Raw genomic sequence first — 144,179 nt, 5'->3', positions numbered from 1 at the left:
TATAACAGCTTACCCGTAAAATCCTTTTCTTTGAAGTATATCATAGGACACAGAGCGATAGTAATTACTATGTGGGTTATAGGACACCTTCAGGTGATGGACACTGCCACACCCTAAGACAGGAAGTTCACTCCCTATATAACCCCTCCCACCACTGGGAGTACCTCAGTTTTTGTAGCAAAGCAATACATGTGTATACCAGAAAGAGGGAAGGGACCTCTGTGTCCCGTGATGTACCTCAAAGAAAAGGATTTTACAGATAAACTGTTATAAAAATCCTATTTTCTTAATTGTACCTCACGGGACACAGAGCCATAGTAATTACTATGTGGGATGTCCCAGAGCAATGCCAACTGAGGGGAGGGAGACATAACAGAATTAGGGAAACATGAAACTAGATGAGTTATACTGCTGCCTGCAGCACACTACGCTGAAAGGCGATATCCTCATACCTTTTTACATTCACTTGATAAAATCTGGTAAATGTATGGACTGAAGACCATGGAAGCTTGGTGATACACTAGCACAAAGCACTAACAGTCCTAGTGAAGTGCGCTTTTGATTTGAGAGTGGAATCCTCCTCTTTATACCATAAGCCTGAACAGTTACTTGCTGAATCCATTTAGAAATAGTAGATTTCGATGCTGCCTGTCCCTTTTCTAGGACCTTCAGGCAACACAACAAAACATCAATTTTTTTAATCTGAGCAGTCGCTTTCAAGAAGACCTTGAGTGCTCTCACCACATCAAGAGAATGTAGTAATTTTCCTTCTGTAGAACAGGTTCTGGAGAAAATTAACGTAGAACAATATCCTAGTTCAGATAAAAACTAGACACTACCTTTGGTAGAAAGTTAGGGTGAGGACACAATATTACCTTATCCTTGTGAATAATCAAATATGGCTCTTTACAAGAAAGAGCAGCCAACTCTGATACCCTTCTTGCAGAAGATATGGCTACCAGAAAATGAGTTTCCTTGCCAAAAGGACCAAGGGAATATGCTGTATCAGTGCAACCTAATTTCACGGGAACACCAAGGCATCTGTTCCGCATGCTAGCGGATCCCTTGTTCTTGACACAAAGTTGTCAATTTTCTTGTTGAATCTGGACGCAAACAGATCTACGTCTGGGATCCCCCATCTTCATCATCATCAGGAAGATATCAGGGTGAACTGAACATTCTCCTGGAAACAACTGCTGGCGACTCAGGTAGTCCACCTGGCAATTTTCTATTCCCATAATGAAAACTGCCGATAGGCAAGGTACATTGTTTTCTGCCCAAAATAAGATATAATTTACCTCTCTCTAGGCTGCATGACTTGTCGTGCCCCCTTGGTGATTGATATAGGCCACTGCTGTGGTGTTGCCACATTGGATCCTGACAGGACAATTCCGTAACCTGAACATCCAGGCCCTCAGGGCCAAGCACGCTGCCTGGATCTCTAGAATGTTGATGGGCAAGGTCATATTTGATTTGGACTATTTCCTTTGGACAGTCACTTCTTCCCGGACAGTTCCACAACTCAAAAGGCTGGCATCTGCTGTTACCATCTTCCAGGTAGCTGGTAGAAAACATTTTCCCTTCTGCAGATTCTTGGTTATCAACCACCAACTGAGGCTCCGATGCACTATGGAGCCAGACACATTGGGAAATCTAGAGCTTAGACCTACTTGTTCCAAGCTGATAAAATACTGTTTTGCAGCAGCCTCAAATGAGACTGAGTATAAGGAACGGCCTCAAATGAAGCCACCATCTTTCCCAACAACCTCATGCAAAGTCTAATAGAAGGATTCTTCTTTGCTTTGACCATCTGAATCAGTTCCTTTATGGAACTGATCTTCGCCTGGGGTAAGAATACCCTTTTCTGGATTGTATTAATAATCAGACCTAAGTATTCCAATCTCCTTGATAGTTTTTTAAGGAGGATTTCTCTAGGTTGAGAATCTAACCTTGGAATTCTAGGTAGTTGACGGTAAGTAATATTTTGGTCTAAGCGGGCTACGGACTGGTCTATCAAGAGCAGATCGTCTAGGTAAGCTATAATTGTTATACCTTGGGGCCTTAATCTGGCTACAGGAGGGGTCAGACCTTTGTAAATACTCGAGGTGCAGTGGCTAGACCAAAAGCAGAGCTACAAACTGAAAAAGAAGATTTTATGGTGAGCGGGAAATATAGGTACATGGAGGTATGCATCCCTGATGTCTATTGATGCCAGAAGTTCTCCACCTTGTAGGATGGAGACCACTGATTGGATTGACTCCTTGCAGAAACTCAGAAAGAAAAATTCAGAAACCGGTTTAGATCTTTGAATGGGTCTGACTTACTCAATTGGTTTTGGTACCATGAAAAGTTTTAACTAAAACCCCAATCTCTGCTCTTGCATGGGAACCCCTAAGATCAATCTTTTGAGACAAAAGATGGTCCAATGCTTGAAAGAGACTTCTTTTCCTCTGGAGTCTGAGAAAACGAGGAGACGGGGACTTTAGGAAAACTCAAGTTTGTACCCTAGAGTTATTGAGGAAGTCACCCAACTGCAGCCTATGGCACCTGGCATTCCTAGGCGGTCTCCTATCCAGGTACTTACCAGGCCCTACCCTGCTTAGCCTCTGAGATTAGACGAGATCGAACACTTTTAGAGTAATGTGGCCATAGGCTCTGACACTCTTCCTGCCAGACCCTTGAGAACTGCGGAAGTCTTCCCCCTACATGAGCGAGCGTGGGTGCCCCCTCATAAGGAGGCTTCAGTTTCCTTCTTGAACTTGATGGCGGAGACCGTCATGACTGCCTGGAAGCACATGCTCCAGGCACTGGAGAAGGAGCTTGTTTAAATCAAATATGTTTACTCCTCTTCCAAACTAGCAAAAGGATATTTTTTCCACAAAAATTTTTTTTGAATGTATTTATCCAAATCATCCCATCACTGTGAAAGGGAAAACTAGCCAGGAGCTTTCCATGACGCTTTGGTTGGTCAATTTTTCAACCATAACATTCTATGCCTGTGCACCAGCCAAGCGTAAGGCGTGAGGCTTGAAGAATAGAAACTCTCATGGTGTCTATTGCCAAACCTAATGCCACTGGTAACTCGGCTAAATTCTGGGCCTGCTGATCAGTAATAACCTTGAGCACCTGTTAAGACTGGTCTCTCAAGGACTGACATACACCAGTTTCTGCTAGCACAGGTTGATATCAGAAAAAAAGGGATTTATTTTTTTAATAGGAATTTCCAACGTATTATCCGTTGGATCCCTAAGCATTTGAGCATTGTCTATTGGACAGGTCAAACTTTCATTCACAGAGTATACAGCAGCAACAATTGTTGGTATCTCCCACTTCTTAGTGAATTTTTCCTCCATAGGAAAAAGTGTTAAAACTTTATAGGAGTGAGAAAATGTCTATCAGGGTGATCCCACTCAGAATATATACTGTAAGCCTTTCCAGCAATGAATGGACAGGAAAGGCATGTGCAGCTTGAGGAGGCTTTAGCGAACCCAAACAAGAAAGTGGGCATATCAACCGACTCAGTTAAGGGTAGCAAAAAATGTGGAGGGGACAAATTCAGTAAGAATTGCACCATCAATCTTTCAGATTGTAAAGCTGATCCCCCCCACATCTGACCCGTCAGAAGAGGAGTCAACAGCCTTCTCACTGTCCCCTGAGGGAAATCACAAATCTTCTCAGAAGGGTGCATTGGAGTGCGCAAGCGCGTGGGATTGCGCTCACACGAACGTGAGCGTGCATCTTGGCACCAGACAGACTATTTAACCACTTCAGCCCCGGAAGGATTTACCCCCTTCCTGACCAGAGCACTTTTTGCAATTTGGCACTGCGTCGCTTTAACTGACAATTTTGAGGTTGTGCAATGTGGCTCCCAAACAAAATTGACGTCCTTTTTTTCCCACATTCTATTGGTGGTATTTGAGCACTCCTGCGGTTTTTAATTTTGTGCTCTAAACAAAAAAAAAGAGCGACAATTTTGAAAACAACGCATTCTTTTTTACATTTTGCTATAATAAATATCCCCCAAAATTATATAAAAAAATTTTTTTTCTCAGTTTAGGACGATACGTATTCTTCTACATATTTTTGTTAAAAAAAAAATCGCAATAAGCGTTTATTGATTGGTTTGCGCAAAAGTTATAGCGTCTACAAAATAGGGGATAGTTTTATGGCATTTTAATTAATAATTTTTTTTTACTAGTAATGCTGGCGATCAACAATTTTTATTGTGACTGCTTGAATGGGCCCTAAATGTAGGCCAATATACATGAAGCCAAGGCTTGCTGTGATTCTGCTCGCAATTCCAGAATCTCGGCAAAATTAGCATACTTGCCATCAGTCCTGATTTTCCGAGGACAATCCCGGAAATTAGACCCTCGTCCCAGTCTTAACGATACATGGTTTGTAATAGGATGTGTCTTTTATATGCATGTACTGTTTGTCATGTACGGTACCTACTATTTTATGGCAAACAATCAAACAATAAATAAAATATAATATTAATAATAATAAGGGACAAGTGAGCGCTGCATCTGGTGACAAGTGACAAAAGCTGCATCTGGTGACATGTGACACACACTGCATCTGGTGATAAGTGAGCGTTGCATCTGCTGACATGTGACACACACTGCATCTGGTGACAAGTGAGCGCTGCATCTGTTGGCAAGTGACAAGCTGCATCTGGTGAAAAGTGACACAAACTGCATCTGATGACAAGTGTCATAAGCTGCAACTGGTGACAAGCTGCATCTGGTGGCAAGTGATGTGGCAGGAGACATGCTGCATATGTTGGCAGGCGACGTGGCAAGTGACACACTGCATCTGGTGGCAGGCGACCATGGTAAGTGACACACTGCATATGTTGGCAGGCAACGTGGCAAGTAACATGCTGCATCTGGTGGCAAGCGATCATGGCAAGTGACACTCTACATCTGTTGACAGGCTCACTGGTTCTGCATTATGGTGAGTTGAATGATTTCATTTTATATTACTATGTAATAACAGAAATAATGCGCTGTATTCATCCTGACACCATAACAACCATAGTGCTGGGCTTATTTAAGCACCAACACCAGGTGTTTAGAGTATCTTTATCTGCTGATTGTTAAACTTTCTGGAATACACATATTACTACAGACATCTCAAGTCTCCCACTAGCCATGGGAGTCTCCCTCATTTGTCTGCAGGCTCCCGGACACCCACAAGCACAGGGCGTGCACAGGGCGATCTACCCGGCTGGGTCTGTCACTCAGCCACAGACAGACAGAGCAGCCCAAGCGGCCGAATGAAGGATGTCCTCTCTGTCTGTGGCTGAGTGACAGGCGGATTCAAGCTGGAGGGGGGAGCAGCCCATACTGCTGTCCCCAGCCTGCTTTGGCTGCTGCATGGGGACTTTTTTTGGGGGTCAGTTCGGCCGATTCAGCAGGGAAGGAGGGGCTCAGCCCACCCCCCTCCTTCTGGGGAATTCTCTGACTGGGATGGTTCACCAGCCCCATTGCAGCCGGACCCCAGGTCCAATAGCCCAGCCCAAGCAACTGTGTTATCAGGCTGCATTTCATTGGGCACTGGTATATCTGCATTTCATTGGGGGGGGGGGGGGCGGGGGGGTTGGCATCGGTGCAAAGCATCAACTCAATGAAATTCGTTTGAAACCTCCCTAAAATTTGTGTTTGCAGGTTGACATGTCTGTTACTATTATGGTATAGGATCTGGGCCTACTGTCCCTCCATCCCTTTTTCTTTCCTTCCTTCTCTCTCCATCTCTCTTTCATCTCAGACTCTAACCACACCCGCTTTAAGCCATGCCCAATTTTTGTCACTCTATATTTTACCACCCACACTACGCCTATAAATGAATGTCCTGCCCCCTAATTATGACAAAAAAAGTATTCCTATACATTTTTTGATAATGTTGCCAACTTATAATGAGGGATGCGTTTGCAGTGCCATTTTTTCTAAATGGCACCCTAAACGCGGTGCAATTTTGCCCCATAACAAATCACGCTGCAAACAAAATCGCACTATGCCTCACACAAAAGAAGTTCTGCCATTGAAAACGTGCCCTGCCTTTTGTCGCCATTCTGGGGTTGTGTGGAGAATCGCGGCCTTTCCGTCCACGATTCAAATCGCCTGTGTGAACGAGTCGCCAAAGCTAATCCCTTCACATGCACGACCTTGCTTCTTGCCAGAGCCAGCCCCCCTCCATACTTTTGTTTTCAGGTTATGAAGAGAGAGCAGTCTAAATAACATGTGAATAACAGGTTGTCATGGGTGTTGTCTTAATGAGCTCTCATTTCCCCGATCCCTTAGTAAAAATGGCCGACTCGGCTTCGGCACGTGCCCGCCCCTCCTCTGAATACTCTTCGCTCTCGTCTCTCCCGTTATCTGCAGGACACATTTGCTGTATATATAACCTCACGAACAGCAGCACAGCTCAGTATTATATAGTCGCCAGAGCCGGCCCCGCCCCCTCTCACCAGAGAGCTTGTCCTGTGTACTCCCTCCTGACAGCTTTGGTAGCCCCGCCCCGGCTCCTCCCATCCCCTCTCCGCCTGGTAGGAAGAAGTGATCATGGCAGCTGACGGGGTGATTCTCCCTATCCCATCGTTGTCTTCATTGATGAGCTGCAGGTGAGGGGGAGGGGTGCGGGACACAGAGAAGGAGGAGCGTTCAGGTACAGGCTATACTGCTCACCTGACTATATACCGCACTCTATATATAGCTTTCCTCCCTCTGGGCCTTTTTATAGTTTAGGAAGAAATCAGAAGTTTCATTTCCTGTCGCAGAGACACAACAGGAGGTGAAAGGCACCCCCTCCAATCAGACAGTTGTCGCCAGAACAGGTGTGCCCATTGGAAGATTTCTCCTCACTTCCTGTTAAGGTGACAACTCAAACATTTTGGTTTCCTCACCCCTTACTATCTAGAATGCAGCCGCCTTACCAATACTGCTTCGTAGCTCCCAACTGTCCCTGATTTCAACGTACTGTCCCTGATTTGGAGCAATGTCGATCTTTCCTCCTCAGTCCCCACATTTTGGTCTGATCTATATAGTTGTGTATAAAATGCACGTTTTATCTTTCAGAAAGTGTTTCCCAGTGCTAAACCTTTCATCTGATTTCTTAATTGCTGCATTTGTATATTTTAGAAGCCATTATAAGGAATAGGAATAGTAGTGGTAAAAAAAAAAGGTGTGGATTTAATTAACCTTTTTATTGGTTAATTCTCCTTTAAGGGTGTGTGGCTAGGGGTGTGTCCTATGGCTACATACATTAGCTAGTAGATGTCCCTCATTCCTGTTGGGGGTATGCTGCTTGTCTGGTAAAACAGTTGTCATTAGAACAGGAAGTGAGTGAGAAATCTCCCCACATAGCAGTACACAGCAGTAGGGGAGGACTGTGTCTGTATCCTGACTCCTGAATGGATGGAAGCAAGCAAATGTTCATTGATGGGCACTGGGTGAGGCTGCGTTTTGATGGGCGCTGGTGAGGCTGCGTTTTGATGGGCGCTGGTGAGGCTGCATGTGATGGGCACTGATGAGGCTGAATTTTGTTGTGCGCTGGTGAGGCTGCGTTTTGATGGACGTTGGTCAGGCTGCATGTGATGTGCGCTGGTGAGGCTGTGTTCTGATGGACGCTGGTGAGGCTGCATGTGATGTGCGCTGGTGAGGCTGCATTTTGATGGACGCTGGTGAGGCTGCATGTGATGTGCGCTGGTGAGGCTGCATTTTGATGTGCGCTGGTGAGGCTGCATGTGATGTGCGCTGGTGAGGCTGCGTTTTGATGGACGCTGGTGAGGCTGCATGTGATGTGCGCTGGTGAGGCTGCATTTTGATGGACGCTGGTGAGGCTGCATGTGATGTGCGCTGGTGAGGCTGCATTTTGATGGACGCTGGTGAGGCTGCATGTGATGTGCGCTGGTGAGGCTGCATTTTGATGGACGCTGGTGAGGCTGCATGTGATGTGCGCTGGTGAGGCTGCGTTTTGATGGACGCTGGTGAGGCTGCATGTGATGTGCGCTGGTGAGGCTGCATTTTGATGGACGCTGGTGAGGCTGCATGTGATGTGCGCTGGTGAGGCTGCATTGTGATGTGCGCTGGTGAGGCTGCGTTGTGACGTGCGCTGGTGAGGCTGCGTTGTGACGTGCGCTGGTGAGGCTGCGTTGTGACGTGCGCTGGTGAGGTTGCGTTGTGACGTGCGCTGGTGAGGCTGCGTTGTGACGTGCGCTGGTGAGGCTGCGTTGTGACGTGCGCTGGTGAGGCTGCGTTGTGACGTGCGCTGGTGAGGCTGCGTTGTGACGTGCGCTGGTGAGGCTGCGTTTTGACGGACGCTGGTGAGGCTGCATGTGATGTACGCTGGTGAGGCTGAATTTTGATGGACGCTGGTGAGGCTGCATGTGATGTGCGCTGGTGAGGCTGCATGTGATGTGCACTGGTGAGGCTGCGTTTTGATGGACGCTGGTGAGGCTGCCTTTTGATGGATGCTGGTGAGGCTGCCTTTTGATGGGCGCTTTATTAAAAAAGGCGGGGTATACAAGGGCAGGGCAAATGGGGGGGAGCCAAGGGGGGGCGGAAAAATTTGGTTTTGCCTCGGCCCGGGTGTCAAAAATCCTTGCACCAGCCCTGAATAAGAAAAAGAATATATGGCTAGACATACATTACTGCCAAACAATGTAAAGCGGGAGTAAAGTCTTTTTTTATTCTTATAGAAGAAGCGCTGACAGGTTTTTACTACAGTCATTCTATCATACTTTAAACCAGCAGGGGTCTCAAACTGGCAGCCCTTAAAGTGGTTGTATAGTAAATTTTTTACTTTGACCTACAGGAAAGCCTATAATAAAGAGTTACCTGTAGGTAAAAAGAATATCTCCTAAACCTGTACGGTTTAGGAGATATTCCCCTCGCAATGAGCCATTGACTTCAGCGGCGCATGCACATCGGGGATTCTCGGCTGAAGGTCCGGCAGACGCCGGACCCTGCCGGGAAGAAAACTCCCGTGCGCATGCGTGGGAGCGATGACATTGCGCCTCCAGCCACTCACAGTGCCGGAGCCGCGATACCCGTAAGGCACGCAGAGGGAACATGTCGGCTCCCTCGGCACGGACAGTGTGAGATGCCAGCGCCTCGTTCTAAGGTAAGTGTTTCATAATGAGCTAGTATGCGGTGCAAATAGTGTAGCTGCTGACTTTTAATGTTAGGGCACTTACCTGTCCAGGGAGCCCGGAATGTCGGTACCCTCGCCGATCTTTAGATCGACTCCCGGGTGCTGCAGCCGCCATTCCTGTTAAGGGAACCAGGCAGTGAATCTTTGTTCCCTACTGCGCATGCATGCACAAAGATCGCTGTGCTTTCTAATTAGCCAGGAGGCGGGGGGCTGAACTTCCGGGATATCGGGCCCATCTCCCGGCAGTGGGGAAGGGTACCTGTCAAAAACGGGGGGCCGTTCCCCCCCACCCCTTCCCCTGAAAGGTGCCAAGGGAGGGAAGAAGCATATAAACTGAAGTTTCACTTTTGGGTGGAACTCCACTTTAAGGTGAAAAACCCTGAAGGTTTGCAACCCCCCCTTTAAGTTTTCAGTAAACCGGAATTAGTGTCATGACATCACTTCCAGATTACTGGATCCAAGACTCTAGTAAGCAGGTGGACATGCAGGCTGGTCACTTGGGCCCCCCCAGTGGGACGGAAGGCGGCGGGAGATGCTTGTAATAACAGCTGAGCGGCTGCATTTAACATATTTTATGTATGTTATTTACCTGTAAAAGCCTCCCTCTTGTAGACATCCAAAAGCCCTGAGACTGCTACTGAGTGATGCCATCTTAGACTATGGGCGCGGTACAGGAGATGATCAGAGACTATGGTCACGGTACAGGAGATGATCAGAGACTATGGTCACGGTACAGGAGATGATCAGAGACTATGGGCGCGGTACAGGAGATGATCAGAGACTATGGTCACGGTACAGGAGATGATCAGAGACTATGGGCACGGTACAGGAGATGATCAGAGACTATGGGCACGGTACAGGAGATGATCAGAGACTATGGGCACGGTACAGGAGTTGATCAGAGACTATGGGCACGGTACAGGAGATGATCAGAGACTATGGGTACGGTACAGGAGATGATCAGAGACTATGGGCACGGTACAGGAGATGATCAGAGACTATGGGCACGGTACAGGAGATGATCAGAGACTATGGGCACGGTACAGGAGATGATCAGAGACTATGGGCACGGTACAGGAGATGATCAGAGACTATGGGCACGGTACAGGAGTTGATCAGAGACTATGGGCACGGTACAGGAGTTGATCAGAGACTATGGGCACGGTACAGGAGATGATCAGAGACTATGGGCACGGTACAGGAGTTGATCAGAGACTATGGGCACGGTACAGGAGATGATCAGAGACTATGGTCACGGTACAGGAGATGATCAGAGACTATGGGCACGGTACAGGAGATGATCAGAGACTATGGTCACGGTACAGGAGATGATCAGAGACTATGGGCACGGTACAGGAGATGATCAGAGACTATGGGCACGGTACAGGAGATGATCAGAGACTATGGGCACGGTACAGGAGTTGATCAGAGACTATGGGCACAGTACAGGAGTTGATCAGAGACTATGGGCACGGTACAGGAGATGATCAGAGACTATGGGCACGGTACAGGAGTTGATCAGAGACTATGGGCACGGTACAGGAGATGATCAGAGACTATGGTCACGGTACAGGAGATGATCAGAGACTATGGGCACGGTACAGGAGATGATCAGAGACTATGGGCACGGTACAGGAGTTGATCAGAGACTATGGGCACGGTACAGGAGATGATCAGAGACTATGGGCACGGTACAGGAGATGATCAGAGACTATGGGCACGGTACAGGAGATGATCAGAGACTATGGGCACGGTACAGGAGTTGATCAGAGACTATGGGCACGGTACAGGAGATGATCAGAGACTATGGGCACGGTACAGGAGATGATCAGAGACTATGGGCACGGTACAGGAGATGATCAGAGACTATGGTCACGGTACAGGAGATGATCAGAGACTATGGGTACGGTACAGGAGATGATCAGAGACTATGGGCATGGTACAGGAGATGATCAGAGACTATGGGCACGGTACAGAGACTATGGGCATAAGCCAAGAAACAGTTGGAGACTGCAGATGTGATTCAAGAGACAGTCCGAGACCTATTACATGAGACTACTAGAAATCACTATTCTAATGAGGCAATAGGGAAATACATGAGTAAAGAGAAAAAGTTGCGCTACTAGTGTGCAACAGCCGCCAGCATTAGCAATAAGACTAATTGCAAAGAATAAAAAAAGGAACACGTAAAATGCAGTGCTGAGATAATAATGAGTGAATATCCAGGGATGTGAAGTAGATAATGCAAGAAGTGTATAAAGCTGAATACCTATGGATACATAGAATGATCCCAGGAATGCATATCAATAATAGTCAAAGTGCTAAGTGCAACGTGAATCTAGACATGGGATAAAATGTACACAATGATACCCCTGTGCCAACAAAATAACACTGCCTAGAAATGACTAAAAAAAAATCACATCCAAATTATATCACATGAAATGATCCCTGTAAAAGAAGCCATATATGTGCAGTGGATGTAAGACATAACATAAAAGTCATTTGAAATGTGATTGAATTCAAACATATCAAGTGCGATCATTCATATGTGGTCACTGAATACTAGAATTCATAGGATGTAATAGTGGAACCAATTCATACGAACTGATGATTACACGTGACACCCAGGGACGTGCTTCCAACACCAGGGAATGGGGATGAAACGGTTACACACACGCCAGTTGCGGTGAGTCAAACAGGCATAAACAGCAGTCAGGAACACGATCACCGACACCAATTCACACAAATAATCTGGTAAATGAAGACATCAGCATCAGCCAGGTTGAAGGTGACACGACATCCAGGATTTTCAATGGAAATGTCTTCGATAGAGATGGTGCTCATCTCATCCAAAAGGCAGCATGGATCATATTGAAAAAAGGCCTCCACATAGTGCAGATGAATCCAATGTTTAAAATGTATTTAAAAAAAGGAAAATAAAAAGTACAAACATTGCACAAGATGCGTACCAAAAGTAATCAGAAAAGCCGGTAGTAATAAGCGTGGTGCATAAAGCTGAGCAGGCTATGTACCCAACACGTTTCGTACCAATCAACTGGGGCATGAACCTGCTGACAAACACCAGGCACTATATCTACTATACAAATTCTAGTTCAAAACGGATCAGCTGTTAGCAGTAAATCCCATGGCTTATTCTCACCAATCAGATAGAACTAGCGTCACAATCGCGTCATCACGTTGCTGCCGTAATTGCATCATTACGCGCCGTGTCTGTAACGCTATTACAGAACACAGCTTGCGTTCCAAGCCTCTCTCTGGTTCACTGACACATTAACCTAGCAAACTATTAGATGAGCAACAAATAGGGACATACAATGTAATACTGACATATCACTCACATAGGATGGACTTGTGTCTTTTATCAACCTCGCCTACTATTTAACCAGACCTGAGAGAATGTAATAGGCCGGCTGACGACAGGGCGGCGCCTCCATTTGCGAGGATTCAATGTGTCACCTCCACTCGGGAGGGTTACATAATGTCATGTGACAGGAGAGTATAGTCGAGAATCAACTGTAGTGCAGCTAGGCAACCAGGAACAACGCCGCAGGGAGCTAATAAGCGGTCATTCTGAAGTCATGTCCTAGAGCAGTGATGGTGAACCTTGGCACCCCAAATGTTTTGGAACTACATTTCCCATGATGCTCATGCACTCTGCAGTGTAGTTGAGCATCATGGGAAATGTAGTTCCAAAACATCTGGGGTGCCAAGGTTCACCATCACTGTCATAGGGAAATACAGATCAGTGTCTGCAGAAGCTCAGAGGGTCACAGAAAAAGTGCCAAAGGGCAGGTTGGGCACCAGGGCACTAAAGTATTCTCCTTTACTTCTCTTCCGGCTGCTACATAAAAGGTTACTTGGGGAGGGGTGGAAGAGCTGGGCCAGCACAGGCAGTAATTAGACCCTCCCAGATGAAGAGAAGGCTATATTGTGCAAAAAGGGAGGGGGCAGTGCTAGGGGAATGACTTCTGCATTATTCAAACTTTCTAGTATGTTCAGAGGCACATTGCAAGTCGATAACAATGATTCATGGAAAGGAAAAACACTGCAAGTGAGCATTTCCAGTTCTTTTTGATTCTTTTGTGTTTTTTACATGCAAGCTTTGGTGACCGGGTCTCTTTAAATTTTGAAGCTTTTTCTACTGTTGTCTACACAGGAACACCTATTCCCTGGCTTCTAAATGGCTACTCTTGAAAGCTCTGTGCCCTGCTATTGCTCACACTTGGGTTCAGTAAACCTATTGAGCATTTATCTCTTTTAAAAGGATCTTGAAGAAGCAGAGTGCTCCCTGTAGTCATATTTGAGATTCTGAAAGTATTTTTCTGATTTGTCTGCAGCTCCATCTGAACAGTATGAAGAAGCTTTCCACAGTTGCTTTGCGTGTGGAAAGGCCCCTGCAGTGACCCTCTACCATTCCTGCCAGGTAAGTGTGACTTGTGAGACAATAGACTTTCTGCATGTAATCAAAAAATGGCATTCTCCATTTACACGTCTTATTCATTCCTTTTAATCGTTTGTAAAGCCCATGGCACTACATGGGGTTCCCAGTCATGTGGTCACATTGATTGGCGGTCACAGTGATTACATGATCGGAAGCCTACCCTGTCTGCTTGGTGACATCGCCGTCACTGTACTGGGGGGTACCCAACACAAATAAGCGAGTCCTGCAGTATGAATATATACCAGACAGTTTGGAGTTTAAGCCCACTATTGTGCTGCTGCGTATATGTGTACAGCCTGCGTTAAGGGGTTGCCCCCCTCCCCCCCCCATATACTTACTTTACCTGTGCTGATTAGAGATGAGCTTGGGCATCCTCCGAACTCTCGCTATTTTTTGTTTATTTTTCTCCAATGATCTGTGGGCTGGGTCACAGCAAAGAGGTAGGCTGCAGATCAGGAAAGACTTGGCCCGCAGCTCATTAGAGTAATAAAGTGCAAGTTCGTCGTTCAGCTAGAGATGACTTCAGAGGATGCTGTGGTTATTTCTATTGATTACTTGGACATAGTGACTTTACTCCCTAAACCCAGGCCCTGTCGCAGAGGAGTAGGCCATTTTCTCTTCCATGCCAGTAAGAGCTTAGTATTCTTACCAGCTGCAAGGGAGCACAGATAAAGTGAGTATATGGTGGTCAGGGGATGCCCTTGAAGAACACTATCATTTTTCCTGCATGGACAAACTGACAGTGTCCTTTCCAATAAGGCCCCTTTCACACGGATGTTCTGATTGAATTTGCCTGTCGGTTTTTCACGTCGACCCGATTGGTACCTCCATTCTTCTCTATGCAACGGTGGCTGTCCGCTGACACCTGCCGGCATCCAACCCGGTCCGTTAAAAACAGATGGGTGGGGATTCGTTCCCTATCTGTCCAGCGGATGGGATTGGATGACAGTTGGATTGAAACAGACAGGGGGTCTGTTTCCATCTGACCGCCCCATAGAGAACAATGTGCTGCATCTGCAGAGCAGACACTGACTTGTCATCTGCCTGCTCAGCGAGGATCAGCAGAGAGATCTGCTAAGCGGGTGGATATGCTGCTGGCATCCGCCATGTGTAAAAGGGGCTTAACATGTACGAGTTTAGGAGCATAATGTGAAAGCTAGCATAACTGTTGGCAGAAATAATTTACTTTTTTTTTGTTACAAGGTTGTTTCAAATTACTGAAGGGGGTTCCAGGAATAGCCTCCAAACAGAGACCTGCTCAATCCTCACAGCACGGCAGTCCTAGTAGTAGTTCTTGATGGAGTGTGTGCAGCTGCTGTCTTCAGCATATGTCACTGCTGACTAGTTTCAAGGGTGGACCCTCTTAGTCAGTGGGTGATTGATGACACAACACAAATTGTACAAAGTACCCAAAGTAGAAATATGAGTTTCTGTCCCACACCTGTCTAAACTATAATTATTATTTAAGGTACTTGTATAGCGCTGTCAATTTACGCAGCGCATTACAAATACATTGTACATTCACATCGGTATATTTAGCAGTTAGACCTCATTTTGACTTGCCATCCACCCCCACCCTTGAGCTGCAATAGGCAGAAGAGGGGGGATGTTTACATGCCGATGCGATGCTTCGTGACCTGACATGTAACGATGGGGAAGCACCACAAATGCCCCACAAGCACATGCAATGCATATGGGTTGCAGCACGATTGTCAGCAAAATGGGGTTAAAACAGGTAAACCTGTCATTGGCCTCTGGAGCATGATCTGGAAGTGCATTGGGCTTCAGAGGTAAGGGAGATTTAGACGCACGTCTAAATCTACCCTTACTGACTGATCATAATGGCTTTCCCATATAAAAACCTAAAGTCTTTTGGTACCCTAAAAAAAAAAAAAAATCCTGTTCCCTTAGTGCATATTATACAGCACAGTGCTTGTGCTGTGTAATTCGACACCCTGCATCATCTAAAATACTGGCTGATCCTGCCTGGCTATACCCTCCCCCCTGTAAACTGACCACGGTTTATCATGGCTGCTGAGCTCTGATACCATGGTAAGTTTACGTGCCTCCGTCATCCGCAGCCCTGCCCTGTCCTGCCTGTCTAACGTTAACATAAGGTTATGTGCCCCTGTGCCTATATTCTACAAAAAAACAAAAAAAAACTGCCAATTTGTACCTATATGAGAGCGTCTCACTCTCCTGGTGCTCACGTGACTCCTCAAGCTCTCTCTCCTCCCTGGCTGACATGAGCATCAGTGCTCGGCCCCATCCACTGGAGCTGTCAGCTGGTCAGTGGAGAGAGCCGAGGAGTCACGTGAACGCCGGGAAATGCTCTGTTGTAGGTACAAATTGGCAGCTTTTTTTTTATATAATACAGGCACTGGGACACATCATTATGTTACAAAGTGGATGGGAAGATTTTGTTATATTGGCTAAACAACCACTTTAAAGCAGAGTTCCAGGTGGATATAAAAGATACAAATGTATGCAACTTTATATTCAATATTGAATTATTAAACTTATTTTTTTGAATGTGAGCAGTGCAAGTGTGTTTTCTATGGTCTTTTATTTCCCTTAGGACAGTTGCACACAGGCATAATAATTTTCTAATGTTTATACTCTGGATCCTGTTGACAAAAAGATCCAGAGTAAAATGTTCTCTAAAGACCTTGTGTAAGCACGCATATAGGCGCTTAAAGGTGCATAAGTGCATAGACAAGAAAAATTAAGTGTTTTAATATACTCATTTATACGCGAATAAACATGTTCATAAATGTGTAGACATGTGTATGCGAGTAATTTACTGCACTCAAATATAACATTTTCTATATCTGTTTTAATGGCTTTGTACTTATTATTGATAATTACTGATCTTTATTTAGCTGTGTGCATTGTTCCATAGACAACAATGCATCTAATGTCAAATCAGTGAAAAGCATGGAATTTTTTACTCCCGTGTGCAAGAGGCCTTAGTCTGCAGTGTGCAGTATAATGTAGCCCACTTGACGCTCTATTTATTGCTTGAAGCTGAAGGGAAAACCCCTATTTCCAGGTATGGAGGAGCATGTGGCTCATCCATGTGACAGCCCTGGACCATTCAGCTCTGTCCCGGGGGTCCATAGTCCTGAGTGTGCTGCGACTCAAAGCTTGGCCCTTGTTAAGGTCATCAGTGCTTCCCATCGTAGCGCCAATGCAAGGACAAGGCAAAATGCCTTATGTCCTATGGCTTCAAAGAGAAGTATGGACTTGCTTAGGTGGATGCAGCATCGGTCCCCCGTCGGCTCTAACACCGCCGATTGCTTGGTTCCCACAGCTCCCTAAGCAGAGAGCTGTTGACTGTCAGTCAGCAGCTCTCTGCTCTGCCCCCCCTCGTGCTCACTGGAGCTCTGGACTGTGGAGGTGATGCAAGCGGCTGGCTCAGGCTCTCTGTTGGTCCAGGCACGTGGACGGATCCCAACTTTATTGTCACAATCTTGCCCGAGCCTGGACTGGCTCTGTGATGTCGGCCAGCAGCGGGCTTCATACATAAATATTATAACAATTTTGTTAAATTTGCCTATCACTCCAAGCAGCAGAATGGACCAATGCGAGTATACACTCAACGGCCACTTTATTAGCTACAACTTGTTGGACCTCCTCTTGCCTTCAGTACTGCCCTAATTCTTTGCGGCATAGATTCATAGAAGGTGTTGGAAACATGCCTCAAAGATTTTGGTCCATATTGATATGGTGGCATCACACTCTACGATCTGTCACTGGCTATGCCCATGCCTGATCTTTGTTGCGGCCTGCTGCTGGTACCATGTGATTGCTGCGACCAATCACAGCAGATCACAAAACAATTGTAAATAATAGATGGTGTCCTTTCATGCCATCCATTGTGTACAATTGTGTTTCTAGCTGTGATTGGTCACAGTGATCACATGGAACAGACAGGGCCAATCACAGCCCAACTGTATCATGTAATTAGCTGTGACCAATCACAGCTAATCACAACAAAACAAACTGAATGAATCAGATTCATTCAGTAAAAATGGTTGTTTATACCAGTAAAATTCACTGGTATAAACAATCATAATATACATTAAAAAAAAAATCCTTATTTCCTCAGAGTGTTGTTCTTGTCACAGTGTGTTTAAAAAAATCATATCAGTTAGTGTCCCTGTTTCCCACTACAGCTGTTGATAACACTCTACTAAAAAATAATTGCTTCATTTTCTTTTCATTTTGACAAAAAATTACAACTTAAAAAAACTTGCCATACCTCTTGCTAAATACCTTGGCTGGTCTACTTTCCAAAAAGGGGTGATTTAGGCCTCAAGAAATGAGAGAGTAAAGCTGGTGGCTCCCAATGCTTCCTGGTTCTTAGATTTGGCTCAGGGTCGGCTGGACACGTCACTTCCGGATGGTGGGAGAGTGGGGAGGAACACATACACAACACTGATGAAGGAGCACGTATAGGCCCACTCTCTCACCATCCGGAAGTGACGTGTCCAGCCGCCCCTGAGCTGAATCTGACAACCAGAAAGCGTTGGGAGCCACCAGTGCAGCCGGGAACATCAGCTGCCTCTCCACCTGCGAGCCTGACCGCTTTCCCCTAGGAGTGGATGAACTTCCTATACCATTTCACATGCGCTGTAATCTCTACAATCTTGTGAGTTTAAAATTGTCTGTCCTATATTAATTTTTTTTATCAAGCTACACTTAGATGGCGCTGCTCTTTTCTTTGTTCTTTACTGTCTACAGAGCCCCTTCTAGCTTGTTATGAGCCGGCAGCCATTCAGAGTCAGCCCATCTGTGACCATCTACACACCTCTGCATTTGAACTCTCATGCATGGACCCCCCACTATAGAGAGTAGATTAATCATCCATTTCTCTTCCGTTCATTGACAGACACAGCTCCTTTAATTCTTGACCTCAGGGTTATCACGCCACTTCAGGAGAGGACTAGGCAGAACATGTAATACACGTAAAAACGGCAAGACTGCACAGCACCGCCCAGGGGGTGGTCCCTCTGTCTATAACCCCTCACCCTGCTGCTCAGTTATTTTTCTGCCTAGTGTAGGAGAAGGACCTGACTCCCTGAGGGGACCATTGATCCTGGGATTTTTTAAAAGATTTTTCTACAAATTTTGATCCTATGATCTACTATCAACGACCGGCTGGATAATATAGATCCTGGTAGTCTCCCCAGCCTGGCCATCGAGCGTGAGCAGACCCTAGCTATGTGCTGGGTCGGCCGCGACATGCCCCTTCTGCTCCAGGGGCGGCCAGTGAGCTATATGTTCCGGTGCCCACATATGACCGGCTACTGCTGTCCGTGTCACAGTGTTCCGTGGCCAGTAGCCACCCCGTACTGCTCGGGTGATGGGTCTGTGGTGGAATGTGTCCAGCAATCCCGACAGGAAGGGTAAGTACGGCTGTCCCTGCCTCGGCAGGATAAAGCAGCTGGGTATTCCCTGGGAGGTCAACTAATGGGTTTCTCACTCTCCCTCTCCCTCATTCCCTCCTCTCCCTGCTGGGGCCTATGTGTGACTTGGCATGAGGTGGGGTGTATGTACCTAGGCTGGGGATCCTCTGGGGGGGGGGCTCTGAGCTTTGGCAGGGCTGCGCTGGCTGTTAGGGTCCGTTTTTGTTTTTCTGCCCCTTTTTACTGCGCTGTGAGGTGCCTGAGTAAATTTACCTCAGGATAGGCTGCCGCCATTTTGTACTAAGGATGGCCGGTGGCCATTTTCTTTTAGCCTCAGCGCTTTTACCTCTAGTGCTGAGTCTGTGTACCTCAGAACAGCGCGGTTTTCACTCTGAGCACTTTGTGACTGAAACAGGGCAGAACGGTCAGCGGCAGCACAGCGCAGCACTTGGTCAGGGTGGTGAGTCCTGCGGTGGGGCTCCCCAGTCTGTGAGCAGCTAGAAGGGTGGGATTTGTGTACCTTGCCCTAAGTCCCTAAGTTGTGGCAGGCGAGCGAGGGTCAGCATGGCGTCAGAAGCTGGCACTTCTTCCCCAGACATCTGATATTGCAACCGGCTCACCTGCAAAAAATGCGGTGCCTATGGACGCTTTGTCGGCGGTCTTGGAGACCTTTGTTGTGTAAGCGCTGTGCGGGCGCAAGGGGGGGTAAAAAAAACTCCCCCCTGCCCCCCCCCCCCCCGTTTTTTGGGGAGAGCTCTGATTCAGACTCGGGTCCTGCGGTGACTGGCGGCCCCTGTTCTGATGTGTCAGAGGATGTGGACCAGGACCGCTTGGACAGTGAGAATGACTCTGTGTCCGGGTTAGCGCAGGAAAAAGTAGGAGCACTTATCACTGCGGTGCGGGATAGCCTGAAAATACAGGATGCAGCAGGAACCTCTGCTGAGGTGGCAGTCCCTTTTGGGTCCCGCAAACCAGCCCGCATGCCTAAGGTGTTTCCGTATTTTGATAAGTTCATCTACAAGGAATGGGGAAGTCCGCAGCGGGCCTTTTCAGTCCCAAGAAGAATGGTGGTGGGTTACCCCTTTGAGGAGAGCCTCCTGAAAAAATGGACATCTCCTCCGGTCGTTGAACCCCCAGTATCCAGGTTAAATAGAGTAACCACGATTCCGGTAGAAGGGACTCCTGCCTACAAGGATCCTGCCGACTATGGTAGTGGGGTCAGCGTTACGACCTGTGCTGGTCATGGCCTTGGTGTCGCAGACACTTACTGAATGGGCAAAGCTGTTGCACCGTGAATTGGAGAAGCAACAGTCTCCCCCGGTCTGCGTAGAGCTGGCAGACCAGATGGTGCATGGCCTTAAGTATGTCTGTGATGCGGCACTGGATACGGTCCCCCTGCTATCTAGAGCATCAGTATCAGCAGTGGTGCTATGGCACCTGATTTGGCTGAAATCCTGGTCTGTGGACCAGGCATCTAAAAAAAGCTCTGGCAGATTTACCCTTCCAAGGTGAAAGGCTCTTTGGAGCTTTGCTGGATGACATTATTAAAAATGTTACTGGTGGGAAGAGCACATTGCTCACACAGTCCAGGAAGGGTAAGCAGCCACGCCGTAGGCAAGGGCCCTCTTTTTCCGCTCATAAACGGCTTTTTCGCCCACCCGGGTCGGCAGGTAAGCATTCCCAATCCGACAAGGCACCTGCTATAGGACAAAAGCATCCCTGGTTTCGCAAACCAAACAAGTCTGCAAACAAAAAATGTTAAAATGAAGGTTTGCCCCCGCTCAACTCTCGGTTGGGGGGTCGCCTTCCGGAATTTGCAGCCCGGTGGACCTTTCTACTGTCCGACCAGTGGGTTTGCGAACATGGATTTATTGGGATACAAGATAAAGTTTCTTTCTTGTCCACCAAACAGATTTTTTCCCCTCCAACCTACCTCTACTTCCAGCTCGTCGGGAAGCCCTGTCTGTGGCAGTACGGGACCTGCTACTGCGTGGGGTGATAGTACCTGTACCTACGCTGGAAAGGTTTCAGGGATTCTACTCCAATCTGTTTGTAGTTCCCAAAAAGGAAGGAGTGCATCCAATCCCGGACTTTAAGGCCCTCAACAGCTGTGTGAAAGTGCAAAGGTTCAGGATGGAATCAGTTCACTCCGTGGTCGCTGCACTCCATCAGGGGGACTTCCTGGCATCTCTGGATATCCAGGACGCGTATTTACATGTACTCTTATGGCTCAGGCATCAGAGGTTTCTGCGATTTGCAGTCGGGGAAGAGCACTATCAGTTTCTGGCTCTCCCTTTTGGCCTGGCGTCAGCACCCCGAGTCTTTACCAAAGTGTTAGCTCCAATTCTGGCACTGTTAAGGCAATGTGGGATCGCAATTGTGGGTTACCTAGACGACCTCCTTCTGAGAGCAGCTTCTGCCTCAGAATTGAGGGAGGATGTAGCGATCACCATGCAGACTCTCCGGGAATTTGGCTGGGTGCTGAACCTAAAGAAGTCGGTGTTAGTGCCGACAAAGCCTGGAGTACCTGGGCTTGCTGTTGGACTGTTTTTCTCCCTTCAGGCAAGCTGCAGACTCTTCAAGCTGCGGTGAAGTTGTTGAGGATCCGCAGGTGGTTGTCGCTGCGCTTTTTCATGCGTGTTCTGGGCCTTATGGTAGCCACTTTCGAGGCGGTACCGTATGCTCAATTTCACACTCGAGTCTTGCAGAATGAGATTTTGGCAAAATGGAACAAATCTCCATTATCCCTGGATTGTCAAATTCGGGTGAGCCAGTTAGTCAGGGATTGCCTTCTCTGGGGGCTGAGATCTCCGGCCTTCGGTCTGGGAGATCGTTCCTTCCTCTCAATTGGACGGTGATCACAATGGACGCAAGCCTAACCGGTTGGGGGGGGGGGGGGGGGGAGTGCTGGGAGTACAGTCGGCCCAGGACCTTTGGTTGCGGGAAGAATCCCAACTGCCGATCAATGTGCTCGAGCTTCGGACGATCAGACTTTGCCTCTCCACATGGTGAATGAGGCTACAAGGGCGACCGATCAGGATCCAGTCAGACAATGCCACGGCGGTGGCGTACATCAACCATCAAGAAGGAACAAGGAGCTCAGCTGCAGCACGGGAGGTTGCTCACATCCTCCAGTGGGCAGAGGGACATGTGCCGGCCCTGTTAGCCATATATCCCGGGCGTAGAAAACTGGCAGGCGGACTACCTAAGTCATCAGATGCTGGACCCAGGGGAATGGTCATTGCATCCGGAGGTATTCAGGCTCCTTTGCCTAAGATGGGGCACACCAGATGTGGACCTCTTGGCTCTATCGGAAGGTGCAGAGGTTTGTGTCCAGGACAAGAGACACCTGGGCGAACGCGTCAGATGCATTGGTGGCTCCATGGGGGCATTATCGGCTGATTTATGCCCCCCCCCACTCAAGCTTCTACCACGCGTCTGCTGTGCAGAGTGGAGGCCGAAGGGATTCCAGTAATTCTGATTGCCACAGATTGGCTTTGGCGTCCTTGGTACGCTGACCTAGTACGACTGGTGGCGGATGTTCCTTGGTGGCTACCACTGCGAGAGGACCTCCTAGCGCAAGGTCTGATACTTCATCCTACTTTATCATAGCTGGTTTTAACGGCATGGCTGTTGAAAACCAGGTGCTAATGGACCAAGGTCTGTCAGACTCGGTAATTTCCACTATGCTGAGGGCATGGAAGTCTTCTTCTTGGAAGATTTACCATCGTACATGGAAGGCTTACATCTCCATGCGTGAGGAGATTGGGTGGCGTCCATGCACTTATTCAGTTTCCAGGATACTGCTCGTTTTTGAAGCGAGGAGTGGATCAGAAACTTGCCTTAAGCACCATCAAGGGACAGATATCAGCCTTGGCTGTCTTTTTCCAACGCCCCTTGGCGAGTTACTCATTGTAGAGTACCTTTGTGCAAGGGGTTCGACACGTAGTCCCTCCGGTACGACCACCGCTACCTCCATGGGATATGAATCTGGTACTATTGGCGCTTCAGAAACCCCCATTTGAGAACATTGGGGAGATTCCCTTGTTAACACTCTCTCAGAAAGTAGCTTTTCTAGTGGCTATTACATCTGCCAGGAGGGTTTCTGAGTTGGCGGCCTTGTTATGCAAGTCTCCCTCCCTGGTCATCCACAAGGATACGGCGGTGCTACGTCCGCAGCCCTCTTTCCTTCCGAAGGTGGTTTCGGCATTCCATCTAAATGAGGACATTGTGTTACCTTCCTTATGTCCTAAGCCGACACACCCAAAAGAGGTTGCCTTACATTCTCTGGACGTGGCCCGGGCTTTACGGGTGTATCTGTCTGCTACAGCTCCTTTCCGGAAGTCAGACTCTCTGTTTGTCTCGGTGGCTGGTCCGAAAAAAGGTCTGGTGGTCTCGTCCACCATTTGGTCATCCGTTCACACTTTCACTAAATTCTACAAAGATGACGTAAGCGCATCTTCGTATGCTTGCTTTGCCGCAAGGTTTTGCACAGTATTTTTCTTTTCAAAAGTTTTGTTTATACAGGAAAAAATAAAATACCCAGTGGTAATTACCACTTCCATACCGCAGGCACTGACATATGACATCCTTGGCTTTCAGTGGTGATATCTGAATGCTGCAGGCATCATCCAGATATCGTTTTTTTCAGCCAGTGATTCTCTACACCATAAGAACAATCGTAGCGGCAGTTCATCTATTGGTGATGGGAGGGGACATCCGCCCCCCCCCCCACCTCCCTCCGGTTCTTCTCATGACTCTCCAGTGTGATTGGGGACCTGGAGAAGGAATCCGCTGGCGCTGGAAGGAAGTTATAGAGAAAACTGGGGGACACATGCCCCAACATCTTTCCATAAAGAAGACCGATCACATACTATTCGCACTACAAAGGATGTTTACATTCCTTGTAATAAAAGTGATAAAAAAAAAAAAAAAAAAGGAAAGACTTCTACCCAGGAGAGGCTGAACCTGGCTAGGGCGACAAGCAGTAAGGGATACCTCAGAACTCCAGTCCTAAACAGGTAAGGACAAAAAGGAGAATGCTGCAAGCCAAGTCTGTTTTTTATTTATCATTAGCCAGTCATATCAGGTTGTGAGGGTGGAGCCACAACCTATTGTATGCTGCCATGATGGAAAAAATGGTTGCTTATAAGGCACCTTGCACATTGGGCTTAAAAATAACGTCTGGGGGCGTGACTTAGCACATGAAGGAGAAGGACACCTGAGAGCTCAGCTCCCGCTCCAACGCAAAGACCGGCACACAGCACCGCCGTCTCTCAACCCGCCGATCCTCCATATGAGCAGGAGGGGAGGCAACAACACCCCCGCACAGTGGGGACGCAGAAATTGTGGGAAATCAGGAGTTACTTCCCTCCAAAGGGCCCGATCAGCAAGGCCACGCCGGCATCCAAGATGGTGGCGACCCGCGCGGCGGCAGCTCAGGCAGCACACGCTGCCTCCAAGGTACAGGCCTCACAGCCCACACTCTCCCCCCTCCTCACCCCGGTCCCCAGAATTGGACAGTCTATGCCCAAGATGCCCCTCACAATCCAGAAGCCCCTCGTCGGCTCCACACAGTCAGGGTGGGAACTGGGACATAGAAAGCTATATTAAGGCTCTCCCCACAAAGAGGAACATTGAGGCCTACGTTGGCAGGCTTGAAAGGTCATATAAGAGAGAAATCACTGACCTACGCTAGGACATAGGCCAGCGCATAGAAGATATTGAGGTCACTGCTACTAGAATCATAGAACATGACAATATCTTGCAAGAACATACTAATCAGATCCAGCACTTGTTCTACGGTCTTGACGACCAGGAGAACAGAAGCTGCGCAATAACATCTGTATCCACCAAGTCCCTGAGTCAGAGTAAAACAAAGATTTGCCAATGGTGGCCACCGCCATGTTTAACCAATTGCTGAACAAGCCCAAAGAAACCCCACTTGAAATAGATAGGATCCACAGATCCCTGGGACCTCGCAATCCTAATCCAGCATATCCCAGAGACATTATCTGCCGCATACATTTCTTCAACGTTAAATCCGAGATAATGCAAGCAGCTCGGGCCCAGGAATCCATTCTGTTTAATGGCACCCCTATAATGCTCCTGACGGACCTCTCAAAATGGACTCTACTCATGCGGAAGGCACTGAAGCCGGTTGCTGACGCATTACAATCCAAGCAGATTACATACAGATGGGGATTTCCATTCAATCTTTTTGCATCCCAAAATGCTAAATCGCCCACCTTCCGCACGCTTGGAGACCTGCCCAACTTTCTTGCCATCTTTGAATTACCTCAAATCAGGATCCCTGATTGGCCATTGAGTGCTGCTACACCAGGCCTCCCAACATTTTCAGGCTGGGAAAAACATTGTTGTTACTGGGTTTTTTTTTCCTTAAAATAATAAAAATGTATTCAACCCTAAAAATAACGTCAGTTCCCTTGGCATGAAAAAAAAACACCAAACACTCATATATAGAGTATTTTTGTGCAGTTTAGCTGGCTTTTTTTTCCGTCAGAAAGCTCCAATCATTAAACGCAAACCAGGTTTTTTTTCCTGCCTCTAATCGATGGGCTCAAAATATGGCTCTAATCGTCCTATTGTGCATTGAACTGCTTCTACAGGTAAAACACAAAACTCCTGTAGAAGCAGAATTGTTTTTTCTTAAGCCAGCCTACATGGATGTAAAATGGAGTAACTGTATAAGCAACCATAGTGTAAAAAAATAAATACAAATCCTGATCACATCCCAGAGTAGTAGTGTTACTTTGGTAGCTACAGTTAGGTCCATATATATTTGGACATGGTCACAATTTTTATACTTTTGGCTCTGTATGCCAACAGAATAAAATTAAAAAGAAACAATCCAATTTAATTTGAAGTGCAGACTTTCAGCTTATATTCACGGAGTTGAACATAAATATCAAGTACAAATTTTGTTGAGAATCCTTTACTGGCAATGACTGCCTGAAGTCTGAAACCCATGGACATTACCAAAGACTTGGTTTCCTCCTCTCTGATGCTTTGCCAGGCTCAACTGCAGCTGTCTTCAGTTGTTCTTTCTGCTTTTAGTTTTGCCTTCCAGAAGTGAAATGCATGCTCAATTTGGTTGAGATCAGGTGATTGACTCAGCCATTGCAGAACATTTCACTTTGTTTCCCTCAAAAGCTCATGGGTTGCTTTTGCAGTTTGTTTTGGATCATTGTCCATCTGTACTGTGAAGATCCGTCTAATCAACTTTGCTGCATTTGGCTGAATCTGGGCTGACGGTATATCTCTAAACACTGCAGAATTCATCCGCCTGCTTCTGTCACATCATCAATAAACACCAATGACCCAGTGTCACTGGAAGTCATGCATGCCCATGCCATCACAGTGCCTCCACCATGTTTTACAGATGACATTGTGTGCTTTGGATCAGGAGCTGTTCCAAGCCTTCTCCACCATTTTTTTTCTTCCTGTCATTCTGGTACAGATTAATCAGTTTCATCCGTGCAAAGAATTCTTTTTCAGAACTGGTCTGGATTTTTTTTTAGATGTTTATTGGCAACGTCTAATCTGGCTTTTCTATTCTTCAGGTTTATGAATCGTTTGCACCTTGTGGTGAACCCTCTGTATTTTCTCTTGTGAAGTCTTCTATTTATTGTCGTCTTACATAATGATATGGCCCACATCCTGAAGAGCGTCCTTCACTTGTATGGATGTTGTGAATGGGTTTTTCTTTACCATAGAGAGGATCCTGCAATCATCCACCACTGTTATCTTCCGTGGATGTCCAGGCCTTTTTATGTTGCTGAGCTCAGCAGTGCGTTCCTTTTTTTCCCCAGAATGTACAAACTGTTCATTTGGCCACTCCTAAGTCTATGCTATCTCTCTGATGGATTTGTTTAGTTTTTGAAGCCTTACAATGGCCTGTTTCACTTGCATGGACCACTCCTTTTAACGCATGATGTATGTTCACAGCAATAGATTCCAAATGCAAATACCACACTTATAATCAACTCCAAACCCTTTACTTGCTTAATTGAGGAAGAAATAAGGAAGGAGAAGTCAACACCTGGCCGTGAAACAGCTTTTGATTCAACTGTCAAATTACTTTTGGTACCCTGAGAAAGGGGGGGGGGGGGTGGCTATTCTTAAGAGTTGTAATTCCTAAACTCTTCCTCTGATTTGGATGTACATACCCTCAAATTAAACCTGAGTGTGCACTTTCAGCCTATATCCATTAATATAACCAAAGCTTGAATATGTTTTGGTAAATACCTGAAAACAACTAAAATTGTGCCTGTGTCCAAAAATATACGTACCTAACTTTGTTTAAAAAAAAAAAAAAAAAAAAAAAAGATACTGGTACATTCATTTTTTATACCGCCAAACCAGTTACAGTGGAGAAAATAATTATTTGATCCCTTGCAGATTTTGTAAGTTTGCCCACTTACAAAGAAATGAAAGGTCTGTCATTTTTACCATAGTTGTATTTTAAATAACAGACAGAATATCAACCAAAAACCCAGACAAAACACAATACAAATGTTATATTATAAATTAAGTGGCAGTTCAGTGAGTAAAATAAGTACTTGATCCCCAAGCAAAACATGACTTAGTACTTGGTAGCGAAACCCTTGTTAGGTAAGAGGTTTCTTGTACAGTGGATATGCAAAGTCTACATACCTCTGTTAACCACTGGCCTACCAGCCGCCGTCATTATACTGTGGAAGGTTGGCACGAACTGTCGTAGCGGTACGTCAGCTCTTTTAAGCAGGATAGCAGGCGTGTGTGCCCACTGCACTGCGGGGGTGCTGATGCTCGTGACCGGAGGTTGCGATCTTGAGCACGAGAGGCAGAACAGGGACGTGTGTATGTAAACACACAAATCCCTGTTCTGTGAGGAAAGGAGATGCAGATTGTGAGTTCCTAATAGCTAGGAACCACGATCTGTCATCTCCTATAGTCAGTCCCCTCCCCTTACAGTTAGAACACACACTAGGAAACACAGTTAACCCCTTCCCTGCCAGTGATATTTACATAGTAATCGGCATTTTTATAGCACTGATCGCTGTATAATTGTCAATCGTCCCAAAAATGTGTCAAAAGTGTCCAATGTGTCCGCCATAATGTCACAATCTTGATAAGAATCGCAGATCGCCTCCATTACTGGTAAAAAAAAAAAAATAATAATAATAAAAATTCCATAAATCTATCCCCTATTTTGTAGACGCTTTGGTTTGCGCAAATCATATATGCTTATTGTGATTTTTATTACCAAAAACATGTAGAAGAATACATACCGGCTTGTACCGTATCGCAAAAATGGCCTGGTTATTGAGCAGCCAAATCTTCTGGGGCTGAAGTGGTTAACATGTCAGATTTCTGTGATGTAAAAAAATTAGACAAAGATAAATGATTTCAAAGCTTTTTCTACATTTTATTTGACCTATAAACTGTACAACTCAGTTGAAAAACAAACTTAAATCTTTTAGGCCTCATGCACACGAGACGCAGTTAAACGCGCGTTCAGATGCAGTTGGACAGTTTTTTCAACTGCACCTGAACTCATTCAATGTTATCCTATGTGTCCATGCACACAGTCTCGTTTTTTTCCATTTATATGCAGTTGCGTTTAATCTCGTTTTTCCAGAAGCAAAAAAATGCGTTCAGAAACAAAAATTTCTGCGTTTCAGACGCAAAACGCGGCTAAACGCGGCTAAACGCGGCACCCGCGTTTAGCCGCGTTTGCGTTTATATGCGTTTTTAAAGGTGACCTTTTTTTTTACATTAAAAATCTCAAAAATGATTGCAAATGATGAAAAACCATTAGAAAAATATTTTAAACAATTGCAATTGCAAGTGGACAATCCACAACTTGTGGCAAGTGACGTGGCAAGTGGACAATCCACAACTTGTGGCAAGTGACATGGCAGGTGGCAAGTGATGTGGCAAGTGGACAATCCACAACTTGTGGCAAGTGACGTGGCAGGTGAAGTGGCAAGTGACGTGGAAAGTGGACAATCCACAACTTGTGGCAGGTGACGTGGCAAGTGACCTGGCAGGTGACGCGGCAAGTGACTTGGCAGGTGACGTGGCAAGTGGAAAATCAACAACTTGTGGCAGGTGACTGGCATGTGACGTGGCAAGTGGACAATCCATAACTTGTGGCAGGTGACGTGGCAAGTGGACAATCCACTTGTGGCAGGGGACGTGGCAAGTGACGTGGCAAGTGGACAATCCACTTGTGGCAGGTGATGTGGCAAGTGACGTGGCGAGTGGACAATCCACAACTTGTGGCAGGTGATGTGGCAAGTGATGTGGCAAGTGGACAATCCACTTGTGGCAGGTGACGTGGCAGGGGACGTGGCAAGGGACGTGGCAAGTGGACAATCCACAACTTGTGGCAGGTGATGTGGCTGGTGACGTGGCAAGTGGACAATCCACATCTTGTGGCAGGTGACGTGGCAGGTGACGTGGAAAGTGGACAATCCACATCTCGTGGCAAGTGACGTGGCAGCTGACGTGGCAAGTGACGTGGCAAGTGGACAATCCAAAACTTGTGGCAGGTGACGTGGCAAGTGACGTGGCAGGTGACGTGGCAAGTGATGTGGCAAGTGGACAATCCACAGCTTGTGGCAAGTGACGTGGCAAGTGGACAATCCATAACTTGTGGCAGGTGACGTGGCAAGTGACGTGGCAGGTGACGTGGCAAGTGATGTGGCAAGTGGACAATCCACAGCTTGTGGCAAGTGACGTGGCAAGTGGACAATCCACAACTTGTGGCAGGTGACATGGCAGGTGACGTGGCAAGTGAACAATCCACAACTTGTGGCAGGTGACGTGGCAAGTGACGTGGCAGGTGATGTGGTAAGTGACGCGGCAAGTAGACAATCCACAACTTGCGGCAGGTGATGTGGCAAGTGACGTGGCAGGTGATGTGGCAAGTCACGTGGCAAGTGGACAATCCACAACTTGTGGCAGGTGATGTGGCTGGTGACGTGGCAAGTGGACAATCCACAGCTTGTGGCAGGTGGCATGGCAGATGACGTGGAAAGTGGACAATCCACATCTCGTGGCAGGTAATGTGGCAAGTGACGTGGCAAGTGGACAATCTACAATTTGTGGCAGGTGACGTGGCAGGTGATGTGGCAAGTGGACAATCCCCAACTTGTGGCAAGTGACGTGGCAAGTGGACAATCCACAACTTGTGGCAGGTGCCGTGGCAAGTGACACGGCAAATGCAAGTGTACAACTGCTCTCTATGCTGCTGCTGCTCACTCTGATCAAAATAGCAGAAATAGTTAAAAAAAATGCTTTGAGAGCTTGGGGAGGGTCTACATGATGTTATCTTTATAAACGCGTTTAAACGCAAACGCGTCTAAACGCGTCTAAACGCGGCATGCAAACGCGGCAAAACGCGCGTTTCTAAACGCGCGTTTCAGCTTTTTTTTAACAGAGGTTTCATCTGCGTCTCGTGTGCATGAGGCCTTAGGTGGAGGGAAGTAAAAGTAGAAAACAAAAATAATATTGTTGCATAGGTGTGCACATCCTTAAAACGAATACTTTGTTGAAGCACCTTTTTGATTTTATTACAGCACTGTCTGTTTGGGTAGAAGTCTATCAGCATGGCACATCTTGACTTGGCAATATTTGCCCACTCGCCCCCTTTCCGTGGTGGGACGCTGCAATTTAATTAAAATGATTTGGCTCCCACAAATATTATACATTTTACATAATTCTCCAATTTGGATTAACCAGAAATGGTTTAAGAAATTTGAATCATTATTCCGAGATTTAATTTGGAAGAAAGGCCAAGCCCGGATTAGTCTACAAACAATGCAGCTTCCTACCAGGAGGGGAGGAGTGGCAATTCCACACCCAAGATTATATTTTTTGTCAGCCCAACTTCAGAATCTGGCGGGGGGTGGGATCCAAGGTAGAGAGTGCTCAAATAATAAAATGATGATCAAGAGTGCACCCCATAATCTACTGGTTGAGGTATTGGAGGCCAACTCATTTGTCCATAGGTGTCCCACCAGCGTCTTAATGAGGAAAGTGTGGCAGGTAACAAAGTCGCTGATGGGATACATGGGGGTGACTGATTATACCCCCTATGGTATAATGGGAATTTGGCCGAAATAAGCAGTATAGATAGACCTCGGGAATGGGAAAGTCAGGGAATTAATAGGTTGAAGCAACTGTACGAAGGGAATTTTATGAAATCATTTGAAGACCTTAGGCGAGAATTTAATATTTCGAACAGGGCGTTCTATAAATATTTACAGATTAGGCATGGAATTCAAGCCCAATTCAGGTAGTTAACTATTGAGAGGGTTAAAACTCCCTTACTTCAGGAACTTGTCGAGTGTGTGCAGACGAAAGGCTTGATTTCTAAACTATATACCAAGTTAAGGGATAAAATATTAAATGGAAAGGGACCTGATAAGTGCAGGGAGGCATGGGCCAGAGATGTAGGACTGATAACCCAGGAACAATGGGGGAAGATTTTAGAACAAGGGAGCTTGGTTTCAGTATCCCCCTCGCAGAGGGTGTCCCACCTGCTTTTTACCTATAGAGCATATTATACTCCCCAAAAAATGTGGAAGATGGGTAATATACCTAGGGATGAATGCCCTAGATGTAAAGCATTTGGGGACCTTCTCCATATGGTATGGAAATGTGCAAAGCTCTATAGATATTGGATAGAAATAGTTCACAGAATGAACAGGACTTTCAAGACCACCTTGAAGCCAGAGGCTAAGACCTGCCTTTTAGGAATCTTGGAGGAGGGTAGAACCCCCTCTTTGGTAAGGATCGCAGTATTAAGATGTCTGTACCAGGGCATCTACTGTGCCCAGGCCTCTTAAGATCACCCCACAGATTTTCAATCAGATTCAGGTCTGGGCCATTCCAAAACTTTAATGTTCTTCTGGTGAAGCCGGTCCTTTGTTGATTTGGCTGTAAGCTTTGGGTCATTGTCATGTTGAAAGATGAAGTTTCTCATCATGTTGAGCTTTCTAGCAGAAGCCTGAAGGTTTTGTGCCAATATTGACTGGTATTTGGAACTGTTCATAATTCCCTCTACCTCGACTAAGGCCCTTGTTCCAGCTGAAGAAAAACAGCTCCAAAGCATGATGCTGCCACCCCTATGCTTCACTGTGGGTATGGTGTTCTTTTGGGGATGTGCAGTGTTGCTTTTGCACCAAACATATCTTTTGGAATTATGGCCAAAAAGTTCAACCTTGGTTTCATCAGACCATAACACATTTTCCCACGTTTTTGTAAGAGACTTCAGATGGGTTTTTACAAAATTTAGTCGGGGTTGGATGTTTTTCTTCATAAGAAAAGGCTTTGCCACTCTACCCCATAGCCCATACATATGAAGAATATGGGAGATGGTTGTTACATGTACCACACAGCCAGTACTTGCCGGATATTCCTGCAGCACCTTTAATGTTGCTGTAGGCCTCTTGGCAGACTTCTTGACCAGTTTTCTTCTGGTCTTTTCATCAATTTTGGAGGGATGTCCAGTTCTTGGTAATGTCACTGTTGTGCCATATTTTCCCCACTTGATGACTGTCTTCACTGTGTTCCATGGTATATCTAATGTCTTGGAAATTTTGTACCCTAGCTCTCTGCAGACCCTGGCTTTTGCTGTAGAATGTGACTAAGAAAATGTCAGGAAAGACCTACTAAAACAGCTGAACTTTACTTGGGGTTAATCAGAGGCACTTTAAATTAAATTATATGTATGTACTTACTCCTTATTTAACCACTTGCTTACTGGGCACTTAAACACCCTTCCTGCCCAGACCAATTTTCAGCTTTCGGTGCTTTCACACTTTGAATGACAATTACTCAGTCATGCAACACTGTACCCAAATGAATTTTTTGTCCCTTTTTTTCCCACAAATAGAGCTTTCTTTTGGTGGTATTTGATCACCTCTGGGGTTTTTATTTTTTGCGCTATAAATGAAAAAAGACTGAACATTTTGGAAAAAAAAGGCATATTTCTTTGTTTCTGTGACAAAATTATGCAAATTATAAATTTTTCTTCAGAAATTTTGGCCACAATTTATACTGCTACATATCTTTGATAAAAATAACCCAAATTAGTGGATATTATTTGGTCTTTGTGAAAGTTAGAGAGTCTACAAGCTGTGGTGCGAATCATACAAAATTGATCACATCTGATGTACTGGTGGCCTATCTCAATTCTTGTGACCCGAACAAGCCAGGAAAGTACAAATACCCCCCAAATGACCCCTTTTTGGAAAGTAGACATTCCAAGGTATTTAGTAAGAGGCATGGTGAGCTTTTTGATGTTGTCATTTTTTTCCCACAATTCTTTGCAAAATTAAGATTTTTAATTTTTTTTTTCCACAAAATTGTCATTGTAATAGGTTATTTCTCTCACATGGCATGTGTATACCACAAATGACACCCCCAAAAAAATTCTGCTACTCCTCCTGAGTATTACAATACCACATGTGTGGGACTTTTTCACAGCCTGGCCACATAGAGAGGCCCAACATGCAGGGAGCGCCATCAGGTGTTCTAGGAGCATAAATTACACATCTAACTTGTTGACTACCTATTACACTTTTGAAGGCCCTGGAGCACCAGGACAATGACACGTGACACTGATGACAGATGGCACTGATACGTGGCAATGATGACACGTGGCACCGATGACAGATGGCACTAATACGTGGCACGATGACAGATGGCACTAATAAGTGGCACCAATGAAGAGTGACACTGATGACAGATGGCACTGATAAGTGGCATTGATGACACGTGACACTGACAACAGATGGCACCTGACACTGACAGGTGGCACTGATGACAAATGGCACTGATGACAGATGGCACTAATATGTGGCACTGATGACAGATGGCACTAATATGTGGCACTGATGACAGATGGCACTTATACGTGACACTGATGACAGATGGCACTGGGGACAAATGGCACTGACAACAGGTGGCACTGGGGACAGATAGCACTAACAGGTGGCACTGGGGGCGGATGGCACTGGGGGAGCATGGCACTTTTTTTTTTATTTTTTTACCACTTACGGCCGCTGCAGCCATTCATCTCTCCCCTCTCACACGCTGTCTATGTGAGGAGGGAGAGCGGCGCTGAGAGATGAGCTCATATGTTTACATATGAGATCATCTCACATTGGACACGCCGATCGCGCTGTAAACGGCCGCTGTGATTGTTCGTTTACAGCGATCTGTGTTTGCCTGTCTCCGGGGGACACGGCAAACACAAAACGTCCACAATGCGCGCCCGCAGCGGCGCGCATTGTGTAAGTAAACACGAGGACGTCCAGGGACGGCCTCCCGGACAAAAGCGCCCGCTCTAAAGCCGTCATTCGGCCACAGGGCGGGCGGGAAGCGGTTAACATGAGTTTGAATGTGATTGCTTAATTCTGAACACAGGTACATCCCCACTTATAAGAGGGTGTGCACACTTATGCAAGCACATATTATTGTTAGCATATTGTTACCAATGGTTTGTTTGGAAACTGCCTTAAGATAATTCACAAGCTCCTCCCATGTAGTTCTGGATTGAGATTCCTCATAATCATCCTTAACCCATGAGGTGAAATCCTGCATGGAGCTCCAGACCACGGATGATTGATGATTATTTTGAACTTCTTCCATTTGTAATAATTGCTCCAACAGTTTTCTCCTCATCAAGTTTCTTGCAGTCCATTCCAGCCTTGTGCAGGTCTACAATGTTGTCCCTGATGAGGTTTGAATGGAAGAAAGAATCTGTGGACAGTTGTTAGGAGCACCTTATTAACCACTTGCCGACCGCTCTCGGCAGAATGGCATGGCTAGGCAAAGTAACGTACCCATACGTTACTTTGAATTTCCCGCCGTGTGCGCACCTGCCGCAAGCTCCGTGACCTTGCCTGCGGGATTCGCGGACTCGATTGCCGCGGGGATACCCGTGATTGTGTTACCGAGCTGAAGAACAGGGAGATACCGATGTAAACAGCATCTCCCCATTCTAATGGCAGGACACTGATCGTCTGCTCCCTGTCATCGGGAGCAGCAATCAGTGTCACGTCACACACAGCCCATCCCCCAGACAGTTAGAAACACTCCCCTAGGACACACTGAACCCCTTCATTCCCAGTGACAGTTTTACAGTAATCAATGCAATTTTATAGCATTGATCGCTGTATTAATGCCAATGGTCCCAAAAATGTGTCAAAATAGTTCGATGTGTCCGCAATGTCGCAGTCACGATAAAAATGATCGGCGCCATTACTAGTAAAAAAAAATATTAATAAAAATACCATGCTACGTAATACTGTAGACGCTATAACTTTTGCGCAAACCAATCAATAAACGCTTATTGGGATTTTTTTATATTTTTTTTACCAAAAATATGTAGAAGAATTACGTATCGGCCTAAACTGAGGAAACAAATTTTTTTTTTAGATATTTTTGGGGGATATTTATTATAGCAAAAAGTAAAGACGTGTTTTTTTCAAAATTGTCGCTCTTTTTTTGTTTATAGTGCAAAAAATAAAAACCGCAGAGGTGATCAAATACCACCAAAAGAACGCTCTATTTGTGGAAAAAAAGGACGTCAATTTTGTTTGGGAGCCACGTCGCACGACCACACAATTGTCAGTTAAAGCGACGCAGTGTCGAATCGCAAAAAGTGCTCTGGTCAGGAAGGGGGTAAATCCTTTCTGGGCTGAAGTGGTTAAATTGACAGGACTAATCTGTGCACCACATGCTGTAGCAAGTATTATTGTTGGTTGGTAGGGGATCACATACTTGCTTTATTCACTGAACTGCAATTCAATTTACAACATTTGTATCAGGTGTTCTTTTGGTTAATATTCTGTCCATTTAAAAATAGGATTTTTATAACAGCTTACCTGTAAAATCCTTTTCTTTTGAAGTACATCACGGGACACAGAGCCATAGTAATTACTACGGGGGTTATAGTGCACCTTCCGGTGCTGGACACTGACACACCGTAAACAGGAAGTTGCCTCCCTGTATAACCCCTCCCACTACTACCGTAGGGGTATGTCAGTTTTGAGGCAAAGCAATACACAAGAGGGGCAGGACCTCTGTGTCCCGTGATGTACTTCAAAAGAAAAGGATTTTACAGGTAAGCTGTTATAAAAATCCTATTTTTTTTAATTGTACATCCCGGGACACAGAGCCATTGTAATGACTATGTGGGATGTCCCAGAGCAATGCCAACTGACGGGAGGGAGACACAACTAACGTAGGGCACTATGAGATCAGAGGATTTATACTGCTGCCTGCAATACACTGTGCCCAAAGGCGACATCCTCATGTCTTTTTACATCCACCAGATAGAATCTGGTAAATGTATGGATTGAAGACCAAGTCGCGGCCTTGCAGAATTGAGCCATGGAGGCTTGATGATGCACTGCCCACGAAGCACTAACAGCCCTCGAGGAGTGTGTTTTGATTTGAGAGGGTGGAATCTACCTCTTTAAACCATAAGCTTGAATGATTACTTGTAGATTTTGATGCTGCCTGTCCTCTTTTAGGACCTTCAGGGGCAACACGAACAAAACATACATTTTCTGAATCTGAGCAATCACCTTTAAGTAGACTTTGACTGCTCTCACCGCATCAAGAGAATGTAGTGATTTTTCTTTCAAAGAACAGGGTTCTGGAAAAATGAAGATAGAACAATATCCTGGTTTAGATAAAAACCTGATACTACCTTTGGTAAAAAGTTAGAATGAGGACGCAATACTACCTTATCCTTGTGAATAATAAAAATATGGCTCTTTACAAGAAGGAACAGCCAATTCTGATACCCTTCTTGCGGGAGATATGGTTACCAGTCACAACAGGAAGTCACCAAGCATCTAAGAATTATAAAAGACTCTTGTTTTGCTGGTCTCTGAAGGAATTTGGATGTTACACTTTGGACTTGGTCTATTTATATCTCACTTTTATTTTTCACATATATTGGGACTGGATTCCTTTTTTGTTTTTGTGTTTTTTTTTTTTTTTTTTGTGTGTTTCTTTGAATATTTGCATATGTCTTTGAGTATCGCTCTTTCTGGATATACGGTGCCTTGCGAAAGTATTCGGCCCCCTTGAACTTTTCAACCTTTTGCCACATTTCAGGCTTCAAATATAAAGATATAACATTTTTATTTTTTTGTGAAGAATCACCAACAAGTGGTACACAATTGTGAAGTGGAACTAAATTTATTGGATTTTTTAAACTTTTTTAACTAATAAAAAAAAATGAAAAGTGGGGCGTGCAAAATTATTCGGCCCCCTTGCGTTAATACTTTGTAGAGCCACCTTTTGCTGCGATTACAGCTGCAAGTCGCTTGGGGTATGTCTCTATCAGTTTTGCACATCGAGAGACTGAAATTCTTGCCCATTCTTCCTTGCAAAACAGCTCAAGCTCAGTGAGGTTGGATGGAGAATGTTTGTGAACAGCAGTTTTCAGCTCTTTCCACGGATTCTCTATTGGATTCAGGTCTGGACTTTGACTTGGCCATTCTAACACCTGGATACGTTTATTTGTGAACCATTCCTTTGTAGATTTTGCTGTATGTTTGGGATCATTGTCTTGTTGGAAGATAAATCTCCATCCCAGTTTCAGGTCTTTTGCAGACTCCAACAGGTTTTCATCCAGAATGGTCCTGTATTTGGCTGCATCCATCTTCCCCTCAATTTTAACCATCTTCCCTGTCCCTGCTGAAGAAAAGCAGGCCCAAACCATGATGCTGCCACCACCATGTTTGACAGTGGGGATGGTGTGTTCAGGGTGATGAGCTGTGTTGCTTTTACGCCAAACATATCGTTTTGCATTGTGGGCAAAAAGTTCGATTTTGGTTTCATCTGACCAGAGCACCTTCTTCCACATGTTTGGTGTGTCTCCCAGGTGGCTTGTGGCAAACTTTAGACGAGACTTTTCATGGATATCTTTGAGAAATGGCTTTCTTCTTGCCACTCTTCCATAAAGGCCAGATTTGTGCAGTGTACGACTGATTGTTGTCCAATGGACAGACTCTCCCACCTCAGCTGTAGTTCTCTGCAGTTCATCCAGAGTGATCATGGGCCTCTTGGCTGCATCTCTGATCAGTCTTCTCCTTGTCTGAGCTGAAAGTTTAGAGGGACGGCCAGGTCTTGGTAGATTTGCAGTGGTCTGATACTCCTTCCATTTCAAAATGATCGCTTGCACAGTGCTCCTTGGGATGTTTAAAGCTTGGGAAATCTTTTTGTATCCAAATCCTGCTTTAAACTTCTCCACAACAGTATTACGGACCTGCCTGGTGTGTTCCTTGGTCTTCATGATGCCCTCTGCGCTTTCAACAGAACCCTGAGACTATCACAGAGCAGGTGCATTTATAGAGACTTGATTACACACAGGTGGATTCTATTTATCACCATCAGTCATTTAGGACAACATTGGATCATTCAGAGATCCTCGCTGAACTTCTGGAGTGAGTTTGCTGCACTGAAAGTAAAGAGGCCGAATAATTTTGCACGCACCACTTTTCAGTTTTTTATTTGCTAAAAAAGTTTAAAATTATCCAATAGATTTCGTTCCACTTCACAATTGTGTCCCACTTGTTGGTGATTCTTCAAAAAATAAAAATTTGATATCTTTATGTTTGAAGCCTGAAATGTGGCAAAAGGTTGAAAAGTTCAAGGGGGCCGAATACTTTCGCAAGGCACTGTAGTTACTTGTATTTATCACTGCCATTATCACTTATGGTTTAGTGTATTATAATTTTGTTACATGCTTTTTCTTTTATATTAGTAGTGGTATATATTACCACAGTAGCACATTTCACTACAAAGGCGATTTAGGCTTGTCGCCTTTTTACTGCATAGTGACTTTAGCAATTTATGCTTGTCGCAGTAGCACATTTCACCTCACAGGCGATTTAGGCTTGTTGCCTTTTTTACTGCATAGTGACTTTAGCAATTTAGGCTTGTCGCTGATCACTGTTTAGTAGCTGTTTAGTAGCACATTTTTATCTCATCACTTAATGGTACGTTAACACCACATTAGTGATATTGGTCTCTTGTTTGTTTACATTATATAGGTAGCACCACCATAAGACTCAAGTAGTCCGCCTGCCAAATTTCTATTCCTAGAATGAAGACTGCCGATAGGCAAAGTACATTGTTTTCTGCCGAAGATAGGATATGATTCATCTTTTTCTGGGCTGCACAACTTCCTGTGCCCCCTTGGTGATTAATATAGGCCATTGTTGTGGTATTGACAGATTAAAGATAAAAGAAGATTTCTCCTAGGTGGGAATCAGACCTAGATATTCCAGGTAGTCGAATGTGCTGACCCTACTTTGGTCTAAGAGGGCTACCAACTGGTCTATCAAGAACAGATCGACTAGGTAAACCATAATCGTTATACCTTGGGCCCTCAATCTGGCTAGAAGAGGAGCCAGAACCTTTGTACTCGAGGTACAGTAGCTAGACACAGAAAATGAAGATTTTTCCACTTTGAAAAGTAGATATTACTAGTGGCCAAGGAAATACTCATATGTAGATATTCATCTTTGACATGAGTTCTCCTTGTAGGATCGAGATAACTGATTGGATTGACTTCATGCAAAAAGAAAAAAAAAAGTTATATATGGTTATATTTAGGAATTGAATTGAGATTTTTGAGATCCAGAATGTCCATTTGGATTTAACCAAACGCCAACCTCTGCTCTTAAATGGGGGCCACCATGAACACTTTTTGCCAAAAGATGGTCCAATGCTTGAGAAAGACTTAGACTTATTTTTCTCTGGATCCTTAGAAACATTTGATCTGAGAAAACGAGGAGACGGAAACTCTTGGAACTCCAGTTTGTACCTTGGAGGTATTGAGGAAGTCTCCCATTCATCTCGACACTCCTTCTGCCAGATCCCTCAGAACTGCAGAAGAATTCTCCCTATTGAGCCAGCAGGGGCACCACCTCATAAGGAGGCTTCAGTATCTTGTAGGCTTCCTCCCCCAAGGCCTTTTTTGTTCCTGGGGTTAACCCTGAGTATTACCTTTTGAACCTGACGGCCGATGCCCCTGGCACAGAAGGAGCTTTGAAACAAAAATACACTTAGGCCCCTTTCACACGGGACGGATCAGTAATGATCCGCTTGCTCAGCGGAGATCGCTCCGTTGTCCCCGCTGAGCCGGCGGCGGACAGGGCGGTCTCTACACACTGTGCAGGGACCGCTCTGTCAGCTCTCCGCTCTCCTCTATGGGGGATCGGATGAACACGGACTGTCTGTCCGTGTTCATCCGATCCACTCTGCAGACGGATAGAAAATTAGGATTTTCCTCCGTCTGCAGAATCGGACAATAGCGGAGGCGGGCGATAGCAGGTGTCTGCGGATGTTTATCCGCAGACACCCGCTATCCCATAGGGATGCATGTATGTCCGTATTTCATCCGCAAACGGATGGATGAAATATTGACATAATGTCCGCATTTGTGAAAGGGGCCTTACTCCTTCACATAAATGGCAAAAGGGGTACTTTTTCACTAGAAATTCTTTGGATATATTATCCAAAATATCCCCAGATAGCTGTTTCACTGCAAAAAGGAAGACTAGCCAGGAGCTTCTTGCATGACGCTTAGCAAAGGGCGCAATGCCTAATGGATTTTTTTTTTTTAACCACTTGTCGCCCGCCATATAGCAAAATGATGGTGGCAAAATGGTTTCAATATCCTAAATGGGCGTCATACGGCGTCCTCAGGATATTAAGCCGCTGCGCGCCCCCGGGGGGCGGGCATCGCGGCGATCGTTGCGGTGTGTCAGTCTGACACACCACAACTACAATATCTGTAAAGAATCTTGGACGGAGACTCTTTACCATGTGATCAGCCCTGTCCAATCACAGTGTAAATAGGAAGAGCCATTGATCAGCTTTTCCTCACTCGTGTTTGTCAGACGCGAGTAGAGGAGAGCCGATCGGCTGCTCCTCTGACAGGGGGGGGGGGCTGTGCTGATCGATTATCAGTGCAGCCCCCCCCCCCGAGGATGACCACATTGGACCTCCAGGCATGCCCAGCACCAGGTATGCCACCTTAGACCACAAGGGATGCCAATCAGTGCTCACAATGGACATCACTGATTGGCATGCATTATTGTTTGGCACTGATTGCCATCCATCAGTACAATACGTTACACTACAATGCCACCTATCAGTGCTGCCTATCCATGCTACTTTATTGGTGCCTATCAGTACCGCGTAATCAGTGCCCGTCAGTGCAGCCCCATCAGTGAAGGAGAATACAAAGTTTTGTAACTGAAACAAAAAAAATTAAGTTAGATTTACTGGTAACTTGTTTTCCAATAGGCTTTCAGGACAGCACCCGAGAGATCATGGCTCCTCCTCCCACAGGAAACACCTCATCAGTCAAGTCTTTAAAAGGTGTCCTCCACATAGTTTCCATCAGTTGTTTGTAGAAAACCTCCAGGCCCAGCTGCAACACATAAGCGACCATTATATCATAGTATTACAGCAACAGCATAAATAGGGTGGGTTACTGCTGTCCTGAAAGCCTATTGGAAAACAAGTTACCAGTAAATCTAACTTGCAATTTTCCAAAACGTCTTTCAGGACAGCACCCGAGAGGATTATCAAGACTTACTCCAATTAGGATGGGACAACAGCCTGCAAGACTTTCCTTCCTCAGCCCTTGTGGGGTCTAATCTATAATGACGGGCAAAGGTCGTCAGACTTGTCCAAGTAGCTGCCTTATAGATCTGTTTGGGGGTGGCACCAGCTTTTTCTGCCCAACTCACCACTAAAGCCCTTGTAGAATGAGCCCGGATACTTACTGGACTTTTTTGACCTGTAAGGGTATAGGCTTCTGAGATAGTCATTCTTAACCATCTTTCTATGGTTCCTCTGGTAGCTTGTCTTCCTTTCTTATTGCCTAAAATTTAAATAAATTGTGTATCTGCACATCTGAAGTTTTTAGTGGCTTCCAAGTAACATAGGACTGCTCTTTTAACATCCAGGGTATGGAATCCTTCTTTCTTCTTACCCAATGGATTAGAGCAGAACGTAGGAAGTATCTCCTGGGTTCGATTCTGGACCGAAGCAACTTTTGGTAAAAAATTAGGATCCATTTTCAGAACAATCCGGTCTGGAAAAATGGAAAAAAAAATGGCTCCCTGATTGATAAGGCTTGCAGCTCACTGATTCTCCGAGCTGTTTTAATGGCCACTAAAAAGACTGTTTTTAACTTAACTAATTTGAGGGAGGCTAAATTAATGGGTTCAAAAGGTTCCCTTGTCAGTGCCTGTAGAACAATTGACAAGTCCCATACTGGGCAACTTTGTCACCACTGGTCTAGACCACGTGAGTGCTTTAAAGAATCTAATCACTAAGGGTTCAGATGAAATAGGTCTTTCCAAGAATACTCCCAGCCACTTGAACCTTGAGGGTGCTGATCACCAAGTCCTTGTCTGCTCCTTTTTGCAAGAACTCCAGAACAGAGGAAATTTGTTTTGGTGATCTGGCAGATGCTGTGCACCAGGAGTTAAAGACTTTCCAGACTTTGGAATATATTGCTCTTGTGACCTTCTTTCTGCTAGATATTAGGGTAGCCATCAACCTATCTGAGAAACCCTTTCTCTTCAAGAGCTGCTCCTCAGAAACCAAGCCATGAGCTTTGGTTTTGCTACCTCCTGGTGAAGCAGAGGACTCTGCAACAGGAGGTCTTGTCTTAACGGAAGGTGCCAATATGGTTTTAGTTGCATCTGCAGAAGGGATGAGAACCACAACCTTTTGGGCCACAAAGGAGTAAAGGAGTGATGAGAATTCTCATTGTATCCTCTTTCCTGATTTTGTTTCATGACTCGAGGCATCAGCTGAAACGGGCGCGGGGGGGGGGGGGGGTTACGTCTAACAGAGATGAAAACTTCATACTGTGCGCCAGGGTATCCACTCCTAGTGATGACTTGTGCCTGTTCAGGGAGAAGAAGCGAGGTACTTGAGAATTTCCCAAAGTCGCAAAGAGGTCCACTCTTGGCTGCCCCCATTTTTTCATGATCAAATGGAAGACCTCTGGATTCAATTGCCACTCTGCTTTGAATACCTGGTTCCTGCTGAGGAAGTCCGCTACTCAGTTTAGAGTCCCCTTTAGATGGACCGCGGACAAGGATAGAGTATGAAGCTCTGCCCAATTCAAAATACCTCTTACCAGATCCTGCAGTACTTTGGTTTCCCCTTGTCTATGTAGGCCACCGCTGTGGCGTTGTCTGACAGTATTTGAATATGTTGTCCCTGGACTACTTCTGCAAAGGCTAGTAAGGCTATTTCTATCGCCTTTAGCTCCCTCCAATTTGAGGACCTCAGTGCTTCTTTTGTGGACCACAAGCCCTGAGCCCACCGACCATTCATGTGAGCTTCCCAACCCCAGGAGCTGGCATCAGTTGTCAACCGTACCTGGATTGGGAAGGACAATAACAGACCCTCTAACAACACTGCCCGGTTCCTCCACCACCAGAGACTTCTTTTTACCGTGGTGGGGATCTTTACCAGAGAATCCAATGAATTCTACTGGTGATCCCAGGTTTTCAACAGAAAGCTTTTCAGAGGCCTGAAATGGATCTTTGCCCACTGGACTGCCGGTATGGAAGAGGTCAGGGTTCCCAATACTGACATGATCTTCTGATGGACAACATCTGATTGGAATAGCTGAGACACCAATTCTATCAACTTCTCCTGTTTTCCTTCTGGCAATAACATTTTTTGTTCCAAAGAGTTGATACGGAAACCCAGGAATAACACTTCCTGTGAGGGAATCAGATTTGATTTTTGAAGATTTAGGATCCACCCTATTGACTCTAGGTGAATGTGGGCTCTGATCAAGTCTTCTTGCAGACCTTCTTTGACCTTCGATGTACGTCGACAGAATGGCACGGGCAGGCATATGGGCGTACATGTACGTCCCTGCCTTCCCGCGGGTGGGGGGCCCGATCGCCCCCCCCCCCCCCCCCGGTGCCAGCGGCGGTCGGATTCCGTGCAGGAGCGATCCGGGATGAGGGGGCGGCCATTCATTCATGGCCACCCCCTCGCGATCGCTCCTGACGAATGGAATTGCAGCATTGCATCACTTCCTCTCCTGTAATGTAAACAGAGGCAGAGGAAGTGATGTAATCTCTCCTCCGTGTCGGTCTTTTTCATTCCGGCACCGAGGAGAGAGGATCGGTGAGTTGCACCAACACTACACTACACAGTAGAACACGCCAGGCACACTTTCACCCCCCCCCAATCACCCCTGCACCCCCAGTCACAGTGACACCAATTGCATTTTTTTTTTTTTATTATTGCATTGGTGTCATTTGTGACTGCAATAACTGTTAGGGCAGTTAGGGTTAGCCCCCTTTAGCTCTAGGGTACCCCCCCAATAAAGGTTTAACCCCGTGATCACCCCCCGTCGCCAGTGTCACTAAGGCTGGGTTCACATTGCAGCGGTTTATGAGAACGGATGTGATTCGCACCGCGCTGCAGTGCAAATCACATCCGATCTCTGTGCAATGCGAGTTCAGCCATACAGATAGTATGGCTGAATTCGCATCGCACCCGCCGCAAACTCGCACAGGACCCTTTTTTTGGTCCGCAGCAGAATTGGATCGCATGGGCGTTCACACCATGCGATCCGATTCCTGTCCGAGTTTGCAGATCGCACTGCGATATGCGAACTGATCTGGGGGTGTCATTAACATTTCACTGACACTCCCAGCAGTTCGCATAGGGCAGTGTGAACTGCCGCCGGGAGGCATGCGATGCGGGAACCTGCCGCGGATTCGCGGCGTTCCCGCATCGCTCCAGTGTGAACACAGCCTAATAAGCGATCGTTTTTCTGATCGCTGTATTAGTGTCACAGGTGACGCTAGTTAGGCAGGTAGGTATTTAGGTTCGCCGCAGCTTTTTATAGCGCCAGGGACCCCCATATACTACCGCATAAAGCCCCCTGATTGCCCCCTAGTTAACCCTTTCACCAGTGATCACCATATAACTGTTACAGGTGACGCTGGTTGGTTAGTTATTTTTTTTATAGTTTCAGGGCACCCGCCATTTATTACCGAATAAAGGTTTAACCCCCTGATCACCCGGCGGGTGATATAAGTTTGAGGGTCAGATAAGGTCTGTGTCGCCCCAGGCAGCGTCAGGTTAGGGCCAGTACCGCTAACACCCACGCGCAAAGCATACACCTCCCTTAGTAATATAGTATCTGATCAGATCTATGTTAGCATCGCCAGCAGTTTAGGTTTCCCAAAACGCATTGTTAGCGGGATCAGCCCAGATACCTGCTAGAACCTGCGTTTAGCCCCTCCGCCAAGCCCAGCCCAGCCCACCCAAGTGCAGTATCGATCGATCACTGTCACTTACAAAACACAACACACATAACTTCAGCGTTCGCATTGTTAGGCCTGATCCCTGCGATCGCTAACAGTTTTTTTTATAGCGTTTTGATACAGTCGCTGACAGCCTAGGTGCTTTTTTTTACCTGTGAGTCTCACTAGTGTACCCCTAAATTTAGGGGTGTCTACTTTCCAAAATGGTCATTTGGGGGGGTTTGTGCCATCTTGGCATTTTATGGCCTTCAAAACTGCGATAGGTAGTGAGGAGTGAAATCAAAAATTTACACCCTTAGAAATCCTGAAGGCGGTGCTTGGTTTTCGGGGGTCCCGTATGCGGCTAGGCTCCCAAAAAGTCCCACACGTGGTATGCCCGTACTCAGGAGAAGCAGCAGAATTTATTTTGGGGTGTCATTTCACATATGCCCATGGCATGTGTGAGCAATATATCATTTAGTGACAACTTTGTGAAAAAAGAAATAAATAAAAGTTTGTAATATTCCCGCAACTTGTGGCAAAATATAAAATATTCCATGGACTCAACATGCCTCTCAGCAAATAGCTTGGGGTGTCTACTTTCTAAAATGGGGTCATTTGTGGGTGTTTTGTGCCATCTTGGCATTTTATGGCCTTCAAAACTGTGATAGGTAGTGAGGAGTGAAATTACAAATGTACGCCCTTAGAAATCCTGAAGGCAGTGATTGGTTTTCGGGGCCCCGTACGCGGCTAGGCTTCCAAAAAGTCGACCACATGTGGTATCCCCGTACTCAGGAGAAGCAGCAGAATGTATTTTGGGGTACAATTCCACATATAACCATGGCATGTGTGAGCAATATATCATTTAGTGACAACTTTGTGTAAAAAAATAATAATAATTTTTTGTCATTATTCAATCGCTTGAGGCAAAAAAATAAAATATTCAATGGGCTCTACATGCCTCTTATCAATTTCCTTGGGGTGTCTACTTTCCAAAATGGGGTCATTTGGGGGGGTTTTGTACTGCCCTGCCATTTTAGCACCTCAAGAAATGAGATAGGCAGTCATAAACTAAAAGCTGCGTAAATTCCAGAAAATGTACCTTAGTTTGTAGATGTGACAACTTTTGCGCAAACCAATAAATATACAGTTATTGACTTTTTTTTTTTTTTACCAAAGGCATGTGGCTGAATACATTTTGGCCTAAATGTATGACTAAAATTGAGTTTATTGGATTTTTCTAATAACAAAGTAGAAAATATCATTTTTTTAAAAAATTTGCGGTCTTTTTACGTTTATATCGCAAAAAATAAAAATCGCAGTCAGTCAAATACCTTTAAAAGAAAGCTCTATTTGTGGGAAAAAAGGACGCAAATTTTGTTTGGGTACAACATTGCATGACCGCGCAATTACCAGTTAAAGCAGCGCAGTGCCAAATTGTAAAAAGACCTCTGGTCATTGACCAGCAAAATGGTCCGGTCTGAAAGTGGTTAAGAAAAAAATAGCAAGTCGTCCAGATAAGGAATCACTGAGAATCCCTCTAAGCGTAGGGGCACCAATGCTTTGGCCATTATTTTCATGAACACTCTTGGGGATGAAGGACAGGACGAATGGGAGTGCCCTGAATTGTAGATGTACTACCTTGTTCCCCTCTTTCAGCGCTAACCTCAGGTATTTCTGTGATCTGTTGGAAATAGGAATGTGGAGATAAGCATCTTGCAGATCTATTGAAGCCATGTAGCACCCTTGATTCAGGAGGTTTCTTACAGAAAAGATGGAATCCATCCGAAACCTTCTGTACTGTACTGACTTGTTCAGCACTTTGAGATTTAGAATGAGGCAGAACTTTCCTGAAGGTTTCTGAACCAGGAAAACATGCGAGTAAAAACCCTGGAATAACTCCCCTGTTAGGACCAGAACAATGACTCTCTGAGTTTTCAGTTCCTGAATTAGAGACTTCATGGCGAAAGCTTTGACCGGATCCCTTGGGACGTTTGTCATCAAATCTTTTTGGAAGTTCTTCCGTATACTCTATTACATATCCCTGAGAGAGCATGTTCACAATAAAATGGTTTGGAGTGATGGCTCTCCACTGAGGAAGAAACTCCTGGAGTCTTCCCCCGACCGTAAGGGGAGTGCCATTGTGTTTTTCCAGTGGTCGTAGGAGGATTGAGGAGCACTCCACCCCTACTTTTGGGTTTCTGTGTTTTTCCTTCCTGTTGCCCTTTTTGGGGTCGAAAAAAACGCCTACGGGTTTGCACCTGTTTCTTCTTGGCCGGAAACCATTTATTTTTGTCTGCCATACAGTTAAGAATAGACTAGCTCTGAGCCGAACAAAAGATCTCCCACAAAGGGAATACTACACAATCTATTCTTAGATGCAGCATCCCCTGGCTGCGTTTTTAGCCACAAGGCCCTCCTTGCAGAACTAGTTAGTGCTGCTGATCTGGCTGTAATGCGAATAGACTGCTGAAGCATCCGCAATATAGGATATTGCTGCAGATAAAGTTGAAAAGGAGTCTAGTATCTCCTGTTTTGGGGAATCTGCTGTAATGTGCGCCTTCAACTGGTTACCCCAGTGATCTAAAGTCCTTGTAGAGCTGCAACTAACGATTAATTTTTCTGTCGACTAATCTATCGATTATTTTTTTCGATTAGTCAACGACTATCCGATTATTATTTTTTATGAATCTAGTGTGTTCTTTTTGTGATTAGATAATAATCCTTTGGATAACTTTACAAAAAAATGATACGTACAACTTCTAATATAATATTTCAACTTTTATTACATTTTTTCCAAAAAGTACTTCAATGTGGTAAAGTTTTTACAGTATAAAAAAGTGCCAAAAATAAAATGTAAACAACACTTTAGCATCAGGCACCAATAATGGCATTGCCATTAATTCAGAGCCAGAAGCATTAAAAAATACCATATAAAAAGCTACAAAAGCACTGCTGCTCTGCACTGCTGCTCAACACTGTGTACGAAAGACATAATATACAAAAATAAAGTGCCCAAAAATAAAAGGTAACGCTTTAGGGCATGAGGCATGAAAAATGCCATATAAATTCTGCCTAACACTTTGCAAAAGATGCATTCAGAAGGCATTGTGTGTTAACCTTACTACTCAACCACACATAATGCCTTCAGAATGCATCTTTTGCAAAGTGTTAGGCAGAATTTATATGGCATTATGCCTCTTGACCTAAAGTGTTGTTGTTTAACACCACAAAAATGACTCTACAATAACACTATGTATTCAATCAATGATTACAATTACATAGTGTTATTGTATGTTGACCAGCAGAGTGCGGATTGAGCAGTATTTTTGTGGTGTGTTACTTTAATTGTAATGTAAAACATACATAGTTTTCAAGGAGGCGGAGCCATATCCACAAAAGCACTGCTGCTCTGAGTCTGAACTGCTGCTCAACACTGTGTGCAAAAACACAAGTGCCAAAAAATACAAGGTAACGCTTTAGGGCATAAGGCATGAAAATGCCATATAAATTCTGCCTAACACTTTGCAAAAGATGCATTCAGAAGGCTTTGTGCATGTGCAACAAGAACACAGTCATGAGTGCAAAAGGTTGGGGGCCTGTGTTACTTCCTCCATTGCAATGCTATATTTTAGCATTGCAATGGAGGAAGGTTAGCATATCGACATGCTCTGATGTTAGGCTTGCTCTTTTTTTAGTCACAATGTTGCCAACAACTGAGAAAAGCCTTTCAGATGGGGTTGATGTTGCAGGCACAGACAAGTAACTCTTTGCCAGCATGGCCAAGATGGGAAACCTCTTTTCATTTTCCTTCCGCCATTTCAGCGGATTTTCTTCCTTTGGAATAGCCTGCTCACTGAAATACATGTGTATCTCATTCTGCACAACTTCACTGTGGGTTTCTTGATCTTGGATGTTACCAGTGTCATCCTCGCCATTACTGTGGTGATCATCTGAATCTGAAGAACCGAGCAAAGTGTCTAAAAGAGACACTTGCCTCTTCTCAGGAAATGTCATGTCTGCACTGGCTGACCGTTGTTCCTCACATCGATGTTGCGTTGGCTCTTCCTCATATCTTCTTTTCACTTCAAGAGCTTGGACCTTGAGGAGAACTTTTAAACTGTCCTCTGCTGGCAGGAATTTTAGTTTGCGGAATCTGGGGTTCAGGGCTGCTGCAATAAGACATATATTTTCTCCACCATCATCTCTGAATTTAGTTTCCCGCTCCCATCTTGAGGTCATCTCCTGTGCAGCAACACTTTGGAAAGCTTTGACTGCTGCTGTCTTGCAAATTGTGTTCTGTATGGATTTCTGGAGGCCCTTTACCAGAGGAGGGAGAGCGGAAGCAGTCACATAGGACTCTCCACTCAAGAAAACAGTAGCACACTCAAATGGCTTCAGGACTTGTTCCACTTTCTCAAGTAAGCTCCACTGATCATGTTTTAAATCCAGGAAGCGCTTCCCTCATGGTGTGACATCAGGATCGGAAAGAGTTGCAGTCACAGGCCACCTCAAGCAGGCGGCTGCTCATGTGTAAAGTACTGTTCCATCTTACGGATACATCATTTATTAGTGCATGCTCAGGGGTAACCATTTGTTGCTGCTTTGCTTTAAGCTTTGTAGTGGCCAGCTCACTTTTTTTTAAATGTTCCACGAGGCACTTTGCAGCCCTCAGGGTCTTGCTGATCTGGGGATCCCTCAGGGCATGGTTGACAACTAACTGCAATGTATGACCAGCACACCTGAGAGAAGAAAAGCCATGCTTTTCTGCCAAAATGCGCAGAGCAGCGACAACATTTGCAGCGTTATCATGGACAACTACATTTACATTGGCCATGGATATCTCAAACTTTTCAGCTGCTTTTTTCCACCCAGTTAGCAATGTTTTCAGCTGTGTGCCGATCTTCAAGTGGCATAGTGGTCAGATTGTACGATGTAAGATTCCAGTCTTTATTGATGAAGTGGCATGCGACACCCAAGTATGCCTCTGTGGCAATGGTGGTCCATGCGTCTGTGGTGAGAGCTATTTTTGATTTCACATCTTTGAGTGACGCTTTCAAAAATTTTCCTCCTATTTCTTCTCCATCAGTTTAGTGAAATGGGACCTGGAGGGAAGCGTGTATCCTAGGTAAAACCTGTTGATCATCTCACAAAATCCTTGACCGTCTACAATGGAAAGAGGTCTCATATCTTTTACAATCATGTTGAGTATGCTATTGGTATATGCAACGGCCATTTGGGGTGTGCAAACGGTGACATCCTTTTTATGGAAGAACTACTCCTGTACAAAGCTTTGCCTCTTCCTGAGAAAAAAAAAAAACACACACAATAATAATTAACATTTAGGAACCTGAACCAAGTTTAACCAACATGAAAGCTCAATGCTAATAATGTACTTGTACTGTGTATTTAAAAGAGGGTACGGGTAGGGTAGTAAATGTCTGTCTGCAATTAAATAAATTAATATTATATTGTTGCTGCTCTGTGTATTGGAAGAAAAGCATGGCATCTCTTCTCTCAGCTCATACATTGCAGGAAGTTGCCAAATTCAATGTCATTGTCAACCATGCCCTGAGGGATCCCCAGATCAGCAAGACACTGAGGGCTGCAGTGCAAAAAAGTGCCTTGTGAATGTGAAACATTTAAAAAAAAAACATGAGATGGCCACTAAAAAAAAAGAAATTGGCAAAGCAACAAATATGTACCCCCTGAGCATGCATGAATAATGATGTATCTTACTTACTAGCAGCATGAGCATATAATATATTAATAAATATTGACCACAAAATCTTCCATTGTCTCCCAAAACGAACAAAATACTAGATAAGTAGTACTTACAAAGATGGCTCGTCCGTTTGAGGCTGTAGTGCGCCAGGATGTTTTCTTCTGAGGTGCTCGTGCATCGCAGTACTGCTGCAGTGGTACACCATTTCATCTGGCCTCTGTTTAAAGAATTCCCATACCTTTGAAAGTCGTGGTCTGGCTTTTCGTGCTGCATCTGAACTTTTTTCCCCATTCCCAGGAGCATCAGCAGCAGCCGCCATTACCGCCATTTACCCGACGGCAACCCGGCGTCTATGGCATTCACGCACGTCGACGTATTTTCGTAGTCGACGCGTCGTGGCAACTCTTAATTCCTTGCAACACAAGTTGTTGGCCTTGCCGGTTTTAGATTATTCAGCACCGACTGCCAGGCTCTCTTAAGAAGCAGGTCCGTCCTTTTGTTCATGGGTTCCTTCAGCGAGACCATATCTTCAAAGGCGAGGTCTGTAGATTTGAGATCTGAGAAAAGGTAGAATCCAATTTTGGTACTTTGTTCCAAATAAAGTCTGAATTATCCTTAAAAGGGAATTCCTTTTGTGAGCCCTGGAAAAGAATGGCTTTTTCTCAGGTTCCAACCACTCTTTTTTTTAATCATATCAGAGAGGATTGAATGAACTGGAAAGGTAATGTAGGGAAAGTTCCTTTTTTTTCCCTCCTCTATCCACTAGGTTCCCCTGAGGGCCCTGGCTCCTCTATTAGGTTTGATCTGAATGCTTGAAAGGTAGCCCTGAGTTCATCCTTTATGGTTTTAACCAAATCACCACAGATGGATGGAGACTCCTCCCTGACCAGATTTGCAATGCAAGCTGCACAAAGCGTTTTAGCCCAAGCTTTGCTCAGCTTTTCTTTGCAGACGGGGCACCTTCTCTTAACTGGTATGACAGCACTTTTGGCCTGGACAAACAGAAAAAAAAAAGACAAGGAAACCATGCTAAAAATAAATACGACATATCGCAAATAAACACCCAGGCGCACTTAGGAAGTAACCATACCTCCTTGTGCCCAGCAAGCCATCACCACAACCACCTAAGATCCCCCACTGCTAAACAGTAATGTAGTGTGCCTTAACTGGCAGCAGCTATTCCCAGGGAGATGGGGGGGTTGTAGGTTTAGGGGAGAGAGGGTGAATGAATACTCCCCCCACAGGAGAAAACGCTGTTTCCTACCTTAGCCTTGCCTGGCTTGCCCCTTATCCACTGTATCACTATCCATTGCTTGCTTGCGGACACATGGTGAACAAAAACGCTGGTTCCCAGGTTTGAAAACGCTGCTGCGCCAACCCAGAACTTTACGGCACCAGGTGACCCTGCTCTCTCCCCCTGCTCTTTGCTGCCGGAAATGACAGCATGCACCGACCCGGAAGTACCGCCCTTCCCATTCAGGACGCGGCCAAAGCACTCCTCGACCAGAGAACAATGGCAGTCGCTATCGCTCCATCCCGCGATACAGCATCGGTGGGAATAACAAAACACCGCTGCCGCCTGTCTGAAAATAAAGTGGGGAACGGTACAGCCGGTCTTACAGGCTCTCCCCGAGCACAGAAGAGGGAGAGGGAGCCCACGGGACTGTTCAACAGGAGGATCAGTCTCTTTAGAAAAAGACTCAACAGGTGAGAACCGGTGTCTCCCAGGAAAGCTCTGAGAGATCATGGCTCCCACCAGAGGTGTTCCTCCGGCTGGAGGAAACAAAAAACTGATGGAAACTACGTGGAGGCCTCCTTTTAAAGACTTGACTGATGAGGTGTTTCCTGTGGTTGGAGGAGCCATGATCTCTCGGGTGCTGTCCTGAAAGACGTTTTTGAAAAAATTTGATTTTTTGTACTCACTGTAAAATCCTTTTCTCTGTAATTCACCGACTGACACAGCTCCTCTTAGCCATTGGGTTGTTACGCCACCTTTAGGAGAAGACTAGGCATAACATGTTATGAAAAACAGAACTTTTAGTTCTGCCCAAGGGGCGGTCCCTTAGGTAACAACCCCCCAAGCCTGCCATGAAGCCATCAGTACGTCAACAAGCAGTGTAACGGAAAGAAAATTACGAGGGGCGGGTGCGGTCAGTCGGTGAATTACAGAGAAAAGGATTTTACGGCGAGTACAAAAAATCCCATTTTCTCTTATATTCACCGACTGACACAGCTCCTCTCTTAGCCATTGGGACATCCCCAAGCAGTGCCAAAATGAGGGGTGGGAAAACAGCATAAAAACGTCATCCACCATGGCAAGTGGGAACTAGTATGAACTTTACCCACAAAACAGCGTATGGCAAAAACACCACAAAAACCAGGGCGCTCCTCAACAGAGAGACCCTCACCTTCAAACTGCACTAAAAACTGCAGTAACAAATGCAATAGTGCATTAACTTGAAGGTACTGCGTGTTTTTACCCCCAAAAAAATAGAAAAAAGGAAAAATTGCATATGCAATTGCAACTATACAGCCGCCTGAAAACTTTGCAGCCAAAACAGGCATCAACCGATGCACTGACATCTACCTTGTAGCATTTTGTAAACATGTGGACAGACGACCAGGTCGCTGCCTTACACACTTGAGCGACAGACGCTTGATGTCGGAAGGCCCATGACGTTCCGATTGCCCTCGTAGAGTGGGCCGTGACTGGAAAGGGGGGCACCTGCCCCTTCAAGGCATAGGCTTGTACTACAATCTGCCTGATCCACCTGGAAATGGTGGCCGACGAGACCGCCATGCCTTTCTTTGGACCAGCCACTGAAACAATCTGACTTCCAGAAGGGAGCCGTGGCAGACAAATACACCTTCAGAGCCCGAACCACGTCCCAGGGCATGAAGGGCCACCTTCTTAGGATGTGCCGGCTTAGGACACAGATGGCAACACAATGTCTTCATTGATGAGAAACGCCGAGACCACCTTCAGCAGAAAAGGTTGCGGACGCAACACCACCTTATCCTCGTGGATAACCAGAGAGGGCGACTTGCAGGACAAGGCGCCAGTTCCAAAACCCTCCTGGCCGATGTAATGGCCACTAGAAAAAACACTTTCTGGCACAGTCAACAGAGGGATCTCTGATATTTTCAAATGGCGGTTTTTGCAGTGCCGATAACACCAGGTTCAGATCCCACAGGGGTAACGGTGGACGCACCGGAGGAACTACACTTCAGACCCCTTGGACAAAAGTGCTCACTAGAGAGTGAGATGCCAGGGGGTCACTGAAAAAAAGAGCCAAAGCAGACTGTCCTTTTAAATGGTGCTCAAAGCCAATTTCTGGTCTACTCCTTGCTGAAGAAACAGCAGGACCCTGGATATAGAAAAAGAGCGCATATGCCATCCTTTTTCCTCACACAAGGAGATGTAGGCCTTCCAGGTACGATGATATATCTTCCGAGAAGATTATTTGTGCTCTCAGCATAGTTGGGAATCACAGAGTCCGAAAGACCTCGGTTCCTCAACACCTGGCTCTCAATAGCCATGCCGTTAAAACCAGCGATGGTAAAGCAGGATGGAGAATTGGATCTTGAGACAGAAAGTCTTCCCATAGGGAGCGTCTGCCACCAGGCGCACTATATCTGCTTACCAGGGAAGCTGGGGCAATCAAGATTACTGGGATCCCCTCGGCCTCCACTCTGCGAAGCAGACGTGGTAACAGTTTCAGTGGAGGAAAGGCATAGATCAGCTGGTACCGATCCCACGGAGCCACCAGCACGTCTGCCCACAGATCTCTTGTCCTGGACACAAATCTCTGCACCTTCCGATTGAGACAGGAGGCCAGAAGATCCACGCCTGGTATGCCCCACCACAGGCACAGTAGCCTGAACACCTCCGGATGCAACGGCCATTCTCCTGGGTCCAGCATCTGGCAACTTAAATAGTCCGCCTGCCAGTTCTCCACTCCTGGGATGTAAATGGCCAACAGGGCTGGTACATTTTGCTCTGTACACCGAAGTATGAGCGACCTCCAAACTTGTTGTTCCTCCTTGGTTGACGTATGCACAGCTGTGGCGTTGTCTGACTGGATCCTGATCAGACACCCTCGCAGTCTTAGCGACCATGTGGAGAGGCATAGCCTGATTTCTCTCAGTTCGAGCAGATTGATCGGCAACTTTGATTCCTCCGCCGACTGAACTCCCATTACTCCACCCCCCCAGCCTGATAACGGCTGGTGTCTGTTGCGATTACTGTCCATTTCAGAGGTAGGAACGACATCCCAGACTGAAGTCCTGGGGACCTCAGCCACCAGAGCAGGGAATTCCTGACTAACTTGAATCTGCCAATCCAGGGACAATGGAGATTTGTCAAAATCTCCTTCTGCAGGACTCGTGTGGAACTGGGCATACATTACTGCCTCAAAAGGAGGCCACGAGTCCCAGGACTCGCATACAGAAGCGTAGCGACAACCACAGCTCAGAGTCTGCAGCTTGTCTGAAGGGAGAAACACTCTTGCTTCCATGGAGTCCAGCAGTAAGCCTAGGTACTCTAAATGCTGAGTCGGCACGATCACTGACTTATTTAGGAAGAACAGCCACACAAATTTCTGCAGGGTCCGTATGGTGATCGCTACATTCTCTAACGCGGGAGATGCTCAGGATTAGATCATCTAGGTATCCCACATTTCTGTAGCAATGTCAAAACAGGAGCCAACACCTTGGTAAAGACTGGGGGGGGCTGATGCTAAACCAAAAAGGAGAGCAAAAAAACTGGTAGTCGGCCCACCCTAAAGTCTGAAAGAAGGTAAACTGGCCCTTTGTTTAGAAAGTTTGGAGACCCCTGCCTTAGACACTCCCAGTGTCCAGCACCTGAAGATGGACTATAACCCACCTAGTAATTACTATGGCTGTGTCCCGTGATGTACAATTAAAGAAATACACCTACAATAAACAATTAGACATTATTTCTTTGCAACTGGGCAAAACTTACAAAATCTGTGGGAGATCAAATTTGACGCTGGTGACTTATTTTTTAGTGTTATGAAACTTGGTAATCTGCCCCCCCAAGCTTATAAATCTTTACATTAAAATACTGCCACTATATACTATGGTCATGTGATAAACTGCAGCCTTTCCAGGTAGGAGCAGATTTACACTACTTTTTAGTTAAAGCATGGAGGGAGGGACTGGGTTGTGATTTAGGATCTGTATACACACCCACATGTGTGGTGTCATATGTGATCAGAAAAGCTCAGCGCAAGACAGAATGGTCTTATTATCTGGCCTTGCCAAGAGAGACCCTGCATAAGGGGAGGATCTGGCGATACAGGATAAGAGCCTTTTACACAATTGAGGATTAATCCCCTCAAGTTTCACAAGCATATACCAATTGTACTGTTGTGGGTTTAGTAACACTTCCAAAATAGTTTCACAAAAAAAAAAAAAAAAAAAAAAAAAAAAAAAAAAAAACACACACACCTTAATACCTTGGCCTGTATTTTCTAAAAAGGGGCCCATTTGTACTGTTCTGGCATTTTGCTGTCAAGTACATCAGGATTGATCTATATACACACACACACACACCCCCCACCCCTCAGTTTGTGGACTCCAACTTAGTCATACAGATGTTATTTTTAACCAAAGAAATTTAGTAGTATACATTTGGCCCAAATTAAAATCAGTTACAAAGCTTTTCTTCAGAATGTTTGGTTTTCAAAAAAAGGTTAAACACCACCAAAAGAAAGCTCTATTCGTGTGAACTAAATTCCTATGGTTAGTGTTGCATAACTGCACAATTACCATTCAAGGGGGACAGCGCCTGCATTGAAGTGGTTAAAGGAAACTGAAAGTATTTTACTTGTAGCCACACAGGTCAAAGGGTATTTTATGAACTATGTGCATCTCCAAGGAGACAAAGCTTTTGCCTTTTGCAGTGTTCCTCAGTGTACAGAATTAAATGCTGTATGCACAATTTTAGTACAGGCTTGCAGAAATTCAAAATTGATCAAAATTGAGAGCCTGCAGCCAGAGGGTTTCAGACAGTCGCAGGTAGAGTCAATGAAAGTGTATACACCAAGTTATGTTATCTGTATGAAACACTCATGTGCTCTACAGGAGTTAAGGGTTATCTTGCATGTCAGTGTTCTTTTGCTTTTCATTTCAAAACACATTTACCATTCAGAAGCCATCTAAAAACCACACAATGCAAAGACTCAGGCCGACTAGTTTCCAGCAAGACTTCTGTACAACTGCAGAACAGTAGCATCTTGTATAACAGTATATTACAGCACATGAAGCTGCATCAGTAATATTTGGGCAGCTTGGCCCAAGCAAGACTAAAAAGTCAATAAACCTGGAATTCCACTTTAATGCAAAAACATTTATAGTCATCTGCACAATTAAGCAGTTGTAGAGAATTTCACTGTTACTAGGGCAATTTAACCTTTGACGTTGTAGGTGTAAAGAGGAACATCTGAGTGAAGTGACCTGCGCAGTAAAAAACGTTGCCACTTACTGCTCAATTCACAGGGCATTTTCTGAAAAGTATTAACTGCATGGCAAGGGGATCCTTGGTCAAAATTTACAAACTGCATCAATTCCATTGAGCTCAACAGCACAGGGGTGGCCAGTGGTTGCAGGACTTAGGCTGCTGTGTACAGGGTGGTTTACTGACATTTTATGTGCAGCTGCTGGCATTCTAACAATGAATGTAAGTATATCTTTCACAACCATAATTTTTTAAAAAATTTTATTATAAATCACACTGGACACACTGCAGTGAATGTCACAAAATTACATTTTATAAACATAAAATTAGGGGTAACATAAAATCACTGTATACACAGATGAAGTGGACAGATCATGGTTTAAAAAAAAAAAAAAAAAAGTGGGGGGGGGGGGGGGGCAGATGCTATTTACATCAGGACACAAGTGTGTCCTGTACACAAAGTCCTCATAAGAGAAAATTGTAAACTCCCAGTCTGGATGAAAGCCTCCTGTAGCCGATCCTTAGCCATAGCTACCTAAAAGACAGACATGTATTAGTTTTTTTGGCAAGATTAGCATTGCATAGCCCATTTTAAAAAAAAGCCTAAGAAAAATCTTATGCATAGTCATATCCTTTGCTAGGCATTTAACCCCCAACTAGTTTCAAGTCTACAAATGAAAGAAAATAATATATATAATTAAATTATGTACATATAACCATAGAAAACATTTCACCCTCCAATTAAAAAAGTCCTCTGCAGATTTCACTAATAGCTATAAAGAAAGGAAGTAAACATTAATCCTAAAAATAAACAAAAGCTCTGGATACATCCCTTTAAGAAAAGCCATTAAGCTGTGAATTCATTTACTTTAAAAATGCCTGCAAAACAATTAATGAACGTTAACAAAAAGACTTTGAAGGTTAAGAAGCAAAGTCTGAAGTAGTTTTTCCCAGTTTAATCTTTACGCTGGTACATGAAGTTGGAAGAGACCATACCACAGGACAGCGGTTTCTGGTGTACGCCTTGCACTCTGCCCACAACGTGCGACCCCAGAGATAGACGTGGTCAGGGTGACACACGGCCTGCAATGAAGTTCCCGCTGGCGGGTACAAACAAGGTATAATGTCAGAGTTAGAAGACAACATTCTTCTTTACCTTAAGTTGTACCCATTTCAGTACTTTACCTTTGTATTTACTTTAAAATAAATTTGCTTATTTATTCCTTAGTTCATCTGGCATAAAAAGACCAGATTACACGAATTTAAAGAGTTTAAATAATAGGGAAAAATACTCAAGGTTCGTCTTTAAGTTAAAGCTCTAAAAAAACACTATGCAATACAATTAACAAAGCTGTTCACAATTTAACATTTATAAAAAGGAGTCCACACAGATAAAATTTCTCTTTATTACGTTTAAGTCTTAAAAAGTTTAAAATCTCCATTCTGCTTTATACATACCTGATGCAATTGTAAAAGCCATTAATAAGGCTGATAGTTATTTAGGTGACTTCCGCCTCCTCTAGATGCCTTGCCATATGTGCTTTGCTGGCCTGCAGCAAAACAAGTTAAAATATAAAAATATTAGAGGTCAGCAACATCTTGAAGGTTACGTTAGACAGTTCAATACAAAGCAATGAAACAGCAAGTTGAGGGGAGCCAAAAAATAAATATAGTATAAAAAAAAAGTGCGCTAGTGTTAGAACATGTCTACTATGGTTTGTCTTTAAACACCCAATTCTTAACTTGCCTGCAATGTACTGTGGGCAAGCAGCAGCTTACCCATATGTTGCTGCCTACTTCCAGGTTTGGGGCACGCATGTGTGCACCCCTGCCCAGCTCCTGCTGTGATTGTACACAGCTGGAGCTTGTCAGCAGGTCCCAGCCAATGATTCATGGCCAAGAGGGAGTGATCTTTCAGCTATCATCCCTAGATGTTAACCCTTCCCAGCCAGTATCATTAGTAATATCGCTGATCACTGTTAAGTCAGTGGCAGTTGCCCCCCCAGCAGCAATGTCAGATTGACTGCCGCAGTATTTCAGCCATTAGTATTAAAAAACCCAGTATATACACACACCATAGTTTGTAGGCACTAACTCTCACGCAAACCAATCAATAAAAACACTTATTGGGATTTTTTATATATTTTATTTAATTTATTACAGGTACTTATATATCAAAAACATGTAGAATACATTTTGGCCAAAATTTATGAAGAAATTTGATTTTTTTATAGGATGTTTTATGGGTGAAAGTAAAAAATAGTTTTCTTCAAAATTTTCCGCCTTTCATTTATATCACAAAAAACCCAGTGGTGATCAAATGCCACCAAAAGAAAGCGCCATTTGTGTGGAAAAGTGGTAAATTTCATTTGGTTGGCCGCGCAGATGCCAGTTAAAGTAGCGCAGTGCCAAATGGCAAAAAGATGGCCTGGCCAAGAAAGGGGGAAAAAAAAAAATCTTCCGGAGCTCAAGTGGTTAATAAGTTTTCCACTCACCACTGTAGTCTGTGTAACCTTGATTGTATCCACCATAGTTTCCATAGTTTGAATAGTCATATCCACCATAATTGTTGTACGAGTCACTGTAAGAGTTGTTTCCATAGCCTCCATATCCTTGATCGTAGTAGTTATTGTAACCTTGGTTCCAGTTCTGACCTTGACCTTTAAAAAGGGAATACATACGTTAAAATCACAACAAAAAATAAAAAAAAGCTTAGTTCTCTTCCACTGCAATTTTTACAAAAATGCATGGTTTCAGGTTTTGGAAAAACAGCGTGTGGCCCCTTTTGGGAGATTCTTTCCCATTTCAATCACTAACATTTTTCAAAAATAAGACCACCAAGGTTAACATTTGATGGCAGGTGGCATGTCATAGCTTTGTGGAGCTAGAAATAGGTCATATGAAACTTCCTTCCAACTAAAATAATAAATGGTTGTTACTATGCTCATGTTTCAAGCCTCAGTTATACTGAGAGCCAAATGCCGAGATGTTTTTAGTGGAGTAATGCCTCGCACCAGACTATCAATTGTTATGCGTTCACCTTATGTCACTTAAAAATTCTAGAGAGAATTAAACAGACCACAAACCTGAATTTTCTAGCCTTTTATTCCCAACTAAAGTTTGGCCTGGCTCATACTGCATGCCAAATCACAGTACTTAAGCAATTTCATACTGCTGAATTGTCAGTTTTGATGAAGCCCATTACATTACTTCCCAAGATTCTTTTACGCCTGCAGATTTAACATTCCAGCAAATTCCATCCTTGCTTACCAATGGAGTGGTGGCTGTCTAGCAAGGTTTCTACCTTTCTGGGGAAAGATACTAGATTGACACTGGCTATTTAGCAATCTTGGGTATGCTGCCCCCCCAGACAGCTGATGTCTGCTCACTGGGGTACCTCTTCCATGACCCAGACAGCTGCTTGAAAGTGCATGTTCAAGCAACAATGGACAGAAGGCACATACAACAAAACATATGAATATTTTGTCATCCAGTATTTGAGAGGTCACATCTCAGGAAATAAACTGACAAGAGGATAATCCTTCCCGATAATTTTCTTGACCTAAGGCTTCACTTTTGTTTACACACCACAATTCAATATAGGTTGAAAAGCATTTTATATACCTCCTCTGCCTCTCCCCCTTCCACCACCTCGTCCTGGTGATGCACCTCCTCCTCTTCCTCCTTTTTGTTGTTGCTGCTGTTGCTGTTGTCTGTAGACTTCTTTAGGCTGTGCAACTTTGATTTCACACTGAGAAAAGAAAGTCATTAAACATACAGACTATTGAAAGCCAATGATGTAAAAAAAAAAAAAAAAAAAAAAAAAAAAGTCCATCATCTTACCTTTCCTGAGCCAATCTGGTGATATCGGCTTTCCAACAACTTCTTTACTGGCTCCTCATCTGCATATGTGATGAAACAGAACCCCCTCCTTTCATTGGTCTTTGTGTCCATGGGAAGTTCAATGTTCTCAATCTACAAAAAAAGTTCCAGCAATTTATACCAAAAAACTTTTGCAGGGCCCAAAATGTACTTTGTAACATGCACAGCAAACTTTTGCCAATTAAGGTAAAAGGCAATTGCACCCACACACCTAACATAAGGAAAGCAGACAATAGATTGGCTCTAGCTCGAATTTAAAAATTGAGTTTATGGGCTGTACTACATACGCAAGAAATGAAAACCCCAAAATATACACTAGTTTTACATTTTAGCCAGGGTTTTACTTCGAAAAGATCAAACATGTTTACATATGGTGCATTATGTAAAACCTGAACAGAAGCACACTCCTATACTTTCATATAATCTTACAAGTAATCTTCATGTGCCACTGCTGCCACCCCTGAAATTTACCAGAAAAAAACCTTTGTACAAGTTTCTTCTGGAGCAATAGAATAGTGTGTTTACTTACTTCACCAAAACCACCAAAGTAGTCCTTTATCTGTTCCTCTGTAGTATCAGGGCTTAGGCCACCAACAAAGACTTTCTTGGGAGGCTCCTTGCCTTTCAATGCCTTTGCTCTTTTGGGATCAATAAGTTTTCCATCAAGTTTGTGTTCTTTCAGCTCAAGTACCTGGAGTTTAATAAAAAGCAGATCAACCTGTTACTCTACTGGACAAGTAAAGGGATCAGTCAAGCAAGACTACAGAGACTAAAAGACCAAAATCAAATTTCAGCATTAAGTGAAACATCTCTCCCAATCAACATTTTTAATCCTCATGCTCCTAGGATGTGTAAATAGATATTTACTGGTTTTAAACTTAATTACGTTTCTTCCGTTATTGCCCGTTTTGCCTAGGCAAATGTCATACACCCCAAGAGAGGTTTCCTCAGCCAAGCACACCCTCCTACTTGCATGAGCTAAGGGCAGATGGATTCCAGGAAGTAAAGGCTTTGTGTGCCCTTACTGAAGACAGCAACAAACTAAAGCATGGAGACACTGATGGGGGACTTTGAATAAAAATAAATTAAAGAGTTTGTGGTGTCCTGATGCATCGAAGATCCAATTTAAAGTGCAACTAAATTTCCACTACAAAAACACCCCAGCTAATCTAACTTGGGAGACACAAGCTACCAGCACTCCCCAATCAGAAAAAACAATCTCATATGTTAATTTATTAATAGTAAAAATAGGCTCCTACTAATTATTTTTTAAATGCACTTTACTTGCAATAATAATATGCGCATGTATTGTAGAAAAATGAACTTATCGTTTTAAAGCACTACCCTCACAGAAATTGGCAGTCTTTGCTGAGAACTAGTGTGCTGTCCTTTAGTTAGAAAATGGCAGCTTGTGTCATACTTAAACATTTCACTTTATATGGCAACACTTAAAAAAAACACTTACTTTGTCTACACTTATAGCCTCTTTAAAGAGAACAAATCCAAAACCCCTTGATCGTCCAGTGACTGGATCTGTTTTAATCGTGCAGTCAAGCACTTCTCCGAATCTTGCTAGGTATTCTGTAAGATCTTTTTTGCTCGTGTCCCAGCTGAGCCCTCCAATAAACATTTTCCTTTGGAAGGAGAGAAAAATACTGGAATTAGAAACAAAAAACAAGTTCATCAGCTGCACTTAGGTATACATAGGAAAATCGCATAATTCTGATCAATGCTTTATCTTGAAAGCTTACTTGGCTCCCCCCCATCACAACAGGGCTTGTGCAAAACTAAGGCTAAATTCACACGGATTTGCAGTAAAATGCAGGGAAAAATTTATGTACATTTCCTTTTGTGTGTTTTAACGCAAACTTAATGATCTGCATTTTAATGCAGTTGTAAAATGCAGGTCACCACACTTTAATATGTCCTGTTCACACTACAACGCCACATTGCATTTTTTTATCTAATCTGAGAAGAGACAGAAGTAGAACAAGGAACGCTTAACACACTAAATTAGGAAAACTGTACTCAAGAGTGCAGACATGCTAAACAGAATGCCATAGGAAAGCACAGTTGAAGTTTACTCTAGCATGGTGTCTGACTGCAAAAATCACCACACGATGATGCAGAATTCATCCATGCAGCAACATGTATGCATTTTAAAGCAATGCAGGTCAAGGCAGTGTTGTAGTGTGAACAGTAATACTGCATATTCCCATCCCACTTGTTTCTGGTAGAAGCTCTCAAGGTTTGGGTGCTGCAGCAACAACCAGCTGGATACTGGTTCGTCACAACATAGATATATTTGCCAGCACACCAAGGATCTGCACAAAGTAGCATCCAAGCGGTTAGTTTATTGCATGATCACAACACAAGAAAGGTGCAACATTTGAGTCACGCAGGACCCATTCGTTAGGCATGTCTGATGAAGTGGTCCTTTTTGGACACCACTTTGTGCCGACAAATATCTATGTTGCCGTGTGAAGAGGACACAAAATACATAGTTGTGTATGTGTTGACCTGCATTTTACAAGTGCGTTAACACAGATCAGCACAAGTCAATATGTGTCAAAACATGCATTAAATGGATGCAAATGTACATTTACTGCAATTCAGTATGAATTCAGCCTCAGTGCAGTGTTAAAGCTGAACGCCAGCTTTTGTTAGACTTCACATTTTTAGTGAGTGCCATGTCCCTCACTAACGCGCGAGGCCACTTGATGTGAGGCATAAACCATGTAGCTGAGGATGCATACTGCACTGTGCTCCAGGCTTGGGCCTAGACTTCCTGCCTCACACCAACACAGTAGTGTATCTGATCAGCGCTCGGCCATTCAGAGAAGGCACTGTATTCTAGCAAAGGCTACAAAGCTTGCTCCGATTGGTTGAGTCAGAGGCAGGCTGATGTCAGCTTCAAGGAAGCTTATTCCTTTTTCTAAAATACATTTCCTTCTTTGAATGGCTGAGTGCTGACCAGATAAACCGTTCTGGGTACAAGACATGTCTTGGCCTGGAACAGCGCAGTATGCTGTATTAGGCCACAGCTACTTAACCCCTTCCGGCCAAGCGTACACAGATGTGCGTACGCTGCTCCAGGGGTTATACTGGGATGATGCCCGCACCTGCAGGCATCATCCCGGTACCGTTTTTTACAGCGGACGATTGGCTATCCAGCCATAACCGAAGCGGCTAAAAGCTGCTCAGCTGTTATGCCGGAGGAGCGGGAGGAGAACCCCCCCCCCCCCCCGCTGTTACCAGTGCTCTCGCTCTATCGGGAGCACTGATTCACGATCAGATGCCTCCAGCTGCTGGGGAGGAACTGGAATGATGCCGATTAGTCTCCTAATAGTAAACACGGAAGTGACGTCACTTCCCCGTTAACTCGGCTGCCAATGGCACCGGTTTAAAAAAAAAAAAAAAAAATACACAGTATTCAGAATTGCCGTTTTCAGCGATCTGAATACATTGAAGTGTAAAGGAGAGATTTGAGGTCTTTTAGACCCCCGATCCCTCCATAAAGACTACCTGTCACCACCTATTACTGTCACGAGGGATGTTTACATTACTTGTGACAGCAATGAAAGTGATCAATTTTTTTTTTTTTTACAAAAAAGCTTATTTTAAAATAAAATTAATTTAAAAAAAGGAAACCATCTTGTAAACACCAAATGCCATAAATAGGCTTAGTCGTGAAAGGGTTAAAGTTAATACAGCACTTACAGTGGCCTGTAAGTTTATATAGCACATACAGTTTGGGTCAAGTGGGCCCAAACAAACTTTGCAACATAAAAAAATGGAATTTAGCTTTAACTCATGAAGGTAAGGCTGACATTTTTATGAAAATTAAAGTGGCTGTAAAAGCTGAAGGTTACCCTCATACATTCTGTGCATGAAGGTAAAAACCTTCAGTGTGCAGCTCCTCCCTAATACTTGCCTGATATTGATCCACCGATGTGCACAAAGCCCTATTGGGTTTCTCCCTCCTGATCAGCCAAGATGGAGCAGCAGGTACCATTGGCTCCCGTTGCCATCACTCACAACCAATGAGGTGGGAGCAGGGTCAATCTGCGTTCTGTCTTATGGACGCAGGGAGCAAGCACACACGGGTGACCACACAGCAAGTGACTTGCTACTGGGGCATGCAGCAAGAGTGCTGGCAGAAGATCAGGGCTGCGCAAAACTGCTGCACAGAGCAGGCAAGTATAACTAAAATAAAAACCTGTTCCTTTACAATCACTTTAAGCATTTTGAGTCTTCATTCATGTAATTTCGAAATCAGCAGTACTGGCACCAGTTGACTACATGTTATAATAGGAGCACCCTTACTACAGAATAGAGTAAATGCTAGATGAAGGCTAAATAAGGGAAGCATCTGGGGAGAAATCCATTTGCTTTTGGGAAGATGCTCCTTGCTTTCTCTAGATGCTAGCTCTGGGTCAGAGGTCACAGTAAAAAAAAAATGCCCCGAGGGGGGGTTGGGTTGTATGGACTGGAAAAATCAAAGGCTTAGCTCACCTTTGCAACCAAGTTTCTATGTTACATTCATATGTAGGTTGTAGCATTTAGCATGGTCCCATCCCCCCACCCCCACGAAGTTAGGCATTTTTCGTTTGTAGATGGGTGGAGCCCACACAGCAGCATCATCCATTCACCAGTGAATGGAAAGACTACAATGCCTCCTACCACAAAGGCAGGCGGACCTGTAGCTAACAATGGAGCACATTCAACCAGGGTTTACTTCCTCCAGTCTCCTACTGGAAGCAAAAAACGGTAGAGCCTTTCCATTGCACTCGTGAGTCACTGATCACAGGTACAATTTTTTGCAGGCGCAATAATAAAAAAAAAAAATTATATATATATATATATATATATATATAAAAATGTAATTTTTTTTTCCTCAATGGTGTTTTTTTACATTTTTCCCAGAACATGGGGCTATGGGGCTGATTTAATAGAACTAGAGGCCAAATCATGCTGCAGTTGTGCATGCTAGCCAATCAGCTTTTAATTTTAGTTTGTTCAATGAAGCTTTTCTGAAAAAAACCTGGAAGCAGATTGGTTTCTATTTAGAGAGCTGCACCAGATTGTGCACTCTCCAGTTGTAGTAAATCAACCCACATGACTAAGATTACATGAGAAAGCCTACACAATACAGACACTGATAGAACCCCAATCATCCTTCCAACTGCCAAAGTAAAAACTGGGCGATATTGGAACTGCTTGAGCAGAAGTGCATAATAGCCTTCTTGCTTAGATAAGCTTTTACAATGAAAGATAGAAGCCGATTGGTTGCCATGAGCAGCTGCTCTAGTCCCCGGCTATGCCATAGGCAGTTAAACTAAGCGGTTATAATTAGAAGCTCTATTAGAGTGCGAGCGTCAGCGTATCACGGCTGCATACTTACAAGGGAAGGGAGACGCGCTGACGTCATCCAGTAAGCCAATCAGAAGCAAGCGTGAGATCGCCCCGCCCGTTCTCTTCTTATTGGTTACTGCTGACGACATGCAATTCGGAATGAACGCAAATTTCAACGGCGCCGTTTAACAACGCAGCGGCAGTATAGTCACCCCCCCTGAGGGGGGCAGTAAAAGCCATTCCCCTCTGCCATGTTCCCTCGCTCCCACCACACGATCACCTTCCCACCAAGAAGCGGCGCTCCCCACACTCACCCATCATCTTGCTGGTTTTTGCTGGCGTTGATCTTGGCGCCTTCGGAGTATTCATCCGCGTTACTGTACCCGCTCATGATTTCACCAACGGCTCGCCACGAAACCTACAAGGAAGAGCCCTGACCCGTCTCCGCCACAGACAACAACGGAAAAGATCCTCCCGCAGCCCGCCCTCAGCTTATATATCAGAAGCTGGAGCCAATAGCGGGCCGCCATTCTCGACGCGTCACGTGAGAGCGCTCGCCCTCTATTGGCTGGAAACGGACCAGGGGGAGGAGGCACGACCGGAAGTGGAGAAGGTTGGGCGGGGGCTGCGCAGGGGAGACAAAGGGGGAGCGTGGAAATTGAGGAGAGGAGCTAAGGCCGTGTGCACAAGGCCTGGTTGGGAGGGTTGTGCCTTGTGTATGGTGTGTAAAAGATACAGAAGCGCCCCCTCCGAGCTGTACATCAGTAAGCGCCGCTTACACATACACACAGCGGGGATTAGGCGGGCTGGGAGTAGCCTCGTCCATGTTAGCTGTGAAAGCACATTGATAGGGAGTGCTCCCACTTCCTCCTCCTCACACTGCAGCTTCCGCCTCTCCGCCGCACACACTGCTGGAGAAGCATGGGCTCACTTACCGTGCCGGCCTGTGTCAGCACTGTGCTCCTAGATATCGAGGGCACCACCACCCCGATTACCTTTGTCAAGGTAAGGGATCTCACAGGACATCGATAGCTCTTATGTCTTAAATCACAACCCTTCTCTAATCTACTGGGGGAAAATGGATGAAATCTGGTGCAAACCAATCAGCGTCTAGCTTTAGCTTGTTCAGTTATGCTTTGAAAATAAAAGATTAAAGCTGATTGGTTGCCTCCTGTGTTTGAAAATTCTGTTTCCAGCTGAGTGTAAGCAGCGATGGGGCTCATTCACACGCCCTCCATTGAGCTACATAGATCAGCCCTTAACTCAATTTAAAGGGTAAGTTCACCTATACAGAAAAGCTGGAAAGCAAGCTTCCACTTGGCACCATACTAACGATCTGAAAATCGGGCAGATTGTTCGGATGGAATTTTACTTTTGTATTGTGTTTACAGGCCTTAAAGGTGTTGTAAACCTTCCCATCTCCCCCTGGTCTCGCTATACAGAAGTCCCGTGATCACCTACTGTGACATATTCAGCCGCGGCTTCACCGGTCTGGAATTTGAAATCCCCCTCGGCTTAATCTAAAGCAGGGATATGCAATTAGCGGACCTCCAGCTGTTGCAGAACTACAAGTCCCATGATGCATTGCAAGACTCTTGACAGCCACAAGCATGACACCCAGAGGCATGATGGGATTTGTAGTTTTGCAACAGCTGGAGGTCCGCTAATTGCATAGCCCTGATCTAAAGCCTCGTACACACACTTAGATTTTCAGGCGACCGAAAGTTCACTTTTTGTGGCATGCTAGTCTCATGTCGAAAGTGAAGAGGTTACTCGCAATACGAAAATTTTTGTATGACAGAAGTGACATAATATATTGAATAGTTTTATATGTATCCTTTCCTTTCTGAGCATGCTTAGTCTTGCTCTTACGTATTTTTTTTTCTTTCTTTTGGACGAAAACCGTACTTATAACATGAAAAATCATACCTTGTGTTCACATCTGACAAAAAGTTAATAAGCTGCACATCCAGCTTTTGTCTGATGAAAAATCGTAATTTGCTGTCGAAAGCACCGTACTAATGATCCGAAAATTGTCAGATCATTCGGATGGAATTTTACTTCCGATTTTCGTATCGTGTGTACGGCCTTAAAGGGGTTGTAAACCTTTGTGGTTTTTCACCTCAATAGATACTATGCATTGAGGTGAAAAACAGCCCCGTTTTACTTACCTTAACCCTCTTTTTCTTGTGTCTAGGATGAGCACACCAGCTCTAGCTTTTGTCTCATGTCCTAATTGGCTAGATTGACAGCAGTGCAGCCATTGGCTCCTGCTGCTGTTAATCAAATCCAATGACGTGGGCACCAGGGGTGGGGCAGAGTCCAGCATTCATGTCTATGGATGCAAATGCTGGACTGGGGAGCGTGCCCCCAAGGTAACCCCCTCGAGAGATCGTTTCTCCTAGGGCAGTGATGGTGAACCTTGGCACCCCAGATGTGTTGGAATTACATTTCCCATGATACTCAACTACACTGCAGAGTGCATGAGCATCACGGGAAATGTAGTTCTAAAACATCTGGGGTGCCAAGGTTCGCCAACACTGTCCTAGGGGGTTATCTGATGCGTGGAGGAACCGCGAGAGCTGCCAAGGGACCCAAGAAGAGGATGTTCAGGGCCTCTCTGTGCAAAATGAGCTGCACACTGGAGGCAAGTATAACATGTTTGTTATGTAAAAAACAAAACAAAAACAATCCTTCACAATCACTTTAAATGTACCTAGTATAGGAAGCATTCTAATTAGTAGACTCCGTCATGTGGACGGCACCGACCAATCAGAACCTGTCTAGCCCATCCTGTCAGTGCTGGAGATGAGGAGAGAAAGCCGCAGTGATCAGTAAGGCCTGATTCACACCTATGCATTTTTAGTGCATTTGGCAGATTTGCACTACAGAGCAATTCCATTGGATAAAAATGATAACTGGACTGTAATGCAAATCTGTAAAATTCAAAAAGCACTAAAAATGCATAGGTGTGAATCAGGCCGATCCGATGTCTCACAGCAGGTGATCTCGCGGCTCAAGTACAGCTGGACCGGGGGATGGGGGGGGAGGGTTCAGTGTAAATTCACCTTACAGATTTTGTGTATGGGTGAACCTACACGTTAAGGGCATATAGAAAACAAATACGTAAGGCCACACATTATCACATAGTGGGAATGAGCGTTCCTGCTGCATGATTTTGACATTGTGATTTTCACATGATTTTGCATGTTGCTTAGGGCAGCCCATCCACTTGATTGGCCTGCCCTATGCATGTTTGTCCCCCAAAAAGAAGCTCCTTGGGTATGCCTAATAAGCTTTGTTTTGTAAAACATCTTTTAAAATCAGTAAAAAATAGTTACAAAAAAAGAGACTCCTGCTCCTTTAGACTGGGTTCCCATTATAACATGCGGCTCACAGCAGGGGTCCGGTGCATCTCCATTCATAGGTTCAGGTCCAATTTCACCCCGAATATTTGGCTGAATTCGGACCTGATATGGACCAAAAGACGCACAGGGATCCTGTACGGAGATGTGTAAATCGGCTCTATAGAGAGTGGGTCATAATCTGCTATGCGCCGCATCCCATTCGCATAAGTGTGAATGGGATGTGGAGAAACCCTCATCCCATTCGCATAGGTGTGAACCCAGCCTAAAGGGCGTCAGTTACATTACTTGAACAAGAATAGGGGGTGTGCATATCCCCGCACCAAAGCCATGGGGGGGGGGGGATTTACCTAATGTTTGTTAGGATATGAATACATGGTAGGATTATTGCATGTAGTGTTTAATGCTTTTAGGATGTAGACTATAAATTCTCCATAAACTTCCAAAATTAGGTTGGGAGGTTCAAAAAATGTAAATCTCAATCTCTCCCATCAAAAAATCAGATTTTAAGAGAGGAGTTCAGCATATTTTTTAGAATCTAACATAATCTAAAGATGTGTTGACCTTGTACTAAGGTGGATAAAAACTTGCAAATAGGAAGATTGCGTGGTCTACATAAGTGGTCTCCAGACTGCAGCCTATTGCTTGCTTCTATCATGCCCTTGGGGTACTGGGGCATAATTCTCCCCACTGAGACCAGTGAATGGGCACAATTCCACCCCTATGACTACAACAATGTGGCACAATTCCTCCTAATGATCTGAACAATTGGTCCCAATGACACCAATGATGGGGCATTTTTTTTTCACATTGACATCAAAGATGGGACAATATTTTTCCCCAGTGACAATGGGAACTTTTCTACTCCCAATGGCCCCCCAAAAGTCTGAAGTGCGGTAAACGAGCCTCGTTTAGAAAGTTTGGAGACCTTTGGTCTATATCCTAATAGTATTAAACACTACATGCAATAATCCTACCATCTATTAAAATCCTAGTAAACACACAAATCCCTGTGCTGTCGGGAGAGGAGACAGATCGTGTGTTCCTACTAAGCAGGAACAACGATATGTCTCCTCCCCTAGTGAGCCACATTCCCCACACAGTTAGAACACATTGACACAACACACATTTAACCCCTTGATCTCCCCCTAGTGTTAACCCCTTCCCTGCCAGCGACATTTACACAGTAATCAGTGCATATTTATAGCACTGATCGCTGTATAAATGTCAGTGGTCCCAAAAATGTGTCAAAAGTGTCCGATCTGTCCGTTGCAGTAAAAAAAATTAAATAATAAAAATGGCATAAATCTTTCCCATAGTTTATAGACCGAATAACTTTTGTGCAAACCAATCAATATACGCTTATAGCAATGTTTTGTGTTTTTTTTTTTTTTTTACCAAAAATATGTAGAATATATATTGGCCTAAACTGATGAAGAAATTTGTTTTTTTGTTTTTTTAAATTTGGAATATTTTTTTTTTTCAAAATAGACGTTCATTTTTTGTTTATAGCGCAAAAAATAAAAACCGCAGAGGTGATCAAATACCACCAAAAGAAAGCTCTATTTGTGGGGGAAAAAAGGACGCAATTTTCTTTTGGGTACAGCATTGCACGAGACTTTGTAACAATTGTCAGTTAAAGCAACGCAGTGCCAAATAAAAAGCGCTCTGGTCAGAAAGGGGGTAAAATAAATGTAACAGTATAAAACATATTACATACAAATGACATGAAAAATGTGGTCTGTGGCCACAAGGTAAAAAAAAACACTAAATGAGAGTATAATTGTTGTATATAACCCAATCGCCAACACGTTTCGAAGTGCTGCGCTAATCACAGGCAGTGAGACATTGCCCCAATGTGTGCAGAGATCGGGCAATGTCTCACTGCCTGTGATTAGCGCTTCGCCGACTTCCTGGCGGGCTCTGCACGTGTTCCATGCGAACACGCCTGAGCTCATCCCTAGTGGTGAGTATGTGAAGCAAAGGGAAAAGACAGAAAGTCTTCCCCAGCCTTCAGGGTGAATCAAGGGGGGTGCACTGGGAACACCAGGCATGGACAAAGAGGGAAAAGGGCATACATCTCATAAGTAAGGTGCTATATGAATCTAAAAGAGTAATACAAAACCATATATTAACCTCCCTGGTGGTATTCCAGAGTGTGGCTCGGGGTTACATTTCAGTACCAAAAGCAAATTCAAAAAGTACAAAAAAACATAACACATACAGTACACTGTAATCTTACAGATTACATTACTATATCAAATCATTTCACCTCCCTTTTGTCCCTAATATTTGCCCAGTGCCCTGCATTTAGTTTTATATGATATATACTGTTCTTTCTGCCTGGAAACTTGAGATTGTCCATAGCAACCAAAAAGTGTCCTTCAACATCAAAATCGGTTTTAGATCAGCTAGAAAACAGCGATAATAAATTGCAGAATTGAGCGATAGTGATTTATGGGGAAAATAATTTCATTATTATTATTTTTTATAGTTGTTTATTATATTATAATTTATGATTTTGTGTTTCAAACTTTATCGGGATGTCCGTTAGACTCTTGTACGGATCTAAGTGCGTTATTGCTAAGAATTACAGGCCTACAATTAGAGGTCGACCGATATATGTGCCGATTGTGCTGAAAAAAGGCCGATTATAACTACAGAGCGACTTGCAAATGACTTCTGTAATAGAAGTTAATGCAAGTTGCCTGAGTCTTCAGTGAAGTAACTTTCCTCCTCTCTGGGCAGGCTGCCAAGAAAAGAGCAAAGAGATACAAGTTTACACTTCTGAATGATCTGAGCTCTGTGTGTAGAGTTCTCAGTTTAACCATTTAAAGACTAAATCTTTTCTGACACTTGTTGCTTACAAGTAAAAATCCTGTATTTTCTGCCAGAAAATCACATAGAACCCCCAAAAATTATATATATTTTTTTAGCAGAGATCCGAGGGAATACAATAGCAGTTGTTGCAATATTTTATGTCACACGGCATTTGTCTTTCAAACGCAGTCTTTTGGGAAAAAATACACTAATGATTTAAAAAAAAAAAAAAAAAAACCTAAAACAGTAAAGTTTCGTTTTTTTTTTTTAGGCCAAAAGTTTTGATTACCTGTTTTTATTTAATATATAGTTTTTTAGTTATAGTTTACAAGTAAACTGATTGGAGGTTTGTTTTGTTTAAAGCGGAGGTCCACCCTAAAATGGACCTTCCGCTGATTGGAACCCTCCCCCCCTCCAGCGCCACAATTGGCACCTTTCAGGGGGGAGGGGGGTGCAGGTACCTGTACAGTACAGGTATCTGCATCCACTTCCTGGATAGAGCTCTGCGGAAAGGGGCGTAGATTACGCCCCTTTCCGAAAGTCCCCCGCTGCCTGCTGGGAAACACACAGATCCCAGAGGCAGCGGGTCCATCCTCATTGCGCGGCTCGCGCATGCGCAGTAGGGAACCGGGAAATGAAGCCGAAAGGCTCCACTTCCTGATTTCCATACCCAAGATGGCGGCGGCAGCACCCGAGAGACGATCTAGAAATCGGCTTTGGGCGCCGACATCGCGGGCGCGCTGGACAGGTAAGTGTCACTATTTTAAAAGTCAGCAGCTGCAGTATTTGTAGCTGCTGGCTTTTAAAAAAAAAAAAAAAATGCGGAGTCCCGGCGGACTCCCGCTTTAATAAATGTTTAAATGTAAGAAATTTTCTGTATCACTTATTAAGGCTGCTTTCACACTGGAGCGGGCAGGCGTTGACAGTAAAACGCTGCTAGTTTTAGCAGCGTTTTACCGTCATTTTAGCAGTGCTTTTCGGCTGCTAGTGGGGCGCATATAACCCAGCTAGCGGCCGAGGAAGAGGTTAAATGTGCCTGTGAAGCGCCGCTGCCAAATCGCATTGCATGCGCTTCGGCAGTGGTGCCCATTCATATCAATGGGCAGGAGTGGTGGAGGAGCGGCATACACCACTCCAAACGTGCTGCCTGCAGGATTTTTTTTAACATCCTGCCAGTGCATCGTCTCAGTGTGAAAGCACTCGGGCTTTCACAAAGACTGCAGAGGAGCCGTTTTGCAGCTACTTTACAGGTGCTATTTTTAGCCCAAAAGCACCTGAAAAACGTCCCAATGTGAAAGGTGTCTGTTAGGTTTTATGAGATGGGGGGGGGAATCGGCCTAACATATCCACCCAAAAAAATCGGCATCATATATCGGCCATCGGCCGCCGTGATTTCTAAAACCCATATCAGTCGACCTCTACCTACAATATAAAATGCCAAATTTATATGCAAAACAATTGTACCGCTTTGAGATTAAAAAGTCTGACATAATCAGACCGCCAGGGAGGCTACGTGGTAAATAAAATTAGCTATTAAAGAGGAAGTAAACCCTTTCAAACCACTTTGACCTACAGGTAAGCCTAGATTAAGGCTTACCTGTAGGTCCAAGCAATATCTCCTAAACCTATATGGTTTAGGAGATATTTGCCCGAAAATGGGCACCGCTGTCTACGGCGCATGCGCCGTAGACAGCGGCGCGCAGGCGCACTAAATGCGGCAAGTCCAAGAATGGATCTGCCTAATTTGTCGACTCCCGTGCGCATGCGCGGGAGTGACGTCATCGCGGCTTCGCCGAATGGCAGCGGCGGAGCTGCGAGACGCGACTCCCGTGCGCATGCGCGGGAGTGACGTCATCGCGGCTTCGCCGCTGTCATTCGTCGGAGCTGCGAGACGCCACCAGCAAGATGGATGCGGCGGACTACAGGGGACAGCGGTGACTTCGCTGGCTCCTGTGTCAGGTAAGTGACACATAATGAGCTACTATGCGATGCATAGTAGTCCATTATGCTTTACCTTTGCAGGGAAAAAAAGAGGAAGTAAACCCATCAGGGTTTACTTCCTCTTTAAAGCTAAAGAGCATTTAGATATTTTAAAGAGATCCTTAGGAAACATCAATCCTATATAGCCTTTTTTTTCTCCTTTTTTTTACTTTTAGATTCATATAGAACCTTATATATGCCCCTTTCCCTCTTTGTTCATGCCAGGTGATCCCAGCACACCCTCCTTGATTTGCCCTGAAGGCTGGGCAGGCCTTTCTGTCTTTTTTCCTTTGCTTCATATACTCACCACCTTTCATTGACTGACTTCCACTTTTTTTATCCCATTGTTGGCTGTGTGTTGACAATTTTCGTCAAGGCATTGTAAGTACCCTTATCCTTGTCCCACCCAGGCCATGTCATGCATATGTGAATGATGATAGATGCTCTAATGAATGTTTTGTTTTATAGACCATATGTACTATGATTGTTAAAACCTTCCCTGAAGAAGGAGCTTTAAAAACTCTGAAACGTGTTGGCGATTAGTTTATATAAAACAGTTGTACTCGCATTTAGTGTTTTTTGCCTTGTGGCCACAGACCACATTTTTCATGTCTTCTTTATGCATGTTTTATACTGTTAATTTCTTTGAAACACCATTGTAATACCAATAAATACAATATATTTAATACTATTATGCCTGACCTTTACACATTCATTGAGCCTAAAAAGTCCCAATTTTCTGAGGGGAGATTTCTTTGTCTATCTTTTTATTTTTTCCATCTGTTTTCTTCTTTCTTTTATATTTACCTGGTGATCCAGCCATGAAATCTGTTGCATTTCAGCAGAACAAGCTGTCCAACAGATGTACCAGTTAGAGTGTTGAGACAAACCATTTACTACTGACAGGAGTGCTTACAATGAATCAACCTTTATGTAAAACCTTTATCCCAAAAGGAACAAAACTGTTTGTTGTAACTGTTATAAAGTGTGATCTGGAGTAAATTTGTTAGTGTATCTAAATTGGCTAGTATATCTAGCACTTAGGTTGCCACTTTATCTTTAAGCCAAACCTGAACATTTTAGCGGCGCACAGTACAAACATTTTTTGTTGTTTTAGTGTACACTATAGGATTTCAACAGACCTGGACACCTTTTGGGCACTCCAAAGAGAATAGTAATGTGGCACACATAGTGCCCCCTAACCCTCCTGTCAAGCCCTGTTCCAAGCCACATTCCTGTCTGAATAATGGGTTCGGATTTCAGGTGGACTGAAACCGGGACACATGATTCAAAACCCAGACTATCAAGGTGCAACCCTAGGCCCGATCCAGTCCTCAAAAAATAAATAAATGAAGGGGATCTGTCCCCTTCCATTTATTTGAATCTGATTGGAGGGCAGTCAGGTGTAAATGGACATCGGAGTCCGTTTACTCTTTGAGGCCCATAGAGCAGAGCAGGCTCTGTCTGTGTGCGCTCTGCAGAAACTGAGCGGACATGGATGTGTCATCTGCCCACTCTTCTCTGATCAGCAGGAGATCTGGTTTGGTCTCCTGCTGATCAGAATGGAATCTGACCTGTATAAAAGGGGCCTTAACCACTTCATTACTGGCTCATAGCTGAAAGATGGCTACAGTTCAGCTCTTTTGTTTTGGGAGGACATCCATGGACATCCTCCCAGAACACATTTCCCGCACCCCCTTGGGTACACTCTGTGATCAATGTTTCCTTTGGACACAGCTGATCACAGATCGAGGAAAAGGGCCAATTACAATGGCCCTTTACCTTGTGGTCAGCTGTGTCCAAACACAGCTGATTACATGTAAACAAAGTGTCATTGTGTAAGGAAAAAAGAGGTGATTAGTGGCTTGGCTGACAGGACACATTGGGACTGATCACCAGTGCCCTGATTATTAGTGGAGCCTCATTAGCCCATCAGTAAAGAAGAAAAATGTGCAAAATTTAATAACGGAAGCACGAAAAACATTTTATTTTTCACAATTTTTTGGCCTTTTTTTCATTTGTTTAGCAAAAAATAAAAAAATCCAGTGGTGATTAAATACCACCAAAAGAAAGCTCTGTTTGTCTCAAAAAAATGATAAAAATGTCATATTTGTATAGTGTTACATGACTTCGTATTTGTCCTTCAAAGTGGGACATCGCTGAAAGCTGAAGATTGACCTGGTAGTGAAGTGGTTAAACAGAATAATCTCCCACTGGTTTAATGTTACAAATGATTTTTATTCCTGAGCAAACAACATAACATTTTCACACTGATACATTGTTTTCTTTTCAGTTACTTGACAATGCAGATCCCCCTGATAGTTATTGTATATTCCTATCATATTAAATGCCTGTACCATGAAATACATAAAAAATTTTTTTAATTGGGTCTGCAAATAGGTCACGTGATACCATTATCTCATGCCATAAACATTAATTGAATTGACCCCCACAGACACAGGAGACTATTTTTTGTGTGTGACCATCTCTTGTTTTTACACAAGGTTCTGGGTAGATTGGGCAGTCGGATCACCCGCACCCCCCAGTCGGTCAGTCATTCAACCTGGCACTTGCCCCATCTAGGTTGCAGGTGGGCTCCTGCATCACTGCGGCCTCCGCCATGCTTTTCGTCGTCCTACACGTCCAATAGGATCGCCTGTCCTTTCAGGCAATCGGGGGCGGGACTCAAGACCTGCTTCCTAATTGGCCGGGAGGAAGATCAGTGTGGATGGGGGGGGGGGGGGGGTGGCAGTGAATGTGCACCCCTAATGACCTGCCCGCCATTGAATCTCACATAATGAAGTTAAAGTGGAGGTCCGCCTAAAGAAAAAATATTAAAAGCCAGCAGCTCCAAATACTGCAGCTGCTGACTTTTAATATATGGACACTCACCTGTCCAGGGAGCCCGCGATGCCGGCAGCTGAAGCCGATCTGTCCATCGGCTCTTGGCTGCTGCTGCCGCCATCCTCTGTGAGGGAATCAGGAAGTGAAGCCATGCAGCTTCACTTCCTGGTTCCCTGCTGCACATCCTCACTGGTCCCTGCTGTCTTCTGTCTCCCAGAAGACAGTGGGGAAGGCCTGAGTAGGTGCCGGAAGTGGCGTAGGTCATCGTGAATGCAGCAGTGATCTATGCCAGGAAGTGGGAGCAAATATCTGTATTAGACAGGTATCTGCTCCCTCCTCTCCCCGAAAGGTGCCAAATGTGACACCGGAAGGGGGGGGATTCCAAAAAGTGGATGTTCCATTTTTGGTTGGAACTCCACTATAAACTGAAAAGCAGCCAATTAACATAGTAGTATGAGTTTCAGATTGTGGGTTGAAACTGGAGCATTGAAGGGAATCCCATTTAAATATTGTGAGCATATACATACTCCATACTGACAGTATCCCAGGTGGAATGAATATCCAGGAGCTCAGAGCCACAGGGCTAGACTGAAAGTCGCTCAGCTACTGTGTAAGTTAGCTTTTGTTCCCATGGATCTGAAATTATGCACAGATCCTGCCACCATGAAGCAGAATCTTCTTTTATCTTGAAAAGAAAAGTATATAAATTTTTAGAAAAAAGGTCAGCAATATCTCCTTTTTCCTTCCTCAGTATGACCCCTTTCACACCAGGGTGTTTTTCAGGCGCTTTAGCGTTAAAAAAAGCGCTTGAAAGAAGCCTCATCTGCAATACCAATGTGAAAGCCCAAGTGCTTTAAGAGCCTTTTCACAATGTCAGCGCCTGAAAAACGCTCGTAAAGCGCCGCTTAAACTAGCAGCTCTTTACCAGCATTTTTCGAGCGTTATTGGGACGCTTTTAACCCCTGCTAGTGGCCAAATAAAGGGTTAAAAGCGCCCACAAAACGCTGCTGCCAATAGCGCTTTTCGGGTTTTACAGGCGCTTCCCATTGATTTCAATGGGAAGGGGCACTTTAGGAGCGTTGTATTCACCGCTCCAAAAGCGCTGCAAAGAAGCTGCTTGCAGGACTTTTTTTGGCGCCCTGCCAGCGCACCGCCTCAGTGTGAAAGCACTTGGGCTTTTACATTGGGATTGCAGTTGCGGCTTCTTTCAGCCGCTTTTTTTAACGCTAAAGCGCTTGAAAAACGCTGCAGTGTGAAAGAGATCTCAGTGTGAAAGCACTCGGGCTTTTACATTGGGATTGCAGTTGCAGCTTCTTTCAAGTGCTTTACAGGCGCTTTTTTTTAACGCTAAAGTGTCTGAAAAACGCCCCAGTGTGAAAGGGGTCTTAAGGTTATCTTTGAAGCTGAAGACAGTAAGGCTCCGTTTCCACTAGTGCAACTTGTCATGCGACTTTGGACACATAAAGTCACATGACAATTCACAGCCCATTGATCTCTCTCTCTCTCCCTCTCTCCCTCTCCCTCTCCCTCTCCCTCTCCCTCTCCCTCTCCCTCTCTCTCTCTCTGCCATTCAGTAGCTGCTTGCTCATATTGAGGGTGCAGGACCATGGCATTACACCCACAATATGCTTATGGTAGGTGCAATGCTTTACATGTTCCTAACAAAAAAAATGCATATTTTTTTTTTTTTTTACCTGCAAAAAAATATGCTCTTATTTTTTTTTTTTTAAGGTGAATTTATCCCTTTCCTATATGTTTAGTCCTAAATATAAGGCAGGTCATAGACGGTGAAAACTGCACAATCCCCCCATCAAATCAGACAGTTCTAACAGGCCAATCGATCAACTTGGTACATTCAGCCTGCCCACACTTGGTTCCAATCTCGGCTGGTTCAGCAGGATTTGAACTGTCTATGCCAACCTAACACCACATTCTAGGCCAAACATTTACTAAATTTGCAGTTGGGGCTGCTGTTTTCTTCTTTTGTAAAGTTTCTTTAGAACATCTTTTGTCACTCCAGGCACCATAGATAATAAAGTGCTGTCCAGACCCGATGGAAATGTAGGTATTGGATTGAGTGTGTAATGTCATTGAACATAGTCCCTGAAATTCACAAGGTGTGTCATAGATGTTTTTTTATAAATCTGTCTCGTGATACTGTGACAAATGATGGCACTTGGGACATATTCATGTACCTCCGACTACATACACACCTCCAGAAAAGTGTCACGAATTAAATTACCCCATATTTGTTTTTTAAGCTTGGTGTGACTTTCTGTTTTGCCTTTATTGAAATGCAGCCTTTTAGTTACAAAATAGTAACAAAGGGGGGGCGTGTATGAGCAAGAAGACACAACCACCATCTGTCTCATGTAAATGACTTCCACTTACAATGGGATGGAATTGTATTACCAATATTCGTAGTGATAAATAGATGACCCGTTGACCTCATGTGATTTAACAGTGGGCTGAACATGTGAAGACCCCAAAATTGTTTTTAGTGAAAGCAGGCATAAGATCATACATCAGACTTTTATTACTCCAACATGTATAAAAGATCTCCTGGTAATAAAGCAATTATTTCTTATCCAATGCTGGCAAACATACTTGTACGTTTTGATTCCCTCTGGTTTTGGTTTAATTGTACATTTGCAGTTGAATTTACAAACATGGAAAACCTAATTGTTTGCTTTGTTTTGAAGGTACATTAAAATTAGCCTATGATTTGGGCTCCCACAAGGCCGTTAAATTAGTATGCAAACCTTGTAAAATAATATGGTTTAAGAATGTTCCTGAGGATTGGGAGCCATTGAATATAAAGGATCCCTTGGGCCTTTTTCTTTACTTAGCATATAAATTCCCTAGTCCTAGCCATTGTATTTACACAAAGAAAGCCAAGGCCTTTGGGGCAACCCCGCCATACGCTGACTGGCTTATACAGAGGCACAAACATGGTAATATGCATTAGATTAAAAAGAATCTTCTATTGTTCTGAATTTACCTATAGAAAAGTATTTTGGAAATGAATGAACTCTAATTCTAATTTTACATGTGTATATAAGTCATGTATTATTAATAAAATGTCAAGGACTGTTGATTAATATTTTTTTGTTGTTTTTTTGACTGTATGCACACCTCAGTTATTAATTGGATTGTTTTGTAAAACAGGAAATTTTGTTCCCTTACATTCAAGACAATGTTAAAGAATATCTGGAGAACCACTGGCAAGAAGAAGAGTGCCAGGAGGATGTTCAGCACCTAAGATTACAGGTTGGGCTCATCATTGATCTCTAAAGTTTACCACACCTGTTACAAACTGATATTACAATCTCCTTTAGATTTAAGAATAACTGTGTAGGAAAAGATCCTGCCTGATTGGATGCATGTTAAATGGATATATTAGCTAGGCCCTCGTATTAGGCTGGGTTCACACTGAAGCGATGCGGGAACGCTGCGAATCCGCTGCGTTTTCCCGCATCGCATGCCTCCCGCCGGCAGTTCACACTGCCCTATGCGGACTGCTGGGAGTGTCAGTGAAATAATAATGACACCCCCAGATCAGTTCGCATATCGCAGTGCGATCTGCAAACTCGGACAGGAATCGGATCGCATGGTGTGAACACCCATGCGGTGCGAGTTTGCGGCGGGTGCGATGCGAATTCAGCCATACTATCTGTATGGCTGAACTTGCATCGCACAGAGATCGGATGTGATTTGCACTGCAGTGCGGTGCGAATCACATCCGGTTCTCGCTGCCGCAGCGGTGTGAACCCAGCCTTAATATGTTTTTTGCACATCTAAAGTTGATCAAACAAAGATTTTATGGTCAGGTGTATGATGACCATTATGCTTGTAATACATAAATTTCAGCCAGCTGGTTAATCTCAGTTTATGCAGCAATGGTGTGTACGGTATATGGGTGGTAGGCCTGTGTTGTCAGCTAATAACTAAGCTGGAGACCCACTGCAGCAGGTACCTGATCAGCTGATCCTGGGCAGATGAGAGGGTTAAATTAGTAATTATGGTGCTGCGTTGTGGACTCTAAAATAAGTACCTAAAGTGGAGTAAAGTGCAAATGCAAACAATAACAGAGGGAGTCTCAAAAGGGATAATCAAGGTCTATAATAAAGTGCAAGTCTGAATGAAACAGGCATTTAGAGGTGAGTAAAAGGAAAAATGTTTTTTTTTTTTTTTTTTTTTTATAACGCACAGTAATCATTTTATTTTTTTTGAGGTGGAACTCCACTTTAACTGGTTAAACTTTTTTCACTTACTCACAGAGTCTATTCCATTGACAAATTATTACAATGTTTATACTTATGTGCAACTGATAAAGAATGTTTTGATTCTTGGCAGACTGCCCACTTTTTCCTCTTCCTTTCTTTTGCTGGCTGTGGCTTCAGAAGAGCAGAGAGAATTCTTTGCATAGAAAGAATTGTGAAACACTTTAGTCAAGATTGCGATAACTATTCTTGACAATAAATTGTGCAGCTCTAGAAAGGATACGATAAGGGATTTGTAAAAGAGAAAATAGCGGAAGTGGCACAAATGGATAGGGGGCACTTGATCAGAGATAAGACCCCACAGAATTGCCAACAAGACCCTGTATCCATCGTTTTGGATTTTAACATCCAACACAAAAAGAGAAAATAATACAGTGCCATTAGCATATTCTACAGTATATGCTGGAGAGGTCTGACAGTGGGTGTGACGGAATCAGTATGTGGAGCAAGAGAGAAATGAGTTAGGGGTATGATAGGTGCCCCTATGTGCAGGAGATTATTGAAGGGCTTGCAGCAATAAGGAGACAGCTCCGGTTTCACTAACTTTTGGCAAACTAAAGAAAAAGTGTATGATAGGTACCAGAATGTGAAGGAAAGTATTGTCAGAAGTATGATAGATGCCAGCATGTGCAGGAGAGAAGTATCAGAGTATGGCAGGTGCAGGAAGGAATTCTGGAGCATATGACATGGAGCAGTATGTGCAATTAGAGCAGGAGTCTCCAAACTTTCCTGTATGGGGATCACATTGTATATTTAAGAAATACTCACAGGCCATTTTTTTTATAAATGAATGAAATAGATAAATAATAATTTTTTATTGTTTGTTTTTATAAGCCCCATGATATGTTTCAGAACAAGGGAGAAACAAAACACATAAATTCCTAATAAACTTGAACCATTAATAATGGTCTAACAAAAATAAATTCAGTCTTTGCCTTCTCATCAGTCTCCATCAGAACCCTTCCTAGCATCAGGGTCCCCACCAGATGTATATTTTTCTTATTTGTCCATCTTCTTATCTAATTAAAGTGGAACTCGCTGTGAGCAGGCAGTTTTTTTAAATACAAAAAGGACATGCAATGTCTTTCTGCAATAAGCTACACCCACCTACCTGATCACAGAGAACCCCAGCATGTAAGCTAAGCTGCATATGTGGCCGGCCTGTGTGTCAGATGACTGTGCATGCGCTGGGGGACCATTGAAAAGGTATCGGTGCCTTAGGTTCCACTTTTAAATATAGAAACTGAAAATACACAGATTGAGGGAGCCTGCTGTATCCAGGGGTCAGATAAATAGTACAGCTTCATCTATAATCCCTAACCTAAATTGGAACTTCACCCTTAATATAAAAATGACAACAGACACCTTTGGAAATGCTTAATGGAAATCTACACACATATACATATAGATTACATGCTTTTTACGCTTCACATACCTTATCCTCCCCCCCCCCCCCCCCCATTCTTATCAAAGTGGCCATTTTCACTAAGGGCAGATGAATCCATCACCCTTTACTTCCTGGAACTTTGCCTAGAACTCTGGCTCTGCCTCTTGGAACATGTGGCAGAACTTCCCAGGAGATGTGCTTCACAGCCCCAATTTTTTTCTAGGATTATTTTCCTTTCTATTTTATACCTTTTGACCTCTTACTTATCTTTGATTCAGGAATAGTACATGCAGTGAGGTTGAAGATAACTCTATTTCATCAATTTATGCTGCATGACTTATTCTAAAGGATGATGTCTTTAGATTATTGTTATTGAAATGTTGTTATGCTGTGATATTGGCCAATCAATGTGATGCCAGACACTGAGCTGTATTCTTGCTCTAGCTCTGTGCACTGTCTGTTATATTTATTTATTTATCACATTGTATGTGTTCTACTGTACAATACCTTGTAAAGATATATAAAAAAAAGATTCTAGCAGAATCGCTCATTCCACCGAGGAAGAAGAGGGGCTCTATAGTTCCCTATAGTAGGCTCAATAAACCAGAAACCTTTCCTACCACAGGAAAAAAATCATGAAACAAGCAAGCAATAACATTTGTAGAAGCATTGTGTCTGTATTGCCCGATTAAGGGTGATTGGCCTTATGACCTCTTAAATTCCATTGGTGCAATGGGCACAGTTCCACTCCAGACCACTGCAAAATCTCATGCTGGCAAGCTGGACCAGAGAGCAGGAGTTGCCAGACAATTCTGTATGCTTACCAGAACAGATCAACAATATTTAGATACAACAAAATGTATGCAAGGAAGATTGGGGCATACAATTGACTCAGAGAGAATCTTGACAGATGCCAGAGCGTAGTGATGGGGCGGTCACACAGACTGGGACAGTTGCCCAGGACTAATAAGAAAATTGGCCTGAGGAAGAAATCCTCAAATATGAAGTAAGTGAGGGGGTAAATAATGCAATTTTAGTAATTCCTTCCGTAAGGAATAGACAATGGATGCCACCTCAGTTAGCAAGGGGAAAAGTGCTCCAACTGGTGGCTTTATCAAAAAAAATATCCCACCACTGTATGAGAGAGAACATCTGCTATCCCTCTCAGCAGTGCTAGCAGGTACCAGATAGATGGGGAACTATAGATTGATCTATTTGACTGTACAAAAGAGAACTTGAAATGAAACAAGATTTTTTCAAGGGCAAAATCCTAGAACTAGATGTGTTGTCCCAGTCCTGGTCATTTCCACTGGCTTTAACCTTAAATGCTAAGTCCATCTTAAAAGGTAAGGGTAATCCAAAAAATAAAAAGGACAGAGTCAGAGCAATTCTTATAGAATCAGTTTGGTTGGAATGATTATGGTTCAGCTACCTTTGCAGGCTGAGCAAAGTTTCCCCATGAATGCTTTCTTGTACATTGAGTCCAGTTTTTCATCCAAAGGTTCAAGCTCTCAAGCAAGCAGATTGTTTTCTGAATGTCAGCTATTGGAGCAAAAAGGATTAACTGATGAAATGGTCTTTAGTTTCGCCCACGTTCACATTGGGCCGATGTGCATGCAATTTAACTGTCCAAATGGCACCGTCCAAATTCCCAAAAGTAGTTCCTATAATAGTTTTGGGGCAATTTCAATAGACATCTCAGAAGGAACCTGCACATATGTCTGTCAAATCACCCCTGAAGTCGGACTGCATTGCCGGTTTGAAATCGTGCGAGTTCAGCTGAACTCGATTTCTAACCTACAGCAATGTGAACCTTGGCTTCATGTCAAGTTTCAAAGAGGTCACTAAAGTAAGTTATGAAAAAGTAAAGGGTTATAGTCTTGGTCCCCTTATGAACCACAGAAGCTTGAACTCCCAGTGCTAGAATACTTGCAAAAGCGGCAGACCAAAACCTCTCGGTTAGCACAATAAAAGTGCAAGTGGCAACATGTTCAGCTTTCATGTACACATGTCTGGCAGGGAATATTTTAAACCCTTTTGCAGCCAGAGACATTTTTGATTTTTTTTTTTTGCTCACATTTAAAAAAATATTTAAAAGTTAAAAATCAGTTTATTATATAAATATATATTTTCTGAAAGCAGGCACCCTGGATAATAAAATAGTGGTAGTTACAATATTTTAAGTCACACAATATTTGCACAACATTTTATCAAGCGCTATTATTTTGTAAAAAATACACTACAGTTAATTTTAAAGTACACAAGCGCTTGGGTGGCTGGTTTATTTTTTGACACTTTGTTTCCTGCTAAAGCTTTTTTATATATTGCATATGGAACAAAACATTTTTGTGATATATTCTCTTTAATGAGACATTAGGGGTCTTATAGAGACCCCTAATGTCTCATTGGCCCTCTATTAAAGTATTTCTGGGGTAAAAGAAAACCCCCACTGCCATCAATGTAAACCTTAAATTGGTGGAAGTAAACAGATTTTTTTTCAGGACCTATTTGAAGACTTTGTCCAATTCTCAGGCATCTGCATAAACTGGGGCAAGTCAGTCTTATTCCCGCATCACCTCTCGCTTCCCAGGGCGGACACCGGTACCCCACTCCAATGGGTGGGCGAATTGACCTATTTAGGCATCAAAATTAGCAACACCACACACAAATTTATAGAAAAGAATGTGCAGCCTCTCCTCTCCCAGCTTACAGTAAAATGCACAGCCTGGCGCACCCTTCCGCTCACCCCCCGTGGGAGCTAACTTGCTCAAAATGGTGTTTGTTCCTAAATTTTTATACGTCTTCCGCAACACCCACTCTCACATACCTAGATCATTTTTCAGACGTCTGGAGGGGATTCTGACTTCGTTTATCTGGGCTGGGAGGCCCCCCTAGAGTGGCAAAGTGGGTACTATACCTTCTCTTGTCGGGAGGAGGCCTGGCCCTCCCCAATTTTTTGTTATATTACTGGGCCGCCGTATTGGTCATGGTGCGCTGGTGGTTCTCCCAACTCAGACAAAATCCTGCAGCGAGACTTGAGGCAGTCATTTTGGGCTCATACACAGCCTTGACCAATCTAGTGTACAGGGGACCTAAAGCCCCCAATTCCCTGACTATCCCCATGAAGACAATCATTAGAGGATGGAGGGAGGCCAGGGAAATATATGCTAAACCCAACTGCATATCTCCACACACCCCGCTTTCGGGCAACCCTGCCCTCCACTACCTTTACGAAATACCAGACCCCTCACAACGGGCCAAACGGGGAATCGCCACCCTAAAACCCATAATAGCCAATGGCAAGATTATGCCTTTCCATTATATAAAACAACAGTGCTCCCTGTCCTGACCCTTTGAATTTAAATAGTGGCAACTGAGACATGCGATGAGGGCACAATTCCCAGACAGGCTGACTCTGGAACCGGACTCAATCGAGCGACTGCTGACCTCGAGTGCGATGGGGAAGCCCCTATCCACTCTGTTAAACCCACCTGTGCAATGGACAAATGGAGGGAGGATATCCCAGCTCTGGGAGAGGATGAGTGGGAGGATTGCGTTTCGACCTACATCCCAACTATGATAGCAGCCAAAGACAGGTTCATGCAGCTCAAATTTCTACACAGGGCCTACTTCACCCCTCACATAATGGAGATAATGGTACAATGAAAGTCTGCCGAACCCCCTACCCTTAACTCCTGGAAAAAGGCTGTAGACTCAGTGCTACCCTTATACAAACTCACATATGAGAGCAGACAATGCCCTGCCAAACTTGAAAAAGTCTGGTCGGCCTGGGTGGCTACACGTGGATGAGGGGCCAGGGATAGGGGACCAATTGATGGATTCCCCTCTGTTCGGTTGGGGGTATTCACCCCCCCTCCAGAAACGGGGGGGCCGCCTGACCCCGCCAGAGGAAGATTAAACTCAACTTATTAAACCGGCTATGCATTTAACGGTCATCCGAGGGTAGTGACTAAACAACCTACTGAACTTCTAGGGTGGGCTCTAGAACGGCATATGCTTAGATCCCATCGGTTAAGATATGTAAGGAGGAGGAAATTATGGACTTGTAGGATGTTAAATTCCTGAACGGATGTCTTGGTCTGACGCTGTAACAAATAAGATACTTAATGCCGAATGCTGAACATATTGTAATGCGGATTTGTTAAATAAAAACTCTTTTCTGTAAAGAAAAAAAAAAAAAAAGTTTTTTTTAAAGATACAGTAAAATTATTAATTTGAAGGATAACCCCACTTTCATGGAGGTTAAATACAAAATAATATAGCATATACAATTGCTACACAAGCCATGTTGTAATTTATATTTCAACATGTAGTCACTGCTATTTTCTGTAAAATCCAGTGCAGTATGGCAACCTGGAGGCATTCTGTACACCAAATGTGTAATTACATTTCCTGGAGGCATTCTATGCACCAATGCTGCCAGGAGTTTTTTTTCCCCAGACATCAAGTCATATTTGAGGCATCCCTTGCAATAGGAATTTCATTTTTGGAGATACTTTCTATGGGTTAAATACTTGATGATGCAAAACACAGAGTGCACCAGCTGATTTATAATGAAACAGTCTCTTCCATTCAGAATCAATTAACAAAGGACAAGATAAAACAAAGCTATTTTCCTTACAATGATATTGAAATGCCCATGAAAGACCCTCTTGAGTGTATTTTGTATTATTAGGCTAAACCAAACACAAAAAACAGTTTAACGGCCTTGGCAATTGCGAAAAGGGTGAGAGAAATACAAGCCCTGTCATATGCGAATTATTATTATTTTTTTTTCCAGATGAAACGTATTTATTATTTTATGACAGGTACTTGTATAGTGCCGTCAGTTTACCCAGCGCTTTACAGTGCCTTGCAAAAATGATTCATACCCCTTGAAAATATACATATATCTAGGTTTTGGTACAGTAGATATATATCGATATTGTGGTCTGATCATTATATATTCTTTTATCTAGAAAATTGTTGTATCTTTTTTAACACATGTATTTAATATTTTTTTATATTATATATGAAATAGTTGTTTATTTCTTTAGGCATCTTTAAAGTCCCCCTTCTCCATTTTCCAAGTTTTTTTGCAATTATTTGGGATGTGGTGCCCTGCTCCACCTACCCATGGCTGAGTCTCCTAATTGTCACACTTTTCAGATATTTGTTGCAAATTTTGGAAAACCATTTATCATTTGTCTTCCACTTCACAGTTGTGTGGCACTTTGTGTTGGTCTATCACATAAAATCCCAATAAAATACATTTAAGTTTTTTTGGTTGTAACATGAAAAAAAATGTGGAAAATTTCAAGGGATATGAATACCTTTTCAAGGCACTGTATGTGCATGAAATTCATGCTGATTATGTACACTTCTCCTTTAAGATACATGCAGTGACTATATGCTATATATTGCTCCACGTGAATCCTTCACCAATGTGGATAGCAGCTCACCTCATTGGTTAGACCTAATAAACGTAGGTCAAATGCACATCCCCCTTTTAGAGTTGGGGCCAACTTATATCCTGATTGTATTTCACTGGATTTTACAATGGGATAGGGCTCGGAGGGTCAGCTAACTCTCTGAAACCTCTTCTTATTGGTTAGGTACAAAATTGGAACCATCATCGTGCAGACATACCATATAATCTTGCAAACATTTAATAAAGACATCTATAAAATACACGTTCGTTTAGGTGTGCACATAAGGAATGAATTAAATACTTGTATACCGCACAATGCAAACTGAATCGCCTCTAGGCCATAATGGTGCACACAGATAAGAAACACACAAAGGTAGACTCTGGCCCCTTAAAGAGGAACTACAGTCTGCTCACATAATTTGTAATAAAAACATCTTTGCCATTCTGAAGCTTCCCTCCAACCACTTTGCATATTATTTTATATATACTGTGATTCTGTACTTGCCAAATATGCTGCAGTAATCTCCCTTCACTGAGTCTGGCTGCAACCATTTTAACTGTGGGCAGCTAAAGCTGCTGCCCGTTTACTTCCTGAATTTACACAGAGGCACACCTCCAGCTCTGCAGCTCTCATTGGCCCTCTTAGGACTCATCCCCCTCCCTTCCTGGCAAACTCTCACAAGAGTGAGAGAGAGAGCTGTTTGTGATGCCATAAGCCTAGGCCTTTTTACCAGACAAGAAACATGAATAGGGTTGTGTAAGGTACTGGCATAAAAAAAATATTTACTATCCAAAGTTAAAACAACAAGGGAAGAAGATTTAATAGATGGAAAGGTGAAAAAATTACTCAAGTTCAAGGAGCATAAAACATCATCTACACACTCCTAATTGTGGATGACGTCACTTCCGGTGACGTAATGTCATTGGCTTTACACTGAGGTGTTTGGTCATGTAACTTTATCAAGGAAGAAGGGCCAATGAGATACCACATCTATTTATATAGACTGGCTTGGTTAAAAAGGAAATAAATCCAGCGCCATGTTGGAGACTAACTGGGTGCCGCCATTTTATTGAAGACCTACTGTATGCTCAAATAATAGGCAGCCATTTTACTGGTGGGGAAAAAAACACCACTAATCCAGAAGGGGAAATAAAGACCTGTATACAACTGGAATGAATGGAATAGGTACCATGCTTGAGACCTGCTGGGCATTGCCATTTTGTTGTTGACCACTCCTGTAGCTATTAGCTACCTACTGGATAATGTATGAAAAGACTGGCCATTTTATACTTCTCAACTAATCCAGCCATTAGCCACATTACTCAAGAGTGCCATAATGTAGACACACAGAAGATGGGGGAAAAAAATACATATAAACAATAACCAGCTCCAACACACATAGCCATTAACTAACATACCCCAGATGTCAAAGAGGGGGGGTACAAAAAAAAAACATGGGGGAAAAAAAGCTGTTAAAAAGCATTATTGATGGACTATCAGGGGAAGTGAACCCTAGAGGAAGAAATTACATTTTATAAATACATATTTCCCACTCTTTAAAAAAAATATGTATGGCTGATCTGTTGTCCTCATTAATTACATAAAACAAATAATAAACAGCAAGCCCTCATCTGGGAAAAACAGGACACAATTTACATATGCTGAAAGAAAAAAATAAAAATAAAACATTTACTAGCTAGATCAAATATCGCCATCTAGTGGGGGACTGCAGAATGGCCATAGTAGATGAAAAAGTACACAAGAGATGGAACCTCTGAAAACTGAAATAGATGTGTTAACATGCCCTGTGTGACTAATCACCACATGGATATTATGGCTGAAAAAACTGGCCACTAAAATAGCCACTATAATAATAAATACTAAAACATAAATACCATGAGAATATTGTGGGGAGAGGATCTAACCTGTAATACAAACATACGAAAAAAATAAAAACCAAGAAAAACAAAATATTAAATAAAAGGTACAAACTGATAATCTGAAATAAAACAATTTAAATCAAATTTGATGTTTAATCTCTTGGGTACCATGGTGTCCATCTCAAATATCTACCATGATTCCCTTTGGCTGAAGTTTTTGACCTTATTGGAACCCCTTCAATGTCCAGGGAACCTTTCAATACCCCGGAAGGAAATTCCCGCTGTATTCTTGTTGTATGCTAATATAAAGTGGTTAGATAAAGAGTATTTAATGTATTGAAGCCCACAGACACATAGTATACAATACACCACTCCCTCAGTTTCACACAGAATATTATCTTTAATGATATATTCTTTGAAAGTAGTTTTAGATTAGAAATGAGTTCTCCTTTTACCATTTCCTATTGATTTTATATTTACTACAAGAATTAAAACCTTTCTGGGTGAAGAATGTACTGATATTCTTCATAGGGGGATCTAATACACCTTGTCTAACCTGTTTCGTAGATTAGCAGCCCTTTTGCAGATGAACTTAGCCTTACTGGGGAGAACTTGACTGAGATGCTTATTATTGACCAGTATGCCCTAACCTGTTACTACTATCTATTGTAATTTAATATAATGCCCATGGAGAAGTCTATTTCTTCCCTATGTCCTATTTTATCATTCATGAGTATCTCTCTATTCATGTTCCTACTTCTATAATATGTTTATATCTTGGGGAGAACATCCCTTATCTACAAACCTCTGATCATTCTTTTCCTCTTGCTTTGTGTAATCTGAAAATTCTGTACAATTTCTCCTTAGTCTAATCAGCCGACCTTTTATGTATATTCACCAACCAAGGGCTATAATGGCAACTTGATATTGGGATATACCCATTCAGGTCTGTAGGTTTGAAGTATATTCTTGTGATTAATTTGTTGACCTTGCTTTCTGTCTCTAAATCCAAAAAACACAATTTTATCCTTACTGCCATTCACTCTGGTTATAATCAGGTCTTTATTTCCCCTTCTGGATTAGCAAGGTTTTTTCCCACCAGTAAAATGGCTGCCTATTATTTGAGGCTAGGTCATCAACAAAATGACGGCGCCCAGTTAGTTTCCAACATGGCGCAGGATCCATTTCATTTTTTAACCAAGCTAGTCTATATAAATAGATGTGGTATCTTATTGGCCCTTCACCCATGATAAAGTCACATGATGAAACATGTCGGGCGGAGCCAATTACATCATTACTTCTCTGGAAGTGAAGGGGCTAGAGTCTCCCTTTTGTATGTTTTTATCTTTATGCACCATCATGTGCACATTTTTAATAAATGTTTGCAAGTTTATATTGTATGTCTGCACAAAGATCGTTCTTATTTTGTTCGTTTGAGCATTTTATGCCTAACCAATAAGAAGTGGATTCTGAGACATAGCTGATCCTCTGAGCCCTATCCCAGTGGAAAATCCAGTGGAAGACAATCAGGATATGAGTTGGTCCCAACTCTAAAAGGGGGGATGTGCATTTGACCTATGTTTATTAGGTCCAATCATTGAGATGAGCTACTATTCACATGGTGACATATATAGTCACTGCATGCTTCTTAAAGGAGAAGTGTACATAATCAACATGAATTTAAAGCACACATGAACTGTTGAGCAGATTTAAAGGATACATACATGTATGGCAATTTGCTACTTTTTATTTTGGCTTCTTAACTCTCAGAAGGGTGACACCACCATTGTTATATATTTCCTGCATCACTAGTGTATGAAATATGCATGTAATTTTTTCATTTTTAGTAGGAGTATCACATTATTATTGCATTGCACATATTCGCATTTGGTAATATTTTTTCATCTTGCCTATAAGGCCTCTTCCAGCACTGTTAGAGAGTGACACCATTAGTACTATGTATGTGTATAATATATATATATATATATATATATATGTGTGTGTGTACATAACGCACACTGTATTTATTAGTTCTTACATTTTCCCATGGGGGTGATATATTCTTTTTAGTTTACACATTAAGGGCAGGTGCCACCATTACTAAGGTTATCTGTGGTCACACATTATTAGTGGGTGACTACATTGTGGCTATCCATACACTTTGAGGATATGTGGGGTTGATTCACCATTTAAACATGTGCACATTAATGAGGGTTTCATCCCCCATGTTTACACAGACATTATACAGGCAGTCCCTGGGTTACAAACAAGATAGGGTTTGTAGGTTTGTTCTTAAAGCGAAGTTCCACCCTAAAATATTTTTTTCCTTTTTAAATGACTACTTTAAACCTATAAACAAACATTTGGAAGAAAACATTTTTTTAAATGCCCTGTTGCTAAACAGTCCTCGTAATCTGCCACTTCCTGGTCCGCGGAGCTCCTTGAGACTTCCTTCCTCGCCTATGCACCTGGGAAATGATGACACATAATTTCCCAGAAGTCTGTGGGCAGCAGTGTGCTCTAAAATCGTGTTATTTCCTGACAGGAAATTACATGATTTAAGGCAGACCACAGCGCCGTTTTTTAACTGAATGTTATCTATGTTGTCATACCTGGGGGGTGGGGGGGGACTTCCTCCATCGGCGCCTGTTGTCACGGCAACGTTACAAACAATCAACTCGACGGCCGCCGTTAAATCGCGCATGAGATCGAGTGGTGCATGCTGGTTACCCAGCATGCACCTCTCCATGCATAATTCAGGAAATGATCACGATTGGGCTTCACATGCCCACATTAATGATGAAAATGGCCACAAATGGAGAAATTATATTTTACAGTAAGGCATTTATCGCTTCCTGGCCTTTTGGCTAAGATCAAGTGTAGTATCTGTTCTTATCAGTTGCCAAAGGAGGCGCTGTGCCACCCCTATAGAGAGGGGAGGGCTATTGCTTCCAATGGCATAATTCGCACATGGAAGGACAGTTTCCACAGGGTTCACGCCGTGCTGCCCGGCGGAAACTGGGGTCCGGTGCATGTTTGAGTCTGAGCCGCCCGGAAGGGTGTCCCTGATGACGATGGGTGCTGCTATTGGTCAAACCCAGAGGGTCGAGTATCTGGCCTGGATTGGGGTAGTTCTAGACCTGGACAGCTTTTCGGGAGGGAACACCGCCTGCTCTCTAGTTGAGGGAGAGGAGCGGTTAGTACTTCCCGAATGTAATTAGGTAGGAGTGATGGGAGCGGGGATGAGCCTGTAGGTGGGCAGGCTCCCCCCGGGCTTCCTGAACTCCATGCCTTCCTGCCTAGGGTGGTGGCTGCTGTGGTCTGGGCTGTTGGTCAGGGCGGTCTTGAAAGCCTTTGGAGTATGTGCCCCTGGAGTGGCACTGCATCAATGTCATGCTTTTTTAGCACCTGCCTTTTGCGCTGGGCCTTTTGGCTGGGACCAGAGGAATTTTTTATTCCTGGCCGGAGTGCCTGGTCATTGTTTTACCCAATGGCTACCTTTTCACTCTCCTCTTCACTATCCCTTCCTCACTTTATTTAATTTATTTCGTGTGTGTGTTTGTCACTGTTCACTGTGTGATGAGTAGGATCGCAGGTCCTCGGGCCTGTCCTGAAAGTCTGGCGAGGGGGTGGACATGGCCTTCTGGCTTAGTTAGCCCTCTCTCTTCTGGGGTCTCCCTTCGGGGGAGCCCTACCTAGTACTTGGGTGGGTCTGTTTTGGCAGACCTTCCAAAGCAAGGGGTCCATCTGGTCTCGGCCAGATGGACCATGTTTTAAGTAACCTTGTCCCTGTCTGGAGCCTAACGCCCGGGGGATTCGGGGCAAGGCAAGGGCTTGTGTACCCGTTGCACTTTTTTATGTTTCCCTCTTTATGTGTGTGCACATTTTTTTTTAGCTACGGGTGAAGTTCTTGAGTGTGTTTTGCACGCCACAGGCTTTCAAAAAAAAAATAAAAAAATGTATATCTTTCAATAATCTAGCAAGATTATTGCATAATGTTATTTACATTTAGCTAGCTATAATACTAGGACCAAAAAAAAAAAAATTGTTTGTTGGAACTCCGCTTTAAGTTAAATTTGTAGGTCGGAACAGGTACATTTTTGAAGTGTAGCTCCAGCCAAAACAACAATTTTTACATTTTTTTGGATAGCATAGGGAAGGGTTAACATCCCTATAACTTGTTTTGTTGTTTTGCTGTCTGTGCCTCTGTTCAGAAGATTTCCCCTCACTTTCTGTCCCAATGACACCTGGATTTTGAAAATGTTGGGTTGTTGTAGAAACGAAGATTGGTGATACAGCTCCCGTGGAGACACCTTTTTCCCATAACTCTTATGGGAGTGAGGTATCCTTCCTAGGGGTAGATTTCCTCTCACTTCCTGTTGTCTCCCTCCGTTTGTAACCCGGGGACTGCCTGTATCTGAGTATTCATTTCAATACTTTATTTAGACACGTATAGGGAGGTCTGTTTAGCACTTATTATTTTTAATTATTTTTATTGGATTGGAGTAGCTCCGCATTTTTTCTTTTGTTTGACATTTTATTGGGTGTGGGGACACATTCTAATGCTGGCAGCCACTCACTAGTTAGTATATTAGGGAGGTCTGCGCAGTGGTCGTTCTGTTTTATTGTTACCTGATTTGTTTCCAAGAATCTTTCAGGACAGCAGGGCATTTCCCTCTATTCAGTTTTACCATTCAAAAGTTTGTTGTGTCTACGTTTTTTGGTTCTGTATATATTAACAGACAAACTGGATGCACTTTTCTTTTTTTTTTCTTTAACATGTAAGCCTTTGTTTCCTAGTTTAGGTGGATGGAATTAAATGCTGTCCTGGAAGATTCTTGGAAATTAGGTTACCTGCTAACTTTCTTTTTAGTAATGTTATTATTGTCAGTTAATGATTTTTTTACACATTTATTTGTATATCCTGTTTACACATCATCACCCGTATCAAATAATTACAATTCTACGTCTGCTTTTTTCCTCTATCCATACATGTAAGGCAGAAAAAGACTGTGAACTTGATGGATTTGCTCCTATTCCTAAGAATGAAATAGAGGTACAACAGATTATCCAGGGTGTGGTTGATAATGTTCATTGGCAGATGTCCCTAGACAGGAAGACAACAGCACTTAAACAGCTCCAAGGCCACATGTGGAGAGCTGCATATGCTTCAGGACAAGTCAAAGGAGAGTAAGTATTTTGTACTTTTTTTGTATTATGGTGTAAAGAACATCTTAGTGACTGGCTAGGGGTAAGTGCATTTTTGATGAAGCCTGAACTCTCAATATGGATTCTTGTTCAGGGTCAATGACTCACTAAGGCCGCGTACACACGGGCAGATTGTCTGCCCAACTTAGTCCGCTGAACCGTGTTTCAGCGGACAATCCGCTCGTGTGTGGGCTTCAGCAGACTTTTTCAGCGGACAGTCTGACGGACTTAGTCTTTCGGAATTTCCGTAATTTTGTCCGTCCAAACTTGGTTTCAGCGGACAATCCGCTCGTGAGTAGGCTAGTTCGACGGACTAAGTATGGCGCATGCTCAGAAAGGATTCACACGGCCGAAGGTTGCATTGCAGTGTATTGGACGTCGAATTTCTAGTCCCGTCGTACGTGCCGTACACGTCATCGCGCAAGCTTTCGGCGGACTGTCTGTTCATCGTGTGTGGTCAAGTCCGTTCATTCGAAAGTTGGACGGACTGTCTGTCGGATTGTCTGACGAACTTAGTTGGGCAGACAATCCGCCCGTGTGTACGCGGCCTAAGGCTGCATTCACACCTTCACGATGCTACTTGCTGCCTTTTCTCTACATTTTTAGTGCAACAGCATAGGACAGCCTGTTTTATTTGAGTGGGCTGTCTTATGCATGCTTCCTGCACCAAAGTAGGTCCTGCACCTTTTTTGGCAGTGAGCTAAACACATTTGTGCAAGTTGTGTTTTGACGTGACTGCTACACACATTTGGGGTGCCATTTAGAAATAATGGCACCGCAACCATGATGCTCGTTTCGACGCATATATGTGCGTTTCTGGAAACGTGGGCAGAAAGAGGCAGCATACAATTCCCTTTAATTGAGCTATAATTTACCACTGACATTACTTTATAATAAAGGTTGCCATAGTATATAAAAGAGAATGGAAGAAATGGTTAGGATTTCTATTCCTTTTAACCACTTAAGCCCCGGACCAATTTGCAGCCAAAGGACCAAGCCCCTTTTTGCGATTCGGCACTGCGTTGCTTTAACTGACAATTGCGCGTGTCGTGCAACGTGGCTCCCAAACAAAATTGGCGTCCTTTTTTTTTTCCACAAATAGAGCTTTCTTTTGGTGTTATTTGATCACCTCTGCGGTTTTTATTTTTTGCGCTATAAACAAAAAAAGAGCGACTATTTTGAAAAAAATGCGATATTTTTTACTTTTTGCTATAATAAATATCCCCCAAAAATGTCAAAAACATTTTTTTTTCTCAGTTTAGGCTGATACGTATTCTTCTACATATTTTTGGTAAAAAAAAAATCACAATTAGCGATTATTGATTGGTTTGCGCAAAAGTTATAGCGTTTACAAAATAGGGGATAGTTTTATAGCATTTTTATTAATATATATATATTTTTTTACTAGTAATGGCGATGAGCGATTTTTATTGTGACTGCTACATTATGGTGGACACATTGGACATTTTTGACACATTTTTGAGACCATTGTCATTTATACAGCAATCAGTGCTATTTAAACGCACTGATTCCTGTGTAAATGACACTGGCAGTGAAGAAATTAACCACTAGGGGGCAGTGTAGTGTTATGTATGACGTTATGTGTTTTTTTTGTTTTGTTTTTTATTGTAGGGGGGCGTGGTCTGGCATGTGACGTCACTGATCGTCTTTCCTTATAAAAGGGAAGAGACGATCGGTGACAGCCACAGTAGGAAGCACGGGCAGAGGTTTGTTTACACAGACCTCTCATCGTTCTTCAGCTCTGTGACCCAATCGGGGGACACCAGTGGCGATAGGGTCCGCTGGTCCTGTGGCCACGGTCACGGAGCTCAGGACCGGGTCGGGGGCACTCGCCAGCGGCGTGCTCCCGACACACGGCTGGGCACTTAAAAAGCAACATACAGGTACGTGCTTGTGTCCAGCCGTGCCATTCTGCCAACGTATATGTGCAGGAGGCGGTCCTTAAGTGGTTAAACTTGCACCATTTAGGACAATGGTCATCAACCCTGACCTCAGGGCCCACTAACAGGCCAGGTTTGCAAGATAACTGAAATACATCACAGGTGATACAATTTGCTGCTCAGTGATTGCAGTATTCTAGTCTGCGTCTCCCCAACGTAATACATAAAACCTGGCCTGTTGATGACCACTGGTTTAGGAGGTATTCACACTGCATGCAGCCAGTGACGTCCCCGGCGCATGCGCTCTGATGGTCCCACATACCGTGCCAGATCTTCAGAGCTCATGCTATGAACGAGTAGCCAGAGGCCGCAAACCAGGAAGGAAGACCGGGTGAAGATGGAAGCCCTGAGGTGACAGAGCGCTGCTGGAGAGCTTTGTTTTAAGGTAAGAAGGTAAGTCTTGCATAATGTGCTAGTATGTGAGGCATACTAGCATGTGATGACATTGCTTTGCAGGGTTTTTTTTTTTTTTTTTTTAAGATGGTGTTTATTACCGCTTTAAGTTTCAGCAGCCTTTCATTTAAAGACAACATAGCACTTAGCAAACACAGACCACTTCTTTAATACACAGGAGCTCATGTCCTGATTAGAAATAGAACATAGAAAAAGTTCTGACCTGATTGGCGAACCATATTAAAGTCTATGGGACCAGAACTTGGAAAATCAAAAGTCCCCATTTAAGTCTCATATGCAAGTAATTGGCCATAAAAAAGGGTATGGGGGTCAGGGTACTGCCCTGGGGGACATGTAACAATGCAAATAAAATAAAAAAGCAGGAGAGACAAAAAAAATGTAAACATTACAAACGTATCATGTATGTTGGAACAAATGCATATCCAGGTTACATAAAAATGGAATGAAAACGTGTATAAGGCATATCAGGAGGCCATCTGTGATAGCAACCCCTGAAAACATTACAGGTTAAAGTAATATTCACCATCATTTCAGAAAGGGGGATCCTAGGTGTCCCAAACTTAATGCCTCAGGAAAAAAATAATAAGTCGTAGGGGTCACACACTGAATCAGTATCAGTGGATAAGTCAAACTCATGGTACGTTTGCTCAGTGGATTCCTAAGGGTGTATTTTGACAAAGTGGAAAAGGAATTGGGGCAGAAAAGAGGGGGCAGAAAGATAGGGGACAAGAAGCACTCCATCATAGTCCCAAGACGATGTCGTCTAGGCCACCCTCAGCCCAGGTGATAAACTCCGAGGAGTATCGGAACATGAACCATGAAGTCCAAGTGAGAGAAAACTGTTTGTCTTTACCATATTCCTCTGCCAACTGACGTTCAAGGTCCCTTATGCGGTCCACTTCAGTAGCCCAATCCCCCAGGGAAGGCATGGTTGTCAATCTCCAGTGACGGGGAATCACTGCTCTGGCCGCTGCAAGAAAGTGTTGCAATGCATCTTTTTTAATGGATTTGAATTTGCCAGGGAGTATAGATAAGAAAGCCACCTCAGGTGAAGGTTGAATGGAAGTCACCATCAGTTTACAATATATCTTAAAGATCTGTTGCCAAAATCCCTGTACAGGAGGGCATTCCCATCAGATGTGGAGCATGGTACCCTGGGAGCCAAGACACCGCCAACAGGTATCTGGTACTGCCAAGTTGAAATGGTGTATAGTAGAAGGGCATCTGTAATATCTTGTTACCAGTTTAAATCCTTTTTCCTGAGTCTTGGCTAGGGATAGCTTGTGCGCCAGGAAAAAAACATTTTTGCCAGTCAATAAGGCCTCTTTCACACTGCCGATCCGTTCAGGTCCACCTGTCAGTTTTTTAGGCGGACCCGAATGGATGCTCCATAGAGGTCTATGGAGCGTCGGATGTCAGCGGTGACATGTCCGCTGACATCCGACTTGCTTCGATCTGAAAAAGTCTGACGCAGGAAAAACCTACTTTTCCATCCATCATCGGATCGGGTGACAACAGACTCTGCGGTCCGTTGTCATCCGATCTCCCATAGGGGAGAGCGGCGCTCTGACAGGTCCATCCCTGCACAGTGTACAGAGACGGACCTGTCATCTTCCTGCTCAGCAGGAATCGACGGAGCTATCCCTGCTGAGCAAGCAGATATCCAAGGGGCGGATCATCACTGATCCGCCCTGTGTGAAAGAGCCCTTAGGGAGATGGAGTGACATAGTTCTGCCTCCCAGGCCTCCGTAAATGGCGGAAGGTCAGGCGAAGAACTATTGAGCAAGAGGGAGTAAAGTTGAGATACCACATGTGTCAGAGGTTATGCCTGCATAAGCAGTTCCTCAAATCCAGTCGGTTCAGCTAGGATGTCTGGAATGGACAGGAAAGTCTGGATGTAAGAAGTAGTCTGTTGTCTCGGAAGCCACTGCATGAGGTGTCGAGAAAGGCAACTGGAACTGGGGTATCTGTCCTTAAAGTGGGGTCTGCTTGAAGGACTTGGGCATGTCTCATATGATCTTATTTTCACCATGGTCCGAATCCTGTTACGTGCATAGTTGGTGGGAAGGCCAGGGTCCAAAGAAGGGAGGCCCCATGTGATTTAACAGGCCCCTTCTGAACAGCATGCGATCCCATATCTGAACTGTTTGACGGGTAAGTTCGTGAGCCCCCACGGAGCGTGGGCAAGGTCCATAGGAGAGCGGAGAGTTCAATTGGGTTCATAAGGCTTTCCAGGTGAACCCAAAGCTTGGTTGAAGAGTGGTGTAACCAATCCAATATGCTAGTGAGCACCGCTGCTTTATGGTATAAGGGGGTGTCCGGGGCTCCAGCAACCCCCCCAAACTTTTGGAAGAGATAATGTTTCATATCGTATTCTGGGACAGGCAGTATTCCAAATGAATTTGGAGAGCAGCTGGCGTAGTTTCCCGAAGTACGAGTTAGGTGTGTGTATAGGAATGGTTTGGAACAAATACAGGAACTGAGGGAGAACATCCATTTTCAGGGCATTCACTCTACCCAGCCATGAGAGCCGTTTGGACACATATGTAGATAAATCCTCTTGGGTTCTAAGGAGTAAGGGAGTAAAGTTCTGGGAAAAGAGCTGGGATGCGTCCGCTGGTACTTGAATTCCGAGGTACCTGATGGAAGCGGAACTGGTTTTGAAGGAAAAATTATTTTAGAGTATTTGTAGGTCCGACTTAGGCAGCAATATGTTAAGGATTTACAATTTATTGTAGTTCACTTTGAAGTTACTAACTGGTTCCCGACTGGCGCATGCCGATGTACGCCGGCAGAATGGCACGGACAGGCAAATGGGCGTACAGGTACGTCCCTTTTAAATTTGCCGTCATGCCATCGCGTGCGCGCCGCCGGTGGCATGCGCCAGCCGGGACCTCCGGGAGTTGGATCGCGGGTTCCGCGGACTCGATCGCCGTGGGGATACCTGCGATCGTCTCACGGGGGCGGAAGAACAGGGAGATACTAATGTAAACAAGCATCTCCCCTTTCTGCCTAGTGACAGTGTCACTGATCTCTGCTCCCTGTGATTGGGAGCAAAGATCAGTGACATGTTACATGTAGCCACGCCCCAGGACACACTTAACCCTTACCCTGCCCCCTGGTGGGTAATCCCTTCACTGCCAGTGTCATTTACAGGATTCAGTGCATTTGTATAGAACTGATTGCTGTATAAATGACAATGGTCCCAAAAATGTGTGAAAAATGTCCGATGTGTCTGCCATAATGTCACACTCACAATAAAAATCGCTGATCGCCACCATAACTAGTAAAGAAAAAAGAAAAATTATTAACAAAAATGCCATAAAACTATCCCATATTTTGTAAACACTATAACTTTTGCGCAAACCAATCAATAAACACTTATTGCGATTTTTTTAATTTTTTTTTACCAAAAATATGTAGAAGAATACATATCAGCTGAAACTGAGGAAAAAAAATGTTTTTTTATATATTTTTTTTGGGGATATTTATTATAGCAAAAAGTAAAAAATATTGCATTTTTTTCAAAATTGTCGCTCTATTTTTGTTTATAGCGCAAAAAATAAAAACCGCAGGGGTGATCAAATGCCACCAAAAGAAAGCTCTATTTGTGGGGAAAAAGGATGCCAATTTTGTTTGGGAGCCATGTCGCACGATCGCGTAATTGTCAGTTAAAATGACGCAGTGCTGAATTGCAAAAAGGGGCCTGGTCCTTTGGCTGCAAAATGGTCCGGGGATTAAGTGGTTAATTGCCGGCAATTTAATTTATTTACTTAATTGGGTGAGCCCATTGACAGCTGGTGACTCATCGGTCAGTGCGCAGTGCATTGTAGGGGGTTCAGCAGGGTGAACGCCCTGCAAATTCGGGTATTGGCCAGGCGATGTTCAGGTCAAACTTTTGCTTGGCCTGAACCGTTCGCCAAACTGTAGTCCTGATTGTACCTGTGTTAAGCTGGAGTTTACTGGAAAGCAGCATTTTAACTACAAATAAATATTTGCATTGCATGTCCTTTGAAACATTACTGGCATAAAACTAATATAATCACACATCACAGCAACATAAATGTCTAAGTACAATTATGTAATCTAAATACTTTATATTTTGTTTTTCGGAACATGTTAACTTAGAATACAAGGGCAATCATACACGAAACCTGATTGTAAATTACCGTTTTGAAAGTGAAACATTGTTGCCTTAATTTTGATGTGCTGAGTGAAAGCATTTTACATTTTTCCCTAGGGTTTATGCTGACGTTGTTCCAGCACTGAGAAAATGGAAGGAAGCAGGAAAACAACTGTACATTTTTTCCAGTGGTAGTGTTGAAGCACAGAAACTGTTGTTTGGATATTCAATTGAAGGTGACCTGCTTGAGGTAAACTTTTATTTTGGACACTATCATTCTATTTGTTCTAGCTTGTGTTTCTGTCAAATATTTACAAGACCATAGAATAACTTTCAGTTTTAAACAAGGCAAAGGATGTTTTTCTACACCTGGTAAGACCAGGGCTACTGTAAAGCCGCGTACACACGTAGCGGTATGTCCGACGTACTTAGTCTGGCGGACTTCCCGCCAGACTGTCCGTCGGACTTTCCGAACGGGCTACTTGCCCACACACGGCACTTTTTGAGCGGACTAATACGGCGTACTAAGTCTGCCGTACTATCCGCCCTACTTTTGAAATGAACGGACTCGCCCACACACGCGGAGGAAAGTCCGCTCATTTTGAGCGCGTCTCAAGGTAGGCGGGGCCCGCGAAGGAGACGTCGCTGGCCCCGCCGCCTGGTATGGACTTAAAGGGGAACCCCAACGCCGAAAAAAAATCGGCGTGGGGGTCCCCCCCAAAGTCCACAACAGAGCCTTGTCCGAGCACGCTACCCGGCCAGCCAGGAAAGGGGGGCGAGCGAGCGCCCCCCCCCTCCTGAGCCGTACCAGGCCGCGTGCCCTCAACATGGGGGGTGCCTTGGGGAAGGGGGGCCGCATGGCCCCCCACCCCAAAGCACCTTGTCCCCATGTTGATGAGGACAAGGGCCTCTTCCCGACAACCCTGGCCGTTGGTTGTCGGGGTCTGCGGGCGGGGGGCTTATCGGAATCCGGGAGCCCCCTTTAATAAGGGGGCCCCCGGATACCGGCTCCCCACCCTATGTGAATGAGTATGGGGTACAATGTACCCCTACCCATTCACCTGTAAAATAAAGTACAAAAAAAAACACAACACACAAGATAAAATAATTTATTGCACAGCTCCGGGGGTCTTCCGTCTTCGGGGGTCTTCTCGCCGGACTCCTCCGCTATCTTCTTGTAGCTCTTTTACTAGCGGAGGAGCCCGGCATTCTTCTTCGTCGCCGCAGCCTCTTCTTCCGACTTCGGGGGTCTTGTCCCTCTCTTCGGTTCTTCTGCCGGGCCACCGTGCCTTCTTATAGCTCTTTTACAGGCGGTGGCCCGGTCTTCTGTCGCCGCCGCCACCTGCCGTTCTTCTTCTTCTTCTTCTTCTCCAGGACATGTTGACTCGACGATCTCTCCGACCGCAATGCCAGGGACGTGCTGCGCTGCCACTTATATAGGGACAAGGGGCGGTGTCACATGGGTTGGTCACATGGGTTGATGTCACATGGCGACAGTCCCAGCATCCTCCGGGACTGTGACATCGTAAGGGGGCGGGGTCACCATGTGACACCAACCCATGTGACATAAAGCCATGTGACACCGCCCCTTGTCCCTATATAAGTGGCAGCGCTGGCATTGCGGCCGGAGAGATCGTCGGGTCAACATCTCCTGGAGAAGAAGAAGAACGGAAGGCGGCGGCGGGCCACCGCCTGTAAAAGAGCTATAAGAAGGCGCGATGGCCCGGCAGAAGAACCGAAGAGGGGGACAAGACCCCCGAAGTCGGAAGAAGAGGCCGGCGGCAAGGAAGAAAGCCGGGCTCCTCCGCTAGCAAAAGAGCTACAAGAAGATAGCGGAGGAGTCCGGCGAGAAGACCCCCGAAGACGGAAGACCCCCGGAGCTGTGCAATAAAGTATTTTATCTCGTGTGTTGTGTTTTTTTTGTACTTTTATTTTACAGGTGAATGGGTAGGGGTACATTGTACCCCATACTCATTCACATAGGGTGGGGGGCCGGTATCCGGGGGCCCCCTTATTAAAGGGGGCTCCCGGATTCCGATAAGCCCCCCGCCCGCAGACCCCGACAACCAACGGCCAGGGTTGTCGGGAAGAGGCCCTTGTCCTCATCAACATGGGGACAAGGTGCTTTGGGGTGGGGGGGCCGCGCGGCCCCTCCTTACCCAAGGCACCCCCCATGTTGAGGGCACGCGGCCTGGTACGGCTCAGGAGGGGGGGCGCTCGCTCGCCCCCCTTTCCTGGCCGGCCGGGTAGCGTGCTCGGACAAGGGTCTGTTGTGGACTTGGGGGGACCCCCACGCCGATTTTTTTCGGCGTTGGGGTTCCCCTTTAAGTCCATACCAGGCGGCGGGGCCAGCGACGTCTCCTTCGCGGGCCCCGCCTACCTGGAGACCCGCTCGAAATGAGCGGACTTTTCTCCGGGCGGGAAAAGTCCGCTCATTTCAAAAGTATGGCGGACTGGCGCACACACGGCCGGATTGTCCGCCGAAATGCGAGTCCGGCGGGAAGATTGGAGTGCAACACGGCATTCTAAGTCCGCCGTACTTTCGGGTCAAAAAAGTATGCCGGAGGCTACACACGGGGGGATTGTTTGGCGGACTTGAGTTTGCCGGACTTTTCCACCGGATTGTTTAATCGTGTGTACGCGACATTAGAAATCACGAGGCCCCATAAAGCCTACAATGCTGTTGGAGGGGCTTGGGTGAAAAATCAGGAGTCTAAACAGACCTTAACTTTGAGAGAAAGTGACTAGGGACACAGATCCCCAATCCTTGCTCAGACTTCTGTTCATTCATAAACTGGAGCATAGTAAACAGTTTACAAGGCTTCATTTACGAATTAACACCGTACTAATCACTCACTTTGTACATTCAGAAAAGGAAGGGGCCAGTAACACTGAAGAAATTACACTTTGCTACAATGTAAATTAGTGAGTGTACAGCTTGTATAACAGTGTAAATTTGCTGTCTCCTCAAAATAACTCAACACACAGCCATTAATGTCTAAACCGCTGGCAACAAAACTGAGTACACCCCTAAGTGAAAAATTAAAAATTTGGCCCTATTTGCCATTTCCTCTCTCCGGTGTCATGTGACTCTTTAGTGTTACAAGGTCTCGGGTATGAATGGGGAGCAGGTGTGTTAAATTTGGTGTCATCACTCTCGCTCCCTCATATTGGTCACTGGAAGTTCAACATGGCACCTCATAGCAAAGAACTCTGAGGATCTGAAAAAAAGAAATGTTGCTCTACATAAAGATGACCTAGGCTATAAGAAGATTGCCAAGACCCTTAAACTGAGCTGGAGCACGATGGCCAAGACCATACAGCAGTTTAACAGGACAGGTTGCACTCAGAACAGACCTCGATATGGTCGACCAAAGAACTTGAATGCACGTGCTCAGCATCATTTCCAGAGGTCATCTTTGGCAGATGGTCGTATGAATGCTGCAGAGGTTGACCAGGTGGGGGGTCAGCCTGTCAGTGCTCAGACCATACGCCACACACTACATCAAATTGGTCTGAACAGCTGTCATCCCAGAAGGAAGCCTCTTCTAAAGATGATGCACAAGAAAGCCTGCAAACAGTTTGCTGAAGACAAGCAGACTAAGAACATGGATGGATTACTGGAACCATGTCCTGTTGTCTGATGAGACCAAGATAAACTTATTTGGTTCAGATGGTGTCAAGCGTGTGTGGTGGCAACCAGGTAAGGAGTACAAAGACAGTGTGTCTTGCCTACAGTCAAGCATGGTGGTAGGAGTGTCATGATCTGGGGCTGCATCAGTGCTGCTGGCACTGGGGAGCTACAGTTCATTGAGGAGACATTGAATGGCAACATGTACTGTGACTGAAGCAGAGCATGATCCCCTCCCTTCAGGGCAGTTTTCAAACATAATGACCCGAAACACACCTCCAAGACAACCAACCACTGCCTTGCTAAAGAAGGTTGAGGGTAAAGGTGATGGACTGGCCAAGCATGTCTCCAGACCTAAAAGTTTTTGAGCATCTGTGGGGTATCCTCAAACGGAAGGTGGAGAAGCGCAAGGTCTCTAAAATCCACCAGCTCTGTGATGTCTATTAGATTTGATGTGTATCTACCACAGGGTGGTCCTGGGGATACATTGCATAATACACATGCCACGTCCCAATATTTAGATTTACTAGAAAACACAACAACTAGTGTTGAAAGTGATGGACTTTTTAGGCATAAATATAGATAAAAAAGAATAATTTTAAACAAATTTTATTTCTAAAAACAAACAGATATTCAGTACCTCAGAGCATAATAGTTACACTGTCTAGTATAATATAAATGCATCACATTTTACATATATTCCCATATGCATACAACATGGGGACATTAAGGAAAAGAACCATCAATACCGAAAATACAATTGATAAAGACAGTGTATCATGGATGACTCAGCTCAGAGATGTTCTACATGTTACGCGTTCTCTACAACGCTTGTCTGTGATGTCGTAATGGAGGAGTGGAAGAGGACTCCAGTGACAACCGGTGAAGCTCTGGTGAACTCCATGCCCAAGGGTGTTAAGGCAGTGCTAGAAAATAATGGCGGCCACACAAAATATTGACACTTTGGGCCAATTTGGACATTTTCACTTAGGGGTGTACTCGCTTTTGTTGCCAGCGGTTTAGACATTAATGGCTGTCTGTTGAGGTATTATGAGGGGACAGCAAATTTACACTTGTATACAAGCTGTACACTCACTACTTTATATTGTAGCAAAGTGTAATTTCTTCAGTGATGTCATATGGGGCTTCCATTGTCGGCTGCCTCCTCTGCACCGACCTCCACAGTGAAGCTGCAGCTGACAGCGCAGCGTGAGATCGGCTTCAAAAAAAGTTTGTATACTGATTTCTTCTTTACAGAGCTAGATAGGTTAGTGTTAGATTGTGGATGTCTGTAGATGCAGGGATTTTAGTGCTAGGACGCACTTCTACTTTAACCCTTTCGGGGCCAGGCCCTGTGCACCATTTTGTACACTCAGGTGGCCAGACCATTTTTGCAAATTTTCTTTTGCTTTTTTTTATTTTTCACTTATAGCTTTCATATTTAAAAAAACAAAACAAAACCCCAAACCATATATTTTCTGAAAGCATATGATCAGTAGAATAAAAAGAAGGTGCTACTGATTTTTTTAGACCCCGCTGTATTTGCGCAAATGTTTATCAAACCAATATATTTGCAAAGAAATACACTAAAACCATTATTAGCAGATAAAAACACAGCAAATTTTACGAAATTCCTCCTATATATAAAAATTTAACCTATATTGAGTTAATAAATACGAAATATTTTTTCATTCTTGCCCTACAGCTTTCCGAATTTCTGAAAGACCCCCAAAACCATATATTTCCTGAAAGCATATGACCTCTAGAATAAAAAGGTGTTACTGATTTAGACCCTGCAGTATTTGTGGAAATGTTTATCAAACCAATATATTCGCAAACAATACACTAAACCCATTATTAGCAGATAAAAACACAGCTAATTTTACAAAACTCCTGCTAAATCGCTACTAAATATAAAATATATCTTTGGTGAGATATTGGTGGTCTAAACAGACCCCATATCTCTTCTTTTAAAACAGAGAAAGTCTCTGCAGTACTTTACTTGAATGTATAGAGATTCCTTATTCATTCATAAAATGACGGTCTGACAGCTGATATATAGTAACACTACGATTGTTACTGTGGAAGATATTTATGAAAGGCAAATCCACTTTGCACTACAAGTGCACTTGGAAGTGCAGTCGCTGTAAATCTGAGGGGAAGCTCTGCTGATTTTATCATCCAATCATCTGCAAGCTAAAATGCTGTTTTTTTATTTTCCATGCATTTCCCCCTCAGATCTACAGTGACTGCACTGGAAAGTGCACTTGTAGTGCAAAGTGGATTTGCCTTTTGTAAATAACCCCTTATGTATCAATGTCAGTGGGAGGTCTAAGCCCACGTACACACGGTCGGAGATTTTGCCAACCAAATCCGTCGGATTTTGCCCGTCGGATTTAGTCTGACGGATTGTGTCCGAAACTGTTGCATACACACGGTCGGGCAAAGTGGGCGAAAAATCCGATCTTTCAAAACGTGATGACGTAATTTCGTTACGATGGGACTACATTCAGGCTAGTAGCCAATAGCTTTGATGTAGGAATTTGATCTGAGCATGCGTGGCACTTGGTCCGATGAAAATGCTCTACACATGATCGGATTAGGTCCGTCCGGCCCAGTTGGTCGGGAAATATTTCCAACATGTTGGAAAATTGGGTCGGACGGAGATTCGGACGGAATCAGTCCGATGCATACCACACACAGTCGGATTATCTGACGACACGGTCCGATAAGACTCATTCCGACAGATTCTCCGACCGTGTGTACAAGGGCTAAGAGCTGTAGTGATCACTGCCTGCGTCCTCTCTACTAAAGGGGGGAGCTTGGTAAACACATGTTTATAAAACCCCCCCAATCCCTAACTTCACCCCCACCCACCGCGCTCCCCAGCCTGACAGATCTCAGAGATCAGTGCGAGGAGGAGAAGGAGGGATGCCGCTTGGAGTGGCCATGGATCAGGGGTGTGGACAGGATAGGAAAAGGGAATAGAGCAGTTTTAGAAGTTAGTGGCGGGAGGTGGAAAGGCAGGGGACAGGGAAGCGGCGGCATGCGGGGGGGGGGGGGTACAGTCACATTATAGGTTAATAACTGATCAGCGGGGTGTAATTCGAGTTATTAACCCATAATGTGACTGCCCCCCCCCCCCCCCCCCATGCCGCCACTTCCCTGTCCCCTACCTCTCCACCTTCCGCCACTAACTTCCATCTAAAACTGCTCTATACCCTTTTCCTATCCTGTTTCACCCACCTTCTACCCCCCAGCACTGTGTGGAAACACACTTGTTACAGTGTTTCTGACAGTCTAGATGCAGAATCCAGGCAGAGATGTAGTGAAGAGGGCAGACAGCCCCATTCTCTTTTCCTATCCCCTTCACGCTCCCCTCTAAATGTGTTGAGTGTAAGCAGACACATCGAGGCTGCAAACGTTTCCAAGCCTATGAAGCAATCATAGGGCAGTGTCACACCTTCTAATCGGCTGCAGTTCCTGACCATCTGATTACACAAAGCCAGGGGGGTGGGGAGCTGCTTCTAGTTCACAGGGTCTGCCCAGCCCCTTGTACCTGGCTGAAGTGCACTGATATGGTGGCTGCCTTTAGTAAAGCTTGGTTGCAAGAAAGGCTGGGAGCGCTGGAGCTCCTTCTACATTTTCTATTTTTTTTTTTTTTATTATGTCCCTATGCCCACCATGGTCCCTATTAGAGGCTCTGTACTGAGATGGAGCTGGGAGGGTATCTGTGCTGACGAGAGCCTGCTGAACAATTCTGCTATAAGTACAGCGTACGGACCTGGAAGTGAAAGGGTTAATAGGTGGCCATCCAAATCCCAACACTGACATGCAGTGGCTGAAAACCAAAAATTAAGATAAATCAAGAAGGAAACGGACAGACTAACCAGTCAATTGCGGGAACACCAAATCTACAAAAAAAAGGGCAGTTCCTACTAAATTACCAATAACATGTTTGTGCCTTTCTATCCTCCTAAGTGTGTCTTACTTGTAACAATTGATCCCATTAGGCCCCTTTCACACTTGTACGACTTGTCCTACGATTTGGGACTGCAAAGTGGCATGACAAGTTGTTCCCCATGATTTCCAATGACAACCATTCATATTAGTTCGACTCCAAGTCGTGCCAACTTCAAAGTAGGCCCTGCACTACTTTGGTCCAACTTTGATTAGAGTTACACAGGCATTCCCTGAAATCGCAGCAAAAATTGCGGTAAAATCGTGCGACTTTGAAGTCGTGGTTGTGTGAAAGGGGCCTTATGCTGAGCACCATTGCTTTCCATATCATCACCTGTATGAGGTGCATAATTCTTATTACACTTACAATCTGCAACCTTGGTTGCCATATAAAATCATCAATAACAGATAGTTTCTTTCATATTGCTTTCTGTTCTTGTTTGATATACTTTAGTTTTTTTGTTTTTTATATACTTTTGTGTTTTTCCTCTGAAATCTGGGTACTTTGAGGTTATTTTCTGCTGGTATATGACCTCTATGGTTATTTATGCCTCTGATGCCATTAAGCTGATTATATTTCTGCTCCACTGGGAGATCAAAATCTCACCCTATAGGAAATATGTTGCGCTTTTCCAAGCATGTGATGTCATTTTCCTTGAAAATTATGTTTTTGAACGTTAAAGGCCTTAATAGTTCATATAGATAGGAGATCCATGATATGAAGAGAAGCTCTCTCTAAAAGAGTGCCCAAGAGACACACTTGTATAACCCCCTCCCAAATGTTCCCAATACCCATTTTGGTTCTTTGCGAACGCAGACAAATTCCTGTACGAAATATAGTAGTCTTTTCACAACAGTTTGTAGAATGTGACACTTCCTTCAGCTCTCCAGCTGAAAACCTGTACAGAGGTACAGGAACATAATAAACACACATATATATTCCTGCAAAAACTTGTGCATTTATTATTTTTTTAAGGTTAATTTAATCTTTAAGAGCTAATTCCATTTCTAGCAAATCAGTTGATATTTTTCTGTACTTGTAGGTTTTTTAAAGGGATATAATGCTGGCAAATGTGCATGCATTGCAGAAATGTACTGCTTATGTTTTTTGCTTTGTTTTGATTTTGCCTTGACATACACTTTAATATATTTTCCAGTTTTTTCAAGGGCATTTTGACACTACTGTGGGGTCTAAAGTGGAGAGTGCAAGTTACAGAAAAATTGCTGATCATATTGGATGTTCAACAGAAAATATTCTTTTTTTAACTGATATTACTAAAGGTAAGCATACTTGCAACTACATGTGCATAACTCTTCTGTATCATAAGGTTCAAGAACATATAGCAGTACCCAGAAATCTAGCTTATAGCTCCTATCAGCTAACCAGTTATTTAGTTTCTCAGCCTAGTCTAAAGGAAAGAAAGTTTATCTGATGCCAAAACTTTTTCATTTTGAATAGGGTAGGGTAGGGAGTGGTTCAAATAATGTCTGCCGCAACTATGCAGTAACACCAAAAATGTATTTCCCTAACCAGTCATGCACCTGCCTGTTTATTTTGCCACCCAGTTTGCTTTGGGAAGTCTCCCCTTCTCTTCCTGTCTTGTAGACACAACAAGAAGTGAGATAAAATCTCTCCAAAGTTATGGAAATGCTTTCTTAAACAGCTATCCCCAGATCAAGTGACTACTACAAAATCAGATCAACTATTTAGTGACCATTCTCCTTGTCAATACAGTGTATAAGTGCCGGTTCACACTAGTGCGATGCGAGAACCCTGCATATCAACTGCGGGTTCCCACATCGCACCCGACATGCACGGCAGTTCACACTGCCATATGCGAACTGCTGGGGAGTGTCATTATATGTTAAAGACACCCCCATTTCATCTCGCATATCGCACTGCGAACTGACACTTCGGACATGAATCGAATTGCATATGTGTAAACACATGCAATCCGATTCTGGTCCGAACAGAAAAAAGGGTCCTGTGTGTGTTTGGACCGAATGCGGTGCGATATGAGCCATACTATCTGTATGGCTCATATCGCACCGCACAGACATCGCTTGTAATGTGAACAGCAGTGGCGCTGCGAATTACAATAGTGTGAACCGGCACTAAAAGGATACATATAAACATTAGGTTTATTTATCTTGACAACAGATCATGAGATAAAGCCAATGTGTTTTAGGGGCACAAAGCTCCCCTTTCACCCAGGCTGATGGATAAGGTAACATAAAACTATTCCGATAAATATTTAAAACCACAACTATATTACCAATTCATAAGATATGGTGTACTGAGACAACATAATATATACTAAAAAACATAACAATCCCTCCAAATTGCAGCTATTCTATTCTATTCTTATATTTTGATTTTACTATGGTCCCATTACATTCACTTCAGTTGTTCTTAGTCCTGCTACTCACGATATTGCCTTCTGTATCCCTCTCTGCACAGAATTGCCGCCTGCAAATAATGATATCTGAATGATGCCTGTAGCTGCTGGCATCATTCATATATAATAATAATAATAATAAATTTTATTTATAATGCACTTTCCATCAAAAGACCTCAAAGTGCTACATAATTACAATAAAAACAAACAAACCGCTTAATTTACAAAACATTTGCTAAAAAGAAAAGTCTTCAACCCCTTTTTAAAATTTTCAGTAGACTGAGAAACCCTCAGACTATCAGGCAAAGCATTCCACAGACGTGGGGCAGCAGCACAAAAGGCCCTATCTCCCATGGTTTTCAACCTCGTTTTTGGAACCTCTAAACAATTCAAATTAGTTGAGCGAAGAGAACGCGGTAGATTTTGCAATCTAAGAAGTTCCTTAAGATAAGGTGGAGCTTGTCCATGTATGCATTGATGCACAAGAAGAGAGACCTTATACTCAATCCTTGTAGAGACCGGCAGCCAATGAAGAGATTTTAAAATTGGAGTGATATGCTCATGCTTCCGCACTCTCATTAGGATCCTCGCTGCAGAGTTTTGAACGTATTGCAACCTCTGCATGCTCTTTCTCGGAATCCCAATGAGAAGTGCGTTGCAATAATCCAATATATCCCTGCACAAAGTCAAGGACGTCATATGACGGCATGCAGTATTGAAGTGGTTAAGCCTATCCAACATGCTCCTCCGTGCTTGGACGGGAGAAGAAAAAGAATGATCTATCTGTTCCACCTCCTCCCATCCCTACACCTCTTTGTCTGCCCCGCCTACTCTCCTATCCCCAGTGTGCAGCCAGTATAAGAGAGGGGATATGGGCAGGAGATTTGAAGTCACAGCAGCTTCAGCTGCATCTGGTGCCCCTGTGTGAGCCATCGGATGGCATTTGGCAGCCTTGGGTGAGTGGGAGCTGTACTGTCTCAATCTCCCTCCCCAACTCTGGTCTTCCAGTAGCTTCACAGACATGGCAGGTTGATTTCCTGTCTAGGTAGCCTAGGCTCACACTTGTTAGGACCAGGCTTTTACAGACTGCATGCTTTCACTTCTAAACCTCCACCTTAGATCAGCCCAGGAGGTGGAGAGTTCTGGTGTAATTGCATGAGATTTTTTGTTCGGGGGGGGGGGGGTGATCATTATGGAATTTAGGTCACAGATGACGCCTCTGCAGGTCTGATGTGACAATAATGACACCAGCATTGGATATGCGTACACACAGATCACTGCAAATTGCATCATCAGCAGTATGTGAGCTGTGCCTTATGTCTCCTGTAGAAGTATAGATTCCTTGCTGTATTTTGGGATCAGTCCTGGTAGTTGTGTCTATGTACTTTTCTTTATACTTCTACATGCTTATATGCTGCGGATTGTGTTGAGTCCCCTGTTCATTGTCTTTTGTTGCACGGCATATACTGTACAATGTATGAGACATTCCCGCTTCATTCTGACACCCATCAGCGTACATTATTTTGTGGAACTCTATGATTGATGGAAACCTGTCAAACTTTAGCACCATGAGCTATAGCTATCAACTCTGATATGTGTATGCTGTTGGCAGGAAAATCTTCCTGCTGTCACAATTCAATAGCTCAGTGGACAGGATTCCCCCATCCACCCTGAGGATATGGATGGGGAAATCAAGTCAGTTTATTTTGTTTTTGTTTAACCTGCTAGTGACCTGTTTTTCAACAAAACAAGCTGTCCTGCAGATGTAGCAGTTAGAGGGATGAGACAAACCATTTACCACTGACAGGCGTGCTTACAATGATCAGCTTTTATTTATGTAAAACCTTTATCCATAAAGGGGAAAAAAAACAGTTGCTCTGATTGTAAAGTGTTAGCTGGGATTTGTCTTCAATTTGTTAATGTATCTAAATCTACTAGTACATCAGACACTCCCCTACCCTCAGACTGCCAATGTTACTGTTCAAATGTGCCCACTGTGCTCCTTCATCCAAAGTGGGGGCACTCTAAAGCTGGATACATACTTTACAACTTTTGAGTTTAGGTTTGACCTCATATTATATGATTTTGGTAAATCTAAAGTAAATTTAATTGTGTGTGTCCAGCCTATTACAGGAGGTGTGTTACTAGCCAAATCACCCAGTGGAAATCCTTAAAAAAAGAAGAAAGCGAATGCAGCTGCCACATCTATCTGGGTATTCTGACAGCCAGTGGTGTCATCTGTCAGAATAAAAAAAGCTTAGCAGGGGTAAGGGGTTGCTCATCCATCGGTGTTGTTAGTGTAAATCAGGGGTCTCAAACTCAATTTACCTGGGGGCCGCTGGAGGTAGATTCTGGGTAAGGCTGGGCCGCATCAAGTATTCCACAAAAAATGCGCTTACAAAATATCATTATTCAGATTCAAATGTCTTTATTAACAGTTCTTTAACATTTAACTTTTAGAACATGAATGGACATAAACTGTTTGAACATGGCTTTATCTGCCTACTTCTTGCTGCTAGAGATCTGACAGCGCTTACTCTTGCATAGCCGAGCCACATTTGGCGTAAGTGAGGAAGCAGTTGAGACCCTCAGCACAGCTTGAAGAATGAGCATCAGTAATTCTAGACCTGTACTTTGACTTATTGAAGTTCAAGGTAGAGAAGAGCTTTTCGCACAAGTACAGTGGTGTGAAAAAGTGTTTGCCCCCTTCCTCATTTCCTGTTCCTTTGCATGTTTGTCACACTTAAGTGTTTCGGAACATCAAACCAATTTAAACAATAGTCAAGGACAACACAAGTAAACACAAAATGCAATTTGTAAATGAAGGTGTTTATTATTAAAGGTGAAAAAAAATCCAAACCATCATGGCCCTGTGTGAAAAAGTGATTGCCCCCTAAACCTAATAACTGGTTGGGCCACCCTTAGCAGCAACAACTGCAACCAAGCGTTTGCGATAACGTGCAATGAGGCTTTTACAGCGTCCTGGAGGAATTTTGGCCCACTCATCTTTGCAGAATTGTCCTAATTCAGTTACATTAGAGGGTTTTTTCGAGCATGAACGGCCTTTTTAAGGTCATACCACAACATCTCAATAGGATTCAGGTCAGGACTTTGGCTAGGCCACTCCAAAGTCTTCATTTTGTTTTTCTTCAGCCATTCGGTGGTGGACTTGCTGGTGTGTTTAGGATCATTGTCCTGCTGCAGAACCCAAGTTCGTTTCAGCTTGAGTACACGAACAGATGGTCAGACATTCTCCTTCAGGATCTCTTGGTAGACAGCAGAATTCATAGTTCCTTTCATCACGGCAAGTCTTCCAGGTCCTGAGGCAGCAAAACAGCCCCAGACCATCACACTACCACCACCATATTTTACTGTTGGTATAATGTTCTTTTTATGAAATGCAGTGTTCCTTCTACGCCAGATATACTTGGACACACACCTTCCAAAGAGTTGCACTTTTGTCTCATCGGTCCACAGAATGTTGTCCCAAAAGTCTTGGGGATCATCAAGATGTGTTGTGGAGAAATTGAGACGAGCTTTGATGTTCTTTTTGCTCAGCAGTGGTTTTCTCCTTGGAACTCTGCCATGCAGGCCATTTTTGCCCAGTCTTTTCCTGATGGTGGAGGCATGAACGCTGACCTTAACTGAGGCAAGTGAGGCCTGCAGTTCCTTGGACGTTGTTGTGGGGTCTTTTGTGACCTCTTGGATGAGTCGTCGCTGCGCTCTTGGGGTAATTTTGGGCGGCCGGCCACTCCTGGGAAGGTTCACCACTGTTCCATGTCTTCGCCATTTGTGGATAATGGCTCTCACTGTGGTTCGCTGGATTCCCAAAGCTTTGGAAATGGCTTTATAACCCTTTCCAGACTGATAGATCTCAATTACTTTCTTTCTCAATTGTTCCTGAATTTCTTTGGGTCTCGGCATGATGTGTAGCTTTTAAGGATCTTCTGGTGGACCTTACTGTGTCAAGCAGCTCCTATTTAAGTGATGCCTTGATTGTGAACAGGTGTGGCAATAATCAGGCCTGGGTGTGACTATAGAAATTGAACTCAGGTGTGGACAACCACAGTTATAGTATGTTTTAACAAGGGGGGCAATCACTTTTTCACACAGGGCCATGATGGTTTGGATTTTTTTTCACCTTTAATAATAAACACCTTCATTTACAAATTGCATTTTGTGTTTACTTGTGTTGTCCTTGACTATTGTTTAAATTGGTTTGATGTTCCGAAACACTTAAGTGTGACAAACATGCAAAGGAACAGGAAATGAGGAAGGGGGCAAACACTTTTTCACACCACTGTATGTGCTCCCAAAAAGACACATGGTCTGCTTGAAAGCTCAGGGAAGCTGGGGGGCAATTCTCTTAAAAATTGCCCAAGTTTGTCTGCTTTTCCACTCACATCCCTAAACTTGGCTTTGAGTTCAGAGTTACACTGCAGGTCAATGAGCTCTATTTGAAACACTGGAGGGGCATCTTGCACATCAAAGGAGAAGGGGTCTGCAAAAATTTGAAATGTGGCTCTGTCTCTTGAAGTCTGCAAATCTATGATCAAATTCCTCCTGTAGCCTCAAAATGACATCCACATACTCCTCATGACTGAATAGTGTGCCTGAATCAATGAGTGACTTGCATGCTGGGAAATGGCAAAGGTTTGTTTGAGAAAGCTGGTCTTTCCACAATATAAGTTTTGTAGAGAACGCTCTCACGCTGTCATAGGCAGCACTGACAAGTTGCCCCTGGCCTTGTAACCTCTTATTCAGTACATTAAGCTCATGTGTGATATCAACCAAAAAAGCTAAGTCCATGAGCCATTTTGGATCACTTAGCAAAGGAACAGAAGCCCCATCTTTCTCCATAAAAGCTTTCACTTCCACTCTCAACTCAAAAAATCTCTTCAATACGTTTCCCCTGCTGAGCCAACGCACCTCGGTAAAGTAGAGCACATCCCCATATTCTGACTCTATTTCCTCTAAAAAAGCACGAAACATTCTGTGTTTTAAGCCCCTGGATCTGATTTGATTGATGCATTTCACAACGAAAGACATCACGTTGTCAAACTTCAGGCATTTGCTGCAAAGGGCCTGCTGATGAATAATGCAGTGCAGAGCAATGACCTCCTCTAAACCTTCCTCTTTCTTTTTTTTATTAACAAGTGCCACCAGTCCTTTTTTCCTCCCGATCATTGATGGCGCTCCATCAGTTGTTATTCCGACAAACTTCCTCCAAGGCAAACCAGCATTCTGAAAAGCATCACACAGCTGGTGAAATATCTCTTGGGCGGTGGTCTGGCCATGCATTGGAACTAGTGAGAGCAACTCCTCTGTGACTTCAAAATTGTCATCAACACCCCGAACATAGATTGCAAGCTGGGCAGTGTCGGTGATGTCTGTGGTCTCATCAAGAGCGACTGAGTATACACTGAAACATTTTATTTTCTCACACAGTTGATCATAAATGTCACTTGAAAGGTCAGAAATGCGCTCTGCCACGGTGTTGGAAGAAAGGCTGATGTTGCTAAACTGACCTTTCTTTTCTGGAGAGATAATACTTGCAGCCTGTAACATGCACTTTTTTATAAATTCCCCTTCTTTAAATGACTTTCCTGCTTTAGCAATCATCATACTAACTACGTAGCTGGCTTCGACTGCTGCATCATTCTCTTTGGTTGCTTTCTTAAAGAAATCTTGTTGCCTCAGCAGACATGTCTTAAGTTTAGCAACCTGGTTGGCTCTCTCATCTTCCTGGTACTTTGCATACTCCTCAGCATGTCTAGTTGTGTAATGACGCTTCAAATTGTATTCTTTGGGCACTGCAACTTTCTCTGTGCAAATAAGACAAGTTGGGATGCCCTTGTGCTCAATAAAGAAATATTGCTTTTCCCACTTTTCCTGAAATTGTCTGTGCTCATCATCAACCTTTCTCTTCACTGCAGGCTTTGAGCAAGACATATTTGGGGCTGCGTACCAAAAACTTAGGCCTATGGTGCCTTGAGATACCCACTTCAGCACAAGGTGCTCTGGATGAGCGGAAATAGAGTTTCCCAGTCCCCCTAGCTGCCTAGCATGACCTTCGGCAACATTAAAGAGGACCTGATTTTTACTCACAGGAGTAGCCAAATACCTTTAGGGTGGGCACGCACCTGTCTGGTTTATAAAAATAGCACTCCTCCACTCTGCTGTGCCCCCCTGTATATTTCTTGCCCTGTATGCTAATACTGAGCATCAAGGAGGAAGAGACGCTGGGGTTTCTCAATGGGCGTCTCCTTCTCCATGTGCCTCAATCCAATCACAGTGAGAGTCACAGCCAGGAAGAAAAAAACTCCTTGTCTGTGACACTCTTTGATGTGATTGGATCACAACACAGCCAGGGAGAAGGAGACGCCCATTGAGAAACCCCTGCGTCTCCTCCTCCCATGCAGGGCCTCCAATGGCAGAACGTCCTGTCGCCTGAACGGGAAAGAGAAGAAAAAAAGTGAGGCGTGGAGAGCGTGACTGACAGGCTGGTACTTGCCTCTCCGTGTCCCTCCCATCGAAGAAGATGAAGTCGCCGCTCTGAACGCACTTGGTGCAGGTCAGCGTCCGGCGGTGTTACACAGCGGGCAGCGCTCCACCGCCACTTACTCCCCCTGGTGAGACGCCGAGGTACTGTACTTGGCGGTGGAGCGCTGCCCGCTGTGTAACACCGCCGGAGGCTGACCTGCACCAAGTGCGTTCAGAGCGGCGACTTCATCTTCTTCAAGTACCGGAGGGAAGGTGGCTAAGTGCTTTTCCAGGCGGGGGGCCGCAAAATATTGTCCCGCGGGCCGCAGTTGGCCCGCGGGCCGCGAGTTTGAGACCCCTGGTGTAAATGGATGAATCTGTCTGTACACTGTACAATCAGATTGTACAGATTAGTTTCATCAAAGTTAGTTATATGAAGACAAACCTGAACATTGAGTATCAAATCAGGCAGGCCATTATATTGCATAATTGTTAAATAATCTGAAAGAGGATAGTGTAGTGTATGGTTAGCCATAGATGTCATGCCGTATGGAGGTGGGGGGTTGCATTGTAGAAGGGAAGGTGTGTGGTATTGGGACAATGGTGGAGGGGGGGGGGGGCACCAAAATCAGCGTTCATCTGCGTAGACAAAAATCCTTGCATCTTCCCTGCGGCCAGGTATGGGGGATCTGTGTATAGAGGAGATGATTGCCGTGTTGTTATCAGGAGGTCCCATCCCCTCCATCATCCTGACCCCACATAACATCCATAACACAGAGAGAACATGCAGAGTCAGCGTGCAGAAGGAAGTGGGAGGTGCTGGGGAAGCACAGGGCTCAGAATATCATCATCACAGCCTAAAACCCATCCTTTATATTATTGTGTTCTTTGTGTTCTAGATAGAGTGTGGGGAACAGTCTGCCTGCTCTTTACTTCCCCTCACTTCCTATCCCGTGATCCCACCTGAGGGATATTTCCTGTTCTGCAACACCACTGGAGGGAGTCTTCCCCTCACTTTGTGTTTCTGTGACACCAATGGAAGGAGTCTTCCCATCGATTCCTGACCCTGTGACATCACTGGAGGGAGACTTTCTCCCTTATATTCCTGACCCTAGCACAGGAACAGCCATAAAGTTGCTTTACTATAAATGTATTCTTGTCTTCTCTGCAATCTCTGTCCGTCTCCTGTACTACGTCTGTAGTCTCTGTCCGTCTCCTGTACTACGTCTCCTGTACTACGTCTGCAGTCTCTGTCCGTCTCCTGTACTACGTCTGCAGTCTCTGTCCGTCTCCTGTACTACGTCTGCAGTCTCTGTCCGTCTCCTGTACTACGTCTGCAGTCTCTGTTCGTCTCCTGTACTACGTCTGCAGTCTCTGTCCGTCTCCTGTACTACGTCTGCAGTCTCTGTCCGTCTCCTGTACTACGTCTGCAGTCTCTGTCCGTCTCCTGTACTACGTCTGCAGTCTCTGTCCGTCTCCTGTACTACGTCTGCAGTCTCTGTCCGTCTCCTGTACTACGTCTGCAGTCTCTGTCCGTCTCCTGTACTACGTCTGCAGTCTCTGTCCGTCTCCTGTACTACGTCTGCAGTCTCTGTCCGTCTCCTGTACTACGTCTGCAGTCTCTGTCCGTCTCCTGTACTACGTCTGCAGTCTCTGTCCGTCTCCTGTACTACGTCTGCAGTCTCTGTCCGTCTCCTGTACTACGTCTGCAGTCTCTGTCCGTCACCTGTACTACGTCTGCAGTCTCTGTCCGTCTCCTGTACTACGTCTGCAGTCTCTGTCCGTCTCCTGTACTACGTCTGCAGTCTCTGTCCGTCTCCTGTACTACGTCTGCAGTCTCTGTCCGTCTCCTGTACTGCGTCTGCAGTCTCTGTCCGTCTCCTGTACTGCGTCTGCAGTCTCTGTCCGTCTCCTGTACTACGTCTGCAGTCTCTGTCCGTCTCCTGTACTACGTCTGCAGTCTCTGTCCGTCTCCTGTACTACGTCTGCAGTCTCTGTCCGTCTCCTGTACTACGTCTGCAGTCTCTGTCCGTCACCTGTACTACGTCTGCAGTCTCTGTCCGTCTCCTGTACTACGTCTGCAGTCTCTGTCCGTCTCCTGTACTACGTCTGCAGTCTCTGTCCGTCTCCTGTACTACGTCTGCAGTCTCTGTCCGTCTCCTGTACTACGTCTGCAGTCTCTGTCCGTCTCCTGTACTACGTCTGCAGTCTCTGTCCGTCTCCTGTACTACGTCTGCAGTCTCTGTCCGTCTCCTGTACTACGTCTGCAGTCTCTGTCCGTCACCTGTAGTACGTCTGCAGTCTCTGTCCGTCTCCTGTACTACGTCTGCAGTCTCTGTCCGTCTCCTGTACTACGTCTGCAGTCTCTGTCCGTCTCCTGTACTACGTCTGCAGTCTCTGTCCGTCTCCTGTACTACGTCTGCAGTCTCTGTCCGTCTCCTGTACTACGTCTGCAGTCTCTGTCCGTCTCCTGTACTACGTCTGCAGTCTCTGTCCGTCTCCTGTACTACGTCTGCAGTCTCTGTCCGTCTCCTGTACTACGTCTGCAGTCTCTGTCCGTCTCCTGTACTACGTCTGCAGTCTCTGTCCGTCTCCTGTACTACGTCTGCAGTCTCTGTCCGTCTCCTGTACTACGTCTGCAGTCTCTGTCCGTCTCCTGTACTACGTCTGCAGTCTCTGTCCGTCTCCTGTACTACGTCTGCAGTCTCTGTCCGTCTCCTGTACTACGTCTGCAGTCTCTGTCCGTCTCCTGTACTACGTCTGCAGTCTCTGTCCGTCTCCTGTACTACGTCTGCAGTCTCTGTCCGTCTCCTGTACTACGTCTGCAGTCTCTGTCCGTCTCCTGTACTACGTCTGCAGTCTCTGTCCGTCTCCTGTACTACGTCTGCAGTCTCTGTCCGTCTCCTGTACTACGTCTGCAGTCTCTGTCCGTCTCCTGTACTACGTCTGCAGTCTCTGTCCGTCTCCTGTACTACGTCTGCAGTCTCTGTCCGTCTCCTGTACTACGTCTGCAGTCTCTGTCCGTCTCCTGTACTACGTCTGCAGTCTCTGTCCGTCTCCTGTAGTATGTCTGCAGTCTCTGACCATTTCCTGTAGAGGTAGGTGGTTGGTAATATGAACAAGTGGATATTTATTTGGGGTTCTTAATATAGTTTATAATAGCTTTAAAAAATGAATCCAAATATCCACATTACCAATAAATATAAAAGCACATTCACAGTGCATATGGTCACTTTAGCAACATTCCAAATCTTCATACACATTATGGTAATATCTCCAATAGCAACCTAATGACAATAATAACAGTTGCAAGCAGTAGCTGTGATTACTGACACAACAGTAGCATCTCTCCCCGCTGTTTGCCACCTATTTGCCTTGGGAGAAATAATGTCTAGCTTTGTCACTGCACTGCTGTACTGTTAGACTGGATACTTATTACTCTCCTCTTTCATGTAGATACATTGTTTTGTTGGTATTACCTGCAGGCATTACCATACAATTTCTTCTGTAACACCATTTATTTCCCGTTGCTACTATTCAGGCTGACTTTCTTTTACTTTGCTACTTTAGATAGTCTCCTTTCTATCACATGAATCATTCACTATATCAATCTTTTCTCTTTCTTCTGCTATTTTTCTTGGTGCAATATTCTCCACTTGTACTCTTGGAGATATAGGTTTAATAATGATCAATTTGATGGTGCGTGTTGGAAATTAAATATACTAGTCTGTTTGGATTAGTAGTACTTTTTTTTTATAAACAATAATAATTTTTTGTCTTTATAACATTTTCATGCAGACGTGGGCAGCCATGTCATTACATTTGTAATACAGTCAAGGCAGTAACAGCTTTGGTATATTGGTATAAGAAAACACAAATACAACAGTCAATGATGGATTCATCCCCCATCCATAGTTGGTATACATTTAAATAGGGTAGGCAATGATGTAACTCTCACCCAGTCTGGACTTTAGTTACAATTAACAATGTAGCAAAAATAATAATAATAATAAAAAAAACAGAGGAAGGGAAGCAAATGAAGAGACATAAGAAAAAGAGAGCAGTAGGGAGAGAAGAAAAAAAAGGGGGATGGGGGATTCACTCACCAGTTGCCAAGACAATGTCGTTTTTCCTAGATCAGAGGCAAATAGACTGTCAACTTTGCAAAGTGTAGTTCTAATCTGCAAGATCATTTGCTCCAGAGCTTAGTAAATTAAATGTTTAGTTGTCTCCCTTACCTGAGACAAAAAGCCTTTGAGTTGTCTGCATGCCCATAATATATAAAGGTGCATGCCTTCTGCTTCTTTTCTGGTACAATGTTTTTTTTTAAAATATGAACAAGGGAGAAACCAAGTGACAAATTCCCACACACGGGATATGAACATAAAGCATAAAAAGGAGGTTCACATACAAGTACATAATAAGACCTATATTATGAAGGTATAGGCTATAGTAGACTGACTGGAGTTGGGGGCCAGTGCGTTATCCCCGAGTCATGAGATCCAGGGGCTAAGGGGATGCGGGGTTGTCCACACAACGTGGGGGGGGGGGGGGAAGCAATGAAAAATAAAGCAAAAACAGTAAAACAACAGAGAGAAAAAAAAAGAAGCACAAAACAAAAAAAAAGGGGGTGGGGAGATGATGAATCATAGGTATAGAACAGAGCAGCGGGCAAGAGGCCTAGAGACAGGAAGAAAGTGGGGAAGAGAGAAGAGGGTCCCCCAGGCTGGAGGCGGAGTCAAATTGAATCTAGAGACCTAGACTAGTCGAATTTAGATTAGTGAATGCAAAGGACCACCATGGGGCCCATACCTTAAGAAATTTTGCATGAGAGTCGTGGAGGATGCTGGACTTTTTTTCGTGGATCATAAGGGTCGACAGGGTGTTCTTTACCTCTGCAAATGAGACAGAAGGTTTTTTCCAAGCCCTCTCAATTGTTCGCTTGGCTGCGATAAATAGGTATTTGGCTAGTTTCTGTTGGTGTGAGAAAAGGCCTGGGAGTGGACAATGGAGTAATGCAAATTTGGGGTTCTTGTGGAAGGGGACATGAAATAGGGAGGATAATAGGCCAAAGACCCTTGACCAGAATCCTACAAGACAGGGGCAAGACCACCACATGTGTAATTCATCTCCTTGTTGACTGCAACCCCGAAAGCATCTATCATTGCATGATGGGTTTAACTTGGCGATACGGGCTGGGACCCAGTACCAGCGCAGGAGAACCTTATAGGCCGCCTCCAATGTGGCAGTGTTAAAGGAGCATTTTGCTATGCTGGACCAGGCCTTACTCCAGTCTGCTAAATCTATGGGGGACAGGTCATGTTCCCATTTAAGCACATAAGAAAGGGTAGTAGAAGTGCTGTCGGTAGCTAGTAGGGAGTAGATCATTGAGCTGCTGGACAATGCTGGCAAGTGTGCACAAAGGCAGTCATTTGGTAAGGAAAGGAGCCAAGGCGTCGGAGGGAAGTTATCCAGTGATGCAGCTGAATATAACGGAAGAGCTCCGCTGGTGGAGCTTCATGGGTCTCTTGAATCGAGGACCACGGGTATTAACCACTTCAATACCGGGCACTTAAACACCTTCCTGCCCAGACCAATTTTGAGCTTTCAGCGCTGTCGCACTTTGAATGACAATTGCGCGGTCATGCTACACTGTACCCAAATGAAATTTGTATAATTTTTTTCCCACAAATAGAGCTTTCTTTTGGTGGTATTTGATCACCTCTACGGTTTTTATTTTTTGCTAAAAAAATAAAAAAATACCGAAAATTTTGAAAAAAATTTTTTTTTTTGTTTCAGTTTCAAAACTTTGCAAATAAGTAAGTTTTCTCCTTCACTGATGGGCACTGATGAGGTTACACTGATGGGCAATGATAAGGCGGCACTGATGGGCACCGATGAGGTGGCACCAATGAAGTGGCACTGATGAGGTGGCATTGATGGACACCGATATGTGGCACTGATAGGCGGCACTGATGGGTGGCACTGATGGGTGGCACTGATGGGTGGCACTGATGGGCGACACGGATGGGCACTGATAGGTGGCACGGATTGGCATGGATGGGCATGGATAAGTGGCACAGGTGGGCATGGGTTAGGCGGCACAGGTGGCCATGGGTAGGCGGCACAGGTGGGCATGGGTAGGTGGCACAGGTGGGCATGGGTAGGTGGCACAGGTGGGCATGGGTAGGTGGCACAGGTGGGCATGGGTAGGCGGCACAGGTGGGCATGGGTAGGCACTGATAGGCGGCACAGATGGGAACTGATAGGCGGCATTGTATTATAATATATTGCACTAATGAATGCCAATCAGTGCCAATCAATAATGCATGCCAATCAGTGATGCCCATTGTGGGCACTGATTGGCATCCATTGTGGCACTGACTAGAATCCCTGGTGGTCTAGGGTGGCATACCTTGTCCTTGGCATCCCTGGTGGTCTGGTGGCGTCCCTGGTGGTCCAGTGTGGGCATCCTCGGGGGGGCTGTGCTGATAATCGATCAGCACAGACCCCCCCTGTCAGAGGAGCAGCCGATCGGCTCTCCTCTACTCGCGTCTGACAGACGCGAGTGAGGAAAAGCCGATTACCGGCTTTTCCTATTTACACTGTGATCAGCCGTGATTGGACACGGCTGATCACGTGGTAAAGAGTCTCCGTCGGAGACTCTTTACCGAGATCGTAGTTGCCGGGTGTCAGACTGACACCCCACAACAACGATCGCAGCGATGCGCGCCCCCGGGGGCGCGCAGCGGCTTATAATCCTGATCACGTCATATGACGTCCGGTCAGGATTATGAAACCACTTTGCCGTCGTCCATTTGCTATAGGGCGGGCGGCAAGTGGTTAAGGAAGTGACAAACTAATGAGAACCCATGGGCAGGCCACCACGAAAAAGTGTGGGGCTGTTCCGAGCCAGGTGGGAACAGAGGATTATTCAAGAGGGGCGGCAGGAATGGGGACATAAGCTTGCCTGAGTATCGTAACGAGTCCCATAATTTAAGACTGTGTATCATAAGGGGGGTAGCCACAATAAGGCCGAGATGGGGACCGGTGCTCAATTAGGTACCTCCAGAAGAACCCATAGGGGGATGTCAGATGGAGCATGGAGAGTTGGGAAATTTGAGCTGCCTGGCAGTACTTTGTGATGTCCAGAACGCCCAACCCACCCCGTAACTTATGAGCATAGAGAGTGGGGCACTTATGTGCCCGGATAAAGAGTGAGGAGTCTGTTCTGGAGTAGCTGCAGATAGAAGGCAGGGACCAGGACGGGAAGAGTTTGAAAGAAGTAAAGGCTCTTTGGGAGAATGGTCATCTTGACCGCATGGATACGGCCGATCCAGGATAAAGTGGGGAATCGCCATGAGAGCTGTGATAGTGCGCAAGAGTGGGCATTAGTTGTCAGAGAAAAGGGAAGCATAAGAAGGGGTCAGCTTGATGCCCAAGTAGTCTAGTGGGGAGCTTGCCCAATGGTAGGGGAAGAAGGATTGGAGATGTACGGCTTGGGGACCCGGGAGGGTAACATTTAGGGCAGTTGTTTTGTGTGGGTTAATTTTGAGGCCTGAAATAGCAGCAAAGCAGGTTAGAAGGGCCTGGAGGTTTGGCAGGGTAACGATGGGTTTGGTGAGGGTCAGGAGGGCATCTTCAGCGAACATGCTCAATTTATAATTGCCACCTGCGTAAGGGATGCCCCAGATGTTAGGATCTGCCCTCAGGGCAATGGCCAGCGGTTCGAGGGCAAGCACAAAAAGGACCGGGGATAAAGGGCACCCTTGCCTCGTTCCCCTGGAGATAGGAAAGGAGGGCGGGAGGCAGCAAGCATAGTGGACTGAGGCAGAGTGGGTTGAGTACAGAGCCGACAACCACGACAGAATTGAGTCTCCAAAAGCCCAACGTTGTAGTACATAACACAGATAGTCCCACGAGAGGGTATCGAAAGCTTTATATATATATATATATATCAAGCGAGAGGAGAAAGCCAGAGATTTTGCGTTGCTGCAGTAAAGTGATCAAGTGGACAACTTTCCGGACATTGTCCCCCACCTGATGGCCTGGCACAAAGCCATTTTTTTTTTATTACTATGGGCGGTGCTTTTATTGCTATTTATTTTGTGCTTTAGTATATCGTCTTAGAACACCAGACTTTATCAATAGGCAATGTAGTTGATCTAGATATTCTTATTTATATTGTTTTATGCTCTCTTATTTGTCAGCCCTGATGAAGGGATAGCTGTTTGCCCCCAATCACCTTGGCTTTATCATTTTGACTTGTTGTCAAGTTAAGTACGTTTTTAGTGGACTTAATGCAAACCCGTGGCACTCTTATCCTTTTATGTAGTGTATTAAGAAGGTGAATGATCACTAAGCCCATGTTCACATTGGTGCAACATGTCATATGATTTGTCAAGTCGCACCCATGTCAGCAATGACACTGATCAAATCTGTATGACTTTGCGGTGCCACATCGATTTGAAAAATAGTTTCTGCACTACTTTTGGTGGTTTCAGGTGCGACTTGCTTAGACATCTGTACATGAAGTCGCACAGATGTCTTCCAAGTCACACCTAAAATTGCAAGCAGCTTTGAAATCATGCCATTTCAGATGAAGACTCGCAATTTCAAAGCCACATTCAATGTGAACGAGGGCTAAATGGTTTGCTCCTTTCCAGTGTGAAGTAGTTGGTGAAAGAAGTTAACAAAGTGCCCACTGGGTGTCAGCATTCAGTCATATAAAAAGATATTGTTATTTTATTCTTTTACTTCAACCAACATACATTGTTTTGAGGTGAATGGGAGCTTGTTCTTTTGTTGAGAATGAAGAAACAAAAAGTAAATATGGTGCCAATTATTAATGTGTGACATTTACTAATATTTAATAATTACTGATTTAGAGAAGTTCTGTAATGTTTGCTTTTGCAGACAGTAGGTTTTCATTTTATTCTCTTTCATTGAAGCTGTACTGAGAGATAAAAAAAAAAGTAAGGCTGCTTTTGCAGACTTCTTAATTATTTTTTATTTTTTTTTATTTCTCTTCTATGTATTTCTAATAAAATGCTAGTTCTTTGGCCATCAAGCTGGTCCATTGGCTTCCATAATTTTTGATTCATTGACCCAGGACCAGCGTAAGTTCTGGGTCACTGACTTATGTCGTGTACACTCGATCGGACATTACGACAACAAAATCCATGGGATTTTTTTCCGACGGATGTTGGCTCAAACTTGTCTTGCATATACACGGTCACACAAAGTTGGGCGGAATTTCCGAACGTCAAGAACGCGGTGACGTACAACGAGCCAAGAAAAATTAAGTTCAATAGCCGTTGCTGCTCTTCTGCTTGATTCCGAGCATGTGTGGAACTTTGTGCATCGGAATTTTGTACAAACAATCGGAATTTCTGACAATGGATTTTGTTGTTGGAAAATTTAAGAACCAGCTCTCAAATTTTGTGTGACGGAAATTCCGATGGAAAATGGCCGTGGATAATTTCCGACAACAAGCTCCTATCACATATTTTCCAATCGGAAAATCCTATCGTGTGTACGGGGCATCAGCCTATCTAAAGCCAAAACTTTCTTTTAGCTTTGGATAGAGTGGCAAGTGGTTAGAACTCCTGTCAGGTGTTTATTGTTGCTTATGTCCCTGTTAGGGAATTACAGTCTCTGTGTGTTCTGGTGACAGTTTTCACTGGGACAGAAAGTGAGGAGAGACCAAAAATTTGAGTTTTCACCAGAACAGGAATAGAGGGGGAATGGGGATACTGATTCCATTGTCAACAGTCTGAAGGCATTTTTCTCTAAAGGAGAATTCCAGCCTGGGCTCATTTGGCTGGGCTTCTCCTATGGGTCACAGGAGTGCAATTCGTTTGGCACTCCTTTGACCCGTTTTCAGCAGAGAGCGGTCTGAGGTCCCCTCTCTGCTGACGTCACACAGATAAATCCAGGCACCACGTCATCCGGACTCTAGGAGTTTGGATCAGCCAGGTGCCTGGACTGATGGCAGTCTCTGCCTCTCAGTGAGCTGGTGAGATGGCCGCTCCCCACCCCTCCACAGCTCAGTGCTAAAATGAGCATGGAGGAACAGAGTATGAGAGCTGCTGATTGACAGTCAGCATCTCTCCGCTCGAGCAGGTGAGAGAACCGAGCCATTGGCGATGTTCAGTTGCTCGGTTTTCAGTGAAGAGGCGGATGGGGGGACAGATGCTGCATCCACCTAGGTAAGTATGAATATGGGATAAAAAATAAAATCCCATACTCCTCTTTTAATACAGGAATTGAAGGGAGATTTTTCCCATGGAGGCTCAGAGGGAAAAAAAAGAAAAACTGACAGGGTTTTATACAATTTCTTACCACATCCAAATGAAAAGAAACATTTTGGCTTTATTCGTACATTAAAGTATATAAGCCGCTGGACCAGCAGTGGCAGCCTACATGTTTATCTCAGTGTGGAGCTGCATATCAACTCAGAGCAGGTTTTCTGATGGTGACAACATTGGACCATGCCTGCATAATGTGTTTAAAAATAACCACTTGTAGTCACAATTGGGGGGTAAGAACAGAGCTTTGACACCATATAGCAGGAAGTGCCTACACAAGGACAATTTATGTTAGGTTGGCCAGTCATATCTAGGGCTATGCAGTCAGCAGGAAGCTTTCCTGATTGGTAGGTCTGGCTCAGTGGGGGGAGAGTTGAACCTCTGTAGAGAAGCCACAGCTTCCACACAATAAACCTAAAAAAGAAAACTAATATGGCTCCAACATCTAAGTGGGGGAAGTCTCCCCTTTGTAGTTGTCACTTAAACAAATATTCCTAGTACAAGGTTCATTGTAATTTTGCTGAACCGTTAAGGTTGTGAACAAGCACAATAATAAAAAGCACAATACAAAACCCAATGCTTCTTGCATGTTGCATAGAGAGACTAATAAGAGAAAAATCACAGAGGGTACAGTACCATTTGAAAAGGTTATTAAAGTTCATTTCATTGAGAAGTTCAAATAATCAGACTTGTTTACCAAATCAAAGAAGGTCAAATAAATCAGAAAATAACACTCTAATGCAGTGTTTCTCAACCCTTTATCAGCCAAGGCACCCTGCAAAATTATGGATGGTCTCTAGGAACCCATTCTAAAATGTTAAAAACGATTCTAATAGTTTTACATGATGCAGCAACATCAACACATGTAGGACACACATAGGACACCCAACATTAGAGGCGATTTATTCTTACAAAGCAAATACACTTTTGCACACTAGTATTCCAGTGTTTCTCCTCTCCCTCAGTTTCTCTCTATCACTCAGCTAGCCCCAGTGTTTTGAGGTAGAGGGTCAAACAAGAATGGTGTGCAGTCAATCAACACCCTTTATATCAACACTGATGATATCACTGGTTGTTAGGACGCCAGTGGCTGGAAGGTTGAAATGGTGCACAATAAAAACCTGTAGCTTTGTGTAACTAAAAGGCAGGCTTCATCCACCTGCTGGCTTGTATACATTTTTGGGAAACTTTTATGCCGTGTACACACGGTCGGAATTTCGGCCAGCAAAAGACAGATGAGAGCTTTTCGCCGGATGCAACTGTGTGTATGCTCCATCGGAATTTTGCTGGCCGAATTTCCACCAGCAAAAGATTCAGAGCAGGTTCTCAACTTTTCTGACGGAAAAAGTTTCAATTGGAAATTCCGAACGTATGTATGCAATTCCGATGCGCAAAAACTTGCGCATGCTCAGATTTAACTACGAGATGAAAGCTTTTTCCGACCAAAATTCCGTTTGTGTGTACGGGGCATTAGGCGTTTTGCCTAGGCATCCTGTTTGAAAAAGGCTGCTCTAATGCATCTCAGGTACAACTTTTATTTGTGTGGGTTAATAGTTACATAGTTAGTCTGGTTGAAAAAAGACACAAGCCCATCTAGCTCAACCAATAAAAAATAAAAAAAATAAAATCATACAATTCTATATACACAATACTATATCCACAGTTGACCAGAGGAAAACAAAAAAAACAGCAAAGCATGAACCAATTTGCTCCAGCAGGGGAAAATAAAATTCTTCCTGATCGCTCGAAAAGGCAATCAGATATTCCTTGGATCAACTTTACCTATAAATGTTAGTATTCTGTTATATTATGTACATTTAGGAAAGAATCCAGGCCTTTTTAGTAGTAATAATAGCGTGACCATGTTATTTATATAATCTTTATTTAAAGTTTTCAAATGTACAAAAAAAAATCTAAAATGCAAAAAAAAAAAAAAAAAAGGGGAGGAAAAAGGAAAAAAAAATAACACAACCCTGAAGAATGGTCATCATTTACATACAGTTAAATATTAACGAAGACCGTGAGTCTAATCCAGGGGTTGACAAATTTGCTTTGAATTTAGGAGCCAGTTTTTTTTTGTTTTTTTTTTAGAGTGGTATGGATTGTCAGCTCCCGGGGTAAGGCCACTCATTTTCACCCCCTATCCCTAACTCACAATGGAGCACCCAGTCAATAACTCCATTGAAACGCTGTTACATCAGGGTTATGGGCTGACCAGAAAGAGTAAGGCTGGCAACAGATGGCATTGGCAGGTGGCACTGGCTGGCATTGGCAGGTGACACTGGTTGGAACTGGCAGGTGACACTGGTTTGGAACTGGCAGGTGGCACTATTGACACTGGCAGGTGGCATTGGCGGTGGCACTGATTGGCAGGTGGCACTGGTTTGGAAGTGGCAGGTGGCCCTGGTTGGTGATGGCAGGTGGCCCTGGTTGGCGGTGGCACTAGTTGTCACTGGCAGGTGGCACTGATTGGTGGTGGCACTGGTTGGTGTTGGCAGGTGGCACTGGTTGGCGGTGGCACTAGTTAGCACTGATTGGTGGTGGCACTGGCAGGTGGCACTGATTGGCAGTGGCACTGGTTGGCACTGGCAGGTGTCACTGATTGGCGGTGGCACTGGCAGGCACGTGGAACTGCCAGATGGCATTGGCAGGTGACACTGGTTGGCATTGGCAGGTGACACTGGTTTGGAACTGGCAGGTGACACTGGTTTGGAACTGGCAGGTGGCACTAGCGGTGGCACTGATTGGCAGGTGGCACTGGTTTGGAAGTGGCAGGTGGCCCTGGTTGGCGGTGGCACTAGTTGTCACTGGCAGATAGCACTGATTGGCGGTGGCACTGGTTGGTGTTGGCGGGTGGCACTGGTTGGCGATGCACTGGTTATCACTGATTGGCGGTGGCACTGATTGGCGGTGGCACTGATTGGCAGGTGGCACTGATTGGTGGTGGCAGGTGGCACTGGCAGGCATGTGGAACTGCCAAATGGCATTGGCAGGTGACACTGGTTGGCATTGGCAGGTGACACTGGTTTGGAACTGGCAGGTGACACTGGTTTGGAACTGACAGGTGGCACTATTGGCACTAGCAGTTGGCACTGGCGGTGGCACTGATTGGCAGGTGGCACTGGTTTGGAAGTGGCAGGTGGCCCTGGTTGGCGGTGGCACTAGTTGTCACTGGCAGAGAGCACTGATTGGTGGTGGCACTGGTTGGTGTTGGCAGGTGGCACTGGTTGGCGGTGGCACTAGTGGGCACTGATTGGCGGTGGCACTGGCAGGTGGCACTGATTGGCGGTGGCAGGTGGCACTGATTGGCAGTGGCAGGTGGCACTGGCAGGCACGTGGAACTGCCAGATGGCATTGGCAGGTGACACTGGTTTGGAACTGGCAGGTGACACTGGTTTGGAACTGGCAGGTGGCACTATTGGCACTGGCAGTTGGCACTGGCGGTGGCACTGATTGGCAGGTGGCACTGGTTTGGAAGTGGCAGGTGGCCCTGATTGGCGGTGGCACTAGTTGTCACTGGCAGATAGCACTGATTGGCAGTGGCTCTGGTTGGTGTTGGCAGGTGGCACTGGTTGGTGGCACTAGTTGGCACTGATTGGCGGTGGCACTGGCAGGTGGCACTGATTGGTGGCACTGCCACTGGTTGGTGGTGGCAGGTGGCACTGGTTGGTGGTGGCAGGTTGCACTGGTAGTGGCAGGTGGCACTGGTTGGCACTGGCAGGTGGCACTGGTTGGTGGTGGCACTGAGTGGCGGTGGCAGATGGCACTGGCAGGTGGCACTGACAGGTGGCACTGATTGGCACTGGCAGGTGGCACTGATTGTTAGTGGCAGGTGGCACTGATTGTCACTGGCAGGTGGCACTGATTGGCGGTGGCACTGGTTGGTTGTTGCAGGTGGTATTGATTGGCGGTGGCACTGGTTGGTACTAGCAGGTGGCACTGATTGGTGGTGCCACTGGTTGGCACTGGCAGATGCCACTGGTTGGCGCTGGCAGGTGGCACTGGCAGGTCTCACACGGAGCACTCTGTTACTGAAATGTAACAGAGGAGCTGTCAGAATTGAGCTTAATGTTGGAATGGGCGGGTCCTGGCTGGGTGGGCGGGTCCTGGCTGGGTGGGCGGGACTCAGCAGCTATTAAACACCGGCCAACGATTGGGCTGCTTAAGAAAAGGGGCGGGGCCACATACACGTAGCGGCCCGCCTAGATTCCACTGGCTGGTGTTTGATAGTTGCTGGGTCCCACCCACCCCGACATCAAGCTGAAATCTGACAGATCCTCCTCTCTCCATTGCTTGTCAGTTTCACACACTTAGCGCGGCGCCTCTGAGTGTGGAGGAGGACGGCAGTCAGTGTTAATGCGCTGCATGTCTGGGGCATCAATAGTGAGAGGGCTGGTGGCAGCTTAGGCGTCAGGTTGCGATTTCTGGTCGCATTGGCGACCTGGCGCCTGGGGTTTGTCGAGCCCTGGCCTAATCAATGTTGTAGAATCTCTATGGAATGTGACCATGTTATTTAAAGGGTAACTCCACCTTTGTTGAGGGAAAAAAAAAACATCCCCCCCTCTGGGTGATCTATGTACATTACAATGATTTCATCAAACTTTCTTGCAGAATCCTACCTTTTGTATCTGAAGGAATAGCTGTTTGATTTTCTGTGCCCATGTACTGTATGGGAATGAATTTATAATTATCAATCAGCTGCTCCACCTGCAGAGCTCTAATGAGGAAAACTGCAGGGTCTGCATCCCTTTAGACGTGTTTTTTTTTTCCTTTGAAAAGGAAAGGATAACATTTAATTACAGTATGACTTGAGTTGCAATTGTATAAACTACCGTATATTATTTCTTTTTATTTGCTCATTTCTTTTTGACAAAAATGGAGTTACCCTTTAAATTATACATCTGTATTGTATACAGCCTTTGAAAATTGCTAATATGCTGTCTAATGCTTTGTGAAGTTCTGTTTCCAGCAATGTTGTGTGCAGCCTGATATCTGTGAGTACCCTCTGCTCTATTCTGATGAGCTACAAGCAAATGTCCCCAAGATACAGAATGCTCATCCAGAGCAATGCAGACAGTACCCTCTAGTGGTTGTCATGAAAAGCTGGTTTACAGAAGAAATGGATTCAAACACATGGCCATGCAATGTTGCTGGAGAGGGAATGTAATTTCAGTAGTGGTAATCCATCAGATAGACATTTTTTTTCATGAAGCAGTAACTAGCAAGAATGAATAATGTTGGGTGCAAATGCAGTTATACTTTAAATGGAGCAAGATCTATTCTGTTGAAGAAATCTAAGAAAATAGAAAGCAAGAATATAAAGAACAAGATAGAGATGGATGATGAAAAGATGTGCAAGCAAAAGGAGGATAGAATGAGATAAAACAAAAACAAAAGGAGAGGGACGGTGAAGAGAGTAATTTCCCTTTACCCCATGCGCCAAAACAAGTCCATGGCATCAGATTATTGTCTGTAAGTGGATCATATACAATATTAGTAAGCCAATGATATCAGAATTTTAAGTAGTATAATCTTTAGCACAGTTCTTGGACATCATTCCAAGTAAAAAAAAAAAAAAAAAAAAAAATGGTGAGTCCAGTGATATTAAAATATTCTCCTCAATTTCAGAGGTGCAGTTTATTCTGTTTAGCCATTTGATTAACAAAAGATATTTCCTTTGCCTCCAATACCAGTAATCGGGAATTTGATTGTGTGTAGTAAGTGAATAGTGCAAGATTTTTTTTTCGTAGAGAAATTAAGGAATGGTGAAGTAGGTATGATCCTGGATCAGAGGTGATAGCGATTGTGTGAGGAAATTGTAGACGGGGTATGATCACCAAATGTGGTGTACTGAACTAGTGTCCTGGCCACATCTCCAGCAGAGGTGTAACTGGGTGAAATTTATGTAGTACCTGGTACATTTCCACCTAGTGCACTGCAGAATAAAATAAGATGTTATTATTATTCAAAAAAATGTCTATTCTGTATAGCAACAGTAATCTCTGGTTTAGAGGGTAACTGTTAAATATATGAGTCTCAGATCTGATGTTCTACTCCAGGGATATGCAATTGGCGGACCTCCAGCTGTTGCAAAACTACAAGTCCCATCATGCCTCTGCCTCTGGGTGTCATGCTTGTGGCTGTCGGAGTCTTGCTATGCCTCATGGGACTTGTAGTTCTGCAACAGCTGGAGGTCCGCTAATTGCATATCCCTGTTCTACTCTATCCTTTCACACATGTGTCAACCCTTCCACACTATGGAGCAGAGTTGCTAAAACTGGAGAGTGAAAAATCTGGGGCAGCTGTGCATGGTAGCCAATCAGCTTCTAACTTCAGCTTGTTCAATTAAGCTTTGACAAAAAAACTTGGATAATGATTGGTTTCTTTTGCAGGGCTGCACCAGATTTTGTACTCTCCAATTTTAGTAAGGCCTCTTTCATCCGTGATGATCCACCCCGTGAACATCCGCTTGCTCAGCGGGGATCACTCCGTTGATCTCCGCTGAGCAGGAAGATGACAGGTCTGTCTCTGCACACTGCGCAGGGACGGACCTGTCAGAGTGCCGCTCTCCCCTATGGGAGATCGGATGACGACGGACCGCAGAGTCCATCGTCATCCGATCTGCAGATGGATGGAAATAGGGCTGCAACTAACGATTATATTCATAATCGATTAGTTGGCCGATTATTGTTTAGATTAATCAGTTAATAACCTTAAATTAATAAAAAAAAGAAGCTAATTTTGCTGCGATTTGAATTTTTACATATTTTTTTGGCCAATTTGTTGTTGGGCAGATTAAAAAAAACACAAATTGCCGCAAAAACGCATTATTACATTGCTTTTCTGCAGCTTCTCCATTGAAGTATATTGAACCAAAATAGCACAGTTTTGTGTTAAGTCCTTGTCTTTTCCAAATACGCAGCAGCTGAAAAAAATCATGGAAGTGAACGTGTCCCATAGGAAACCATGTCAATGAACTGTAGTGTGTTTCTGCAAAGAGCATCACAAAACAGAGGTGTGACCCAGGCCTGAGATGTTTAGTAACATAATGGGGTTAAAGAAACTAAAATTAGTACAAAAAGAGCAAATAATCGCTACTGTAAGGGGTTAATTTTTTACCATGGGACAGTGAAAGTAAATTTACAGTAAGAAGAGAGAGGAAGGTCAGGCGGGGAAATCAAATACCCTGAGGCACCACATCCCAATAGATAATTTGGAAAAATGGAGGTAGAGAAGGAGGGATTATTGGGATGCTAATATTACTGATGCTGAATTAGACCGTTCATTTATGCACACAGAATGCATTAAGCTAAAAAAAAGACTGCCTTTACAATCACTTTAATGTTCTTTTTTTAAATGGTGATACAACTTATATAAAGAATAAAAAATATCTATTCCCCTTTGTTAGTTAGGCACCACAATAATCCCTCCTTCTCTATCTCCATTTTTCCTAATATTTACAGTAGCGATTTGCTCTTATTGTACTATAAAGGGCTAATAAATTATTTTTTTTTTAACCCCATTATGTTAGTGGCCGATTAATCGATTATGAAAATAGTTATCGATTAATTTCATAATCGATTAGTTGTCAATTAATCGATTAGTAGTTTCGGCCCTAGATGGAAAAGTAGGTTTTTCCTCCGTCACATTTTTTCGGGTTGGAGCGGGTCGGATGTAACCGCTGACATCCGACACTCCATAGAGGTCTATGGAGCATCCGTTCAGGTTAGCCTAAAAAACTGGCAGGCGGACCTGAACGGATCGTTCGCCTGAAAGAGGCCTAAATCTCCCCCTATGGCTCTAAACCCACAAAGGTGTATATTGTTGTCAATTAATAAATATATACAATAAATGACACTAAGCAGTTGTGAATAAACTTTGGCTGCTATATTAGAGTGAACACTTTAAGTATATCTCAAGTTATATAGGGCTAATAATTAAAGCAAACACACGTGTATACAATAAAATTGCACCCAACAAAAGAAGTGAGTACAAACATAACAAGACCACAATCAAAAATCTATGTAAACTTTCCTTTAATGAGTTGTCTGTGTGTGTGTATAGGCCAATGGTATATTGTTCTAAAATTTCCACCACCATAAGAATCTTAATATACCCCTTAGGCTACTTTCACACTGAGGCGCTTTATGGGCGCTACAGCGCTAAAAATCGCAAAGGGCTTTCAGACTGGAGCGGTGCACTTGCAGGACGATACAAAAAGTCCTGCAAGCCGCATAGTGTATTCACCGCTCCTAAATCGCCCCTTCCCATTAAAAATAATGGGGCAGCACCGCTAAACCACTGGCATAGTGCTGCTGCAGCGCTGCTATGCCGGCGGTTTTAACCCTTTTTTGGCCGCTAGTGGGGGTTAAAACAGCCCTGCTAGTGGCTGAATTGCACCAGTAAAGCGGCGCAATTTTTTAGCTGCTAGCGCCCGCCCCAGTGTGAAAGTAGCCAAAGTGTTCCCTTCACCAAACTTAGGCATGCTTTTTTGGTAAGTGCATTTCCGATATTGCTATAGAATAGGCAAACACAGCTTGTACAGGCTTAAACAGATGGGAATTACACCTGCCAGAATCTCCACTAACTGCAACAATCCCATTTCATTACAATGGAAAGTTTGTACTCTGTGGCACTCCTTTGGTGACCACTGTCAGCACTGATTTTTATGAAATAAGATAAAGTGGCTATACAACAGGTAGTTGCCTCATACAGTATCTCACAAAAGGGTAGTACACCCCTCACATTTTTGTAAATATTTTATTATATCTTTTCATGTGACAACACTGAAGAAATGACACTTTGCTACAATGTAAAGTAGTGAGTGTACAGCTTGTATAACAGTGAGAATTTGCTTTCCCCTCAAAATAACTCAACACGCATCCATTAATGTCTACACCACTGGCAATAAAAGTGAGTACACCCCTATGTGAAAATGTCCAAATTGGGCCCAATTAGCCATTTTCCCCTCCCCGGTGTCATGTGACTCGTTAGTTTTACAAGGTCTCAGGTGTGAATGGGGAGCAGGTTAAATTTGGTGTTATCCTCTCTCTATCATACTGGTCACTGGAAGTTCACCATGGCACCTGATAACAAAAAACTCTCTGAGGATCTGAAAAAAGAATTGTTGCTCTACATAAAGATGGCCTAGGCTATAAGAAGATTGCCAAGACCCTTAAACTGGGCTGCAGCACGGTGGTCAAGACCATGCAGCAGTTTAACAGGACAGGTTCCAATCAGAACAGGCTTTGCCATGGTCGACCAAAGAAGTTGAGTGCATGTGCTCAGCGTCATATCCAGAGGTTGTCTTTGGGAAATAGATGTATGAGTGCTGCCAGCATTGCTGCAGAGGTTGAAGGGGTGGGGGGGTCACCTCGTCATTGCTTAGACGTTGCACACTGCATCAAATTGGTCTGCATGGCTGTCATCCCAGAAGGAAGCCTCTTCTAAAGATGATGCACAAGAAAGCCCACAGAAAGTTTGCTTAAGACAAGCCGACTAAGGACATGGATTACTGGAACCATGTCCTGTGGTCTGATGACACCAAGATAAACATTTGGTTCACATAAAAAAAAGGGGTTTGTGGGACTTTGAGTAAGGCTCAAGACACCTGGTAGGAGAAATTGTGAAATTGTTTAATTGTCATATTAACAAAGCATACCTCATAAACATATGATACATGGTTGAACATAAGTATTTTTATCTATGTACAAATCGATGGCATAAAAAAAAAATAATATTCACACATCTGAAATTACATAGAACTCCATGGAGGTATTTAGTATAAAAAAGCCAAATCGCAAACCTTCCTCACCCCTTTTTGGGAACCTGCATGATCTTCATGCGATTTTTCACCTTTTTAGTCTCTTTTCTCGTTTGCGATTTGTTTTCTTTTACTTTGTACCCACTATACTTTTCCAGGCAACAATGAGTGTTAGTTTCTTATCCATGATTACGTATGGGAGGAGCCCAGAGAGTGTTGGGTGTTACTTATACCCCCACTGGGAGTCTTGTTCACCCTCTGGCTTTTCTCTTCACACATGCACATCATGTCTCAGAGCATGTCTCTGTGCGATGTCACCAGGTAACTATCCCAGTGATTTCCTTTCTATCACCAAGACTGCACACCACCTTGGTTTTTTTTCACGCTTTCCCCTTTGGGGTATTGCATGATTTTCATGCAATTTTTCACTTTTTATTTTATTTTTATGTGATATATTATTCCCTTCACTTTGTATCTGCTATGCTTTTCACTTGTTAAGGCAATAATGGGTGTTGGTTTATAGTTCATTAATACTGTATGTATATATCGGTACCATTCACACATATTGGTCCAATATCATTTACAGACCTATTTGGAATTTTCCCCCCCTTGCCTATTACATTTGGAGGGTGTTCCTAGGGTATGTTGGTGCGCTCGCTTCTTCCTTGGGTTCAATCCCTCAGCTCCCGGGACTCGCAGATCCTGACTTCCAATACTGCTTATCTAGAACAATTTATATGTAAGTATTCCAGGGAGATACACATCTTGTTTCCCCTTGCCCCCCCACCTTGTTTCTTACTACCTGGGAAAAACATTAGATTCTATTTCAGGGATATGCAATTAGTGGACCTCCAGCTGTTGCAGAACTACAAGTCCCATGAGGCATAGCAAAACTCTGACAGCCACAAGCATGACACCCAGAGGCAGAGGCATGATGGGACTTGTAGTTTTTGCAACAGCTGGAGGCTAATTGCATATCCCTGTTCTATTTGGTACTTTTTTTCATTTTTTTCAGATATGCTATGTGTTTTCTCCTGATGAGTGGCGACTGGCCACGAAACGCTTATCAATGTCATCATCTTCCCAAAACATAGCTTGATCTCAACTGTGATTCATTTGTATTGTATAACCCATTTGTATCCATTACTCTATAAGCATTTGGCTTTTTATACTAAATACTTCCATGGGATACTATGAGATTTCAGATACGTGCGTGTGTGTGTGTGTGTGTGTGTGTGTGTGTGTATATATATGAGTTCTTCTTTTTTTTTTGTATGCCATCGCTTTTATATCATGTTTATGAAGTATGCTTTGTTTATATGCCAATTAAACTATTTTATAATTTCTCCCACCACACGTCAAAGTCCCACAAACCCCTTTCTTTTTTCTGATTTACGGACGGAGGTGCACATGCACCTCATTTAATGTCCCTAAACCCCTTCTGCTTCCTTATTTGGTTCAGATGGTTTCCAGTGTGTATGGCAGCACCCAGGTGAGGAGTACAAAGACAAGTGTGTCTTGCCTACAGTCAAGCATGGTGGTGGGAGTGTCATGATCTGGGGCTGCATGAGTGCCATGAATGCCAAAATGTACAATGACATAATGAAGCAGAGCATGATCCCCTCCCTTCAGAGACTGGGCGGCAGGGCAGTATTCCAACATAACGACCCCAAACACACCTCCAAGACGACCACTGCCTTGCTAAAGAAGCTGAGGGTAAAGGTGATGGACTTGCCAAACATGTCTGCAGACCTAAACCCTACTGCGCATCTGTGGGGAATCCTCGAACGGAAGGAGAAGGACCGCAAGGTCTCTAACATCCACAAGCTACTTGATGTCGTCATGAAGGAGTGGAAGAGGACTCCAGTGGCAACCTGTGAAGCTCTGGTGAACTCCATAGTTTCATAGTTAGTTAGGTTGAATAAAGACACCAGTCCATCAAGTTCAACCTGAGTGTCTACAATTGTCCCTATCCCTGTACATTGCACACTCACATAGGTCCCTACCCTTAAGGAGCCCACAATCCAAGGTCCCCATTCATATACTATGGCCAATTTTTTTTTTTTTTTGACTGAAGCCATTAACCTACCTGCATGTCTTTGGATTGTGGGAGGAAACCGGAGTACCCGGAGGAAACCCACGCAGGCACAGGGAGAACATGCAAACTCTAGGCAGGTAGTGTCGTGGTTGGGATTCGAACCAGCGACCCTTCTTACTGCTAGGCTGAGAGTGCTAACCACTACACCACTGTGCTGCCCATGTCCATGCCCAAGAGGGTTAAGGCAGTACTGGAAAATAATGGTGGCCACGCAAAATATTGACACTTTGGGCCCAATTTGGATATTTTCACTTAGGGGTGTACTCACTTTTGTTGCCAGCGGTTTAGACATTAATGGCTGTGTGTTGAGTTATTTTGAGGGGACAGCAAACGTACACTGTTATACAAGCTGTACACTCACTACTTTACATTGTAGCAAAGTGTCATTTCTTCAGTGTTGCAGTATCGCACAAAAGTAAGTACACCCCTCACATTTTTGTAAATATTATTATATCTTTTCATGTGACAACACTGAAGAAATGACACTTTGCTACAATGTAAAGTAGTAAGTGTACAGCTTGTATAACAGTGTACATTTGCTGTCCCCTCAAAATAACTCAACACACAGCCATTAATAGTTACAAAAATGTGAGGGGTGTACATGCTTTTGTGAGATACTGTATATTTAGGAGTAATAGAGACCATTATCTGGGAGAAGTCTCTGACAGAGGATCCAACTCTTCACCACTTCATCCAAGTATTAAAAAAAAGCTGCTTGGGAATAAATATCACAGTTCAATCCAACACAGTGGCTGATGCAGTTCTTTGCAATGATTGCTGGAATCCTGCTGTTCTTTATATGATCAGTAGGGGTTGCGCTTTATAACAAAAAACTGGCACATTAAAATGCTGTCACATCAAAGCTGGTCTGCTGTTTCAAATATTGTTGACAGAAACATATGCTGATTTTAATTGGAAGTTTAAATAAGTTACTAATCCTTGGAGAATTATATACCTTCTTCCCAGTATAATTTAACCTGGTAAGGTAAATTTTGTGTGCAAAAATGTTGCACCTATTTTTGTGCCTTTCCCTGGATTTGCCTGCGTTCTTCCATAAGAAAGAAGGCTTGATATTTTTTGACTGAGGCAAAGAAGAATTGTAAAATTTATTAGTAAATCCAGTTTGACTTGCAGGGAATGTGTGCACAATAGAACACAATAATATAAAATTACTTGGCTTGCCCGGTTTCTCAACAAGTCATTTTGAAGCAATAGGAACAGATCCAAGAGTTTTAATAAGATCTGGCAGCTTTGACTTATTTTAGTGACACTCAGTTGAGTTTGGATTGGAAGTTTTTATTTCTATTAGACTTAGGCAGGCTACTTCTGTATGTATATGGTCCGTTCTCCTTTCTTTTTTAGCTTCCTGTCAAATGACATTGTCAGTGCTTGCACCAAATTCATGTACCTGTCACCAACAGGTGTACTGAGGAAGAACAGTCCATACTGGATACTCCTTCCTCAGTGCACTCCACCTCTCCCCAGCCATTGCACCCCTCACACTGACCAGCAAGCCAACACGCTGAAAAAAAAAAAAAAAATAGAACAGCAAAAGATGATTTCTGATCACCCTATTGTACTTTACATGTTGCACTTTGCATTTGAGAAATAATACGTTGTATTAAATTGAATTTTATAGCCTCTAATTAAAAAAAACATGTGATATCCAGTGTGTGTGTGTGTGTATATCTATATATGTGTGTGTGGATCGATATATATATATATATATATATATATATATATATATATATATAATGTGTGTGTGTGTGTTAGATTTCAAAAAAATCTTGCTTATCTCTGGGCACTCTCTTTTTCTACAGAGGCGAAGGCGGCAGAGGAAGCGGGAATGACTGTGGCTTTAGTGGTGAGACCTGGTAATGCAGCGCTAACCGATGAGGAAAAAGCCAACTACCCCCTTATAACCTCGTTTGAGCAGATAACTTTGCACCCTGTACAATAACTTTTTTTCTTTTACATAAAATAAATTGAAAAGCATGAAACATAACAATGTCTATTTTTTTTCCTTTTTTTTTTGAATGATGTAAAATCTCCAGAATAAACATAAAGATACAGTGCCTTGAAAAAGTATTTATACCCCTTGAAATGTTCCACATTTTGTCATGTTAAAAACAAAAACTTAAATGTATTTTATTGGTATTTTATGTAATAGAGCAACACAAAGTGGCACATAATTGTGAAGTGGAAGGAAAATGATAAATGGTTTTCAAAATGTTTTACGTATATCTGAAAAGAGTGGCGTGCATTTGTATTCAGAACCAATGGAGTCAATACTTTGAAGAACTACCTTTTGCTGCAATTACAGCTGCAAGTCTTTTTGGGGATGTCTCTACCAGCTCTGCACATGTAGAGTGACATTTTGGTCCATTCTTTGAAAAATAGCTCAAGCTCTGTCAGACTGCATGGAGATCATCTGTGAACAGCAATTTTAAAGTCTTGCCACAGATTCTCAAATTAAATCGAATCAAACATGAATATGCTTTGATCTAAACCATTCCATTGTAGCTCTGGCTGTATGTTAAGGGTCATTGTCCTGCTGGAAGGCGAACCTTTGCCTCAGTCTCAAGTCTTTTACAGACTCTAACAGGTTTTCTTCTAAGATTGCCCTGTATTTGGCTCCATCTACATTCCCATCAACTCTGACCAGCTTCCCTGTCCCTGCTGAAGATAAAAGCATATCCACAACATGATGCTGCCACCACCACGTTTCACTGTGGTGATGGTGTGTTCAGAATCATGTGCAGTGTTAGTTTTGTGCACACATAGTACTTTGGTTTTATACCAAAAATTACGTTTTGGTCTTCTTCCACATGTTTGTGTCCCCCCTCATAGCTTCTTGCAAACTACAAATGGGACTTAAGGCTTTCTGTCAACAGTGGCTTTCTTGCCACTCTTCCATAAAGGCCAGTAGATTTATGTATTACACGACTAATAGTTGTGAACAGATTCTCCCACCTGAGCTGTGGATCTCTGCATCTAGAGTTACCATGGGCCTCT

The 144,179-nt window shown here is 44.1% G+C and overlaps 2 protein-coding genes, 1 long non-coding RNA gene, 1 other non-coding gene and 2 pseudogenes across 9 annotated transcripts; 3 read left to right on the top strand and 3 right to left on the bottom strand.

Moving 5' to 3' along the window:
- Positions 1–2,535: 2,535 nt before the first annotated feature.
- On the bottom strand, positions 2,536–2,654 carry LOC143979882 (5S ribosomal RNA; annotated as a pseudogene).
- Positions 2,655–6,466: 3,812 nt separating this feature from the next.
- LOC143974602 (uncharacterized) lies at positions 6,467–16,155 on the top strand. The gene is made up of 3 exons (XR_013272254.1): positions 6,467–6,625; positions 13,515–13,600; positions 14,822–16,155. It is a non-coding gene; the product is annotated as an uncharacterized LOC143974602 (long non-coding RNA).
- Positions 16,156–57,877: 41,722 nt separating this feature from the next.
- On the bottom strand, positions 57,878–67,303 carry LOC143974599 (heterogeneous nuclear ribonucleoprotein D-like). 5 transcript variants are annotated; one of them, XR_013272251.1, is made up of 9 exons: positions 67,138–67,300; positions 62,934–63,123; positions 61,998–62,159; positions 61,430–61,561; positions 61,211–61,337; positions 60,082–60,246; positions 59,045–59,136; positions 58,583–58,686; positions 57,878–58,121 (listed from the first exon to the last, which is right to left on the bottom strand). XR_013272251.1 is itself a non-coding variant. In XM_077476163.1 (8 exons), the coding sequence occupies exons 1-7, from the start codon at positions 67,212–67,214 to the stop codon at positions 59,066–59,068; spliced, it is 903 nt and encodes a 300-aa protein (XP_077332289.1). In that variant the 5' UTR covers positions 67,215–67,303; the 3' UTR covers positions 57,878–58,121; positions 59,045–59,065. The 5 variants fall into 5 exon arrangements, 3 of the variants coding, with proteins under 3 accessions (XP_077332289.1, XP_077332288.1, XP_077332287.1); XR_013272252.1 differs by having other exon boundaries at positions 57,878–58,117; XM_077476163.1 differs by lacking the exon at positions 58,583–58,686 and having other exon boundaries at positions 62,934–63,102; positions 67,138–67,303.
- Positions 63,489–63,610, bottom strand: LOC143980032 (small nucleolar RNA SNORA15). Its single transcript, XR_013274179.1, has one exon. It is a non-coding gene; the product is annotated as a small nucleolar RNA SNORA15 (small nucleolar RNA).
- Positions 67,304–67,449: 146 nt separating the features above from the next.
- ENOPH1 (enolase-phosphatase 1) lies at positions 67,450–143,172 on the top strand. Of its 2 annotated transcripts, XR_013272253.1 has the most exons (7): positions 67,450–67,828; positions 81,001–81,102; positions 95,814–96,004; positions 102,638–102,770; positions 111,269–111,392; positions 139,653–139,805; positions 142,985–143,172. XR_013272253.1 is itself a non-coding variant. In XM_077476164.1 (6 exons), the coding sequence occupies exons 1-6, from the start codon at positions 67,745–67,747 to the stop codon at positions 143,122–143,124; spliced, it is 774 nt and encodes a 257-aa protein (XP_077332290.1). In that variant the 5' UTR covers positions 67,451–67,744; the 3' UTR covers positions 143,125–143,172. The 2 variants fall into 2 exon arrangements, 1 of the variants encoding a protein (XP_077332290.1); XM_077476164.1 differs by lacking the exon at positions 139,653–139,805 and having other exon boundaries at positions 67,451–67,828.
- LOC143979963 (U2 spliceosomal RNA) lies at positions 93,662–93,799 on the top strand (annotated as a pseudogene).
- Positions 143,173–144,179: the final 1,007 nt, after the last annotated feature.

This window comes from Lithobates pipiens, unplaced genomic scaffold (assembly GCF_037356315.1).
Source record: "Lithobates pipiens isolate NorthernLeopardFrog02 unplaced genomic scaffold, aLitPip1_a1.2 Scaffold_13, whole genome shotgun sequence".
NCBI lineage: Eukaryota > Metazoa > Chordata > Amphibia > Anura > Ranidae > Lithobates > Lithobates pipiens.
This window is presented reverse-complemented; position numbering and strand designations above follow the sequence as displayed.

Excerpts from the sequence above, each read along its gene's own strand:
- LOC143974599 (XM_077476162.1), bottom strand. The coding sequence starts at position 67,214 with ATGAGCGGGTACAGTAACGCGGATGAATACTCCGAAGGCGCCAAGATC. Across the intron at positions 61,562-61,997 it reads ACTTTGGTGGTTTTGGTGAA|ATTGAGAACATTGAACTTCC; the intron begins GTAAGTAAACAC and ends CTTTTTTTGTAG. Across the intron at positions 60,247-61,210 it reads AAGGGGGAGAGGCAGAGGAG|GTCAAGGTCAGAACTGGAAC; the intron begins GTATATAAAATG and ends CCCTTTTTAAAG.
- ENOPH1 (XM_077476164.1), top strand. The coding sequence starts at position 67,745 with ATGGGCTCACTTACCGTGCCGGCCTGTGTCAGCACTGTGCTCCTAGAT. Across the intron at positions 81,103-95,813 it reads TTCAGCACCTAAGATTACAG|GCAGAAAAAGACTGTGAACT; the intron begins GTTGGGCTCATC and ends CATACATGTAAG. Across the intron at positions 111,393-142,984 it reads TTTAACTGATATTACTAAAG|AGGCGAAGGCGGCAGAGGAA; the intron begins GTAAGCATACTT and ends CTTTTTCTACAG.